A 144,179-nucleotide genomic window follows, 5' to 3' on the forward strand; every position below is an offset into this window, starting at 1 on the left:
GAGTTAAAGCTGTTTATTCCAGATAGTTCCGGTGCAAAACTATATTTGAGTTAATTTTTCAAGTGTTCACTTCAAGGTAAATCAAAAACATCTTGCGACCGCCATAAATTTTTTCACTTTTCCAGTATGACTTCTACTTTTTCAAGAAATAAAATTTTTGAAGACTGGGTAAAAACTCCCAAAATACATTGCGTAAAAAAAAGTTGATTTTTTTTAAACGTTTATATATTTGAACTCATTTTTTATATGATTCATAAGTGAGAAGTGAACCCAATGTGATTTATTAATTTTGTCCAGTTAGATTTGCGATCTACCACACTATGCAGGGGCCCATAAATTAAAGTGTGTTTATAGGAAAATACCCTTAAAAATGGTTGTTAATCTCTAAAATTAAGTAAAAAATAAATAAATAAAGTACAAATGAATTTTTTTTGTAAACAATATTTTAAGTGAAGTCTTAACTAATTTAATAAACAAATTTGTAGCCCCCTAAATATGTTCATGTTTAATTTTTACAATCATTTAAAAAAAAGTAGTGTGCGTTTATAGGAATATGCACCAGTGTATACCCATCACTAATATAATTAGTGATCATTGTGCATTCTACGTAAAAACATTTATCTCTATCACCCAATTTTCTTTGTTTTATTTTAGTTATTACTAAAAAATATCAGTCAAAGCTAAGCTTTTTTCATATATTTTAATCCAAAACTTTTTAGCGATTCAACTCTATTGAATTTCGGTTTAAGTGATCTCCTCGTATTTTAATTGTACACAGACAAAACAGATTCCTATTAGCAATCGAATTTGTTGCCAATCGAATGACCTAATTTTATCGAATTTTTTGTGGCAACAAAATTTTATAAGTGTTAACAAAAGTTTGGTTGTTTCAACCGAATTTCTTCTTTATCCACTGATATTCATTCGATTGACAACAAATTCAGTTGTTATTACGATTAACACTTTTTGCCCATTGCAAATACCACGTATTTTTGATCTACAAAAAATAAAGTCCGTCCATCTAGGCGCTATCTTGTATTCAACAGGGAGATCTACTGATATAGCTAGAGCCTTAGAGTTTTGTAACGGAATTTGGGGTAATATTTTTGGTGTAGAGTAATGAATTTTATGGAGGTGGGCCTTATAAAGAACCCATATTTGGTATTCTTGGAGATGTTAAGAATATGATTTAAAAATTATTTCTATATTTATTGATTTAATAAATACATAAGTTGCCAAAAAAATATCCATCAGATAAATTTACCTAAAATATAACTTCATATTTATTTTAAATGAATATCTTCGGGTAAAAATTAGCAAATATTTTTACTCCATAAGTAACTAAGTTCATATAGATATACATTTGTTGAAATGACGGGCATTAAGATATAAGAAATTTAACACATTATATGTCGAAATTCCGTATAAAATCCTAAGACGGAGGACCTGTGAAACATAAAATTCCAATTTTTATACCCTTCACCTTCGTGAGAAGGGTATATATAAGTTTGTAATTCCGTTTGTAATTTCCAAAATATAATTTTCCGACTCTATAAAGAATATATATTCTGGATCCTTATAGATAGCGAAGTCGATTAAGCCATGATCGTCTGTCTGTCGGTCTGACTGTCTGGCTGTCTTGCTGTCTGTCTGTTGAAATCAATTTTCTGAAGACTCCAGGTATTTTCGGGATCCAAATCTTCAATAATTCTATCCGACCATAATAAGTTGGACCTACAATGGGCCAAAATCGGCAAAAAAAAATGTTTTACTCGAATGTTTTTTTTCACCAAAAATTTTAACAACTCGAAATTTTTTTTTTTTCCAAAAAAATAAAAAAACCACTTTGGAAAAAAAATAAATTTTGTTTACCTAAAATATTTAAAATTTGTATTTATAAGTATTATTTTTTATTTTATATAGCTCTTTTACTTGTTTTTATTAATTTTTGGGAATTTTGGGTTTTTTATCTTCATTCAGTGCTACTGAATATTTTACGTATGAGTATTATTATATTAATCATTCGCTCAGTAGTACATCACATTTATATTGATTTATGTTACACATGCGTATAATAGGTAAAATATAAAAACAACCCTTATATGTGAAAGATAAAATTTAGCATGTATCTCTTGTGTGTAGATGATAAATAACACAGTACAACACATGATTTTGGGACTCAATTCTGACAATTGCACGTGAAAGTAGCCCCAAAAATAAGAACTTCTGCATCATTAGTTTTGTCAAGTTGGCTGCCGTAATAATTTAATGACCATACGAATTTTTTTTCCTCAAGGTGGATTTTTATCACTTTTTCTATATTTTAGCACGGTTATATCTCGTATACCGTACGGAATATCTCTTTTGTGGCTGAAGCAAAGTTGTAGATATTGAATAGTAGGAAAAAAGTACGGAACATACCTACCCGAAAAAGGTGCACCCAGTGCCTTAAAAATCGCAAAAATGCCCATTTTTTAACCAATTTTCCACCTTTTTTGCTCAATAACTGGATTACAAATCCAATTATGGACCGATCACCATGAAATTAGGTCATGTGATTTGTAACTATATGAAAGTTATTAATCATGAATTTTGTATGTATACCATCATTTTTAACAGATTTATTCACTTTAAAGTGATTTTCGGAAGCGGGTCTTATATGGGAGCTATGAATAATTATTGACCGATCATAATAAAATTTTTTGACATGAATTTTATATATATAAAACGTATTTTGAGCGAAATTTGTGTAGATACATATATAAATTAAACATTTATGACCGATAAAGTCCAATTTCGGGAGGGCATTTGTATGGGGGCTAAGTGAAATAATGAACCGATTTCAGCCAATTTCAACAGGCTTCATCCTTGTGCCGAACAAATTATATGTACCAAATTCTTTTATGATCGGTCCATAATTTGTCATAGCTCCCATATAAGACCCGCTTCCGAAAATCACTTTAAAGTGAATAAATCTGTTAAAAATGATGGTATACATACAAAATTCATGATTAATAACTTTCATATAGTTACAAATCACATGACCTAATTTCATGGTGATCGGTCCATAATTGGATTTGTAATCCAGTTATTGAGCAAAAAAGGTGAAAAATTGGTTAAAAAATGGGCATTTTTGCGATTTTTAAGGCACTGGGTGCACCTTTTTTGGGTCGGTATGTTCCGTACTTTTTTTCTACTATTCAATATCTACAACTTTGCTTCAGCCACAAAAGAGATATTCCGTACGGTATACGAGATATAACCGTGCTAAAATATAGAAAAAGTGATAAAAATCCACCTTGAGGAAAAAAAATTCGTATGGTCATTAAATTATTATGGCAGCCAACTTGACAAAACTAATGACGCAGAAGTTCTTATTCTTGGGGCTACTTTCACGTGCAATTGTCAGAATTGAGTCCCAAAGCAATGAACTGAAAAATGTTGTACTGTGTAATACGCTTTTCATTTCACACTTGTGGTTAAGTGAAATATTCCTATCATTTGAAAACAAAGTGCGTGTGAGATATCATCGAAAATGTTTATTCGTTTGAAGGGCCTATCTATACCATTATGTGTGGAATATAACATCGTGCAAATATCCGAAGTTCAAAATTTTCCATGAATGGGCGCATAAATCAGCCAGAATTTGACCGATGAAATGGGCTATTTAAAAATACTCCGCAAATATCAAATCGTACGATTTCGGTGGCTATTAGAGGCTTTAACTTTTATAGATCTATAGGTATACCATAACAAATATTTACTGTGTATGAGAGAGGCTATACCCACTAATCCGATCCCATCCTATTTTCAGTAAAACTACATGTAATAATAGGAAATTGTTTCGGATAAAGTTAGATGACTTTCAAGATAAAATTTCCCTGGAAATTCAAAAAGGGGAAATTGATTTGTTTAAGTTCTCTACTAACTATTTATTTTGTGTTGGATATGACACGCCTCCAATTTAAAAATATAGTTCCTTCCGGGTATGAAGGCAGACACAAACAAACAAACTACATATATATTGTATAAAAAGATTACCTTTAATCTTTTAAATGTTATAAACTTATATAAACTTATAGTTTAATAAGTTTTACCACTGGCTTACAGCCACTAAATGTGTTTATTTCATTGTTAATCCTATAAACCTTTTAAAATAAAATAATTTTATACTAAAAGCCAATATTATTAAATAATTCAATTACTTTCTGTAAACTTTTACACCACATAAAGTATTTATATTAAATTTCTGACCATATTTGTTGCCAACAAACAACTTATTTAATGCAATTATTTTCATAGCATCAATATCGCAAGCAATATTTGTTTGAAATAAAAAAAATGGGGAATTTAAAAAAATATTTAAAGGCAACTAGAAAATTAAATATGAACTTTTATTTAGTTTATATAAAATTGGATATGAATGGCAAGATTAAAAGAATAATTTAAGATATAAAGGAACTTATTTAGACATTCATATAAAGCTCTCAGAATTTTTAATTCAAAATTTTCAAATTAAAGTGAATTTTTGTTATTTGTAGCAGTTTGTGTTCACAAATATTGCAGTATTTATGATGTGACTTCTTTAAAAGCAATAGCTAAAACTACGTTTAGAAAAATCCCAGTAAAATTGTTAAATTCTTGTTTGCTTTTTTATGTTTTTCATACACCACGTTCACATCATCCATTGATTCATTCATTCATTCGTTTCGTATGTTTATACAATTGAAGTTTTATCTATCAACGATAATCCGATTTGTTGGCCATTAATGTTAAAACCGAACAAAAAAAAAGGAAAATATTCAATTCTATAAAACTAAAATGCACACAATTTTTATTGTTTCTATTGTTATTTTTCAACTGTAACATTTCAAATAAAACAAATATTATTTGAGTTTTTTTCACCATTTTGTATTTGATGTTCAGCAACACAAAATATATTCGCCGTATTTAGCCGGCACATGTTAGAACGTGTGTTAGTTGGTGTGTTAAGAATGCATAAAACGTTTAGTTTTTGATTAAACAAAAGTTAATGGGTTTAATGGAAATTATTTTCAAATGGTTTGTTTCTATTAGAAAACAAGCATTTGGGATAAGGGATGGGATAGAGCGAAAGTGCAAGCAAAACATATTGTAGATGCTGTCTCAGTTGTTTTACAAATTTTTTAATAATTGAATAAATTGAAATGTGGTTATTTCAACAGCAACGATATAGAGGTGGAAAAATTAATTAAAAAATTACATGATTCTGCTCAAGTATTTAAGGAAACTGCACACGTATAATGTGGAATACTTGTAATTTGAACATACAAAGAACTAGAACAGAACTAGAACAGAACTAGAACAGAACTAGAACTAGAACAGAACTAGAACAGAACAGAACAGAACAGAACAGAACAGAACAGAACTAGAACAGAACTAGAACAGAACTAGAACAGAACTAGAACAGAACTAGAACAGAACTAGAACAGAACTAGAACAGAACTAGAACAGAACTAGAACAGAACTAGAACAGAACTAGAACAGAACTAGAACAGAACTAGAACAGAACTAGAACAGAACTAGAACAGAACTAGAACAGAACTAGAACAGAACTAGAACAGAACTAGAACAGAACTAGAACAGAACTAGAACAGAACTAGAACAGAACTAGAACAGAACTAGAACAGAACTAGAACAGAACTAGAACAGAACTAGAACAGAACTAGAACAGAACTAGAACAGAACTAGAACAGAACTAGAACAGAACTAGAACAGAACTAGAACAGAACTAGAACAGAACTAGAACAGAACTAGAACTAGAACAGAACTAGAACAGAACTAGAACAGAACTAGAACAGAACTAGAACAGAACTAGAACAGAACTAGAACAGAACTAGAACAGAACTAGAACAGAACTAGAACAGAACTAGAACAGAACTAGAACAGAACTAGAACAGAACTAGAACAGAACTAGAACAGAACTAGAACAGAACTAGAACAGAACTAGAACAGAACTAGAACAGAACTAGAACAGAACTAGAACAGAACAGAACTAGAACAGAACTAGAACAGAACTAGAACAGAACTAGAACAGAACTAGAACAGAACTAGAACAGAACTAGAACAGAACTAGAACAGAACTAGAACAGAACTAGAACAGAACTAGAACAGAACTAGAACAGAACTAGAACAGAACTAGAACAGAACTAGAACAGAACTAGAACAGAACTAGAACAGAACTAGAACAGAACTAGAACAGAACTAGAACAGAACTAGAACAGAACTAGAACAGAACTCAACTAGAATCTGAACTAGAATCTGAACTAGAATCTGAACTAGAAACTGAACTTGAATCTGAACTAGAATCTGAACTAGAATCTGAACTAGAATCTGAACTAGAATCTGAACTAGAATCTGAACTAGAATCTGAACCAGAATCTGAACTAGAATCTGAACTAGAATCTGAACTAGAATCTGAACTAGAATCTGAACTGGAATCTGAACTAGAATCTGAACTAGAATCTGAACTAGAATCTGATCTAGAATCCGAACTAGAATCTGATCTATAATCCGAACTAGAATCTGAACTAGAATCTGAACTAGAATCTGAACTAGAATCTGAACTAGAATCTGAACCAGAATCTGAACTAGAATCTGAACTAGAATCTGAACTAGAATCTGAACTAGAATCTGAACTGGAATCTGAACTAGAATCTGAACTAGAATCTGAACTAGAATCTGATCTAGAATCCGAACTAGAATCTGAACTAGAAACTGAACTTGAATCTGAACTAGAATCTGAACTAGAATCTGAACTGGAATCTGAACTAGAATCTGAACTAGAATCTGAACTAGAATCTGAACTAGAATCTGAACAAGAATCTGAACTAGAATCTGAACTAGTATCTGAACTAGAATCTGAACTAGGATCTGAAAAAGAATCTGAACTAGAAACTGAACTAGAATCTGAACTAGAATCTGAACTAGAATCTGAACTGGAATCTGAACTAGAATCTGAACTAGAATCTGAACTAGAATCTGAACTAGAATCTGAACTAGAACCTGAACTAGAAACTGAACTTGAATCTGAACTAGAATCTGAACTAGAATCTGAACTAGAATCTGAACTAGAATCTGAACTGGAATCTGAACTAGAATCTGAACTGGAATCTGAACTAGAAACTGAACTAGAATCTGAACTAGAATCCGAACTAGAATCTGAACTAGAATCTGAACTGGAATCTGAACTAGAATCTGAACTAGAATCTGAACTAGAATCTGAACTAGAATCTGAACTAGAAACTGAACTTGAATCTGAACTAGAATCTGAACTAGAATCTGAACTAGAATCTGAACTAGAAACTGAACTTGAATCTGAACTAGAATCTGAACTGGAATCTGAACTAGAATCTGAACTAGAATCTGAACTAGAATCTGAACTAGAATCTGATCTAGAATCCGAACTAGAATCTGATCTATAATCCGAACTAGAATCTGAACTAGAATCTGAACTAGAATCTGAACTAGAATCTGAACTAGAATCTGAACCAGAATCTGAACTAGAATCTGAACTAGAATCTGAACTAGAATCTGAACTAGAATCTGAACTGGAATCTGAACTAGAATCTGAACTAGAATCTGAACTAGAATCTGAACTAGAATCTGAACCAGAATCTGAACTAGAATCTGAACTAGAATCTGAACTAGAATCTGAACTAGAATCTGAACTAGAATCTGAACTAGAATCTGAACTAGAATCTGAACTAGAATCTGAACCAGAATCTGAACTAGAATCTGAACTAGAATCTGAACTAGAATCTGAACTAGAATCTGAACTGGAATCTGAACTAGAATCTGAACTAGAATCTGAACTAGAATCTGATCTAGAATCCGAACTAGAATCTGATCTATAATCCGAACTAGAATCTGAACTAGAATCTGAACTAGAATCTGAACTAGAATCTGAACTAGAATCTGAACTAGAATCTGAACTAGAATCTGAACTGGAATCTGAACTAGAATCTGAACTAGAATCTGAACTAGAATCTGAACTAGAATCTGAACTAGAATCTGAACTAGAATCTGAACTAGAATCTGAACTGGAATCTGAACTAGAATCTGAACTAGAATCTGAACTAGAATCTGATCTAGAATCCGAACTAGAATCTGAACTAGAAACTGAACTTGAATCTGAACTAGAATCTGAACTAGAATCTGAACTGGAATCTGAACTAGAATCTGAACTAGAATCTGAACTAGAATCTGAACTAGAATCTGAACAAGAATCTGAACTAGAATCTGAACTAGTATCTGAACTAGAATCTGAACTAGGATCTGAAAAAGAATCTGAACTAGAAACTGAACTAGAATCTGAACTAGAATCTGAACTAGAATCTGAACTAGAATCTGAACTGGAATCTGAACTAGAATCTGAACTAGAATCTGAACTAGAATCTGAACTAGAATCTGAACTAGAACCTGAACTAGAAACTGAACTTGAATCTGAACTAGAATCTGAACTAGAATCTGAACTAGAATCTGAACTAGAATCTGAACTGGAATCTGAACTAGAATCTGAACTGGAATCTGAACTAGAAACTGAACTAGAATCTGAACTAGAATCCGAACTAGAATCTGAACTAGAATCTGAACTGGAATCTGAACTAGAATCTGAACTAGAATCTGAACTAGAATCTGAACTAGAATCTGAACTAGAAACTGAACTTGAATCTGAACTAGAATCTGAACTAGAATCTGAACTAGAATCTGAACTAGAAACTGAACTTGAATCTGAACTAGAATCTGAACTGGAATCTGAACTAGAATCTGAACTAGAATCTGAACTAGAATCTGAACTAGAATCTGATCTAGAATCCGAACTAGAATCTGATCTATAATCCGAACTAGAATCTGAACTAGAATCTGAACTAGAATCTGAACTAGAATCTGAACTAGAATCTGAACCAGAATCTGAACTAGAATCTGAACTAGAATCTGAACTAGAATCTGAACTAGAATCTGAACTGGAATCTGAACTAGAATCTGAACTAGAATCTGAACTAGAATCTGATCTAGAATCCGAACTAGAATCTGAACTAGAAACTGAACTTGAATCTGAACTAGAATCTGAACTAGAATCTGAACTAGAATCTGAACTAGAATCTGAACTAGAATCTGAACTAGAATCTGAACCAGAATCTGAACTAGAATCTGAACTAGAATCTGAACTAGAATCTGAACTAGAATCTGAACTAGAATCTGAACTGGAATCTGAACTAGAATCTGAACTAAAATCTGAACTAGAATCTGAACTAGAATCTGAACTAGAATCTGAACTAGAATCTGAACAAGAATCTGAACTAGAATCTGAACTAGAATCTGAACTAGAATCTGAACTAGGATCTGAAAAAGAATCTGAACTAGAAACTGAACTAGAATCTGAACTAGAATCTGAACTAGAATCTGAACTAGAATCTGAACTGGAATCTGAACTAGAATCTGAACTAGAATCTGAACTAGAATCTGAACTAGAATCTGAACTAGAATCTGAACTAGAATCTGAACTAGAAACTGAACTTGAATCTGAACTAGAATCTGAACTAGAATCTGAACTAGAATCTGAACTAGAATCTGAACTAGAATCTGAACTAGAATCTGAACTAGAATCTGAACTAGAATCTGAACTAGAATCTGAACTAGAATCTGAACTAGAATCTGAACTGGAATCTGAACTAGAATCTGAACTAGAATCTGAACTAGAATCTGAACTAGAATCTGAACTAGAAACTGAACTTGAATCTGAACTAGAATCTGAACTAGAATCTGAACTAGAATCTGAACTAGAATCTGAACTAGAATCTGAACTAGAATCTGAACTAGAATCTGAACTAGAAACTGAACTTGAATCTGAACTAGAATCTGAACTAGAATCTGAACTAGAATCTAAACTAGAATCTGAACTAGAATCTGAACTAGAATCTGAACTAGAATCTGAACTGGAATCTGAACTGGAATCTGAACTAGAAACTGAACTAGAATCTAAACTAGAATCTGAACTAGAATCTGAACTGGAATCTGAACTAGAAACTGAACTAGAATCTAAACTAGAATCTGAACTAGAATCTGAACTGGAATCTGAACTAGAAACTGAACTAGAATCTGAACTAGACTCCGAACTAGAATCTGAACTAGAATCTGAACTGGAATCTGAACTAGAATCTGAACTAGAATCTGAACTAGAATCTGAACTAGAATCTGAACTAGAAACTGAACTTGAATCTGAACTAGAATCTGAACTAGAATCTAAACTAGAATCTGAACTAGAATCTGAACTAGAATCTGAACTAGAATCTGAACTAGAAACTGAACTTGAATCTGAACTAGAATCTGAACTAGAATCTGAACTAGAATCTGAACTAGAATCTGAACTAGAATCTGAACTAGAATCTGAACCAGAATCTGAACTAGAATCTGAACTAGAATCTGAACTAGAATCTGAACTAGAATCTGAACTAGAATCTGAACTAGAATCTGAACTGGAATCTGAACTAGAATCTGAACTAGAATCTGAACTAGAATCTGAACTAGAATCTGAACTGGAATCTGAACTAGAATCTGAACTAGAATCTGAACTAAAATCTGAACTAGAATCTAAACAAGAATCTAAACAAGAATCTGAACTAGAATCTGAACTAGAATCTGAACTAGAATCTGAACTAGAATCTGATCTAGAATCTGAAATAGAATCTAGAAATTTGCTAGTAATTTAGTTTCATGAATTACCACGTCCTTTAAATCCTTTATACATTTAATGTCTTTAATTATTTGCCAATAATTTAATAATTTTTCGTATTTGTTTTTTTCGAATTACTCATACAATATGCTGAATATTATATATTTTTAATTAAAAACAACATCAATAACAAAAGAACGAAAGAAAAATTATAAATTAAGAAAATAAAGGAAAACTCTGATAATGAAAACGAAAGAAAATTTCACTTTCATTTAAAGAACAACAAAACAACAGTAACAATAAAAGGAATAATGTACTACTTGATTCTTATTTTTGCTTTCGACATTAAAGTGTAGTTGCTAGTGCGACTACAAGTATGGGAATTTTGTAGTTTTTGGCATGTTACACTGGGCAACATGGAAAGTTTAGATGTATATTATTCAGTTAATAAGTTAAACAGATTGTTGGACAAACTAATTCTAATATATGCTTTATTCAATAATCTACCTTCAAGCCATGTTGGTCTGAGTTTGGCTGGGAGTCAGGTGTCAAATTTAAATTTTTATTTATTCGTAATTCTAGTAAATAATTCTTTAATATCGTTAAATTGAGGAATCCATAAAGGGAATACTCAAGCTTGTTTTGAAATGACTTTTATAGAGTTTTCTGGTCATATGTCAACAGTCTGTTGCCTGGTGTAATATCCTGAATTTTATGTTGTTGCTGTTTTGTCCAAGCAGTATTTCATACTCTATTTCATTTTGTTTCAATGTTACTTGTATTTTCTTTTTGTTTCCTTTTGTTTTTAGATTTCAATGTCTGTGAGTGTGTATGTGATTATGTACAAGTATGTGTATTATTAATTTGTACATGTGTTTCGAAAATAACAATTTGTTGCCTTTTGGCATTTATTTATATAGTTTGTTGGTATTTTTTTTTAGTAAATATTTTATATACAAATACGTATTATATAAGTTCGAGTATGTACAAGAGTTTTTGTTTATTATTTAGTTTTTGTTATTTTATGCAAATTAAATTTCCTATTTCCTTTTATTTTCCAACAAATACTCATATATACCAAGAAATTTAGCAGCCACTACAGAGTGCGGTGGCAAATATATACAATTTGTTGCAAGTTTGCTTTTTGGTTTGTCATTCATTTTAAATTTATTAAATTATTTGTTTAATATTTAATAGACCTTAAATAAATTGTGGATTAAAATTTTAACTAATTTTCACTAAATTTTATTATGTTGCCTAAGAATGTTTTATTAAAATCTTATAATATTGCAGCACCTAAAGTTATTGTTAACAGTTTGTTACTTCTAAGTTATAATAAAAAATATCATGTTTCTTATTGTATGACAACCATTAAATTTCTTTGGCCTCATACTTTGCAACATGAAAAATATCACTTAATATAAATATTTTTTTTTTTTTTAAATTGATCTATTAACCTCATTTTAAGCGTAAATCCTCCTGATACAAATAACCCATATCGACATACAAATAAAAATGTTCAATCACATCTAAGAAATATTATCCGTGCATATTAGGGCGGCTCTTACTTTGCCTCGCTATCCCATTATAGTTTGAGATCGAAAAAAAGTTAGAGAATTTCAGGCATATCTCAAATTTTTAATTTTACAGCCTAACCACAAAAGCCTTAAAGTCGATTTTAAGTCCATAAAGTTGACTATTATTTTAAATTTAGTATCATAAAACAAATTTCAAATATAATTTTAAATGCCGTTTTATTATTTTAAAATAAGGCCAATAAGAAGCAATGCACCAGAGCCCCAAAAATTCAAGCACTTGAACCTTTAGTTGGAATTTGAATTGAATGCAAACGTAATTATGTTTTAAACTTGAAAAAATTAAATATTTTTCTAACAAAAAACATACAGTTTGAATTTATGTTTCCTTTTTACTGAAGAATGCTATTGAAGTAAAGTGTTATACAACTGTAATTCAATTGCTTGCCTATAATTCAAGGCTTGAATTACACTTGCTTTCAACTTGAATTCCAGTAAAAATGCTTATTGAGAAGTCTCTGTAGATGCTCCCGTCATTGTTTTAAAAATTTTGGATTGTGCCCTCTCACAGTGCACACTGTGGTAAATCACAAATCTAGCTGGACAAAATTAAAAAATAAATGTCTGGCAACATTCCTTCTGATCATTTAATGAGCTTCTCAATACAATAGGGAACTGTAATTCATGTTTTGTTTTTTTGGTTTTTAGCTCCGATTAAGAAAAACTAAGCTTTAAAGTCAGTTGTTGTCAACAGGTACATTAAGATTTCAAAGAGAAGTGTATTTTTTGTGTGACTTTGGTTTATAATCCAAAAGGCTACGGTGATTTTATTGTCATAATTTTTTTATATAATTATTAAGCTCTATTTCAAGGAATGTGAGAAGATCAGAAATTGGAAAAAATAAAATATTTCCTTTTTTCAAGTAGAGTTAAAGCTGTTTATTCCGCATAGTTCCGCTGTAAAACTATATTTGAGTTAATCTTTCAAGTGTTTACTTTAAGGTAAATCAAAAACATCTTGCGCATTCTTGCGACCGCCATCATTTTTTTAACTTTTCCAGTATGACTTCTACTTTTTCACGAAAGAAAATTTTTGAAGAATTTTCGTTTATATATTTGAACTCATTTTTTATATTATTCATAAGTGAGAAGTGAACCCAACGTGATTTATTAATTTTGTCCAGTTAGATTTGCGATCTACCACACTGTGCAGTGGGGCAGAATCAAAATTTTTTGGAAATAAATCACTGATTTCTTTTAATCTTTAAAATTTTGTTATAACTTGATCCGCTTTTTTAAAAATATAGTGCGTACTTTTGGACCGAATGGAGTCGATTTTTTTTGTTAGGTAGACAACTAAATATTTCATAGCAACATCAATTATGAATCCAAAAATAAACCATTTTTAATTAAAATCCAAAAACTGGGATCAGAAAACAGAATACAATTTTGGAAACCTTGATAGGTTCCCTATTTATTCCCAAAGCATTTTCCCAGCCCCGAAGGAAATGTGGATCCTATAGGCAAAATTGTAAAAAATAACATTTTTGGGATTTTTAGGAATTGCGAGATTTTCTTTGATCTTTTGACAAGTTTTTTTTATACTTTTTTATTTAGAATAACAAATATAAAAGAACGGTTAGAATTTAATTTAGTTTCGTTAATAAATAACGATTTTGTTACATATTACATATTTATTGAGTTTCTAAAACTAAAATTTGTATCGAAATTTTAATAGGATTGCAAATAGTAGGACCAATTTGATCCACATTTATTCCGAACTAATTTTTTTGCTTAGACAAGTTAAAAATTTCAAGTCAATATCTCAATTAGATTAAAAAATAAGCCACTTTTAAAACCCAGTTTCTCCTTGGATACGACCTCGTCAAATTTTATTCCGATCGGACAAGGCGTTTAGAAATGACAGATGTATTTCAAAAAAATTTGATTTGCCTCTGTATGAGATCTAAAATGGTATTGCTTGCTTTTCCCCATAATTGGATTCGGTATGTCCAAATTGGTTTTAAGACCGTCTTATACAACATGACTTTACAGTTAAGGGTTAATTTCGATTGATGATGGATTATCCAGTGCAAATTAGAAGCTTTTAGTTTCATGTGGAGCCGCTGGGCTTCTATATACCGACACCAAGTAAGACGTCTATCTAAATGAATGTCAAGGCATGTAACGTGATCACACTATTTAGGGTCACTGGTGCACAACTTCCTCTCCTAAGTGAAAACGTTATGTGCTTACTTTTGATTTCATTTACTTGTATTCTTCAATTCTTTAAACACGTCTCCACGTGCCTGAGATAATTATCAAGGTTTCTAAATGCTACATTTAAGTACACGTGAGAACTAAGAATTCCAGTGTCATCTGCAAAGGTAGAAATGGTTAACTCTCGGGACTCGGGCAAATTAGAGGTGTATAATAGGTACAGGGTTGGTCCCAGAACACTTTTCTGAGCATTAATCGTATAGTCGATTGTCACATATTCGCCGCATTTTATTCTAAACAAGCGATACGATAGCTAAGACTCTAGTATTTTGTTTGTACTATTAGACCTTAATATTGTGTATTAGTCCTTTATGCCACACCTTGTCAGGCTTATGATCTAGAAATATTGCCTAACAATACTTTTTTAGTTCGAAAAATTTTCGTAACTCTCCGTGTTCTACTTGTTGCTTAAGGAATCCGAATTGATGATGTTGGATAATGTTTTGACTATTTAAGAATGTTAAAATTTTTGCTTGGATTATTCGCTCAAATGATTTAGGCAAACAAGCAAATAGGTCTGTAGTATCATTATAATTTGGCAGATTTTCCAATCATTCGCAAAAACTCCTAGAGACAAGATCGCATTGAATAATACTGTGAGAACAATAATTGCCACATCTGGTAGGTTTCCAATCATGGAAGGTGTAATTAAATCGTAACATGCAGATTTTTATACCCTACACTACCATAGTGGGGAGGGTATAATAACGTCCAAAAATATTAGTCTTAAAGTATACCGATCGACTTAGAATCACTTTCTGAGTCGATTAAACGATGCACGTCCGTCCGTCTGGCTGGCTGGTCGGCTGGTTTGGTACATATTATTTTTTCGGCCCAAGGACCAATCCTATTGAAACTAACTGATATCGGTCCACTATTTCACCTAGCCCCCATACAAATGTCCTCTCTAAATTAGACTTTATCGGTCATAAATATTTAATTTAAATACATATGTAATTTATATCCATATCTGTGGACATTTGACAAAACGGCTTCTTTCTAAAACGTCAACTTTTCAGGAGAGCGAAAAAACTGTAAAAACTACTGACAAAAGTTCTTGTGTAGAAAATCAAAGAAATGTTATATATAAACATTATAGACAATTATCCAATAAATAAGTAGCGCTTTTTCTTTTGTTTGAAAGAGCAATAGTTTTCTTTAAAACAGCAACAACAAATTTTAAGCTTTTTTGTCAAATGTATTTTTAGCAAACAAATTAGCTTGTATCATATAAGTCGTTTTGTCAAAATTGTTTTAATTAAATTAGAGTCGGCTTATGTAAAAACAAGTTGTTTTGTGAAATTGAAATATAAAAAAAAAGTCGAAAGAAGTTGATTTGACAAACATATTTCGGTATTATTAAAAAAAATTATTCAACTTTTTCGTTACAATAGCCAAATAATTAATCAAATATAAAAATGTTTCTTTAAAAATAGTAAATATTTGATTAGGTTGAATTTTAATATAAAAATTAACTTTTAAATAAAATAATACTATTATCTTATTATAAGAAGAAAACAGTAAAAAATCATATTTTGCGATTTACTTTGTGAAACTTTATTGAGTTTCTTCTTCGTAAAGATCCAGATAGATTTTAAACGATCTTTATGCTTTAAAAAATGTGTAGATGGGTATTTATCAGTGGCAGCATATCCATCAAATCGCGTTTCTTGTTATGTGATACGACGAATGGAGACATGTAACTTCGACCAATTGTGGAATCTGCATCTTTAGACGACGAGAGTTGATGTCTAGCAGCTTAAAAGCCTATCCTGGGTCTAGTGATGAATTGTACTGCAAAACTCCAGGTTTACTTTACTCGTACTGCATCCATCGAACCTATTTTCACTCAAATTTTTTACCTGAAAAAGATATATGTATGTAAGTAGTAAAAAGTTAATATATAATGTAGCCTATAAATAAAATTATTTTTATAAATACCTGAAATGTTGCACTTCCTCCATGTGTATCTTTCATCAGACCAATAAAATCTAAAAAATAGTTTTGGTTTAATTCATGAACGATTTGTAGCCGTTATTAAATTTACCCAGTCGTGTGTATGGTATATTGAAAAGGATGAATTTTTTCTTAATTTTTTTCAATTTGCTCATGCACTGTATCAAACTCAAGATGCAACACAACTAGAAATGTATGGTCAATCCATTCACATCATCGAAATTTTTGGCAGTCAAAGTATTTTCATCACTTGAACCATATATTTAGCCAAAGATTTTTCTAGTTTATGGTCTTTGGTCGAAAACAAAGACATATTTACGTGTTCTTTTTTTCACATTATTGGCCATAGCCTCAAGTTTTTTAATTCATTCATTTATACGAATTTTAATTTATTTTTATTTATTCTAGTATTAAGTAGCAAAACAGCATCTTTTCTTCTGTTTTCCATTTTTAAAAGCACTTATGTTAAGATAAGACTTAACTTTTTTAAATTTTCGTTTTTGTAAAAGAACCTCTGTCGATACAAGACGTTTTGTCAAAACTAAAACTCGCGATCAACTGATTTAAAAATCTACTTGTCTCAGACAAGTGGTAGGTTTTTCAATCTTTGCTTTCGACAAAATGACTTCTTTCGAAAGAAGCTGTTTTATCAAAAAATAATTGTTAATAATGTGCTAAAACTAAATAGAGATAGGCTGTTTTGTCAAAAGGCAGTTACTAGTTTTTTTAAAATGATTTGAATTCTATGAGAGAAGTTGTTTTGTCAAATTGAAATTGGGGAAAAACCTGAAAGAGGTCGTTTTTCGATTGCGTATCTTATGTTCTAAAAGTCATAGAAATACGGCGATAAGACCAAAAGAAGCGCATTCAAATTTTATATTTACTACAAAAATCCTGTAAAATTGTCTTATCTCGAGAGAAGTCGTTTTGTCAAATGTCCACAGATATGTATCTTCACAAATTCCGCTTCAAATAAGTTTTATATATACAAAATTCAGGTCACCAAATTTTGTTACGATCGGTCCATAATGACTCATAGCTCCCATATAGACCATACTTTCTTACTTGTTTTTAGTTTGAGATTGTACTTTAGGATCTTCTGAACATCTTCTATACAAACATTCGGAGTCTGTTTCTATGCGAACAGGTAAATCCCCTTAAACAAAGTTATTTGTTGGCGGGTTTGACTGGAACACATTACTCAAATGTTCAGCGAAAACTATGGCTTAAGCCTTTGCACAACATGCCCTTTGAGTCTTTACCGGTGGCTAAAGGGAGATGTTTGTGTGCTTACTAGGGTATTCATTCGACTAATGATCGTTCGATTAATCGAATAATTTCTTACGAATAATAATTCGAACAATTTAAAAATGGCCATTTTCGAATAAAGAATAATTCGAACAATTTTATGTAGAATAATCGAATAAAACTAATAAATGTTCATATATATTTAAATTTATTAAATTGCTTAAAATTTTTCATAATTTCAAATTTAAATAAGTAATAATGACTCACAAAAATTGTATTGTTTCTGAATACGGAATAAAATATTTTTTATTTAGCTGGTGAAATATTAGAAAAATCAAAATTAATAAACAAAATTTTAACTTAGATTAAAATGGAGTTAAATGTGGTGGAGAATGTGATTTTGAAACGGTCGTCGAAAGTGATATTGAAGTTGACATTTATAATGATTACATTGAAATAGATGAAGGCCATGATCTTAAAATATATGTATATAAGTGATGTTATTAACCGTGTTGCATTCAATTTAATAAATCGAATGATAAATACAAATATTGCAAGCTAACGTTTTGTTGCAAGAAAAGCATGGAGTTCGTCTTATTTTTGAACATCGTTGAACATCTTTGTCTAACATAGCAATAAACTTTTTGCGTATTTGTAAATGCGTCAATCATGCACTGCCTGACTTCAAATTAAACAAGTTCACTGACAATGACATCACACTTTGGACAGATTCCCTTTATTGTGTAATTCCCCAACACCACTTTATTAAGCAAAGATTCGGCAACGTTGATAGAGCTTGATTTATAATACAATTTGTTATGAATAATTTTGAAATAGTGAATAATTAATTTACTAAAGTATTAGTTACTCAATTTAAAATCCGAATTAATGAACGACATACAAAGTTCTTAATACGTTTATATTGTATTTGAATTCAGGATCATGTCCAACTAGCTCACATTTTTTAAAGCATATCTCCAAAACGGAACTAGAGGGTTTGCTAGTCAATTGTTTTGTAGATTGTTCGGGAGTTAATCTGATCAGAATATTTCTGTTAAAAATTTAATGATGGACTTTGTTTTCAAATGTGTTTTAACATTATCAATACTTGAATTGTTAACTTTAACGTTATTTTTTGTTTTAATTTAACAATAAAATATTAAAAAAACGACATCATAACTTCATTTTTTACTTTTTCAAAAAATTAATCGAATAATTCGATTAATTTTAAACGTGTGATCGAATTATTCGAACTAGTTAAAATATCTTATTCGAATTATTCGTTTTATTCGAACAAGAGAAAAATCGAATAATTCGAATACCCTGGTGGTTAGTACTGGTTAAACCTTTAATATGGTTAGTTTCGATTTATGTGATCCTATTTAGAATGAAGGGTTCTTTTTAGTTTCTTACTTGCAGTGGAAATCCTCAGCTTAGCAGCAGGAGATCTTATGTGTTTCCAAATTCTTCTACATCCCTTTTTTCGGAGAGGAGTCTATTAATTTCTGAACATTTTAGATTTAGGAGGAATTTGCACTCAGAGAGATCCAAGGTCGAAAATATTAGAGATTTGAAGTGTCTGATAACTTAATCACCTGAATGTTGTATTCAGTGTGAATATTTCAACCAATCAGTCTTGAATAATGAAACTTCTGTATGAGTCGATTGATATGGAAGATAGTTTATATGATATTTCTGCAGTAATAGAGTTTCTATTTAAATTCCTTGATATGACAAAGTCTATTGTTACAGGGATTTTGCTAGGATCAGAAGGTCAAGTGGGCGTGCCGACGACAAGTAGAGTCCTGTACAGCTGTCTGCCATTGAGATTCATTAATCTGGAACCCCAATATGTATGCTTATCGTTGAAGTCGACACAAGTCAGGAAACGATCTCCTAGTGGGAGGATAGAAAATCCTAAAAGTTCTAAATTAGATCGACCCTAATACACATGTATACTCAAACTCACAAAAATATACATAAAATCTCAAGCTGATACAAATACTCTTACATTCATTCTCATTTTTAGAAACAGACATATAAAAAAGACAAACAAGTCAAATAAAAAAGTAGTTACAAACACTCAAGACATACGAGTACCATGTCTAACATTGGAGCAAGAGAACGAGCTATGGAAATTGAAGCAAACAGCAGGCAAAAATAAATCTATAGGAGCTCATCATTCACGTGTTGCAAATGATGCTTAAAAAGTGACAAACTGATTTTAAATAAATTGAGTCATCTATGACTAAAGAGTAACTACAATAAGAACCAATGTGCACCATTGCCACAACTACCAACTACTTGAAGGGGCACAAAATCTGTATGAAGTAGGAAAAAGACACACATTTTGTTATAAATTTAAATTTTTGTTACAATCATCCAAATAAATCTGTTTGAATAAGAGACACAACAACCAAAGCATACATATAGGAGTTAACAATGGGAATGATAAATAGTACATAAAATAGCACATTTTCAATAAAGTACCAATATTTTGTTTAATGAAATAGACTCACTTTCAAGCTGACAACTGCTATTTATAATATTATAAAACGATTTCGAGTCTCAAAAATAATTTTATATATGAACTAATACACAATATACATAATTAAGAAATCAGGAATCATAATACTTTCCAGTTACAAATAGTACCCAAAATAAAACCAACCAACCCATCACTGCTTTACATTCAATCACAGCAGCAGATACTGGTGCTGCAGTACCAGCCAGCATCAGTTTAACAGCTTGTGTTTTCTATGCAAATGTAAATGTTTTTTTAATAAACGCATCCCAGATGGGGTATTCCAAAGCTTGACATGAGCACACACGATTTGGAATTTATAAGTTGCTGTGTATGTCGAAGATAACTAAGCTGCAGTAGTAAAATAAGCACCAATGTGCGTATTTGAGAGAGTGTGTATGGGGGTATTTATTTGAAAAACTTTTTCACATAAACTGAAAGGGTGTTACAAAAAGTGAAAGAAAATTAATGAAAGGGATACATTTTCAATAGAAATTTTATAAAAGCGATAGATTGTCTACAAAAATGTTATGACGGCTCGGCAACTGAACAAGTTTTTCTAGAAAAAGTTGCTCAACAACTAAACAAGTTTTTCTGGAAATAGTTTCCCTGAAACTGAACAAGTTTTTCTACAAAAAGTTGCCCTGAAACTGAACAAGTTTTTCTACAAAAAGTTGCTCAGCAACTGAACAAATTTTTCTACAAAAAGTTGCTCAGCAACTGAACAAGTTTTGCTAGAAAAAGTTGTTCAGAAACTGAACAAGTTTTTCTAGAAAAAGTTGTTCAGAAACTGAACAAGTTTTTCTAGAAAAAGTTGCTCAGCAACTGAGCAAGTTTTTCTAGGAAAAGTTGCTCAGCAACTGAGCAAGTTTTTCTAGGAAAAGTTGCTCCGCAACTGAGCAAGTTTTTCTAGGAAAAGTTGCTCAGCAACTGAGCAAGTTTTTCTAGGAAAAGTTTCTCAGCAACTGAACAAGTTTTTCTAGAAAAACTTGCTCAGCAACTGAACATGTTTTTCTAGAAAAAGTTGATCAGCAACTGAACAAGTTTTTCTAGAAAAAGTTGATCAGCAACTGAACAAGTTTTTCTAGAAAAAGTTGATCAGCAACTGAACAAGTTTTTCTAGAAAAAGTTGATCAGCAACTGAACAAGTTTTTCTAGAAAAAGTTGATCAGCAACTGAACAAGTTTTTCTAGAAAAAGTTGATCAGCAACTGAACAAGTTTTTCTAGAAAAAGTTGATCAGCAACTGAACAAGTTTTTCTAGAAAAAGTTGATCAGCAACTGAACAAGTTTTTCTAGAAAAAGTTGATCAGCAACTGAACAAGTTTTTCTAGAAAAAGTTGATCAGCAACTGAACAAGTTTTTCTAGAAAAAGTTGATCAGCAACTGAACAAGTTTTTCTAGAAAAAGTTGATCAGCAACTGAACAAGTTTTTCTAGAAAAAGTTGATCAGCAATTGAACAAGTTTTTCTAGAAAAAGTTGATCAGCAACTGAACAAGTTTTTCTAGAAAAACTTGATCAGCAACTGAACAAGTTTTTCTAGAAAAACTTGATCAGCAACTGATCAAGTGTTTCTAGAAAAAGTAGATCAGCAACTGAACAAGTTTTTCTAGAAAAAGTTGCTCAGCAACTGAATAAGTTTTTCTAGAAATAGTTGCTCAGCAGCTGAACAAGTTTTTCTAGAAAAAGTTGCTCAGCAGGTGAACAAGTTTTTCTAGAAAAAGTTGCTCAGCAACTGAAGAAGTTTTTCTTGAAAAAGTTGATCAGCAACTGAAGAAGTTTTTCTTGAAAAAGTTGATCAGCAACTGAAGAAGTTTTTCTAGAAAAAGTTCATCAGCAACTGAACAAGTTTTTCTAGAAAAAGTTGCTCAGCAACTGAACAAGTTTTTCTAGAAAAAGTTGCTCAGCAACTGAACAAGTTTTTCTAGAAAAAGTTGCTCAGCAACTGAACAAGTTTTTCTAGAAAAAGTTGATCAGCAACTGAACAAGTTTTTCTTGAAAAAGTTGCTCAGAAGTTGAGCAAGCTTTTGTAAATTTTCTAAGCTTTAGTTTTCTATATAGATATAGATGTATCGCTTTCATAAAATTTCTATAAAAAATTTATCCCGAAATAAAATGTCTATAGAAATTTATCGCCATCATTAATTTCTATAACATTACATTTTCTATCAAATATATAAAACAAAATTCTTAAACTTACACTCTTTATTGCATGACCCTATTATGTTTTGTGCTTAAGCTCCAATACATAGACTTAAAATGCCAATGCAATTTTATTCAAAATAAATATTTAAACAATCACATCATGTGTTTTATGCCATAAAGCATAAATAGGATTTTCTGGGAATGAAATAGTATGACTTTAAAATACCACACACACCAAACGGATTTCTTATCAGGGATTAAATGGTATGTTTCATTAATATTCTATCAATCCCATAATATTTAAAGGTTGCTCGTGTAAAGTTACTCTACATATCCAGATTTGTTAGGGAAAATATTGATTCTTGAAATTTTCTTATTCCTGTTTTTATCATTGTTTCAACTAAAATGGTAATATGAATACAGAACTATATCAAATGTAAGGATGCAAAAACATTGGAATGCCAGTACATCTTGGATAGTCGTCAATTTATAAATATATATTGTATCAAATTCAAATTGTTATATACTTATACAAAGTAACAGGGATGAAGCATACATATGAGGAGTAAAATTTCACTTTATTATCTTCACATTTATTGAATAAGGGTGACAATTTATTGAGTTTTATTTATCTGAAGCTTATTTTCGAAACAAATCACCAGAGAAATGAAGAAGTTATGAAGTGGGAAGTAGAAAAACATACATCAATAAAACTAAATAAAAATATTATTACAAAAGATAGTGTTTAAAATAAAATTTTACCGATTTTTCATATTAAGATTTAATTTTTTACAAATACTCTTATAACTAGGCCTTTTTTGACGAAAAACTAAAATAATTTATACAAAAATGTGAGGTTAAATGAATCAATAAATAAAACTAAGTTTTAAACATTATTTTGATATACAAATTTAATTATTATTTAATGCAAACATCAATACTACCATAGTAAAATTTAAATTACCCGGTAAATATTCTACGTGCGAGTATTTTCAAATATTTTATAGCTGTAACTCAAAATATTTTTTGTGTATTACAGAGAGATTCGTAATCCTTATTATTTTTATTTTCTTCCAAGCTTTTTATAGCAAAGTTTTACTTCTTAACATTAATTCATCTATTTTATTAACAGTAACTTCAGTAGTTTAACATAACTGTTTTATGACAACTTTGAGGAAGAGCTTTTTTTCAAGGAGACTGGAATTGTAAGCTTTAATGCTATAAAAGCTTCACTGAGGAATGTTACCACAATATTTTATTTCAGGAATCCCGAAGCCCGGGATTTTTTAATTTTAAATCCCGGGGTTTTCGGAATTTTCCAAATCCCGTTTTTCATAAATAAATAGGGGAAATTGTCATTTTTGTGTGCCTTTTTCATTCATTTTGACATTCTACATGCCCGAATATCGCAAAGTGATGTTCAGCAAAGTTGTTAAGCTAAACTCCAGCTACAATATAGTTAATAAAGGAAAACGGTATTTTTGGTTTTCCTTGAGTGGAGCTCTAGAAAATCAATTCTTCACCTTTTTTTTGTAAGTTATCTAACAAAACTCAATTTAAATACTCTTCAAATGAAATTGATTTTATCTCAGATGAGGAGCTCGAACAAAATGAAAATATTTCGATTGCTAAAAGGCTAAAAGATATTATTAGTAAATGTAAAAAGCCCAAATAACAATAATGAAACCAAATTATAATGTAGATTTTCAACTTGCAAAAGAAATAGATCATTTTATTTCTGAAGGAACAAGAGGAAAATACTTGCAGGGTTGTTGTAAGTATTTGCAAATGGGTTTGCCAATGTGAAAGATGGAATATGAAAGATGTTTTTCGGCAGCAGCATATGTCAGAAACAAAATTCGTTCCAGAATGGCATATTAAATCATAGATGTAATGATATTGTTAAGAAGCTATTTAAAATAAACACTATTTTTTTAACTAAGGTACTGTTTTTTACCAGTATGTCGATTTTTCACGAAAAATCAGTACCGATTAGCATCTCTAATCCTACCACATAGTGGGGAGAATATAATGCGTTTTTGCAAATATTTGTAAGTATACCGATCGACTTAGAATCACTTTCTGATAATAATAAAAATAAATCTAAATTACCCTTAAAAAAATAATACAAATTAAAGACTTTTTTTATAAAGGACGTCTTTAGTTTGGTTCAAAAAACTAAAATAAATATTTTCTTTGTACTTTGTTTAGATAAAAATATCTGTATTAACTTATACAAACCAAAAAATATAAATTCGATAAGCATTATATGCAAGATTTACAAACAAAATTTTTGTGGTCGCCATATAGGACTCAAGGTTGCTGTAAATCCTGTTGCACTGTAGTTAGAGTTGAACAACTCGTCAGTAAATAAATGATTATTCTCCAATGGTGCTTACAGAGTAAGTATGTCTATTAGAGCAAACATTTCTGCTCATATCATAGCATATCTTTTTAACGATTTATGGAAATTTTGTCATTAGTCGGTCCATCGGGCAATTTCTGAAATTATTTCGGTAATTCAAAAATATCGTAGCATGAAATGGGGTGGAACAGTGATTTGCATTCCCGAGTTGGTTCTCTTTCCTTACGGACTATATTCATTGCAGAAATTCGGCCAGCGCTTTGATCCTTTGATGTAGTCCTGCTGTACTTACTTTTACTTTTTATAGTAGGTCGAGATACCATATAACCCGGTTATCGTAAGAATAAGTAAAATTATGTGGTTCTTGAGGATTTTCCTCAATCGGTGATATATTCTCCAGGATCAAAAATGTCAACAAGCTCATCTTTTACATCACTTTTAACATCATCCTCAATTAATTCATCTTTCAATTCGCTCACATTATCCAGTGCATCCGAGTAGTCCAATCCTCTTTGAAAAAGAGTCGCAATTTCTTCGTAGTCCAAACCGGTCTCACAAGCCACTTTTGAAGCTAATTTAAACAAAATAATACCTTAAAATTCAAACATAACAAAAAGTGTTTCTGCTACAAAGTTACACTAAAGATAACGATACGTCTCTGAGACGTATGTTGTGCTTATTTTCGTTTATTTCTCAACGCCAGAGATAATTGAGCGTGAGAAAGTTGTATGTTAACAAATGTGAGATTAATAGCTCAACTAACTAGGGTTAAACGCATGAACTTGGTATTTCCTAAGTTAATATGTAAACCTGCTTCACTTGCCGTTAGGGATGCCAAACGGGACTGGGTTTTACAAATCCCGGGATTCGGGATTTTAAAAATGTAAATCCCGGAATCCCTGGATTTTTCGGGACCCCGGGATTTTTCGGGATCCCGGGATTTCGGGATTTTTCGGGACTTCGGGATTTTAGTTAAACGTCAAAAACATCAAATTCAACAATAAAAACTATTATATCATTAATATATTTAAGTAAAAACATAACAAATCAAAAACTAATGCGTTAAATTAAAATAAAATGGTCCATGATTTCCCCTAGCTCCATACAATTGTCCCCCGGAGTACTGTTTGAGCAGTCATAAATATCTTGATTATGCGGCAATCCTTATAAAATTTTGCACAAAATAAGTTGTAATTACTCTGAAATTATACTGTAAAGTACTGCGGAAATCGGGCTACATTTGCCCCTAGTCCCCTTTAGAAAATAACTTGAACATAAATTTCGTAAAAGTGTAAATTGTGTAAAAGCCTGTTAATGCAAGGGAGACGTGCTGCTCTCCGATTCAAATGAAAAAATCTGTCTGCGTTTGGATTTGAAGCGAGATTAGTATTATAAAAAATATGCCGAAATTTAGCTTTCTAAGTATTTTGGGTGCTTCAAAAATCTTCCTAAAATATCAAAAATCTCATAATATTTCGGGATTTGTTAATCGGGAAATCCCGATCCCGAAAAATCCCGGGATTTTCGGGATTTCGGGATTGGCATCCCTACTTGCCGTGGTCTGTATTTCCCCTAGTTTGGCTGCCATATCGTTGAATGTTTGGGCTAGGAGACATACATATGTCGTCGGCATAATCTAAATATTCGAGGCGTCCAGCTAGGCCCCAAGAGATGCCTCTTATATTGATCGTTGGCTTAAGCATTATAACGTCAAGTACTTTATTGAACATCAATGGTAATAAAATGCAGCCTTGTCGTACACCTGCGTTAAATTTAAAGGGTCTTTCCACATTGCGTTCATGTAACACCAAACATGTTGAATCCCGGTATAAGGCCCGGATTAGATCAATTAAATCATGTGGAACTCCTTTGCACTATAGCGTTTGCTGGTGAAGAGTTTCGAATAGGCAATATAGAGCGAATCGACATTCCATCCATTGTTCGACAGTAATACTAAGGCTTTTCACGTGATCCGTTAATGAGTGATGTGCCCTAAAACTAGCCTGCTCAGGAGGAAGTTGGTAAGACAGTGATGAGGATAATCGGTTATGAATGATATGCGCTGTTACTTTGTTAATAATTGCCAATAAGGTTATGCACCTCCAATTCCGACCAACTGTAAAGTCACCCTTTATTATAACCCCAATATTGAACTCAGGTGGAAGTGCATGTAAAAGATGGGTATCCGTCTTAAGCAATTCTGGGTTGATGTTAACCACGCCTGGTGCTTTACCATTCTTGAGTGCTTTTATAGCATTAACTATTTCCGCCTCTTCTGGGCAGGTGGTGGGTTCCAGTATTGACAATATGTCGGCGAAGTAATCAGTGATAACATCCATCGAGTCCTTCAGGGGATAATCAGTGGCACGGTTACCATAAACCATAAAATGATGAAATATTAGTATATAAAATTAATGGAAACGAAAATTTCTCTATAGAAAATTAATGGAAACGACTAATTTTCTGCAGATAGATAAATAAAATGATGAATTTTCTAACGAAAATTAATTATAGCGACAAATTCTCTATAGAAAAGTTGTTGCTTCCATTAATTTTCTATAGAGAATTTGTGAAAATTAATGATATCGACAAATTTTCTATAGAAAACTTGCCGGAACCCGGTCCGCGTTGCCGGCCCTTAGAAAACATCTGTTTTATATTGCATCTCGATCTCGGACTCCCCGACTTAACTTCGCTCTCGAAACTCTTATTAACTGTAACCTGATTCAGTAGGATAATTGATCTTCATTCATTACTGTATCAATCGATTTGTATTTCATTGTTTCGCCGGGCAGTTTCAGTTGAATTTTCTCATTGAGCTTGTTGACATCATTTGAGCCAAAATTGCAGACTTGGGAATACCTTATCGACAACTTCTTAAATATTCATTTGCATTTAGCGGGATAAATTGGATTTTTTCCATTATTGATGTTTCGTCAGAAGGATCTTTCAGCAAATGCATTCGCATATTCATCGATAGAGTTCGGTTTATGCAGTTTCCTTTACAGTGAAATAAATTTGAAGGAAATTGGCAGCATCAAGCGGGATTCAATTATATGGTACATTTGGCCTTGAACTTTAAATGTGGACAGGAAGCCGACGTTGTTTACGATATTAGTTGCCACGAAGGACGTCATTTGAAAGCATGAAATGTACTTTCGCATATATTTGAAGGAAGTGCTTGGAAAATGGAGTGACGCCGGAAATGTAACTTAGAAGCAGTTCAGACGGCTCAATAATTGGTGCCCGAACAACTTCACCCTTCGAACAGCACATTCCATAGGGAAGAGATTAATTAGGGAACTTCAGAACGCTGCAATGTGAGCAAAGTTAGTTCATTGCGCCTATCAGTACGTCCTTGTGATTCCTGTAGTTATCATCCTTATTGCAATGCAATGTCACCAACTTTAAATCAATTGTATCTCCCGTTAGCGATAGACTTTTAGTCTTTCGATATGCTGTTGAGGTGTCTCTGCAGCTATCGATGAAAATACACTGCTACGCATTTGCTGAAGATTTGATTCGCGTTCTCGTTCGCGTTCTCGTTCTGTTTCCACGTAGATGACCTTTCCCGATTTTCCTGGCACAAACATCAGACAAAGTTCATAAATCGATTAAATCAGAAATCTCAAAATATATCACGAATTAGGAAAAACTTCAAAGTTCTTAGTTTCTGTGTTTCCCGATTTTTGCTCCGTTGGTTCCAAACAAATTATCTGATCTAAGCTCAGTAGTTTATTGGTATCATAAATTCAGGTTTAACATATAGAAATATGTATGAAATCTTTAATATGTTTTTAACCATGTTTTCAATATTCTTTCTCTAACATACTTGAAATATTCATTGAACCATAAGACTTCAATATGATTCTCCAAATAACAACAGTTGCTGCAATTCTATTAGCTAAATAGTTTATAATTCACACTCTCTCTTTTATATCCGCTGCATTTTTGTATTTCCCTTCTTCATAGCATGTCCTTCCTGTTGGAATTTTTTCTATAGAACATCCTTTTATAAAATTTGTCTTCTCCATTTTGTATCTATTACTCAATACACAACAAATAGTTTAACAAAATCATTTCAAATTGGCCATGTGATTTAGATAGTGCCAAGTGAAAAAGCGCAATGAATAAACTAAACGGAAAACGTAAGCAAATGTGGTGTATTGTAAATGAATGTATGACAGCTTGGAATATAAAAAATAGTTAAGATACTCTTATGTATTTAGTTAAAATTAGAAGAAAAACAAAATAGTGCTGCTAAAAGGTGGAAACAGTTATATATAATAATTTAAATGTTGGAATAATTTAATATTTTCTATCAGAAATTATTTTGTCTCATTACATTAATTGTTTATGAGAATTTAAGTTATTATTTAGTTAAACTACTCAACTTACAGTAACTTAAAACAATAGACAACTATCATTTCATTAGAGACTTATTAACACATTGTCATTTGTAGAAAAAACAAACATAAATACAAATAAACCTTGTTCTTGACTGCGTCTGTGGTACTAAAAAGAAGTCAAGACCCAGACAATTATAGCAACAAGCTAAAAAAATAAATATAGACAGAAGCCAGTGACATGTTTTAACAAAAAGACAAAGAAAAAACATGACGACAATGATGTTGATCATCAACATTAAACAACTACAAAAAAAATAAAATCATACATCGCACTAAATATTTTCAGAAGATACATTAAGGTGGTCCTTATTGTATAAGTTTTCAATTTTCAATGATCCAACGTCATCTGAAAACAAAATGCAAAATCAGATAACATCTAGGAGATGTACATTTTATTTTAAAAGTCGATTTTTTATCCGAAATATAAGAGAACTCAGTTGAATGTCCTCTTATCGATTTAACGCTTAAAAACTAAGTTGTTAAGGGTTTTCGATTTCTGAGTTTTTTCATATGAAAAATTTATATTTGATCCGAAATATGAGTGAGTGGTCACAGTCGAGCTCCTTTTCTCGAATATTTTTTGAGAATTTTCATATGAAAAATTGAGTTTTGATCAGAGTTTTGATCAGCCTTTTTTCAATTCAAAGCTTATAAACAAAGTTATTAAAAATCGATTTTTGGCAAAAAAAAATAAGTGACAACAGATCGATCTCCGTTTCGCAATTAAAGACTTCTTTATAAAGTTATTAAGGATTTCGAATTTTTGGGTCTTTCATATTGGTTAGAAATATGAGTGAAAACAGATTGATCTGCTTTTCTCAATTAAATGCTTCTTTATAAAGTTATTAAGGATTTTAGATTTTTGAGTTTTTTATATGAAAAATCGGATTTTTATTCAAAATATAAGCAATCACAGATCGATTACTCTTTTCTCGATTAAACGCTTATTTACAAAATTCTTAAAGATTTTAGATTTTTGGATATTTTCAAATCAAAAATCGATTTTTGGTTAGAAATATGAGTGATCACCGATCGATCCCATTTTCTCGATTAAACGCTTATTTAAAAAGTTATTAAGGATTTTAGATTCTGGAGTATTTTCATATGAAAATTTGATTGACTCGACAAAAAGTTTTTTGTAGAATTTTTTTATGGAAACAGCTTCAAATATTGCCGATTAAGTTCTTTTGACATCGAGAAACTGGCAATAACTTTCTGTGTTTATTTTTTTAGTTCTTTTTTAATAAGTGCCCAATATCTTTCCAGAGGCCGAAGTTCTGGACAGTTTGGCGGATTTGCCTCCCGTTTTTATATAATTATAAATTCCGCTTTTGTAATATATTTTTCTGTTTTTATCGTGCCTGATGTCACAGATGATTAGCTTCTTTTGCCTTGCCACACAAGAAAATTTTTAGGGAATTTTATTTGCTTTTTTATCGGGTATTGTACTTGAATCAACTTAGGATTAGCTATGGGTCTGCGCACAAAACAATCAGGTTTATTCGACAATCATAGGTTTATTCGACTTCTTTTGCCTTAACAATATCCATTAGCACTTTTTTCTTGAAGATACAGGCTTTTTAACGATGTTCAAGTCTTCCTTATACTATTTAATGGCTTTGAAACAGATCTTCTTCACGCTTCAAGTTGATTATGGGAAATAAATATTAGTGGAAAAGCAGACTGGAGTAGCTTTTCAAAAAATGTAACTAAATAACAATCAATTGAAAAATTAATATGTTATGCTAGCTTTTGTGATAACATGTTTTTCGAAATTTGTTCATGCAAATGCTTGCGTTTTCTTATATTTCTTAAACATTGTTGACGTAAACTGCGGTGATTTTTAGCCATTTTCCCAACGATTTTTACAAATCTTTTTCTTTTTAAAATAAGTCAAAACCATTTTAAAATTAGTTGCAGACTGAAATAGTTGTGATGTTTTGAAATTGTAACTTTAACCCATATCGTCCAAATGTTCGATTTTTCGAACAGTAAATTTAATGCTTTTTTGTAAATTTTTTTCTCATTTTTGGTAAGACTAAGAACTATTTTTTTTTAATAATTATATAGTGTAAGGGGTTGGCTACAAATATAAAAATAAAATGTCATGCCCACTCCAATCCCCCCTTTTATAATAGGGGTGAAGAAAAAACATAAATTTTGGTATAATTTTAAAAACTGAAAACTATGTATAAAATTCAAAAAAAATAAAAAATGTGTGAATGTAGTTCAATTGGAAAACGATTCAACTATCAACAACAGCAAAAAAATATTTTTGTTTTTCACTGGTATTTTTGTAATTTGACTTCAAAATGGAGTGTTCGATTATTCGAACACTGGGCACTATATAGCACTTTTGTTTTTGTTCAGAAGATGTTGCGTACTGCCATATTGTAACTAATTCACTAGTTTCAATTAAAAGAAATAAAGTTATTATGTTATTATTTGGTCTATTTTTTGATTATAAGGATTTAGATATGATAATCGAGGAAACAAATCGCTACGCTCAGCAGCCGAATTCTAATTTTGTTTTAGACAAAACTATGTTACAACGATTCCTAGGCATTTGGTATTGTCTGCATATCATACTGTGCCTGCTCCCGATTATTGGTCAAATCACCCTGCATTAAGCGTTGCTGCTGTGAAGTTATGTATGCCAAGAAATAAGTTCTTGGACATTAAACAATTTATTCACTTCAGCAACAACTTCAATTTAGACAAGAACGACAAAATGGCAAAGATATTGTTCAATTCTCTCGAAATTATTTTTTTTATAATAATCAACAAAAAGTATATGCAATTCGGAGTTTGGGAGAATGAATTGTTTGTTGATGAGCAAATGGTACCATATTTTTGGCGACATTATTGCAAAATGTTTTTACGTGGTAAACCAATTCACTTCATCTATACACTATGGGCCTCTGATCGGCAAATAGACACTGCATACCCTATGCTGGATCGGCCGACAGCTACATCAAAGCAGTTGGCTTAGGAGCCAATATAGTTCTGCGCTTGTTAGATTTTAATCTGGGGAGCTGTACTTAAAACCGTAAAAATGTTGGAAAGAGTTTGGATAATGATTTCCAGTTTGACAGCAACAATAAAATTTAAATTTGCAGCTGGCAGGACAATAAAGATGTTACAGTGGCCACTATTTTTAATCTGCTCTATCCCACTGTAAAGAAATAGAAAAAAGGAAAAAAAATAGTGATGGTATAGTAGAACACTTTCGCTTTGTAAATTATAACTAACCCCTACTATTGAAAAACTAAAACAAAGGAATTGGAAGAGTGGATTTGCATGACAATGCTGTACAAAATTATAGTGTTGCACTTCGAGCAAAGAAGTGGTATTGGCCTTTATTTATCTCTACTCTAAAATCTTCGTTGGTAAAAGCTTAAAAACTGGACTGTTTCCATCGTCGTTACGAAAACAAAAGTATTAAATCTCAAAAAGAATTTCGAGTAGAACTTCCGGATTCTTTATAGGTGAAACAGCAATATATTGATTCAACAGAGACAGAGCCAGAGAGACTTACAAATATAGTCTTCCTATAACAAAAAGAAAGCATCTTATAGTTTAAATAGAGCAAAATAAGAAATGGAGATGTCATAAACTAAGCACTTTGTTATGCATAAAGTGCAATATTGCGCTTCATAAACATTGTTTTGAAGCATTTCATAAATGTCTTGTTCTATTTTTCTTTTAATAAATAATATGAATTGATTTGAGTTTATAAAAAACGTGGTTTTTCCTTATTTACATTATATGGGAACTGTATAACAAAAATGCTAAATAGTGCCCAATGTTCGATTAATCGAACACCATTTTTCTCAAAAACAAAAAATGTAAAAAAAATTTGGACTTCATATTCGTGTTTTCTAATCACAAATTATCAAAAAACTACCAAGTTTTATAAAGTTAATCGACAAAAAAATCCTTGGGACCAAAATAAAGTGATCGAGAAAAAATAAAACTAATTTCCGTACTCTATGGACTCCAACAAACCACAATGAGAAATCCAGCATATTTTTTTCACTTTTATTTAGGATGAAAAAAAATGACAGTTAGTACATAATAAAATAGAAATAATAATCAAAATCTATGTATGTATGTTTGTATGAACGTTTTTCCAAAGCTTAATATATTTCATGATACATTCTTTAATACATTATAATTTTTGGATTTACATCCCGTGATCTAAGGGAGAGGGACCGATGTTCAAACTGAGTGCATTTTGTGCATTTATTTAATTTATTGTTGAGATATTTGACATGAATCCTTAACACATTGACTGCCAATTCACTTTCAGCAAATAAGATGCTGGGAGCCACAGCATTTTCTTTGCGTAATCTCTTCGAAAACGTCAATATTGGAATTTAGGCTACTGTCAGTAATATTTACTGCTTAGAAACTGATTTTTTTTTTATAAATAAGAGGGTCTTACGAAATGGCAAAAAGGATTTTTTTGTGGGATACTGAGTTAGAAAAAATACTCAGTACAAGTTCAGAAAGTGATGAAGAATGTGAAGATTACAGTTTTGATATGGAACTTCCAGACAACATCGAAAAAATTCTTAAAATCCAGCACTATTGTCTGACATGGATAGAGAGAATACAAGTCGTGTCGGACATATGTGTCCGACGTGGCGTAAACCGCATACTGCAGTGTCACACATATTTGTCCGACATGGCAGTCAATGTGTTAAAGCAATTTTTGTTTTTTAGTTATACTGCTTTTTATCCCCAAATTATTGCAAAGTTTTGAAAACTAGTTAAGTTTCTAAAAACTAGACTTCATTACCTATCCAACGATATGCAATATGTGACACAAACTCTTTATTTTACACTCAACTAATACATCAGAAGACATGCTTCATGAAAAATGATCTACTAAATTTCACCATAACAAAGTTAGTGCTTACTATGCACTTCTCATTATTATGTGTACCCCTTCTTATATGTTATTGATGGTCTGCTGTTGTTGTTTTTATTATGAAGGGCTTAAGTAAACTTTGTAAACGCAAAATTATCTAACTGAAAGACGTTGTGAGCGTTCATAAATTAGAAAATGTTAGGTTCATACAACAAAATGTAAAGATTTTTCATTTCAAAAATAAAATTTTTATTAAAAATAAAATTTTGTATCAAAAATTTTCATCAAAAATTAAATTTTTTATTAAAAATTAAATTTTTTATCAAAAATAAAATTTTGTATCAAAAATGAAATTTTTCATCAAAAATTAAATAAATAAAATTTTCTATCAAAAATAAAATTTTTATTAAAAATCAAATTTTTTAAAATTTTGTATCAAAAATTAAATTTTTTATTAAAAATTAAATTTTTTATCAAAAATTATATTTTTTAACAAAAATTTTTTTTATGAAAAAACTATTTTTTTATTAAAAATCAAATTTTTCACTAAAAATCAAATTTTGTATCAAAAGTGAAATTTTCTACCAAAAATCAAATTGTTCACTAAAAATCAAATTTTTTATCAAAAATCTAATTTTTTACCAAAAATTTAATTTTTTACCAAAAATTATATTTTTTATCAAATTTTTCACTAAAAATCAAATATTTTATCAAAAATCAAATTTTTCACTAAAAATCGAATTTTTTATCAAAAATCAAATTTTCTTCCAAAAATTTTTTGTTTTTATCAAAAATCAAATTTTTTATCAAAAACGAAATTTTCTACCCAAAATCAATTTTTTTTAAAAAATCAAAGTTTTTTGATCTTTGTAAAAAATTTGATTTTTGGTAGAAAATTTTTGAACATTTTTTATCAAAAATCAAATTTTTTACCAAAAATGAAATTTTTTATTAAAAATTAAATTTTTTATCAAAAACAAAATTTCTACCAAAAACGAATAAATTACCAATTACATATAAAAGATTTTAGATCAATATCCATTATGTATCCAAAAATAAACGATTTTCAATTTAAAAATTAAAAAAATAGTAGATTTTTACTGTTTTTTTGGGCGAAAAGTTGACTTAACTCTTTTTTATTTAAACACAATTTTCTTTAAGAACATATAACAATTTTATGTTTTTCTGTAAGTTATCTTTACGGAGAAGATTTTGGTATAAAAAAATTTCGCACTTCGGAATTTGACCTATTTTTTTCAAAATTTCAAATTTGGGCCACATGTTCTGAAATCCCAAAGATGGGATTAGAAAACGGAATGCAGTTCCGGAAACCTTGATTGTATTTCTATTCATCTCCAATGTATTTTTCTAGTCCCGAAGGAAATGTGAGCAAAATTGGAAAAAGTACCATTTTTGGGATTTTTGCTAAAATTTTTAAGAATTGCGGTATTCCCTTTGACCTTTTTATAAGTTTTTTCACAATTTGTTATTAATAATGACAAATTTATAAAACTTTAAAAATTTCATTGAGTTTTGTTAATAAATAACTTCAAGTCAATATCTCAAATAGATTCAAAAATATGTCACTTTAAAACTCCGTCCTGCAATTTATGCACTTGGCGTGTAGATAACAGAGAGCAATTCTGGATATTGGAAGAATCGAAAACCGAAAAAGTCCAATATAAGGACCCCCTAATATAGATACCTGCTGGAAAATTATAGACATGTACTTTTCAAATGTACAAATGTAGATGTTGTTACACACATAAACACCAGCATTTATTTAAATTGTACAATGAATGTTGTATATAAAGGCAGTTGTCTGTTATATTAACAGGAACATTGTGCAGTGAAAAAAACAATGTATGTATATAAAAATATACGATTGTTATTATTGTAAAATCTAAGTTTACCTTAGTGTATTTAACAATGAAAGTTAAGTTAAAACACAAATAAACATATATTTTTGTAAACACACTCCCGCATATTTAATCTCTCATACATTATACGAGCAGAGTCATACAGAGACATTGAAAATTGTCACAGCTATAGAAATGAATACAGCAAAAAAAATGTCATCACATTTTTTTCTTTATTTATTTTGCTTGTTAAAGGTCTTAAAGGTCTTCTACACATCTCTATAGGCATACCCCAACAAATACATTCCAACATGTGTTTAAGGATGTGTTGTAGTTATATATATGGTTGTAAATGAGTGTAAATATGTACCATTATATAACTTTATTTGCCATTTTTTATAATGCGAATTTATAAAGGGTCTTCTAATAGGGACTTCCGAAGTTTGATATTTCATAGCAGCCATATTCTGTCGAATTGGCTGTGATTTATTCAGTTTGTTTTGTCAAATCACCGTGGATGGATATAGTTCAACAACATGTATAAATGATAAAATTGTTTTATCAAATTGAGTATTCTGTTCACCATTTTACGGTGAAACCCATTTTTTGGTCACGTGCCTATGCGAATAAGCCACAAATGAATATCTGCACAATATTATATTCCATAAATAATGGCATCGATGGGCCTTTCTAATTAATTCTAAAGATAGGAGGCGCTTATTGAAAGACCCTTTCCATACCTATACATATGTACCTGTAATTCTGCGTGTATGTGTTTTATGTGTGAAAATGTTTAAATGCTTTTTTTGTTAAGCTTTAATTTTTATAGTTTAATGTTTATGTTTTGATATTGCAGTGTAATTACAGAGTAACTGATATAAATGTAGACGAGGACATATCGAGCCCTTAGCGCCAAATTATCGTAAGCGACATTTTCTAAATTTTTTTATTGCAAAAATTAAAATTTTATGGACCGACTCATGCTTTAGCGTTCTCAGAATATCAAAATTGTTAATAACTTCAAAATTATAGGGGGTAAGATTTTATCATAAGTCTATGTTTACATTTTACAGTAAACGAATTTTGTCGTATATAAAAAAAGATGGAAATAAATCTGTAAATGGTTACATTGGTTTGAATGAAATTTCACATCCGCAAAGAAGAAGTATTCTCGAGTTTAAGTTCTGAACGTGGACCTCATGGGCCCACTAAGGCCGCGACCAAAGGTCATCAAATTAGGACACCTCGGGAATATTACATTTTTAAAAAGATCCTATTTCTTCGTTTGTATTCCGATTTCAAAAAAATTACACACATAAAATCTTTTCATCGAGTGCTACAAAAGATCTAGTCGTAGCTATCAATTTACTCTTATAACTTAAGATATATTCGCATTTGAAAATTAAATTTTCAACATTTTTACCCAACCTACTCCAGTTTTTTGATAACAGCGTATCCAAATATTTCGATTTTCTCCAGTTTTCCTTCATTGGACTAACAACATACATAAGTGTCAAATAAGAAAAGAACTGTTTAAAAATAATGACTACGTCGAAAAAATCAAATGCATATAACATTTGAATTTAAACATTTTTGAAAAGCCGATTTTTCGCTAATTTTTTGGGAAAAAAGGCCTTTTTTTCTTTTTAAGTTATCGCAAAAAAAATTTTTAATAAAATATTTTAAATGAAAATTAAAAATTTTTGTTACCGAGGGGACCAGGGACCAGGGACCACTCAAAAAACACCTATTTTTTATCTAAAATTAAACTTTAGGGCAAAAATTCTCAAATTGCACAGTCGATATCAAAATTTAGTAACCTATTGTAGATGGCCCAATATGTTCTTAATTATTTTGTAATTTTTTGGGAATTGCGGGATTATTGCGGATAAATTTCAAAATTCGTTTTTATTTATCCATTTCAAATAGAAAATTTTACATAACTGTTAAATTTCATTAAAAACTATTCATAAGTAAATATTTTATTTCAATTCGAAAAATTTGTATCTATGCAAAAATTCAATAAAAAATATGTTTTGTCTTATTTTTCAATAAAGTATTCCATGAAGTTTTAATTGTCAAAAGTTATAAAAATTTTTGAAAAATAGACAAATAGCTTGAACGAAATTATAATATATTGCATCATAAAATTTTTAATTCTATGTATAAATTTCAAAATAATCGAAAAAAATTTGTGTTTTGTCTCTTACGATAATTTGGCGCTAAGGGCTCGATATGAACTACCATAAGTTTTTAAATCGAATATATCACAAGGGAATGATTCAGTGATATCAATGACGATTAAGAACCTGCTAAATATTGTAATCTTGTTGTATTTGTCTATATTATTTAATGTGATTTTTCCGAAAATTATAAAAATTCTCATATAATATTGCTACCATAGCCAGGTAATGACTTGACATTACCAATCTCCTATTACCACAATTCCTTGTCTATCAAAGTTTTTAGAAAAAAGAAAATCATACATTTTTTAAATGAGAAGAATTGTATCCCAGCTCAAGCTGGTATATAAAATTAAATGTTTGTTGCCACCATACACTATTTGAGACTTATCTAGTAGTTTTACTTACAAATAAGTACAGCAATTACGTGACAATAGAATGTAATACAAGAGCTGTAATGTTTATTATAATTACAAAATTTTATGAAAAAATTAATTGAAATTTCTTTACTTTTAATTGTCTCTGAATTCATTCAAATTTCATTATGAATTCATTAAAATTGTATTGGGAAAAAATGCTAGTTTTATATATATAAATTTAGTCGAAGTATTGGCCATTGTTAGTTATTTTCTTTTCCCATCTATCTGACAACATATGGCAAAAGTTCATACTTTGAGACCATGAACGAATCAAGCCAATATCGGATACTTTATTCCAATGTGAAGCGTATCTCAGAAAGAGAGAGAACGTTCTGCTTCGATTGAACAAATAGTAGTCGGACGGGACAAAGTCTGTCTTATAAAGCGGGTGCGGTAAAACATCCCAATCACTTCATTCTAATTAGTTTTTAGGAGGTATTTCAACATGTGGCCGAGTGTTATAAATTGCATGTCTAGCCGCATATTCTGGATGTTCTTCGGCCATTTCTCGCTTCTGTACAGTTTACCTGTGATGGTCTGGACAGATTTCTGCAGCTCGTAATATATAGGACGCGTTTGGTTCCACATAATACAGACCATTACCTCAGCGTTTTGGATATTTATCCTCGGTGTCGATTCGGTTGGTTTTCGTCTTAATGGCTGTTTCAGCCGAGCCATTTCTGCGAGATTTTAAAAAATTAACCTCCTTCTAAAAAATCCACCCAAGAAGCCCCCTGACTACTCCTCCAACTGGAAAAGAGGATAAGATCATGGAGAAGGTCAGGCAGCCCGCCACCCCCTGGGAGAAAAAGTCAGGAATCAAAGATCAGCAAGGTTCTCCACCACTACACCAAGTATACAGATGGCGTTGTTTCTAGGCAACCACAGATGGCAGCATCATTATCCTAGACCAGCTACAGCAGACCAATTATCTACATAGCTGGATCAACAACCGATTAACCAAACTGACACAAGGCAATAATAACAATCGATTGAATCCTTATGGCAACATCATACATGTATCCGAAGACCCGCTACAGCAGACCAATCATCTACTTAGCTGGAACAACAACCGTTTAAAATGATACAAACAATAACAATGGATTCAATGGCAACATTGCACATGGAGACGCAATATACTCCAATAATTAGGAAGGACAGTGCAATCTACATGGGAAATACCCGAAAAACAACTACTTCAACAATTCGTATAAGATGGAGATGCTTTGTGGAAGCCAAATGCCCCCAAGTGATGTAATGGAGAAAAAAAAAGTCCATGGTTACGAAACGGTGCAAAAACTCGTTCATATTGTTGTTGAACAACATTATTGCGAAGTTGTCACATTTTTGCGTTTGTGGTCGATTGTGAGTAGAGTAGCCAAAAGCGAAAACCGCTTCGGTTTCGGTTTTTCTATCTTTTCGGTTTTTTGACAAACCGGTTTTTTATGACGGTTAACCGGTTTAAATTATTTAAAATATATTTTCTAAATCTCATTCAAACATATTTAACAATATTTCGTAAAAGATAATAGCATAAAAATAGAGCCTTAGGAATTCAAAAATGCTAAATTTCAGAAAATTTAGTACTGAAATCTTAACACATTTCCTATTAGCGTCCACAAATAAAAAATTTAAGGAGACCTTTTTCATATTAAATAAAAATTTAATATAAACTGGTTAGTTAACCAGTTTTTTTAAGACAAAACCCGAAACCGTTTATCCGGTTTTTTAAAGACAATAATCAAAACCAGTTTTTTAAAAAATACACTTTTTCGTTTAAACCGTAAATCGGTTTTTTAAATTTGCCGGTTTTTATACCCTACACCACCATAGTGGGGAGGGTATTATGCGTTTGTGCAGATGTGTGTAACGCCCAAAAATATTGGTCTAACACCCACATTAAAGTATACTGATCGACTTAGAATCACTTTTTGAAGATATTTCGATAAAATTTGGTACATATAATTGTTTCCGCCCAAGGACGAAGCCTATTGAAACTGGCTGAAATCGGTCCATTATTTCACCTAGCCCCCATACAAATGTCCTCTCGAAATTGGACTTTATCGGTCATAAATGTTTAATTTATATATGTATCTACACAAATTTCGCACCAAATAAGTTTTATATATACAAAATTCATGTCACCAAATTTTGTTACGATCGTTCCATAATTAGTCATAGCTCCCATATAGACCCGCTTCCGAAAATCACTTTAACGTGCTTAAATCACTTAAAAATGTTGGTATACTCACAAAATTCAACATAGTGAACTTTCATATTGACATAAATCACACGACCATGGTGATCGCTCCATAATTGGTCATAGCCCCCATATAAGGCCCACTTCCGAAAATCACTCACGAATATAAATTATTGATATTTTAAAAGAAAAATCTTTTTACTCATTTACTTGGTGTAGGGTATTATATGGTCGGGCTTGACCGACCATACTTTCTTACGCTGTACTCATGGTTCAGAAAGCTTTCCCATACCCAAGTGATCATTCAATCTTGGCTTCCACAATCTCTTGCACTTTCAATCCAAATCCTGAATTTTTCGATTGCCTCGGGTGTGGGACCTCAAATGGGCATCTAGAATGTTCTGCATCTTCCGTATTTCTGCCACCACAACGCAATTCAGTAAACCACTTTCATACCATTGACATTAATGGTGCAGAGTTCCTGTAGTATTTATCAAGCTTAGCCTTGGTTTGAGTGATGTCTTTTTTCCGAAAAAATTATGCGAAATTAACTTCACTCTGCTTTCAATGGCTATCAAAAGCAAACTAAATGACGCGACTTCTTCAAATTTTGACAGGACTCAACTGTTACAAGTCTGCTGCTCTTTTAGTTAAGAGACGTGAACATAAAAAAGTCACGGACTTATTGACCCGCCTTCGTATTATCAAATCAATACAAATGGTAGAGGACAAATGTCCTTTAGATATTATTCTCTCACTGATTTCATTTGAGTACCTAGTAATTATATCAACAATATCTCAATATTCATCCTAAGTTCATCTCTACGCTCTTTGAGAACTAATGTAATACAACATCCGAGAATAGTAAAATAAATCGTCATTTTTGTATCTATACATATGTGTCACAATGTTTCTACAGGTGTTTACACTTGTATGTGGATTGTTCTATTGCATACATGAATGTAAGTGCGAATAAAACGTACTTTTTACATGTGCTGAGCTTTTGTTGTGATGCGAATCTTTTGTTGTTTTTTTCTGTGTTCTGTTGTATTGTTTTTTTTTGTGTCTTCATTGTTATTTGTCTTTTGCGCAACAAACACTTTTATTTGGTTATAGACAATGTGTTATTGTTGTTTGTTATGTTGTGTATTGTTGGTGCCACAATGCCCCCTCTTGTTTTGCACAAAAAGCTAAAAAAAGAAGACAAAAAGTTTAGTAACCCATTTATTTAAACGCTTTAATACTTTTAGCATTCTTCGTATCTGTTAAAAAGTCAGTTTTGTTTTCGTTGTAAATATGCTAATGCAGCAGGGATTTAAAATGGTATTTAATATATTTATAAGGGTTTTTAATAATGTAAGGCATTGTTTAAAGAATTTAGGAGAAAAAAATGTAAATATGTAATAAGTTTAGTTATTGGTGTAGTTGGACAATTTCAACTTGTTATTTTAACCCTTTTGGATTACAATGAGACTGTCCGACAGCTGGTCCAAAGTAGTCAATGCATTGGATTCACATATCGATTACATAGATATGTTTCTAGTTATCTAACTGGTCACGTGATAAGCAACATAACTAGTTATTTTAACATGTGTGGATGCTGATTGACCTCAAATAGATAAAAATTCATATCATAGACAGTCCAATAACTGATTGCTTGTATACTAACCTTCCTCCTACAACTCCCCAATAGATTACTTGTGGTGGGTAAAATAACTACTTTCTAAAGTTCAGTATAAACAAAAACGTTTAAAGTGACTATACTCCAGATTACTTATAGACATTTAAGTGACAATTGACTTCACGTTAGATTATATTGGATGTCAGTATACTTATGCAAAAAGAAAATAAACTGTATGAGAATTATATCAACACAATTTGTATGAAACCAATTGGTATGAATTACTCACACAATGTTTATAGTGACCACACTCTAGTTTACTTGGAGACATTTAAGTGACAATTGACTTCACACTAGATTACATGGAATGTATAAAGTAACCAATGGACATCTCTCTGATCTACAAAGAACAAATACGTGTCGAATGATATTAAATATATCAATTGTAGTTAGCCAAGTGATCTGACATTAGTTACAATTGGTTTCTATAAAGAATACATTGACTAATTTCTTAACTGCTGGTTGGATGTAAAATTCATGGACAATTTCTCTTCGACATTTTATTTATCCCTCTTTAAATATAAACATCTAGTAAAAATTTTACATTCCTTCGATCAAATATCATCATGAATGTTATTTTTATTGTGCTGAAATTCCTTGCTGACCTTTTATCATAACATAGTAACCTGAAGAGTCAATTTTCACATTGCTAATATTATGTTCTTGTTAACATTAAATATTTATGTAATACCAATATCTGCTCCATCTTTACTTTATCCAAGTTTAATGTGACCCAAATTTCCGTTTTCCTATGAATTTATTGCTTCATCTCACCAAAGGTGTCATATTTGATTATGTTTGTTCCTGGTATTAGTTTTTTACCTTAACTTACTAAACTAACAAACTAGAGGTAAAAAAATCATCCTAACATACATATATTCATACTAGAGCTGACATTCGAATAAAAATTATTCGAACAATCGAGAGAAAAAATACAGTTTTTACACGATTGAAAAAAATTATTCGATCAATAATTGTCGAGTAAGCGAATAGTCGAATAATATAATTTTCAAAATAAAATAATAGTTTTTATTAAAAAAAAATGTGGATAAATCTAATCGAGAATTTGAAACATAATAAAGTCATAATGAATTTTTATTCGCTTAAAATAAAACTCGAATAATTGATAACATTAATTTTACTTCATACACTTAGACTTCTAAAGTAAATGTAAACATGTTTGAAAGTTTTTACTTATTTTTATTGGAAATAAATACAGGAAAAACTGCTCAAGTGTTTTCAAACACAGCAGATAGACAACTCAATGAAAACCATCTTCATCCTGTCATTAATATTAAATAATTCTCCTTTATTGTTAGTGAGAGTTTAGGGAGGCAGAGCGTTATATTTCTTTGAAGTAATTTTAGTTTATTAAAAACAAATAATATTGTTTAAAAATTTAGTTATATAATTTTACTTTAAATTAGGTCTACTTTAATTTAAGATGTAAATAATAAAATCCTAAATAGACTAGACTCAGAAATGCTTCAATATTAGGTATTAATATACTTAGGCCGGATAACTTATCAAAATTTTAAACATAGTTAAGGCTAATTAATGTTTCAAATCGTTTGCAAGCAGCAGGATTTATCCACAAGCAAGGCAATTAGTACGAATTGAAACTGAGACACATAGAAAGACGATTTTGCATAAATAAAAATCAAATGTAATTCGTAATCACGAGAATGGCTGATTTTTCTAATTATTCCCTACACCACCATAGTGGGGAGGGTATTATGCATTTGTGCAGATGTTTGTAACGCCCAAAAATATTAGACTAACACCCACCTTAAAGTATACCGATCGACTTAGAATCACTTTCTGAGTCGATTAAGCGATGTCCGTCCGTCTGGTCGGCTGGCTGGCTGTCCATGTAAGCCTTGTGCGCAGAGTACAGGTCGCAATTTTGAAAATATTTCGATGAAATTTGATACATATTATTTTTTCGGCTCAAGGACCAAGCCCATTGAAACTGGCTGAAATCGGTCCATTATTTCACCTAGCCACCATACAAATGTCCTCCCGAAATTGGACTTTATCGGTCATAAATGTTTAATTTATATATGTATCTCCACAAATTCCGCTCCAAATAAGTTTTATATACGCAAAAAATTTTTTTTTTGCTCTTTTACTTAGAGTAGGGTATTATATGGTCGGGCTTGACCGACCATACTTTCTTACTTGTTTTTTTCTAAATGTTAGTCATAAGCCAACTTATATCATATAAACAATAGTTTGTTTAAAGATAAAGTTAGGGATCGCAAATAATGGTTATCCAGAAAGTTTTCGCAACTGATCTGGTTGATACAGGCAAACATTTTTTATTGTAAATTGTCTTAAACACCCTAAATTATAAGATATTTTTTGAAAAAAAATATTTTTACTGCAATTTTTTTTTTTGTATTACTCTTTTAAATACATTGCATTAATATTGTTTTCATGTTTTCGAAATAAAAAGTGAAGAGATTATTTTCAAACGCGCCTTTTTTATTGATATCAATTTGATACATCGCAACTAGTCTCGATTGAAAATGATTGCGACTAACGGAGGGTTAAACAAATTATCTCAACTCCACAGTTAACAGTTATTTTTCAACATAAAAATAAAAGTTCGCATGAAACTCTTAAAAAAAAGAGTTTTAAATAGCCATCATAAAAAACTCATTTCAAGAGTTTTATTTTTCCAGTCTGAAAAAAACTCTTTCGATGAGTTTTATTTTTCACGTCATAAACTAAAAGTCTTTTGAGGAGTTTTATTTTTCCCGTCAGAAAATAAAATTCTTTTCGTTTATTTTCTACTTTTTGCAGTACCTTTGCAATATAAAGACTCAATAAAGTCTATCTGATATAATGTTTGTAGTAATTTATTTGTTTAAAAACAACAACAATAATTTGGTTATAGTAATCGAACATTAATAAATTAAAAGCCCTCTTGATTTTATTTTAATGACAATGTATTCAATTGCAATGTAAGAAGCTTTACAATGATCTGACAATGAGCTTGACACATAAAGCGGCAAGCTCAAATGGCTTTTAGTTTATGATGGAAAAAATAAAACTTCTCCAATGCATTTTGGTTTATGACGGCAAAAATAAAATTCCTCTAATGACCTTTTTTTCTGACGGGAAAAATAAAACTCCTCAAATGACTATTTTAAACTCATTTTTGTGTGTTTTAAAGAAGTAGCCACTTAAAATCCGTACGCACTGTAGTAATCATAACAAAGCTCCCAGTTATCAAAATGGAAAAAGATTTACATAAGTTTTTAACAACAAATCTACCGCTCTTTTACAATGAATTGCAAGTCACTATGTTTAATTTTAAAAAGTGGAAAAAGAAGCTAGTGATAAAATTGTGCACAAATATCTAGAAAATCCGACTTTGTCGTGTTAAAAGAAACCCAAAATCTGATTTTTGGCAGATATCAGGTCAGAAATTTTACATCTCGGCAGCTCGAGGTTGTGTGGTCTTTAAATATGAATACGTAAAATTGAATAAAAAATATTAATTTAGCAGGCAATCCGCAGCTGCTGTTAGAAGAGTCAAGATTTCCAGAAATGTTTTTAAAGAATTTTCAGAATTATACATATATAAAAAGATAGTTTAGGAAAAGCGATTGTTGTCATTTATAAGACATCACACATCTGATAAAAAGCTTTAGTCAAGTTGTCATTACTCAAATACAACTATGTGGTATAATGAGAATAATATTGATGTTATAGCAAAACACATCAATTAAACAAATTGCCCAAATCTTCGTCCAATCGAGATATATTGGAAAATTGTTAAACGTAAAATGTACAGTAAATATCCAGATTTTGATGAGAACAAAGTGGAATAAATATGCTCGTTTTAATCCGTCCGGATTTTAAGTGGCCACTTCTTTAGCAGCTTTCGCTTTAGGTGTCAAAGATATCGTTTTAAAGTGGAATCAATTGGTCAATTCACAAAGTCTCTTATCATGTCATAATGTCCTAATATTCATGACTTGGCTGCTCGGTGCAGGTCTAAGCTGGCTGGTTAAAAATACCATCTTCTTCTTTATTTGCCTATTCGTTTTCCGAATGTTAGCGACCAATATAATAATTACATTTGATTCGATTACATTTCAAACAATTTCATAAATTTCTTAATATATCTATAAAAGCGTCTCTATTTCTCGCTTCGCTCAAAAGATTTCTTACATCTCGGATACCAGTCCACACCATGATATTGTTAAGCCATGTAGTTTCCTTTCATCCTCTTGTAGGCCTTCCCTCAATGTTTGCTCGTAAAGTTATTAGTAATATTTTGGGTTTCTCATAATATGGCCCAAATATGCTGTCTTCCGTTTCTTTATATTGACTAGGAGCTCTCTACCGCGGTGAATTTTTCTTAGTACTTCGCTGTTCGATATAAAGTGAGTCCATGGTATTTTGAGTATTCTTCGATAGATCCACATTTCAAAGGCATCTAGCCTCTTTATATCTATTGCTTTTATGGTCCATACCCCATTGCATATAGTAGAACTGACCTCACATACGTCTTGATAAAACGTAATTTAGTTTGAAGATTAATGTCATGGCTGTTAAAAACTTTCTTGTATCTAAAAATCAGAAACCTTTTAACATCTGAGAAAGACCCTGATCCCCCAAACATACCATACAGAGTAATATTATTTTAGGACTTTTTAGCTTGCATGTTTAACCACATGTTATAAATACTGCAAAAGGTATCATTTACTTCCTTAAATATGTTTCTGTGTTGAGTAGAATATAATCCTACTAGATGCTTCTAGCTATTTTGCAAATTTAAAGCCATCTAAGTAATTATCTCTAAATTAAAATGGTACTAAAATTTAACTTATTAAAACTTTTAAATCATACATGTGTAGTTTCTTACAAACTCTTGTTAATATGTATTTCCTCTACGTGTAAACAGGTAATTATTAATTTTCATTTACTTAGTTTTAATAAAAAACACAACTCATACTTAAAAGTTATAAATTAAAATCTATTAGAAAAGTTTTGTTTCCTTACACGTTTAAAAACGACAATTATAAATGCATAACACGCTCTAGTGATTTTCGCGCTCAATTTCTATTTTCTTTTTTGCTATATAATACAGCTACAATAACAAATACTTAACAAAATGTAACAATATAAAGAAACTGGGAATATAACCCGGCAGTATTAATGGTGGAAGAAATCTAATTTCTTGAATTTGTCATTGTTGATAGCAGGAAAAGAGTATATAACACCGTCCGACAAATAGAGAACAAATTCGTTAGACACGAACCGGATGATATATCTGATGAATCATCTTTTAAGTAATTTAAGTTGATTTCCTTCAACATCAATTTAACTTTTTCATGGTAAATACAAACACATACTGTGTGAGTTCCGCTGCTTCCTGCCAAAACGCAATGTTTTGGCCTCAGTTGTGTAAATTTTGTGAATCCAATTTTGACATCCTCGTATTCAGATTGAAATGTTGCGAATAATTCATTCAGGTTACAGAGAACCATTCTCTTCTGCATTTGAACTTTCTTGCCATCGATTCGTACAGACATCCAGTCTTTCATCCCCGGCATCAGGCGACTCATATCATCTCGCTGATAAAACTGAGTTATTAGAGATTTAGTATCGCACTCCAAAGTTTTTCCCTTCTTTTTGTTTGGGAGTGTGAGAATCCCATGCTCAGCAACCAATTGTTTAGCAATTCTTGCTTTTCGTTGAGACGTTCCAAACTCAGTCATTGTTTTTGCAGAACTCCATATTCTTGGAGCAAGCGTGAGAAGTTGAATTCTTTCAGCTTCACTCTGTGACGTTTTGTATTTCTCTTTTATTTGTTCAAGAACTTCTACTGCATCCTTATGGTATTGGTTTCGACACTCATTCGTTGAATTTGAAAAGTTAGAATAACCATCATCATCAACAGTTCTGTCTTCATTCTCGGAATTACTTTTGTCTTCATCTGGAATAACTTCAACGCAAGGCTCATTACTATTCAAATTCGGTAATTCGTTCAACTTTCCGAGCTCTTTCCTGTATGATCCACAAATTTTCAATCGTTTTGACAGCGTAGGGAATTTTTTTAATAAGCCGTCGGAAATATTTCGCATATCTGATGATCTGTGCTTCATTTTGTTAAAGGGATTAAAACAAAAAGACGAATAAATTTCATTTTCAACCTTAGCCTTTTTTGAAGTCGTAGACATTTTGAATTTTGTAAGTATTTATGTAAATAACACACGTCTTAACTTTAACGCTGTTTCTAAAAAACTGATTTCCGTATGTCTTTAGAATGACAATAAATAGTTTTTTAAGATCATATAGGTAGTACGTTTTAATGAATGAGTCTAAAATCTTTTATTAGAGTCAAGAAGGGCTTACATACTAAAGTACCTAGTTTAACCAAATGTTACAAATAATAATAAAAATAAACCACCATATAAATAACCTACCTGTCAACTTCTACCTCTCCACCCACTTCTTAAAGTCAAATGTCATAAAATAATAAATAAACTGGTACTTCGGAGAAGGGCCATAAAATATTTCCACTTGATTCCAAAAATTTGTTTCTGGGGCACCTGATATTTTAACAATGAAAATCACGTGCGCTGAAAACTACCTCTAGGATTGACTAAAAAAGCCGCAAGATACAAAACTCAGACAAATTTTGGGGGTGGAAAATTAATAGCGGTCGGCCTCATATTGTACCCCTCCAGTGGCTATTATCGGTCAGTTGTTGTGGTTTTTATTTTTAAGGTTTTAGAAACACTTACACACAAATATGAAAAAAATCAATTTAAAAACATTTGTCTTGAGTTACAAAACATTTATTTTGATAGATATCTCACTCGCATCCCACTAAGCGACCAAAAAGGTTTTAAAGGAAAAGACCTAAGCTTTCTTTTGAGAAAAAAAAAAATTAATAAAAACAGAGTCCATTTTGGAAAAAAAAAAGTCAAAAAGGTTTTTGATTTTTCAAAAAAAAGTAAAAAATTGTATGTCTTGAGTTACAAAACATTTTTTTTATAGATATCCCACTCGCATCCCACTAAGCGACAAAAAGGGTGTTAAAGGAAAACACATAAGCTTTCTTCTGAGCAAAAAAAAAAAAATTAAAAAATGGGTCCATTTTTTTAAAAAAAGTCAACAAAGTTTTTGATTTTGCAAAAAAATTCAAAAATTTTAAATCTTGAGTTACAAAATATTTTTTTTGATAGATATCCCACTCGCATCCCACTAAGCGACCATATATGTCGCTTAGGAAAAGACCTAGGATTTCTTAAAAAAAATAAAAAGGGCCCATTTTGAAAAAAAAAGTCAAAAATATTTTTGATTTAAAAAAAAAAATCAAAAATATTTTATTAAATTTTTTTAATTTTTTTTTCGAAAGATTGCATAAATAGCTATCTAAACTATTTGGGACACATTTTGCTAAGAACAATAGGTAATAAGTTATATGGATAAAAAAAACACCTGTTTGGCCAAAATAACTCAGAGAGTTCTTGACCGATCTTGTTGAAAAATGGTGTCCGAATTACTGTCCAATAGAACTAACATTGGTGCAAATTTCATCGCGATCGGAAGACATCGATTTCAAAAGTTGGTTCACTTGACGTGAAATGCCCCATATATAAAGGTCAAATTAAAATATAAAAAAAAAAATATTAGTATACAAAAAAGTTTTATTAAGAAAAGTGCATGTTTATAAACTACACCACCATAGTAGGAGAGGTATAATGGGTTACGGCTGTTGTTTGCAGCATACAAAAATATTGTCCCAACACCCACCTTAAAGTATACCAATCTGCTCAGGATCACTTTCTGAGTCGACTAAGCGATGTCCGTCCGTCTGTCCGTCCATACATGTAAACCTTGTAATCAAACTACAGGTCGCAGGTTTAAAGATAATTCGACAAAATTTGGCACAAACCTTTATATTGCCCCAAGGAGAAAGCCTGTTGAATTTGGTTAGAATCAGCCCATTATTTATCCTAGCCCCCATACAATTTTCCTATTTGAAAATAGTTAAGCTCTCATAAATATCTTAATTATAAACATATTCAAACCAAATTCAGCAAATTAAGTTTTATGTAAGCCGAGCTCTCACGACCAAATTTCGTGACGATCAGTCAACAATATTACATAGCTCCCATATAAGCAACATTCTCGAAAATGTCATTAATATACATAAATCTCTGAAATATGTCAGTATCCAAACAAAATTCAACACAAATATATTTCATATATTCGCAAATCCTCCCACCAAATTTTGTGATGATTGAGCCATAATTAGTCATAGCTCCCGTATAAGGCACACTACCAAAAATGTGTGTATTCAAATAAGATTCAACACAAATAAGTTTCATATCAAAAGAAAACTTTTTATAATCAAATACCCGGTGTAGGGTATCATAAGATCGGGCTTGCCCGACTATACCATTTTACTTGTTTATTAAAAAGTCTTCTTCGTTGCTTTTCACAACGGATTTTGTTATATTTTTTTCGAATGAAATATTAAAATCAAATATAAAAAATCAAATAATTCAAATTTAAAATATTTTTTAACACTTAAGTAGTTAAGATAGAAGGATGAAATGTTGGCATGTGGTATTCAATATTTGGATCTTTAACTCACTATTTTTTTTTTTTAAAAAATTATTGGAAATCTAAAAGGATATTCAAGGATAAAAATTTGAAAGGAAATTTTTGACATTTTTTATCCTTACAGGATAAAATAAAAGTAATACGAAATATTTTACAACTCTTCTTGATCATTTGACACCAAGTTTGACATAGTAGGATGATCAGAAGTATTTTAAAACATTTTTTTAAAAATGTACTCCTCTGAAAATTTGAAGTCCTTTTAAAAGGAAACAGGATCACGAAATGAAAAACTGAAAACGCAGTTTTTCTCCATTTAATTTATTGTTTCAGACGTATATCATCTGGTTAGTGTCTAATATTGAGTGTCGTATGGTGTAATGCTAATTTCGTTAACAGTTACAGTTCCTGGAGTATCTTGCACCTTTTTAATGTATATAGTCAGTTTCTCTAGTTTGGGGACATTAGCAAAAATTCTACCGTGCCAATCGGCAACCTGCAATGACTTACCCATGTTAAATTCACCAGTCAATAACTTTGCTACTGGATTGAAAATTCAATAGTGGTAGTTCTGAGTGGCTAAATAATTGGACGTAGCGGAACTAGTTCAATGAACTGCAGGGATTGTATTCATACACCCACTAAGTATTTCCTGACATTAAGCTATTGTAAGAGTAAACGGTTCATACTGATCACGTACAGTAAGTATTATGATGGTCCTTATATTGCGCTCTTCTGATTTTTGAGCAGCTACTTTGACCCGAAACTCTAAACTTCAAATAAATTGTACAAGCTCTACTTACCATCCGCTTTTGCTAAAATATTCAGCATCTAGATTTTAAATGACCAAGAACTATTTTAGGTCTAGGATGCATCGAAAATCCAAAAACTGTAGCACCCTACTGCTGTATTTTAAACTAAAGTAGTTTTTCTAATGCTAAGCATTGTTACTGCTTGCTGTTTACAAGACAGGTGTTGTTAAAATCTTTAAAATCAATATAATCCCAGAAAAATACCAAAATTTTAGCTATTGTATACAAGTCTTTACTATTCCTTATATACTTAATAGATTGTAAATGTGGTACTTAAACTACAAATGCAATTACTATGTATTATTCGTTACAAAAATGTATTAGAGAGAGAGGGAGAGAGTTCATGAAGTAAATAGTAATGGCACAACATTTGGCTTAAATGCTAAAACCTATTACAAAAATTTCTTTTCAATAACACAATACACGAAATTTAAGTTTAAAAAACACTTTTTTTTAAAAAAAGTGAAAGTGTTTGCAAAGAACCATTAAGGCATTAAATTTGTCTTGTAAGTTTTTCACAGCAGATGTCAAGTGATTTTTTTCTTATTTTACTAAAAAAAAAATATTGCAGAAAATTATATTAATTTCTTTTGCCTCGAAAAAGAAAACAAGAGAATGTTATTTAAAATAATACAAAGAAAAATGTGTAAAAAGAAAATTATTTTTAATGTTTATGATTTTTTTTGCAAAATTTTTCATATTAAATGTAACACTTTACATTTTTTTAAAACACTTTTTCAATTGTGCTCTATGGGGCAGCTAAAGTCTTGCTAAGGCTAGCAAAAACTTTACCCTTTTGTTGCACATTTAATAGTTAAGATTTTTGTAAGGTCATAAGGAAAAGAAATATTAAACAAAAGATGGCCAGACATAGAATATTAAAGCAAATAATACAAGGTAATTGTTTTAGTGGTTTACAATTTAAAGGCATATAAAAAGATAAAATAGTTTTACCTCCAAAAAATTTACCCTTTTTTCTTCACACTTACTTTTAAACAGCCACTTTTAGTTTCTAAGTTCTTAAAAAATCCTTCTGTTCATTTTGGCCTCCTGCTGGCTTTTTAGAGCAGGGTCATCGTTTACTAGCTTGATGTATTTTCCCTGTCTAATTTTCATAGTGATTCTTTTTTATAACTTGTAGTACTTTTCATTGTTTTTTTTTTGTGAGCAAAAAAATTACATGACTGCTGATAGTTAAACAATTCAATTTTCTCATTTTACCCTCGTTTACAGGCGTTATGTTACAGACAAGTTCATTCAGACTTTTAAATATTTAAATTGAAAATTTTGTATTAACGAAAAAATTAAATACGTTATATTATTTATTGAGATCTATGATTCAGACTCGATAGCTCCTCCAAGCAATAGCAGAAGAACGGACATCACAGTACACTTAAGTGAAAACTTACTCGTTCTTATTATGACAGCTTCTTCAATTGTCGCTGGATTCATAGCATGCGTTCCAATGATACTGAGTCCTGTAATAGTTGATACCATTAGTCTTAAACTCGCAACGAAATCCAGTAAGTAAATTCCTTCCAGCATCATATACGGTACATATAAACCTTATACATATTAGCATGAGAAATTCTGATTTTTATTAATAAAAAGTATTGACGTGTAAACCCCTTTTTAAGTGATCTAACCAGGATTTAAAATTAGAATAATTTCTAGAATTTTTTTAGTAATTGCCGCAAAATTTCAAATGAATTCTTAAAGCTATTTTTGTTTTTAGTTATACTACTTTTTAACACCAAATTATTGCAATGTTTTGAAAAATATTCAAGTTTTTTAAAACTAGACTTCATTACCTATCCAACGATATGCAATATGTCACACTAACTATTTATTTTACACTTAACAAATTCATCAGAAAACACGCTTCATGAAAAATTATCTACTATCTTTCACCATAACAAAGTTAGTGCTTACTATGCACTTCTCATTATTACGTGTACAGTGTCTTATTTGTTATTGATGGTCTGTTGTTGTTGTTTTTATTATGAAGGGCTTAAGTAAACTTTGTAAACGCAAAATTATCTAACTGAAAGACGTTGTGAACGTTCATAAATTAGCAAATGTTAGGTTCATACAACAAACAGTAAAGATTTTTCATGTAAAACTGCTTTCTTATCAAAAATTAATTTTTTTTTATCAAAAATCAATTTTTTCACTAAAATTTATTTTTTTTATTAGAATTAAATTTTTTTATCAAAATTAAATTTTTTTATCAAAATTAAATTTTTTTTATCAAAATCAATTTTTTACTAAAAATCAAATTTTTCACAAAAATCTATTTTTTTCACTAAAATTTAATTTTTTTTTATCAGATAAAATTTTTTATCAAAAATCAAATTTTTTATCAAAAATCAAATTTTTTATCAAAAATTAAATTTTTTATCAAAAATTAAATTATTTTATCAAAAAACATATTTTTTATCAAAAATCCAATTTTTTATTAAAATTCTAATTTTTTATTAAAATTCTAATTTTTTATTAAAATTCTAATTTTTTATTAAAATTCTAATTTTTTATTAAAATTCTAATTTTTTATTAAAATTCAAATTTTTTATTAAAATTCAAATTTTTAATCAAAAATCAAATTTTTAATTAAAATTAAAATTTTTTTCAAAAATCACTTTTTTGATCAAAAATCACTTTTTTTTATAAAAATCTAATTTTTTTATCAAAAATCAAATTTTATTTTTAATGAAAAATTTTATTTTTAATAAAAAAAATTTTTTTTTTAATAAAAAAAATTTTATTTTTAATAAAAAAATTTGTTATTTGTAAAAAATTTGATTTTTGATAAAAAAAAAATAGATTTTTAGTAAAGATTTGATTTTTAGTAAAAAATATTTTTTTATTAAAAAATTTGATTTTTAAAAAAAAATTAGATTTTTATTAAAAAATTTTATTTTTAGTAAAAAATTAGATTTTTAGCAAAAATTTTATTTTTGATAAAAATTAGATTTCTGATAAAAAAATTTGATTTTTGATAAAAAAATTTGATTTTTGATAAAAAATTTGATTTTTAGTAAAAAATTTGATTTTTGATAAAAAATTTGATTTTTAGTAAAAAATATAATTTTTGAAAAATCTTAACATTTTGTTGTATGAACCTAACATTTTCTAATTTATGGACCCTCACAATGTCTTTCAGATAGATACTTTTGCGTTTACAAAGTTTACTTAAGCCCTCCATAATAAAAATAACAACAACAGACCATCAATAACAACTAAGAAACGGTACATGTAATAATGAGAAGTGCATAGTAAGCACTAACATTGATATGATGAAAGGTAGTAGATAATTTTTCATGAAGCATGTTTTCTAATGAATTAGTTGAGTGTAAAATAAATAGTTAGTGTGACATATTGCATACCGTTGGATAGGTAATGAAGTCTAGTTTTTAGAAACTTGAATATTTTTCAAAACCTTTTAATAATTTGGGGTTAAAAGGTAGTATAACTATAAACAAAAATTGCTTTAAGAATTTATTTGAAATTTCGCGACAATTACTAAAAAAAAATCTTGAAATTACTCGAATTTAACAGTTCAGCTAGATCACACTGCAGTACTTTGTTTTAATAAAAATCTGAATTTCGGAGTTACTGTAGTGTAAATTTTTCATGCTTATATAAGGTTTATATGGCCCTTATATGATGCTGGATGAAATTTACTTAATGGATTTCGTTGCGAGCCAATAAGTCTTATGGTATCAACTAATACAGGAGACTGCATCATTGGATCGCATGCTATGAGTCCAGCGGCAATTGTAGAAGCAGTGCTACATTAGGATAATGTTGCACGTCCAAATACGAATTAATTGTTAGATATCGGCTACGGAAAAGTAGCTCTCTGTGAAAATGCAGGACGCATAAAAGTGCGCACTTATTTCTGCACAATTGTTGATTCCCAACAATATCTCATAGTCCGCATATTTCTTGATGTAAGCACCCAACACATAAATCATGTGTGGGTTTCAGAAAAAGCTATTTTGGCAGAAATAAATGTGGACTTCGACGATTTCAACTTCAAGATACATTTTGTGATGTCAACAAAGCAGTAAATTAGCCAAACAGACTTTTTGAACTCACTGGATTACCAAACATGTCACTACAACTTCTACGGTCCGATCTCCGATTATTTTACTTCGGAATTTGACCACGGGTGTGCAATGGCACGCGATTGGCCATTAAAAAATTGATGAAAAACTTTATCGAAGAAATAATTTTGAATAGTAACTTTCGAGAGCGAAATGTTTTGCTGACACGAATTCCAATGATTATCACATACTCACAGTTTTAGTATGTCCTCACCTCGCCCCCATTAGGTAGTTTATCAAGATCTGAAAAAAATGTTTTATTTTGTAGCAGAGTGTAATTATTATAAATAAATGTTTCTTTCTAATCACTAAAATTTGTGCTGTGTCAAATCAAGCCAATTTCTCATTTTCTAATTATGTCAACGACTTTTATCTAAACAATTATTGGCATAAGTAATTAATCTCAAAACCAAATAATTATTAATAATGAATATCTAAACCCACACTACTTTAAGTATAAAAATTAATTTTCAAAAAATTTACTTCTTTCTCCTGCTAACCAAATAATACCAAGTATTCGAATTAGAATTTAAATATTGTAGACTAAGGCAAAAATACAATTGACATCATTTGCAGAGTAAAGAAATAAAATCAGATATTTTCTTATACTCTAAAAAATGAGACTGCAGCGCTACTTACTAATACAAACTAACAGCACAGTTGGAGTGATTACAAGAAAAGTAGAAGAAAAAAAACTCAACAATTAATATTGCTGACATCTAGAGAAAACTAAGAAATAAAAAAAAAAATATGGGGAATAAAATACGTATAGAAATAATGTAAATGAGAAATATTTGCCAGCAATAGGGAACTAAATAAAATAATCTTAAGAATTTATTATTGCCATTAAATAAACATTTTAAAGTTTTAGAAAGCAAAGCAGTAAATTGTTTTTATACCAAGGGTGAATATGATAAGATCAGTATATAAGGAGAATTTAGTAATTTTCAACTAAATGTGTAATTCACATAAATTTTTAACAAAATTCAATAAACTGCAAAGTAAGACATATTACCAAAATACAGTGCTACGCCCCGACAGAAGACGCTAATGATACTTAGAAGGATGAATTCTATGCGCAACAAATGGGTGTCTTCAACGTGAAGATAGGAAGTGTCAACACCAACATCAGCACTAGCATTGGTACGCACTGCTGTGCAGTTAGAAACAACAATGGAGAGCAGTTAATTGAACTATGCCAGACATTTCAACTCATCACAGTTGACTCCATATTCCCGCATAAGGAGATACACAAATATACGTGGACATCACCTAATGCAAACATACAAATCAGATTGATCATATATGCGTTGGCAGAATATCGAGAAGCACCTTAATGGATGTCAGTAGCAGAAGAGGTGCTGACATCGGTAGTGATCATGAGCTCATCACAGGCGAAATCAAGATCAAACTGAAACGACAAAGAAGAACAACCAGGCACACAAGACGAAAACGGCTCTAGCTACAACAACTCCAGTATAACGATACTGAGAACACGTTAGCGGCGTTAATTCGTGAACAGCTGCCAATAAACCAACACCACTCATGGGAAGATATTACAGCAGCCACTAGCAGTACCAACTACTGGCTAAACAAGTAAAGAAAGCAGCAAGGAGAGATAAAATAAAGTTCCTAGAACGGTTTGAAATGTCGGAAGAAGAAGCGGATAGCCAGAACAATATCAGAAAACTACAGCAGACAATAAACTGTCTCACCAATCGAATGTGTAACTGCAACCATCCAGTAGCCGATCGCATTTAACAAACAATAATGCAATAATGACACAAAGATGGAGAGAACATTTCGAAGAAATTAGTAACAACGAAATTGAAAACAACAGCCATGCAGAAAATATCCTTAGAATATCAAGCAGCCCACCCTCCGAGATAAAGGAGGCCATCGGGAAGTTAATAAATAACAGGCCAGGAATTACTCTGCTTACAGGAAGGCTTAAAATTGAGAATATTCTACGTTATGAACAGGCAGGTTTCCGGCCAAACAGCAGGTGAGTAGACCAGGCCAACACTCTACGCATTATAATATAACAATCTCTAGAATGGCGTACTTCCCTGTACCTACTGTTTGCAGATATCAAGAAAGCCTTCGACGCAATCAGACGGACTACCATATGAAAAGCATTGAGAAGAAAATGAGTACCCCAGAAAATAACTCGAATCATCAGAGCTATGTAAGACGATGCAGAAGTACCAGTTCTTCACAACGGGAATATAAGTCAGCCATCACTCAAACGCTGGAGTAAAACAAGGTTGTCCCCTATCATCCCTGCTAATCACTATAGTGCTGGATGACATCAAGAGCGAAGTCTGTTCAGAGAGAAGAGGATTAACATGTCTACTCACGCACAAGATCTTCAACATGTTAGCAAAAGTAGAAGATTTGGAAAGATTAGCATGCAATGTTGGACTTGAGATAAATTTCAAGAAAACCAAAGCTATGAGAATCAACAACGTTAGCACGGATAACATCATACTAAAAGGCCAACCAGTTGAATACGAAGAAAGCTTCTGCTATCTAGGCACTAAAGTATCAATGAATGGCGGCACTGAAACAGACGTAAATAACGGGCTCATTAAAGCGAGACCGGCACTAGGAAGACTACAACCAGTACAGAGAAGCTCACAAAAATCTAGACGAACCAAGCTGAGAATATTCAACGCATGAGTAAAGCCTACTCTGTCATACGGAAGTGAAACTTGGTTAGTATCGAACATCATCGCTCAAAAACTACAGGAATTCATCACCATGTGCCTCAGAATGATATGCAGTATGTTCTGGCCTAACAGCATTAGCAACACGAATCTCTGGAACCTTAGCAACGAGGAATCCATAATAAACACAAATAATATGTAGAAAATGGAAAATGAATCCTGATAGTATAACAAGGATAGCCCTAGAATGGACCCTCAAGGTTCAAGAAGCCGTGACGAGAAAACAACTACAACAAATCGTGTAAGATGGTGATACTTTGTTCACAGAGAAAACAGATTCGTGATAGCAAACGAATTCGTTGCCAATCGAATGATTCTAACTTAGTGACGGAATTTTACAGTTGTGACTAAAAAATTTTGGAAGGGGTAACAAAAGTTTGGCTGCTTCAACCGAAATTCTTCTTTGTCAACTGACTTTCTGTTGATAGTTCGGTAACACCTTTGAAAGGATCCTTTTTGCTCTCGCGAATCAATATTTTAGCGTGAAGTGGGGTCAGAACTCCTTTTCTTCCACGTCATACAGCCTTTTCTTTATAATTACTTGCGTTGTGAATCATTTTGTTCAAAAACCCAACCAATCGACCAACTTCTCTTCTCGTATTTCTCCGCACTGCAGTCTTTTCTACGATCCATTTTATTTAAAATATTTGCTTTTTGTTAAACTTAATGATCGAAATAATAAAAATTAAATCTTTTAAACAAATGCTTTCCATTAAAGCAATTTTGCGAAACAACTCTGTTTTTATTAAAAATGTGTAAGTAATTTTTTAGTAATTTTTACTTTAAATTGCAGTAACAATTCCAAGAGAAGTAATAAATTTTTAATATAGGGGACATGCTAAGCTATGAATTAAATATCAACATTTGAAAAAATACCAACACTAATTATGTGTTTTTGGAATAATAAAAAGAGTGTGTGGTGGTGCTATTATTTTCTTCCCAACTGTAGGTCAAAACAAGTAAGAAAGTATGGTCGGTCAAGCCCGACACCAAGTAAATGAGTAAAAATATTTTTCTTTTAAAATACCAATAATTTATATTCGTGAGTGATTTCGGAAGTGGGCCTTATATGGGAGCTATGAACAATTATGGACCGATCATCATAAAATTAGGTCGTGTGATTTATGTCTATATGAAAGTTATTTAAGTTGAATTTTGTGTATATATCAACATTTTTAAGTGATTTAAGCACGTTAAAGTGATTTTCGGAAGCGGGTCTATATGGGAGCTATGAATAATTATCGACCGATCGTAACAAAATTTGGTGACATGAATTTTGTATATATAAAACTTATTTGGAACGGAATTTGTGGGGATACATATATAAATTAAATATTTATGACCGATAAAGTCCAATTTCTGAAGCACATTTGTATGGGAGCTAGTTGAAATAATGGACCGATTTCAACCAGTTTCAATAGGCTTCGTCCTTTGGCCGAAAAAATGATATGTGCCAAATCTTCAGAATTGCGATTTGTACTCTGCGCACAAAGTTTACATGGACAGCCAGCCAGACGGACGGACATCGTTTAATCGACTCAGAAAGTGATTCTAAGTCGATCGGTATACTTTAAGGTATAATACCCTCCCCACTATGGTGGTGTAGGGTATAAATAGACCAAAATTTGAGGTTGTCCTGGTTTTTGCAGATTTTAAATAGGAATTTTCTCGAAAGCATGTCTGACAGAATTATTGAAATTTTGCTAACATTTAACTTAGTCAAATGTTCCTCTAGAAATGGAATTAAAAAATAATAAAATTATACAATTTTATTTAAAGTTGAGTCTAAAGCGTGTCTGATTTACACTTTTTTAAAGATATTGACCCATAATCATAGTCAAACACTAAAGTCGGTTCTTTTTAAAATCAACTTTAAAATAAAAACCAGCTTTTTATTAATTTGCCACCATAGTCAAAATTAAAGTATGTTTTAAATTGAACCGACTTTAACTGGGTGCCACCGCAAATGTAGAAAATGTTTTCATTTACAACAAAAAACAGACAAGTGGCAACGCTGAACAGCTGACATACAAAATTAAAAAAAAAAATCCAAAAACGTAAACAATAAAAGTAACGGGACATCTAAAGAATGAAAGTTGTTTGTTGTGGAAAAATGGTAAAGATAAGATTAATATCATAATTTCGATATTTTGGTACTAATTTTATTGATAACTGTTCAATAATTGCAAAATCTCTACCAATATCTAGAAACTTAAACATTTTTTAATTGGTGACGAACTTTTTTACTTTTTTACTAGAGTTAAAAACAACTTCAGCTAGTTTTATATTTAGAGTCGACTGCAGCGTCAAAAGTATACATTAACTTGTCTATGATAGACCTAAAGTCCACTGTTAAGTAACGTCGAGTTTAATTCTCTTAAAATGTACTTTATTTTTGACTATGATTACACTATGCAACAAATGAAGACTTTTGGAAAAACACAAGATAATGACAGTATAGGTTCGACTCTACTACCAAAGGGTAGTAAAACCCTATACTCAGTTTGTTCATTTTGGTGACCGATTTTTTTTTATGGGCCCCCAAAGTTTCTGAAAATCAGTGGGGCCTCTAAAAAAGGTGTCATCAGTTTTTGGTTTATAGCTAATTAAGACTTTGTGATACGGCTTAACTTTATATGGCAATAATATAGCTAAGAGTCCGCCAAATATATTTTGTTAAAAATTTTTTTTAAAAAATAGCTTTTTCGTGCACTTTTGTTGAAAAAATATAGGAAGAAAAATTGTTTTTTTTACTTTTTTTCGAAAAACTTCCACAATATTTTGCAAACTTGTAGCTACGGTAAATCTGAATAACAATGCAATCCGAACATAGCATTCGAAATAGCTGTCAAAAATCACTTTGTAGCTTAAAAATTTTAGTTTTTTACTATTTTTTGACTCTAAAACAAAAATTTTTTGTTAAAAATGTATATTCGAGTGTATACTTATCTATTGTGCTGGAATAACGAAGAATGGCCAAATCATTATCGGTATGATCCGGGCGCATCACTTTATCACTTGATCACGCAAGACCGGCTTGATGCAAGGTTTGTGGAGCTTCTGAAGAGTAAATATAAGCTTTTTATATAAGTTTTTGATATCGGTGGAAACCTTATGACTTGGAGATTGACATTTTATTTTGAAATGTATTAATTTTGTGTTCTTTTGGACGTATTTTACCTTAAGAACTAACAATATTATAAAATGGTGATTTTCCATAAAGAAAAATAAAAACTTTGAATTAATGTAAAATTTGAACAGTTACAGATATCACAATAAAATTTGGAAGTAATATAGATCTATATATTCTTAAGTCAATGGCATCACTAATGTTGCCATTCTTTGTTTTCAAAGATCGAAATTCCTAAAACGGGGAAAATGGGTTCCAATAATTGATTTTTTTTTTTAGAAAATAGCCCACTTTGGCGTTATTTACAGTATGATAGTAAAAACGTTTTGTATGTATATAAACAACATATAGGGCTATATAAATTTTGAGGATCGGTGCTTTGCGTTTTCAGAATATTTTAATCAAACCTAAAAATTCGTTTCAAAATTGGCGAAGTTTGGATAGGTCTGGGGGAGACAATGTCAGCTTAAGTTAGTCAAACTTTACTTTATACGTTTTTGCATTAAGTTCTCTTTCCAGATCATAAAAAAAATGTGTATAGTCCCGAAGAAAATTAGATTTTTATAAAAGAAAAAAATTGGGGACTTTTTTGGGAAAAAACTTAAAAAACACACGCTTACAAAGTTGAAATATATAAAAAGATGCTTCAACTTTGGATTCGTGCAACTTTTTATAGGGACGAAATAATTGTTATCAGTTTTGTTTTATTTTCTTTAGAATTTTATCGCAAATATACGTCATATATAAAAAACAAATTACGACCTTACGTAAAATACAAAAAAAAGATCGAGCAAAATTTAAAAAAAAATTAAACCTAAATATCTCTTGAACTGAAACATATAACCTACTGAAACATGTAACCTGTAGACCTTCTCAAGGACTATCTATATTTTAAATTTCATCATTCGGATCATAAATGGCTTTTTGGCGACTTTTTTTTGAAATGTGTGACATTGAGGGTCCACTCACTGATCCCCATTCCGAACACCTCAGCCGAGTAAATAATACAGCACAACATAGAAGTGTGGACTTGATCATACTATTTTACTATGAAAGTGGAATTTAAACATGGAAAATTTTTAGGAATTTCATACTAAATGTATCCACAAAATTTAAAAATTTTCAAGTTTTAAAATTTTCCTAACAAAATCTCTTAATAACTTTATTTAAATCATCATCAGTGTCCCTGCTGCATATTTCCATAAACAGTCTGTACTTTCAATATGAATAAAAAACACTCAGCAGTTTTTAGTTTTAATCTTCCTTCAGACCATCAGTTGCTCGTTCGCTCGCTCATTCAGTCAATCATTCACCCAGTCATACTTTTATACATTTGCTTGATGTGACAAGCACATTGTTGCAAGGACTTTAATAATAAAATAATATTGTTAACTAAACGTTGTGCATTCTTTTCTTTAGTTTAGTTTAGATGTTGCTAATGTCTATGTTCTTGAAACATCTTATTATAAAGTTGTAGTTGTTTTTCTTTTAAATCAATGGGTGGCATTGTAAATAATTATATTTTTATTTATATAAAAAAAACCTCATCATTTCTCAATATTACTCCCCTCAACTGTTTTTTTGTTCCCTTTAGTCGGTTCTATAATATGTGTGCTTTTGATTGTTATAAAAATATAAAGAATTATTGTCTTTTTTTCTCCCACATCTTTCTAATTTATTTATTGTATATTCTTGTTTAGTTGTGTTTTTGTTAAACATTTAAATAAATTTTAAATTTATCTTGTGGAAAATTTATTTATATTTATTTCTTTAAGTTGTTTTGTTGTTTATGTATGGCAGCTACAATGTTTTAAATAAATTTCTCGTTCTAAATAATAATTCATTTGTGTTGGGCTAAGTGTGTTTTATGAGTTACCTGTAAACCCAGATTTGCTGTTGTTGTGAAAATATTCCTGATTGTTGTTGTTGTTTGCAAAATGTGTTATGGTAAACCAAAAATATCAACGACAACAACAATATCACCCAAACAAAAAGTTTAACTTAACACTTATTCATTCACTAAACATCATTAATCAAATTGTGCAAAAAGCATACTTTTAGGCTGGTACACATGCATACATCTTCTTTGTACACACACATATGTACATATTAAATAAACCTAAAAGTTTTTAGTTAGAAACTTTTTTAAGAAACAGTGAAGCTAAGGTATAAATAGTTGTATGCTATATGTGCAGCAAAAAGTTTTATCATGAGACCTTAAATGAGATCAAAGCCTAGAAAATATTTATTCCAAATTATTTATTTGCAGATCAATGCGAAGGAAACCGACACTTACCACCTGCCCCATTTACATCAAAGGGTTAATTTTGACAACAATTTAATGCTCAGATGTCATGAAATATTTCACTGCAGTTTCATGAAAATCGAATTTTGAAAAATCAATCATATTAAAAACTTGGATATAATACCCTACAATAATTATGAGCATATAATTACGCTGTCCAAAAAATTTAGACTTTTTGATTGGAACAGAATAGTGACCCTATTATTCAGAAAGAGCATGTTGAGTAGATAATTTTTGTAGAATAAACTTATAGTCCAGCTGGTCTGAGTTTTTTTTTTACAGTGGGTCAAATGTTGTAAGTTATTATCTGAGATAATTCTTATGGTCAGAGTTATATTATGGAATTTTATGGGGATCATTTATATGTAAGATTTTAACCCACTACCTCTTCTCTTTAGAGGTCAATTTGACCCTTTCAAAAAAAGTCCTTTCAAAAAGGTCATTTAAGGATTAAAATATATAAAATATATTAATATTAAAATATTTTTGCCTGAAAATTTCAGTGGGGCCACAAAATATACCAAAGTTGTAAATAAAGCTCTTTACGCTTAATTAGCAAAATTACACGCCACCTTGGGTCTCACATTTTTTAAAAGAATCACAAAAAATCTATTTATGATCCGAATGAGCTAATATTTAAAATATAAATAGTCCTAGAGAAGATCTACAAAAAATATATATACATATGTAAATTATCAGTTTTATGTCAAGACTTATTTAGGTTTATTTATTTTTTATACCCTTCACCATGAGTGGCAAGGGTATACATATATAAGTTATTCATTCCGTTTGTAATTTCTACATTTTTCATTTGCGACCCCACAAAGTATATATATTCTGAATCGTTATAGATAGCGGAGTCGATATAGCCATGTCCGTCTGTGTGTTGAAATCAACTTTCTGAAGCCCCCAAATAACTTACATACACGAATGATACATCAATATCTCCGAAATTCTTCCGGCTCGGTTGCTATTTAAAATCGAGATAATCGGTCTGCAAATGGCTGAGATATAAGTAAAAAACCGGACAACCTCGATTTTTGACCTTTTTTTGACCCATATCTGGATTACTAAATCATTAGTATAGACAATATGGATATCTAATGATAGATATTTCAAAGACCTGTGCAACGACGTATATAAAACCATAGTAAGTTAGACCTACAATGGGTCAAAATCGGAAAAAATATTTTTTAACCCGAATTTTTTTTTCACAAAAATTTTTTTTCACTTAATATTAAAAAAAAAAAATTAAAAACTAAAAAAAAAATTTTTTAAAATTAAAAAAAAAATTATTAAATTTAAAAATAAATTAAAAAAAAATTTTAAAAAAAATTTCGAAAAAACAACTGGAAAAATAATAAATTTTGTTTACCTAAAAATATTTAAAATTTTTATTTTAAAGTATATTTTGATGAAGGGTATATAAAATTCAGCGCAGCCGAATATAGCTTACTTGTTTTTTTTTTAATTTTGCGGGCCTACGGTTTTTTTTTTAAATATATAGTAATCTCGTCCCTATAAAAAGTTAGATAGATGCATTCAGATTTGGAACACGAAAAAAATGGGCATATTTTTTCCAAAACACATTTAGCATGGAATGTATACAAAAATGTTAAAATTTTTCAAAAGGGAGCAAGGTTTGTGGAGCTCCTGATGAATAACTATAAGCTTTTTGTATAAGTAGTTGGTACTGGTGAAAACCTTAGGACTTGAAGATAACAGTTTAGTGAAATGTAATAATTTTATAAATTTTTCGGACTTCATTTACCTTAGAAACTAAATAATTTGAATATTGGGATTTTCCATGAACAAAAATATAAAATTTTAATTAATGTAAAATTTTAACGGTTAAAGATATTACAACAAAATTTGGAAATAGTGCAGATCCAAATGTCTTTAAAGCAATGGAATTATAATTTTTAATACTTTTTATTTTAAAATACCAAAATTCCTAATACGGGGAAAATGTGTTCCAAAAACTGAGTTCTTTAGAAAACACTCTACTGCCAGGTTATTTACTGTGTGACAGTAAAATAACTTTGTATGTGTTTAAATAAGATATAGGGCTATACACGCCCGAGGAAAACTCTTTAATTTTAATCAGCCCAATTATGAATAAAAATTCAGCGGGAGTTTTTTTCCTTTTCTCATTTTTCCTATTCAATTTCAATGAGAAAAAACTCCCGGGGAACAAACTCCCGCGCAATTTTTTATTCATAATTGGGCTGAATATAATTTTTGGATTCAAAAACACCATAAGCATAAGTACATTATCGATTTTCCAATTAATAAGAAATCTTTTACAAAACCGACATATCCAAATGCAAATCTTGTTTGACAAAATTATTTATTGCCTTTTTTATATGTATATTAGGATGGGCCAATTTAGCAATCTATATGCAATCGAGTTTTCGATAAAAATTTTTTGAAATAAATTTCAGAAAATGTAGAAAAAAATTAAAAGAATTCATACAGAAAAGGCAAGATATAATTTTGTATATGTCGTTTTTGTAAAAGATTTCTTATTAATTGGAAAATCGATAATGTACTGTGGCGTTTTTGAATCCAAAATTATATTAAAATTAAAGGTTTTTCAAATACTAGGTTTTGTTGTAAATTTTTTGCAAAATATTTCCGGTTTAAGTTGTTTTTGGGAAGCTATTTATATAATAAATTTAATTTTTTTTTATTTTGTGCAACAGTAATTTGTACATATCGTCACCTAAAGAGCAAAAGGGCATATCAACACTTTTCTAAATTTTACAGGAGAGACAAAAAACACAATTAGATTTTACCCTCCGACGGTTGAGTCATCCGTTGGCCTTATACGAAGTACAAGGTCCTATTTCTATTTATATGGAATTTTAAAACATGGCCAATGGCCATCGGTTTGTTGAGCGCTTGCATGTACATGTGCCAAGCATCTGGTCCATTGTAATCCAAAATAGCAAACAGCTTCTTCTTTTCAGTTTGCATGTCCACACCGCAAGTATAATGTTGTGTCGACAGCAAAATTACCGCTTTGTTCTTCATGGGCACATATGAACATAGTGCTATATCACCTTCATTGATGAAGGCACAAATGTCTTATTCGAGCGCACTGTTCCAACATATGCAGTTTTCTTCCTGATGAAAGTACGCGCCAAATCCAAAGTTGTGAAAAAGTTGTCGGCATAAATTGTGCGGCATGTATTCAAATATCTCTCCGAAAGTTGAAGTATAACATTCTGCCCTTGATTCACCTCTCGTGCCTGGTCAGGCAATTTCCCAGAGTAAATCATTCCTTTGACAGGATAACATGATTTTGAGTCGCACAACCACCCTACCACCGTACTTGGCTTCCATGAAATGTATTGTGTGAAGCGGGTGCGGTCTCTGTATGGGAATAACTGCTCATCAACGGTCACTGCATCATGCGGAGTGTAAGCTGCTGCCAAATTAGACTGCAACATTTGCCAAATATCATCAATAGCCGCAGTTTTGCTGTTAATTAGTCGCTGTCGCTTATTTTCATTGTCGGATCTAAGGCATTGTTTTATGCACTTCATACGATCTAATGATAATGCAGCTTTATATATTGGACAGCGCGTTGGACCCCATAACTCTTCAAGAGGTTCACTATTCGATTTAGTGAGTCCAGCATACAAAATGATAGCCAAAAAAGCATCGAACTCTTTCAAAGTGATTGGTTTCCATTCCTTTGTGTTATTTGGATTTGCCAAATTCCATGCAGCGTTCACTTCCCTGCCTTTCCGATTTGATTCGCGTATTATGTGATCGCCACGTCTTCGATGATCAGCGAGCAGAATATGGTAAAGGGATCATATGTGGTTCCTACTGGCCCCGGATTCCTCCTTGTGTAGTCGACCACGTTATGAGCACGAGTACGGGAAGTCGGTGATGCATTTTTAGTCCATTTGGTGCCATCCTTGGAAATGAAGTAATTGTCACTTGTTTGCGGATCATCAGTTTCATTCTCTTAATAATCTTCGTCATCACTAATATCTTCATTGTTGTCTATATGTGGTTTAGTTTCCCCATCCGAATCATCAACATGAAAATTTGGTTGATATGTGAAATCGTCATCATCCGCACCTTCAAGACCAAATGCAGGAATAGCACCCTCATCGTCATCACTCATCTCCGCACTCATGAAGTCTGCAAATCTATCATCCACTACACGTCTTTCATCCTCACTCATTTGCTGGTAGCTTGTACTACGACGCAGCACAATTTCAGCAATGTCCAAATTTTCCTCTGCCATTGTATTGTACTTTTATTTCTCTTAATAAAATTCAAAATAAAATTTCGCACTCGTTCACTGTCTCAGCTTTCACTGATTTGGTTTACGAAACTACAGCCGCTTTTATACCCTTTTCTACGTCCACCTGGCTTCTAGCTTATACACCTGCGTCTATGTGAGAGTAAAAGTAGGTATGAGTATGCGTAAAAATGAAGGGTAAATTCGAACAACTCAAAAGGGACGGTAACAAGAATTCAAAAAGGGAACACATTTGTGATGTGTTCGAACAATAAAACAAGCCAAAAGACAGTGCATTTATTAATGATTTCTTGAAATTTCAGTACAAGGTCCCAGCGGACCTTTTCACATGGTCCCTTTTCACACATCTCAATAGAAACTCAACTATTGGTCGGATCGCTTTGATTTTTTTAAACGATTCTAGATAAAATTTCCTTGGAATACATGTGGGGCGGGTATACTTCCCATGGACCATCAAGGAGTAATTTCAGTTTGAAAATGTCCCTAGGGACCTTAAAAATATGATTTCCATTCTTCAATAAAGTCGTTATTTTTCAAAATGAAAATCTAAAAATGTGTGAAGACCTGTGCCTTGATTAGCTGTACCAATATGCAGTAAAAAATTCAATTTTGAATTTTTTGGTTGTTAAGCCCTTTTGCATTTCAGGTGACTATATGAAGAATTTGGTACATACGTGAAAGCGCAGAAGCATATTTATGAAAGCAAAGAATAAACCATTTTTAAAAGAATATTTAGTATTAACATATAAAATATTTGATTCAAACATGGTTATCATATAAAATCTAAGAAGTTTAATAGTCTAAAAAAAATATATTTGATTATTCCCCATAAATATAGATTCAAAATTTATTTTTAAGTTATGTATAAAAAACGGCAAAATAATTTAAAAAATTCATATAATAATTTTAATGAATTTATGGTTGTATGGTTAAATATTGAAATGGTTTAAAAGGACATCTGAGCTGATGAAGAAATACTGATAAGCTAGAGTTACTATGCATGGGCTATTCATTTTTCCATACGTATGGGAAAAATTTTAAAATTATAAAAAATCATGAATGCCTAAAAGATTTAAATTTATCCTGGGGGTCGCTATTACATAAAATGTTATAAATAAACCGATATATAATCCCCAACACAGAATAAAAATTTTTTTAATTTGTAGTCTGTTTCTGAGCGACCGATATAACTTACTCTCCCCTCAGCCGATCACCTCTTTGTCGTTCATTGCATCGCTCTGCCCTAGGATACTGTTTAAATCAATTGGTCCTATTAATACCAAGTTGTCTTAGAATCAGACATATTGAATTTAAAAATAATTTCATTGTTTTTCATCTCTGCTTTGCCATTTTAATTTTAACTACATAATTTTGAGGGTTAATTTAGTTTAATAATTTTTTTCGGAATTTAAGTAACTTAATTGTTACTCATTAAATTAACACAGTTACAATTATGAATAAACATATATAAGTTTTTTGCACCTTGTGATGAAATGTGATGTAGTGGTGGGCCATTGAAAGTATTAAAATACAACTTATTTTAAATGATTTTACAAAAGTTTTCTCACATTACACCTTGTGATGAACTGTGACGGGGTGGTGGGCCGTTGAAAGTATAAATATACAACTTATTTTAAATGATTTTCCAAAAATGTTCACACATTTCAAAAATAAAACTTTTTTTGTTTGATAATACTTTATTTTAAGGCATTCTACTTACTCAACTTTAACTTGCAGAAATATATTGTGTATAGGAATGTGTCTGTTTACCAACTACATACACAGATAATTTAGTATGCAATCAACGTAAAACCAGGTAAAATAAATTTAAACAAAAAAAGATTAATTTGCTGCGAAAAACATAATGTATACAAAGACTGGCGTTTTATTTTTTATGACTACATATTTTGGCAAAAATGTGGTTTCCTACAAAAACCTGAACTCTATACGCATGAAAATTATGCGAAAAAGTTTTTTTTCAGTTGCATATTTTCTTTTTTTTGGCAACAATGAAGTAGATTATGTCGGTGGATTTTCAACATATGATTGATGATATGGAGGTCTGGGGAAAATATTAAATTGGGTAGTTTTGTGAAAGAAATGTTTTTTAAAAAAATGTGGATAATTTAAAAGACACAGGAATCAGGAATATTTAATTCCAAAGTTTCTGTTTATTTATACAGCAAAATATTTTGACAATTTTCATTACACATTTTGTGATTTTTTATAAAAGCTTTTACTAAAAATTTTAAGAAAAGCTAAAATTGCATAGCGACATATAAGCTCAAAGTCACATATCTCAAAAACCACTGCCTAAACCAAAGTCGTTTACATATTTGTACAACATTTTAAGCTAGAAACTTTTTCAGTTATTCTTGAACCAAAATGAAGTATTTTGGTGCATAACGCCTAATCTAAATGAGTGTCTACTATAAGAGTTTCTAAAAGCAAAGAAGCAACATATATGTATATGTATATATTTTTTTAATTTAAAAAATTTGGTTTTTGAGATATAGGCAATTGAATTTTATATCTCAAGAATAGATCTTCGAACGTTTCATAGTGGGGGATCTGAAAAAAAGTGGAAATAAATTTGTAACTTCTAAACAAATAGCCCGATTTTAATAAAATTTACCATGGCTATAGAGTAGGTATTGGTAAGTTTTAGTTTTGAATTTGGGATTATAACACCAAGGGGGGCAGAGCCACAATGCCCCAAATGGGGGCACCTCGGGTATATCAGAAATTAAAAATGATGCCAAAGTTTTGTTTGCGATCCGATTTGAAAGATTTATATATATATGGAATCTACTAGACGAGTAAAGATTTTTAAACAATTCTCTCTTACTATTGTTAATACATATCTTGTTAATTCAAAAAATTATATTTCAAGAAAATCGGGAAAGAATTGGATCCGTTATTAGCAAAAAACCAGACCAATGCGAATAACTCGTAAACTATAAGAGATAATATATGGCTAAAGCAATGTTTTTTATAGATCTCGTTTACTAGAATCCCTATATATATAAATCTTTCAAATCGGACTGCAAACAAAAGGACATATCCTTATCTTTTAAATGAAACCAAATCTTATATTTTACATTGTATGATTAAAAAGGTATGTTCGGTACGGTGGGTCGATTTGTAAGGACAAAATTTTTTTGATATTGTGCCATTCATTCAAAAGCAGGGATATTGGATACCATACGAAATCGAAGTCGAGAGAACTTGAAAAACGATTTTGTATGTCTGAAATGATACTTGAACGCTATAAAAGAAAATAATTATTGCATCGAATAATTACTTTCCATTAGAAATTGATCCATTACGATGATCTGAAGCGAAAGAGATCGTATGTAAGCTAAATATCTATGGCGCTAAGGAAATTCTCTGTATTTGGTAGGAGGAAAGAGGTAAAATCTATTATGTGCTGCTGAAATCTGACAAGACCATCACAATGAACCTATACCGAATGCAACAGATTCATTTGAAGCGAGCATTGGCTAAAAACGCCAAGAATATGCGGCGAGACCAAATTATGCAATACCTGTTAAAAAGTATTTTGAATTAAGTGATTGGGAAATTTTGCCTCACCCAATTTATAGTCCACCGTCCGACTACTATTTGTTTCGATCATTGCATAACGCTTACTCTGGGATATGCTTCACTTTGGAACAGAGTATCCGATATTGGCTTGATTCGTTCTCGGCCTCAAAAGATGAGCAGTTGTTTTGGCTCTGAATCCATATGTTGCCAGGGAGATGTGAAAAGGTCATTTAATAAAACTTTATTGTACAAATGTTTCACAATGAAAGCAAACTAATTTAAAAAATCCCTCATTTTTACACCTAATATTTATCCATTATACTTTCATAAGCACAAAAAAATCATAAATTTATGCAAATTTCAAATCCCAAATTATATATTTTAAAAAATTTGTATACCAGCAACCATTTATGGTCACTTTTCAATACATATTTAAACATTTTTTTAATTAATTTTATAAAAACAATTATAAACAGAAATCAACATAAAAAACTACAAAGATTTACATTAAAAACGTAAAAATTTACATAAGTTTACTAATTGTACGTATTAATGTATCACCAAAAAGTCTCTTGACAGTTATCTATTTTAAAGCAAGAAATCCCAATATTAAACCTAATTACTAGTAATAAAGAAAGGAGGACCTAATCCTTTCTGAGCAATTTAAGCATTTAAACGGCTGTGCATGGAATGCAAAAATAAGAAAATTTCAATGAATAGAAAGAAAATTATTATTAACCTGCCAAATAATGCGAAAAGACTAATCGAACTCAGTAATATTGTAAAAAGTCCACGCTCTACCATTCAGTACATTATTTAACAGTTTGAAAAAAACCGGAAGAATGGCAAATAAACCAATAAACCTCTTAGAGAGATACTTACTAACTTCAAATCGATATCTCTTGATTCCTAGACCTGACCCAGCGAAACGCCGGGACACGTATAACTTTTTTTTTATCAATCTAACTTTTCGCAGAACGCCCCCCCAAATAAAAGCCTTTAAATGAATCTAAAGAACACGTTTTTTGGTTTCTGAGATGAAATAAGAGCATTTTTTAATTCTGAATTAAGATCTTAGTGAATTAAATCTAAATTTAATTATTTTTTTTAGTGATTTTAACAATAAATAAATAAAAATGCATTCGGGAGCATACATTTTAACCTCTCTGTTAAAATAGACTACGTGTCGTATGAATATTGCAAAAAGTAAATATAATATCAAGTATACGCATACTATGGATTAAACGGATTAACTTGCATACCGAAAAATTAAAAGTTAATCAAATCAAATTTCGCTACAAATAAGTTTATATATGCGGTAATCAGGCACCTAATTTTATGATAATCGGTCCATAATTAGTCTTAGCTTCCATATAACGCCAACTACCGAAAAGACAAGACATCTGTCATTTCTAAACAGCTGGTCCGATCAGGATAAGATTTGACATTGGTGTAGGCAAGGAGTATTCGTGTTCAAGTTACTAAAATGGACCCTACCAGTACTGCTGCAGGGGCGGCGCTATTGGGGCTCAAAGTAGGATACCTTTGACATGTAAAGTGGAATATTTTTGAATCTAATTGAGATATTGACTTGAAATTATGTTTGTAATACCAAAAATTACATTATCTGAACAAAAAAAATTAGTTCGGAATAAATGGGGATCAAATTGTTCCTAATATTTGCAATCCTATTAATATTTGGATACAAATTTTAGTTTTAGAAACTCAATAAATATGTAATATATAATAAAACTTGTCAAAAGGACAAAGGGAATCCCGCAATTCCTAAAACGAAAAATAACGAAAATCCCAAAAATGGTATTTTTTTTACAATTTTGCACATAGGGTCCAAATTTCCTTTGGGCTGGGAAACTGCTTTGGAGATGAATATAAAACACATCAAGGTTTCCAAGGCTACTTTCCGTTTTCTGATCCAAGCTTTGGCAGCATTTTAGAACACCAAAATTTAAGTTTTGATGAAAAAATAGGTAAAATTCCGAAGGGCAAAAAATATGAAATTTTTTTAACATTAAAATCTTGTCCATAGAGACGCCTTACAGAAAACTAGATAAATGTTATATGTTCTTAAAGAAAGTTTTTCTTTAAGAAAAAAAAAAGTTTTCTATTCGCCTAAAAACATCAAAAATCTATTATTTTTTAATTTTTAAATTAAGAACCGTTTATTTTTGGTTTCATAATTGATATTGCTCTGAAATCTAACTAAAAATAAAAATTCGAAGTCCATTCTGGCCAAAAGTATGCCCTATATTTTTAAAAAAGCAGACCAAGGTATGGCAAAGTTTTTTAATTTCAATTTTCAAATGCCTATAACTCGAAAATTTTAAGTGATAGACCTAGCCAAGTGTTTTGCAAAACTGTAAAAATCTTAGAAATCGAATGGGATACAAAAAAATGGCACGTTGAGCCCCCACAGCGCAGCCCCTGGAGCATTTGCTGGACCCATTTTAATAACTTAAACTCGAATGCTTTATTCAGATTTATTTTCAAAAAATTTTAATTCTGCCCCACTGTGCATTGGTCGGTGTCTGCTCTGTCTACAAATGTAAAAACCTTTAATATTTGCATCTATGAAGAGAAAATTTCATACATTTCATAAACCAAATTTCAAGTATTTCAATATTTAAAAATAACCAACTCAAAAGGGTGTTCACGGTACACAGAGGTTATTTTTAATTTTAAAACCAGATAAAACGATAACCAAGAAACCTTGAACAAACTTTATGTAATTGCTTTTGAAATACACAGAAAAGAAAAATTAATAATTTTAGTTTTTGCAACAATTCCAGGTAATATTAGATGTAATTTGTAATTATCAATGTTGGTTAAAAAGTACACGCGATTTAATTTTTTTAAAAAATAATTTTTGGATTTAATGTTATTTTGATACCGGAAGTCATATTCAATAATTTAAAATTCGGAATATAAACCTGTAAATTTAAATATTTAAGGACTTTTTTATTTTGATACTAATTTCGATGATTTATATTTTGACAAAAAACTCGAAAATAAAGTAAATTGTGCAACATCTAAACGGAACTTAGTGGTCACATTCAAAGTGATATTAGTACTTATTTTCAAGAAGTGCTAAACAACTTGTAAAACCTTACAACCCAGTAAAAAACTTTGAATTTAATAATGATATTTCTCACTTTTTATCTTTCAACGATATTCAATGGCACTTCATTCTACCTGCGAATATTAAAAAGTATGAAGTACCACCTAATGGGAACAATTCTTCAAGCTACTCTAAACTATGAGGAACTAATCACCCTGTTATCAAGGATTGAAACCATTTTGAGTTTTAGACATTTAGATTTTGCTCAAATTTTCAGATGAAGCATCGAAAATCCAAAAAGTGCAAAAAGGACCACCCTAGGTACACAAATAACCAGAAAAAGTTCTTTGAAAATATTTGTTTTTTCCTGAAATTTCGATCTAAACGTTATCCGATTATGCTCAAATTGTTAATATTTTGTGTTTAGATGGTGGAGAATAATCCCAAAACTGCAATATTTGCGCCACCCTACTTACTAAAAAAGTGCAGTGAAAATATTTTAATTTTCGTGAAATTTTAATAAAATCTGTTATATTTTATATATTATTAATCTTTTAATACCAATATACACAGTTTTTTATTTATTATTCACACTTTTAAAAGCCTGTTAAGTCTGTCACATTCATGCTCAAACACTTGCATTCAAACTCTCAGACAAACCTACACTACTTTATAACTTCCCTCATACATCATTTACAACGCATACATACAGACATTCTCTCACACTTTCTTGCAACAGCAACAACATACCACAACAACAAGTGCAATTTTCAATGTATTTGGCTTTCAACAAAAGTGTCAATTACACCGGAAGTCATACTCATGCATGCATACAATCACACATTCCAACGTACTGCTGCTGCATCTACTACTGCGACTACAAATTTGCCAACAGATAAACACACACAGCAGTGAGTGTGGATGTGTGTATGTCAAGTATGTAACTACTCATACATCAAAAACCAACTCTTTGATTTCCTCTGTTTTCCCTTTTTGGAAAATTAAAGCCCCTATTCTGTTACTCTGATTCAGCCATCTCCCTACTATTCGATTGCAATTTCCATCAGTATACTTCTACTCATTCATTCATTCATTTACTCACTTATTCAGTCACTTCCTCAGTCTCAGTCACTGCCAAGTGTTCATTGACTATAAATACGTTATTTGTATGTTGTATGATTGATGAATTATTGGTGTCGGTAATTGTGTGGCATTGCTACAGTGAGCGGCGGCGGCTTCTTCATCATCTTCTTTTCGTCGAATATTTCCTCTTGTTTGGCTTGTGTTTTTAAAGTCATGTGTTGGTTGGTTGGTTGGTTCGTTGCCGTTTTGCTTAGTTTTGCGTGATTTAGTGTGAATATATGTTGACTGCGTTATGTGTTTTTGTTTATTTTGGCTTCGGTTTATATTTGTGTGTTTTCTAGTAATTGTATTTGAAAATTAGTAAGAGTAGGTTAAAATGTCAATATATCGTTTTTGTTTTTGGTAATATTTGGAAATTAGTTAAACAAACAGAAAGATTAGTAAAGAAAATCCAAACACTCCTAGTTATTTTGTAGCTTTGCGGTTTTATAAAATTTAAAAACAAATAAGACGCTTTACAGCTGTTAGCAATATAAGCATAGCAACACTAACAATGTTAATAGCAGGGACCGAAAATAATAATTATTCTTGAAATTTCTAAGGTAAAAAGCCATCACAAGAAAATATCTGAGAGTCAGGTCAAGCATACCATTTTGATAGTTTTCAACTATATTTTCATAAAATAACATGCATTTTAAATTCCAGATTTTTATTTATTTTTTTTGTCAGAAATATTTTTTCTGCCATTTTGTGCTTAGCAAAATGTGTCCCAAATATTTTAAATATCTATTCCCACAATCTTTCAAAAAAAAAAATTAAAAATAAAAAATAAAAAATTTTTGAATATTTTTTTCCGAAATCAAAAACTTTTTTGAACTTTTTTTCAAAATGGGCCCTTTTTTCTAAAAAGATAGCTTATATATTTTCCTTGAAAACCTCTTAGGTCGCTTAGTGGGATGCTAGTTGGATATCTATCAAAAAAACTCAAAACATAACATTTTTGACTTCTTTTGCAAAATCAAAATCTTTGTTGACTTTTTTTCAAAATGGGCCCTTTTTTATTTCATTTTTTTTGATCAGAAGAAAGCTTTGGTCTATTTCTTTCAGACCTATTTGCTCGCTTAGTGGGATATCTATCAAAATAAATATTTTGTAACACAAGCCATACAATTTTTGATTTTTTTTTGCATGATCGAACTTTTTTCCATTTTTTTAATTTTTGTTTTTGCTCAAAAGAAAGCTTAGATATTTTCCTTGAAGACCTCTTTAGTCGTTTAGTATGATGCGAGTGGGATATATATAAAATAAATGTTTTAACACAAAATTGTATGCCTTGAGTTATAAAACATTTATTTGGAATTACATAGATCCCACTAGCATCCCACTAATATACCAAAAAGCTCTTAAGGGAATAGACCTAAGCTTTCTTTTGAGCAAAAAAAAAAAATTAAATAGGGCCCATTTTGAAAAAAAAGTCAACAACGGTTTTGATTTGGCACAAAAAGTCAAAAATTTGATGTTTTGAGAAACAAAACATTTTTTTTTGATTTGATTTCGGAAAAAATTTAAAAAAAAATTTTTTTTTTAATTTTTTTTTCGAAATTCAAAAAAAAACAGCTGTATAAACTATTTGGGACATATTTTGCTAAGAACAATTGGTAATAAGTTACATGGATGGGAAAAAACTCCTGCTTGGACAAAATTTAAAATTTTAACCCCCTCTATCTCAGAGAATTCTCCACCGATCTTGTTGAAAAATTGTGCCTACTTGTGAATTACTCTCCAATAGAACTAACCTTGGTGCAAATATAAAGATAGGAATACATTGATTTCAAACGTTGGTTCACTTGACATGAAATGTCCCCTATATAAATCAAAAAAAGGTCGAAACAGTCCTACTTCGGGAGAACATTTGTATAGAGGCTATGTGAAATAATCGTCTTTCAGACGAAGATAATACATGTGCGACCTGTACTTTGCGCACAAGTTTTCATGGACAGACAGATAGACGGTCATCATTAAATTGACTCTTAAAGTGTTTCCGAATCTATCGGTGGACGTTGGACTAATATTATTAGGCGCTGCTAACATCAGCACAAACGCATAATACCAGTTGGGGGTTTTAAAAACAATTAGACATTATTTTTACATTTTATTTACCCATAGATGTTTAAATATATGTAAAATATAAAACTTTTCTGACTTCCCATTTTTTTGATTTCCCTAGGGGGAAGATTTAGTGGAACCAGAGTTATGGAGACAACTTCCATAAAAACTGATATTTTATACCCACCATCAAGAAAATTGTTTATTTATTTTCTCATTCCAATTGTAAAACATCGAAATATTAATCGCAAACCTACAGAGGTATATATATTCGGGGTCCTCATAAGATTCTAATACTATCTATAAATGTCCGTCTGTCCGTCTGTAGCTAAAAATGGGTAATATTGATTTTACTAGTTGGCTTGTCCAACGAAAATAGTTTCTGCTGTATCATCGAATTTAAATAGTCTGTGGTCTTAAAGTACTCATCAATGCACCGGGAAAAAGTACCATTTATACTTACATATGTATATCAAAAGGAACCATTAGAAGGTAGAACAAGTAAGAGTACTATATTCGGCCGTGCCGAATCTTAAATACCCTCCACCTAAATATGATGGTATAACAACTGAAATAATATAACAATTGTTAGTAAGACTAGTTTACACCGAAGATATTATATTTCAAATGTACAAAAAATTGTATCTAATTCAGAAATTTATAATTGGTATTCCTATTAGAACGTATGAACTTTAACAATTTATATACTTAAAAATAAGTTAATACGTTTGGATAAACATTTTTCCTTTTTAACCTCAAGTGAAGAACAGAGAATAAAAAAAGGGTATACAAATATATTTAGACAAATTTCAAGATATTGGGTTGTGGGCCTTATATGGGAGATATGACCTATTATGAGTCGATTGTCATAAAATATTTTATCGTGATTTTTATGTTGCCAAATATGGACCGATATTTACAAAATTCAGTAGTATGATTTTAAAAATTACTGATCTGTGTACTATTTTGGTTCAATACATGGAAGCTATGACCTATTATGGGCCTAAGTATTTGAGTGCTATTTTTGTACAATTTCATATAAACAACGGCATTAACAAGAGTGGACCTTATATGGGAGCTATGACAAATTATGGACCAATATTTAAAAAATCTTGTTGTACGATTCTTGGATACAATTTACTGATCGGTGTAAAATTTTGGTTCAGTACAGATTATTTTGGATATTTGTGCAGGTTATTGTGTTTTCCGGAAGTGGTTCTTATATGGAGGCTATGACCAATTATGGACCTATCATCGTAACATTTGGTACATCGATTTTTGTATAGATATATTGAACAAATTTGTTTCGAATTTTAACCTGATTTGTAAGAAATTTAGGAGGAGTTTAGTGATTTTCGGGAGTGGACCTTATATGGGAGCTATGGTTAAATATAGACCCATATTCACAAAATCCAGCAGTATGATTGCTGGATACAAATTAGTGATCTGTGAGTAATTTCTTTTTGATATCGATTTGTTATTAAATATTTATTAAGGTTATAGGGGAGCTATGACCAATTATCGGCCAATCTGCGTAAAATTTGGTACAGTAATTTCTATGTATATACTTATTATTTGTTTCGAACTTTAGTATGATAAAGCTATTTATAAGAGATTTATTAGTACTTAACTGATTTTCAGAAGTGGACCTTATATGGGTACTATGGTCAAATATGGACCGATATTCACAAAATCCTGTAGTATGATTTATAAATATAAATTTGAGATTTGTATAAAATTTTGTTTTGATATTTTTCAGATATTTATGTAGGCTAATGTGTTTTTCGGAAGTGGTCCTTATATGGGAGCTATAACCACTTATTGGCCGATCTTCATAGAATTAGGTACAGCGATTTTGGTATATATGGGGACTATTTATGACGAATTCCAACTTAATAGCTATATTTATAAGATATTTATGCTTATCTAAGTGATTTTCGGAAGTGAACTTTATATGGGGGCTATGGTCAAATATGGGCCGATCCACAAAAAATTTGGTGTTGTGATTTTTTTAAGCACGAAACTTATTTTTCCTGAATTTTGTGTGGATACTGCAATTTGGTAGGCATTTACAGACCATAGAACCATATTTCGGGACGAAATTTGTATGGGGGCTAGGAGAAATCATGGGGCGATTCCTATAATTGTTACCAGATTTAGTCCCTTTAACATAAAAATAACGTATGTAAAATTTGAGGGTATTATCTGCAATATATTTGCACAAATAACAAAAACAATTTTAAAATTATCATGTTTTTTTTTAGGTTGTCTCACATTTTGGTTCATAACTCTGCTTCCACTGAACCGATATTGCTGATTTTCAATACCAAACTGCTTAGGAGAACAATAAACATTTTTCTTGCAAGTTTATCAATTTTCTTTGTTTATTTTGGACGTGAGCGTGTTTTACAGAGACAGACAGACGGACATAGCTCAATCGATTTAGAATTTCATAAGGATCAATAATATATATACTTTGTTGGGTCTCAGATGAATATTTCTCAATGTTACACACGGAATGACAAACTTATATCTACCCTCATTCACCACTTATATTGGTGGAGGGTATAAAAAGTACCATTCATTATCCACGAGACTATATATTTAATTTCATATTTCTAGTTCGATTATTATAAGATATTCAAAAAGTACCATTAGAGCAACAAAAAAGTATCTTTGGATTCTTATTTACTTAGAATCATATATACTTAATAGCAGTTTCTTGGTTCATTATTATAGATAATCCAATTAGAATAACGAAAAGTTATTACTACTTATATCTTTTTGGTATCTTAACTCACTATACCTGATTCAAACTTCACTCATATCAGCATATCAGCTTTTTTTATATATATACGTTAAATAGTTTAAAATATTAAAAAAGTACATTCAAAATACTCCATATTTCCCATTAGTACCAAAAATAAATAAATTTTTTACCCCTTAATTGATGAAATTTCTGAAAAGTACCAAACTTATATTTGTAATTTTTTAATAAGTACTGAATACGATTTGAAATTTATTTCCATGTTTATTGATTTAATATGGTACCAAAATAGTACCAAAAATACAGTTTTTACACAATTTTTTCCCTTAATGTATAGAAACTCATTCTTAAAGTGAATGAATATGCATCTTAAATATTCATTATATCTACATTACTTTAAAAGCTATAAGGTTATCGTATTTACCCATTTTTACCACCTAAACCTTCGAATTTATAAAATTCCTTCTTAGCGGATATACATAGATATAGTCGAAATTTTATGTCTCTAACTTTTAGCTTTTTGGCTGGAAGAAGTTGAAGCAGTCAGTCACTCATCAACTCTACTCTTTTATACATATACGGATTGCGCTAAGCCTTGTTATCTGTCATATTTCCTTCCAAAATCAAGTTTTTAGGAGAAAATCTAGAATCACCTGTACTAATATGTTTTTAAATTATCTCGGTACGTTTCTTACTAGGAATTTCAATGACAAAATGATACATTTAAATGGAAAAAGGACTTTATTTTTGATCACCTGTTATAATCAAATATTTTATGTAATTTAATAAAAAATGTGATCTTCGTAAATTGATCAGAAGTAAATTATCATTACTCGCAAACAATTATTCATAATTGGATGATTTTTATTTTGTTATATTGGTAAGATAACAGTCTTTAAGAACTGGCATGATTTGTCACTGTAGCGTTTATACCTGATATGTTATTAATTTTTGCTCAGGTACTATATTTTAGTCAAACTTGAATTTCAGTGCAATAAAAGTGCTTAGGGTCAAAAGCGGTTAAACAAATTTTACTACCAATAGAAAGGCCAAATTGTCCTCTTTAAGCCTATATATACCTGTTGCTCTGTTTTGACATGTTTGTTGAACCCTTTTTTCCTTTGAATGAAATTACTCCCAAATTTTTTTCTATTTTTATTTAACCTGTTCATATGACTGGCGCAAAGTACAAGTCGAAATTTTATAGATACTGCGATAAAATTTGGTACATAAATTTTTTTCGGCCCGAGAACGAAGCCCATTGAAAACAAGTAAGAAAGTATGGTCGGCCAAGCCCGACCATATAATACCCTACACTAAGTAAAAGAGCAATAAAAATCGCTTAATCGACTCAGAAAGTGATTCTAAGTCGATCGGTATACTTTAAGGTGGGTGTTAGACTAATATTTTTGGGCGTTACAAACATCTGCACAAACGCATAATACCCTCCCCACTATGGTGGTGTGGGGTATAATGACACAAATCGGTCGATTATTTCACCTAGCACCCATACAAATGTTCTCCCGAAATTATACTTTATCGGTCGTAAATGATTAATTATACCCTACACCACCATAGTGGGGAGGGTATTATGCGTTTGTGCAGATGTTTGTAACGCCCAAAAATATTAGTCTAACACCCACCTTAAAGTAAACCATGTCCGTCCGTCCGTCTGGTAGGCTGGCTATCCATGTAAACCTTGTGCGCAGAGTACAGGTCGCAATTTTGAAGATATTTCGATCAAATTTGGTACATATTATTTTTTCGGCCCAAGGACCAAGCCTATTGAAACTGGATGAAATCGGTCCATTATTTCACTTAGCCCCCATACAAATGTCCTTCGGAAATTGGACTTTATCGGTCAAAAATGTTTAATTTATAAATGTATCTCCACAAATTGCGCTCCAAATAAGTTTTATATATACAAAATTCATGTCACCAAATTTTGTTACGATCGGTCCATAATTAGTCATAGCTCCCATATAGACCCGTTTCCGAAAATCACTTTAACGTGCATAAATCGCTTAAAAATGTTGGTAAACACACAAAATTCAACATAGTTAACTTTAATATAGACATAAATCACACGACCTAACTTCATGGTGATCGGTCCATAATTGGTCATAGCCCCCATATAACCCCACTTCCGAAAATCACTCAAAAATATAAATTATTGAAATTTTAAAAGAAACATTTTTTTTGCACTTTTACTTAGTGTAGGGTATTATATGGTCGGGCTTGACCGACCATACTTTCTTACTTGTTTATATATGTATCTACACAAATTTTGCTCCAAATAAGTTCTATATAAACTGAATTAATGTCACCTAATTTTATGATGATCGGTCCATAATTAGTCGTAGCTCCCATATAAGGCCCGCTTCCAAAAATCACTTTAACGAGCATAAATCTCTTAAAAATGTAGGTACAAACACAAAATTCAACAGAAACAACACTCATATAGACATAAATCACACTACCTAATTTCATGGCGATCGGTAAATAATTAGTCATAGCTCCCATATAAGACCCTCTTCCGAAAATCATTCACGAAAATAAATTATGGTGTAGGTTATTATATGGTCGAGCTTACGAACATACTTTCTTACTTGTTTTTTATCTGCTCATAACTTTTTTAATAAGTATAGCTGATTCAAAAAACAAAAAATTTGCATTTTCATACTAAATTCTACAAAAATTAAAAGTTCAACTTTAACCTTGCTCAATTGCTCAACAACTGCTGAACCGATTTTGTCCATCAGCAAAAAAAAATTCTAAAATATCTATATCCGTTCAAAAGTTACAGAGTTTTTGAGCCAATGTGCGCCGGTAGTTTTCTTTATATTCTTTTAATGGAAAATTTCTTCATATTTATCAGTTTTTTCAGTTAAAATATAAAATTGCCGTTAACTTATTAGGGTTAGCATATTGGGCTGCGACTATAAGATTCCAGCTTAGCAGGTGCGATTTGTCGTTGGTTTACTAGTTCTAAACGATCACTGTCGGAAAAGTTGACACCTAATGTTATCGATTTTACAACTCATAGAGAAAATATACATAGAGCGGAAAATCTGCTGTCAAAGACCTAACTCAGTTGTCAAAAACATAAGTGGTGAGAATGTATTAGTAAAAAAACTTTGGGAAAACAAAAACAACACTAGTATGTGTAACTTTTTGGATTATTTTTTTTTTTGAGTTTTTTTTCTAGTTTCCGTTCTATGTATATTTTCTCTATGTTTACAAAGTCTTATTCCCTCATGTTGTTGTTTCTCAATAGCCTTATCAGAAACAATAAAGGCAGGGAAATATCATTCAATAGATTTTGCTCTATAATACGGACTGAGTTGATATAATTTAGTCCTGGTTGTTGCTTAAAAAAATTCAGTAATTTCCCTGTTTCAATAAAGATCAAGTGAAGAAATAGATATGATTTTAATAATCCTGTTTTTCAAAATTTGCAACAGCACTGAGATACTCTGCAGAAAAAAATCTATTTCTATTCTACCAGAAATTTATCGATTTACCTTCATATCTATTAATTTCTAAATCCTTAAAATAACACAAAGCTAATTGAATTTTTCTTAAATTCTCTAACAACATATTTCACTTTGCCACCGTTTAAATATTTAAAACCTTGTTTTCCATATTTCTTTTTCAGTATATATATGCATATTGAGAAGACAAAAAAAATTCTCTTAATTCCTTTTAACCATAGTTATGCAAATGTAATTAGTTGAATATTCATGGGAAACGATTTTTCTTGGTAGTTGTAAGCCATTTTTTCCACTATTGTCAGACTTCCTTATACAATATTTTTTTATTTTTCTTCTGCACAAAACACATATCCATGTAGCTCTAAAAATTTCATTTTATTTCTTTATTTTCTTTTTTTTCTATATAAAAACATTTTTGATACCATAAAAAAAACTGTTGAGAAAATAGGAAAAAAAGTAAGAAAAAAAAACAAAACTAACATCCACCTAAGAGAACAACCGGAAATAGTGTAAGAATATAAAATAATAAAAATAAGTAAAAAGAATACTACTGAAACCAACTCAACTCGATTATAAAAATGTTACAAGAACAAAACAATTTATTGCGGAAATAGAAATTAAAACCTATTCTCGTTACTTGTTACTGGGCCACAGTCATATAGTATTTAGTTAGTAAATGCAGACAGGCAAAGTCTGGCTAGGAAAGACAGAAGTAACAAACAAATAAAATAATAAAAAAATCGTATAGAACAAATAAAGAATTTATAAACAAATTTAAAAAGAATATAGGAAAAAATACGTACAACGATTGCCTGTCTGCAGAAAGAAATTTAAATAAAAAATAATTTTTTTAAAAAAGATTACTAGTCATTTTACATGGCCCAGTAAATGGCAATGATGTATGTGTATATATTTTTATTGTGTATCTTTAAAACATAAAAAATTCTTTATAGTTTTATGTAAATGAAAAAAAATCAAAGATTTTTAATAATTATACCATTCACCATGTATGTTCGCCTGTATGTTGAAATCAACTTTCCATAGAACCCAAATAACTTACATACAGAATTCATACTATAGTCCCAGTCGCGCTATAGTCCCAGTTTGATTACTATTAAAATCGAGAAAATCGGACAAATGGCTGAGATATAAGCAAAAGACCACGACTAGTTCTATTTTTGTTACCAATTTTATTCGTATCTATATCTGGATTACTAAATCATTAATATAGACAATATGTAATGATAGCTATTTCAAAGACCTTCCAACGATGTATAAAATACCATAGATTTTCCAGAGTTTTTTTTCCAACCAAATTTTTTTTTTACTTTTTTTTAAATTTGGTTTTTTTCAGCATAAAAATTTAATTTAAAAAACTTTTTTTCAACAAAAAATATTTTAAATTTTTTAGGATTCGGCACAGCGGATTACAGCTGTCTTACTTGTTTTTTCTTACTTTCATATTCTTCCACATTGACCCTCACACAAATCTCACAAATCTGGAAATCCTCTTACAATTGAGCTTACCTAGTTTCTAGATTTTATTCAACTTTCGTTATAATGTTTTATGAATGTTGTTGGCATGTTTATTTTTAATATTTTTTTTAAATAATTTTATTTTACTAAGTTCTTACTTGTACTTTGTGGTATAGAAATACACACTTCTATAAATGCATTTGTTACTACTGTTACTTCCCTATTTATATACGTCTTGAGTAACAGAATATATTTGATTGAAATTTTACTTTATTAGTTATGCATTCAATTGTTGCCTAATCAATTTATTTAATACAAAAAGCAAACCAAATATTTGTTTTTTAATAAAGAATAATGAAGACCCTAAAATGTTTGGGGTCAGTTTAACCCCAAGCGCCATTAGGGTTTAATTTTCAATTTCTGCTCTTATTATAAATACTAGACTTCATGATATATTTCTCTTACGTTTCATCAAAATTATATAACATTTCGCTAACTTTTCATTAGAAATTCCAAATATTGAAAAATTTGACCTTTGACCTTCACGATTTAAGGGTTAATGTTTTACAATTTTAGTAAAACTTTCGGGGTATATTTAGAATTATCTGGACTATAACAGTATATATAACAGTATGGCAATTGGGCTTATTCGCCAAAATATGGTCAAATAATTAGTTTTTCTCGAAAATTTCAAAATTTAAATAGCAGGTGCGGAAAAACTCGTACTTATCACCTGGCCAGCAAAATGCTCCTAGGCAAATTTTTTATATGAAAGACAAATTATGTATAAAGTAATCCTTTGTGATAACTTCGAAATCGATGGAGAATATTTTGATAAATGAATATATGGCAAATATACCTCTCAAGTAATGCAGAAAAAAATATTCTAAAAATTATACACGTCGCACTGTGGCTCAATATCATTGGCCAAAAGTCCAACTTTTTGTTAACTCCGATTTAAAAACTTTTAAACACTTGACCTGTTTGTTGCACACTATTTTCATTTGAATGAAATTACTCCCAATTCTTTTTTATAATTTTTTTCCTGTTCATATGACTGGCGCAAAGTACATGTCGCAAATTTTAAGATATTACGATAAAATTTGGTACATACAATTTTTTCGGCGCGAGAACCAAGCCTGTTGACAATGACTGAAATCGGTCCATTATTTCACCTACAACGCATACAAATGTTCTCCCGAAATTATACTTTATCGGTACTAAATGGTTAATTTATATAGGGATCTACACAAATTTTACTCCAAATAAGTGTTATATAAACAGAATTAATGTCACCTAATTTGATGATGATCGGTCCATAATTAGTCATAGCTCCTATATAAGGCCCGCTTCCAAAAATCCTTTTAACGAGCATAAATCTCTTAAAAATGTTGGTATAAAAACAAAATTAAACAGAAATAACTTCCATATATACATAAATCGCACGACCTAATTTCATTGCGATAATTAGTCATAGCTCCCATATAAGACCCGCTTCCGAAAATCACTTTAACGAGCATAAATCTCTTAAAAATTTTCAACACAAATTACTTCCATATATACATAAATCACTCGACCTAATTTCATGGCGATAGGTCCATAATTATTTATCTCTTATAATTTCCGAGTTATAGGCATTTCAAAATTGAAACTTTAAATTTGTGCCATAATTTGGTCCCATTTTTTAAAAATATAGGTCGGACTTTTTTTTGTTAGTTAGAGAACTAAATTACGAATAACATACAAAAGATTTCAGAGCAATATCAATTGTGGATCCAAAAATAAAAGATATTCAATTTAAATATTCAAAAAAATGGATGATTTTTGCTGTTTTTTGGGCGAAAAGGTGACTTAACTCTTTTTTTTATTAAAAATTAAATTTCTTTAAGAACATACAGTGAGCCTCAAAAGTGAATAAACACCAACAATTATTTGATTTGTTGAAAAATGAAAATCATAAAATCTTTCCATCGATTTAAATTTAAATGTTTCGGTTTGTTGGATATTGGGTTGAATAATAGATTCGGTTCAGAAAAAAAACATTTAATTCGGACTATAATGATTTCCAAGATCTTAAAAAAATCAAAAAATTCTATGGTGTTTACTCACTTTTGAGGCTGTGTGTATAACAATTTTATATATTACTATAAGGTATCTTTACGAAGAACATTTTGGTATAAAATTCATGTCCTATTTATACCCTACACCACCATAGTGGGGAGGGTATTATGCGTTTGTGCAGATGTTTGTAACGCCCAAAAATATTAGTCTAACACCCACCTTAAAGTATACCGATCGACTTAGAATCACTTTCTGAGTCGATTAAGCGATGTCCGTCCGTCTGGTCGGCTGGCTGGCTGGATGTCCATGTAAACCTTGTGCGCAGAGTACAGGTCGCAGTTTTGAAGATATTTCGATCAAATTTGGTACATATTATTTTTTCGGCTCAAGGACCAAGCCTATTGAAACTGGCTGAAATCGGTCCACTATTTCACCTAGCCCCCATACAAATGTCCTCACGAAATTGGACTTTATCGGTCATAAATGTTTAATTTATATATGTATCTCCACAAATTCCGCTCCAAATAAGTTCTATATACACAAAATCCATGTCACCAAATTTTGTTACGATCGGTCCATAATTAGTCATAGCTCCCATATAGACCCGCTTCCGAAAATCACTTTAACGTGCATATATCGCTTAAAAATATTGGTAAACACACAAAATTCAACATAGTTAACTTTAATATAGACATAAATAACACGACCTAATTTCATGGTGATCGGTCCATAATTGATCATAGCCCCCATATAACCCCACTTCCGAAAATCACTCAAAAATATAAATTATTGAAATTTTAAGAGCAACATTTTTTTGCTCTTTTACTTAGTGTAGGGTATTATATGGTCGGGCTTGACCGACCATACTTTCTTACTTGTTTTTAATGACTTAGAAGTTGCTTATTCGCGAGCTCCGGTTCCGATGTTGCCACCAGGGGATGGTATGCTTTTTAATAGCTTTGAATATTTCTCTACCAAAAATTACTCAGCTGTGGAAGTGCAGCATAGTTTACTAGTGAACGAATACTTGGTGTTTGTGGAGTGTCATTTGAATACTCTTTCTTCTATTATAATTAACTTAATTTCACGATACAGAAAACCCCTTCAAAAATTCTAAATTGATACAATTCAACTGCCAGAAATGAAAAGTATAACAAATAAAAGAAACTCAGCAACGCTTTATGACAAAAACATATTCAATAAAAGACATAGCTGTAAATGAATCATTAATTTTTTAATTAATTCGCGAATTACTCATGCACAGAATTATCGAATTTTTAATTAGTTCTTTTCACACAAAAAAATTAATGTAATGAAAATTGAGACAATTCAAATTAATTTTGTAAAAATTAATTGCAATTCATTTTCAATTCATTTGAATTGATTTTGAATTAATTCAAATGAATTAGAAAAAATAATTAGCAATTCATTTCCAAATCATTTGAATTGAAATGATTGAAATTTGAATTGATTTTGCAAGTAAATCTATAGTATTCACAGTCGTTTTGTTATTCAACAATTTTTTTATGTAAAAGTCCGCAAGCATTACTCTCGTTTTGTATATCTCCTAGTATAGTCCAAAGACAAAAAATTCATAGATTTGAAATTCCCATGATATACTGGTAGCGGCAGAATATTTACTGAATTATAAGGTATCGGCGAAAATCCTATCAAAATAGGAAATTTTGTTTATTTGCTAAAATAAACTTAAATTTTTGTTTTTCATTCCCCCTAGATCTGCTCTTGAATTTGATTGATTGTAACTCATTATACCCTACACCACCATAGTGGGGAGGGTATTATGCGTTTGTGCAGATGTTTGTAACGCCCAAAAATATTAGTCTAACCTTAAAGTATACCGATCGACTTAGAATCACTTTCTCAGTCGATTAAACGATGTCCGTCCGTCCGTCTGGTTGGCTGGCTGGCCATGTAAACCTTGTGCGCAGAGTACAGGTCGCAATTTTGAAGATATTTCGATGAAATTTGATACATATTATTTTTTTGGCTCAAGGACCAAGCCTATTGAAACTGGCTGAAATCGGTACATTATTTCACCTAGCCCCCATACAAATGTCCTCCCGAAATTGGACTTTATCGGTCATAAATGTTTAATTTATATATGTATCTCCACAAATTCCACTCCAAATAAGTTTTATATACACAAAAATTCATGTCACCAAATTTTGTTACGATCGGTCCATAATTGGTCATAGTTCCAATATAGACCCGCTTCCGAAAATCACTTTAACGTGCATAAATCGCTTAAAAATGTTGGTAAACACACAAAATTCAACATAGTAAACTTTCATAGAGACATAAATCACACGACCTATCTTTATGGTGATGGGTCCATAATTGGTCATAGCCCCCTTATAAGGCCCACTTCCGAAAATCACTCAAAAATATAAATTATTGAAATTTTAAAAGAAAAATTTGTTTTGCTCTTTTACTTAGTGTAGGGTATTATATGGTCGGGCTTGACCGACCATACTTTCTTACTTGTTTTTGATTTCATTCTTTCTTTTGAATTGCAATTTATTCTTTTAATTCATTTGAATGAATTCAAAATCAATTCAAACGAAATTGTAATGAATTGAAATTCACTTTAATAAATTCATTTGAATCGAAAACGAATTGTAATTCATTTTACAGATTCATTTGAATTGAAAACGAATTGCAACTTGTTTTCATTAATTTCTGCCTTATTCCTTTGAATTGATTCAAATTTCATTATATTCTTTTTTGTTGTAAAAAGAATTAATTCAAAAATTTTGCTAATTCCCAACGAATTAATATCAAAAAAGAATGATTCATTTACAGCTCACATAAAATATTATTTCTTGGAGATAATGTATCTTCCATCTTCTATCTTCTTCTTCTATATACATAAAATACAAAAAATGTTTCTACCTATGTCCGTTATAGAATCTGAGACCATCCAACCGATTAGCTCCAAACTGGTATCATTGGAAATGACATTTTCTGAATATGGTTTGGACACCTAAAATACTACATTAGGTCAATTTGGTGATTTCGTAAAGAGATTTTCGAATTTTCTCATACAAACATTTTTCATCTATATATATAAAAATGGATGTATGTTCCGAATGAACTTAAAAACGGCTGGACCGATTTTAATGAAATTTTCAGGGAATCTTCAGAATAGCCTTGGGGTTGACACTCTAAAGTCAGATTTTTTATTTTCGGTCTGTGCGCGGAGGGGTGTGGCAAAACCAAATTTTAACATTATACCGCTAATGCCATCTATATATATACAAAACCGCTGGACCGATTTTGATGAAATTTTCAGGGAGTCTTCAGAATAACCCAGCGGGTAACACTGTATAGTCAGATTTTTAATATTCGGACTGTGGGCGGAGGGGCGTGTAAAAATCCGATTTTTACATTATACCGCTAATGCCATATATATCATAAAAATGGATGTGTGTATGTATGTTCCGTTTGGACTCAAAAATTACGGTCTGTGATAAACAATTTTATTTACTCTTGCATATTAGGTGCTTGAATAAGAAATTTCCATATGATATCTACTTTTAATCAAAAAATTATGATGTTAACGATCAATTGACACAGTAATGAACGAAGAACAAGTCCTCAATTGTCCTACTTAATTTTTGAATTCATTGGAACCAGCCGAAATGCCACCACATGTATTAACATTGAAGGTTGAATTACCGACTTTTTCCGACACTGTATATTACAATCGAGATCGAGATGTTTTCTAAAGGCCAGCAACGCGGACCGGGTTCAGCTAGTAATAAATATAATGGATTCCTACAAGGAATTTCCTAGACTAATGAGCCATTAAATTATTTAATTATGATTTTTAATAAGGCAAACAGGGAAAACACGGTACTGTGACAATTATCGTCAATGTTTTCATACTTATAATCGTCAAATGGAAGAACCTATACCCATTTTTGACCAAGTAGTATATCATGGTTCTTATTGAAATACTGGTAAGACTTGCCAACAGTGTTGCCAGTTTAGCCTTTTTGAGGCTAAATTTAGCCTTTTTATTTACTCTTTAGCCTCGAAATTTTGGTTTTAGCTTCGTGGCTTTTTTCTAGCCTTTTCTTAATTTCAAAATAGCCTTTTTTGAAATTAAAAAAGGCTAAAAATTTCGAGACTAAAGAGTAAATAAAAAGGCAAAATTTATATTTGTGAACCATTTTCATTTTAATTCATTACTGATTTTCATTTAGATTTTCAACATACTCAAGAATTGTGCAGTATTAAAAGAACAAATAACAATTGCCAATATCAAGTGGTTAAAAATGAAATAGAGTATTTTATATCTGAAAGCTTAAATGTCTAGCAAATTCTCTTTCAAGACAAAATTGTTATTACACATTATATTCATCATTATATAATGAACAAGAGCCCCACAAACTCTTGAAGGCTTGTGATACTCGATGGCGATCAATAGCCGTTAAACGTCTTGTGGATCTATGCTTCCAATTAAAACCCATTTTGTTTTAATTTCGTCAAACCAGCAATTCTAAAAAGCCAAACTTTTAAGTAATTAATACACTGATTATAATTTGGCGTACCATCTTTTTTTAAAACCAGTATTGCACAAAGTACAAAAAGTAAATAAATCATTTGCTGTTTTCTGATTTAAAATTCAAGGAATTTGATCCATTATCGTCGCCAATTGAAAATTGTTTAATGTTTTTGACACATTTTTCATACTAGTTTGATGAATGAGAGATAAAATAATGAACGTTTTAATTAGTGAAGATTATGACAAAAATAATACGACAAATTAAACTAATTGAGCAATTGCGACAAAGATTACCATATGAAAACTCTACGCAAAATCAATTTTTTTCCCGTTGATAATAAAGTAGTAAAACCAAAAAAAATATATTATGTCATATTGATAGTGAAAAATTAAAGTGCTAATAAAATTACGAAGCTTAAGGCTCAGGGGCAGAATATATTAAACTACAAATGGACAATATAGAACCAACAATGTCCATTTTCTGACATGGTTAATCTAGTATTTAACTTTTTAGTACTTCCTTTAAGTAAAGCAGATGAATTTTATGAACATATTTTCTAATTTTTTATTTAAAAATAAATATAAACCAAAATTATTAATTTATAATATTTTAGCTTTTTTTTGGCTTTTTTTCTAAAGCGGTTTAGCTTTTTCTGGCCTTTTTTTGAAGCCAATATAGCTTCTTTTTTCGCAGCTCCTGGCAACACTGCTTGCCAATGTCTGGAAATACCTGGAATACTAAGGCTCTTGAAATCTTCAAGACTTGTTCGACTCTCGATCAGAATTGATAAGATGTACATCGGAACGTACAAGTTACACAGGAAATAACTACTGAAAAGTTGTTATGACGAATATAACCAAGAATTCGTAAAACACCTTCTATCCAAATTATTTGGTGTAGCTCTCCACCGCCTTACTTAATTCAAAGAAACGTTTGGCATAAAACACTGAAAGATTGTTATATCTCTCACTTGTGTATCGAATATTTGAAATAATTTTTTTCAGAATTTCGTTTCAATAACAGCTTTATGGGAGAGAATACATCTAACTTAATTTTAAATTTGAGCCCATTTATGACAACGAGATATATAACTAAAGACCATAGAACTAAGTCTGTTATCAAAAAACTAATTCGTGAGAATATTTGTACATGTTATTTTGTTATTATGTGTATTTTAATTCTAGGCCTTGGACCTTTCCATTTTATGTCATTAATTCTTATTTTCGACGGAATCAAGTCTTTAATCCGTCATCCTAATCTACTCCCAAAAGAAGATTGAGTGACCATAACTTCCTCCAAAAATTATTTCATAATAAAATTATAAAAAAACTGTTGCTGCCTTTTCCTTATTTAATAAATCACAACTAAAATCTTTGTATAATTTGCATAACATTTCCTTGATTTAAAATACAATAAAAAACCCACACCCACCCTATACTGCCCTTTTATACTCATTTCAATTAAACACAATAAATCCCTAATGACATGTCCTTCACTTCTCGTTTCTAAGAAGTGAAGAATATAAAATCTTATAATTTGTTTACTACCAAATAGTTTTCTTTCTTTTCTTCTCTATTAATGAAGTTTATATTTAAATACCTCTTAGACGCACTGAGCTCAACTCATCAAGCATTTTCAAGAAAAATGAAAAATTTTAGTTTAAAAGCAACAATTCACCTGTCACTGGCGAAGCATTTAAACATTTAGATATGCAGTCTGTTTATTTTTTCTATTTTTCATCAGAAAATTAGAGCTGCAGCCACTATTTTATTCAGATACTTGTAAAAGAAAATACAACTTAAAGTGATTCGTTTATTTAGGGGGTGACGAAGGGCTAGGGGATGGAGGAGTTGTAAGAAAAACATTTCACAGTTCATTGTACGTTAAGAAGTGGTTGTACAAAAGAAGTAAAAGAGTGTAATCATAAAGGAGATATAAATAAATTGAAAACACATAAATTTGTAGTTAAGTTAGTTTCAAACTAAATCTCTATGTTTTCATAAAACTTTCGGACTATAAAAGAAACTTCCATAGTCTTCTAAAATCAATGAATAAAAAAAACACATTCTCCTGGATCAAGTCCACACTCCATTTTTATTTTTCTAACCAAAATTCTGTTGTATTTCTTAATGATTTAACTCTTCCCAAAACTGCTTTATTCTTACAATTGATCTAAACTGTTGAGTACCATTTTGCATTTGTACTTAAAAATATTCATAGTAAATGCACATAAATACAATTTTATTACTTCAAAATACAAATGCAAATAAAAAATTTTGTGTAGCAGACTCATAAATTTGTGCTTAACTTGCAAATTTATAAATTTTGGTATGAAAAATAGTAAAACAAGTAAGACTGTTATATTCGGCTGTGACGAATTTTATATACCCACCTAGGGTTTTTAATTTCCCGACCTTTTTTGATTCCCGGGAGTCGGGAAATTTTTTTCTACTATTCCCGAAATATATAATGATACTGTAAATTAAGAATATTGTAGCCAAATTTCACATAAAAACTTAGTGTTATAATTATTAAATATCAGATCTTCGAATTACTTAATAAAATTTCAGTTTAATTCCCTAAAATCTTTATCCATAATTAAAGAATGTTGCCTTTCATTCCATAAATCCATTCCTAATATTTAATTTTTTATATTCATTCCAGAGCCTTTGTTTAAACTGAATTAATTTTAAAGTTAACTAATAACAGAATTTATTCAAACTTTGAATTATTAAATTTTTGTTAAATCAAATCATTTACAAAATTAATTGAACAAATTTGTCTTAAGCCTTTTTGTACTAGATTTGAATTGAAGAAAAATTTAATCATTTAGTAAATTTTTGAAGCTATTTTGTTATGGATTTGAAGAAGAAATTTAAAGAAATTAGATTGATTCAATAAGAAATAAATTCTATAAATAATGAATTCACTTTTTAAATTTTCATACGAAAAACCCCAAATAGATTATAATAATAACAAACGGTCTATTATTGCCGAGATATAAGCAAAAAACTGTAAATATCTTTTCACTGTTTTTTGGTGAAAAAAATAGAGTTCTAACTTGTTTCCTAATTATTTTCGTCAGTTTTTAATTCCCGGTGTTCCCGACTAAAAACCCCGGTAATCGGGTAGTGAAAAATTGGCAAAATTTCCCGGAAATTTGTACCGGGAATTCCCGGGATAAAAACCCTATACCCACCACCAATTGTTCTGCCTTTTTGAATATTTATCTGTTTCAGTCGATTTATTTTTAAATTTCACATTGCTAGATTCATGCATTTCAATCTCCGAACAAAGTTTATCATATATTTTCAACTAAAACTTTGAAAATCAATATAGCCAATTTTTCAATATTGTTGTAGGGTAATGTATTTTCCGGATGTGGGCCTTATGTTAAAGCTATGTATAATTGTGGATCGATAGTCACAAAATCTAGTAGGAAGATACTTGAAACTTGAAATGAATGGGTGTTAAAGTTGTAATCAATATATATATTTAAGCGCGTTAACATGTTTTTCGAATGTGGGCCTTATATGAGAACTATAACCTATTAAGGGGCAATTATCGTCAAATTTTGTGTGTTGATATCTATTTATATATTGCCTTTTTTTATTCAATTTCATCGCAACAATAATTACAATATTTCTATAATGGTTATAGCTAATCTTGGAAGTAGATCTTATATACGAACAGCTGACATAGATATGTATGAAATTAAAAATTTGTAGCTTTTAATTTCAAAGTATTGGCCATTGTTAGCTATGACCTTTTCCCATATTTCTGAGCCAAAAAAACTGCTCATCTTTTGAGGCCATGAACTAATGAAGCCAATTGTGGATACAATTTCTGAAGCATATCCCAAAAATAGCGTACTGGGTAGGGCAAAACTTCTCAACTACTTCACTTTAAATAGTTTTTAACAGGTATTGCAACATGTGGCCGAGTGTGTTCATGATGCAATATTAAAGTTTCACGTCAGGTCGCAAATTCTGACTACTCGCATTTTCCATTCGATGGTTTGGCGCTCATAATAGACAGGACCCTTTTGGTCCCACAAATACAGATCATTACCTTAGCGCTATGAATATTTGGCTTTGGTGTCGATTCGACTGGTTGGCCGGGCTTCACATACGATATCTAACGCTTCGGGTTATCGTAATGGATCCATTTTTCATAGTTTGTACTGAATCGATGCAAAAATTATTTTCGCAAAATCGTCTTTCAAGTCCTAAGACCTCTTTAAAATTAGGCAAATAAGTTGCGCAAGCCCTTTGTGTCAAAGGTAAGGTCTGGTTAAGGAGAAGACAATTTTGCATGTTGTTTTGTTGTTGAGAAAGAGATTTGCGCAACTAAATTGCCAAATCTGAAATAGGACTTACCGACGAGTCAAATTTCCAAATTATTTGAGTTTTTTTAAGCTAATAAAAATCCTAAAATCCTTTGTTGGAGATTGGGATGAATAATAGATTCGGTTCTAAAAAAAACAAATTAAGTCGGACTATAATGATTTTCATGATTTCTCACTTTTGAGGCTGTGTGTATATTGAAACACCAAAAATATAAATTCCAGATAAATTTTAAATTTGATGCCAAATTCTATACAAAAAATGCATTTGAAAAATGTAATTGCATTCAAATTAATTTTTGAAGAATATTATTTATTTCTGAAATAATTGTGTTTAGGTACACAATAACACAATTTAAACACGGTTTAAATCCATAGGTCTTCCCAGAGATGTAGTCATTTCAAGTTACATACTTTTGTGTTTTTTAGTGTTATCAAAAAGTGAAAAACGAAATAAAATGGCGAGTGCACATTGAAATATCCGCGGTCAATTTATGTGCGATATATCTTGCAAATGACGATATAATTCTTGGTTCGACGACCAATATTTGAAAGTGTTACAAACGGAACGACAAACTCAATATACCCCCATATTTTGGTATAAAAATATTTAATAAAAATCTTACTCAACAGTGGCCTTAGGTAGCAAAATTAAATTAAATAATTAAGCCACCACATAAAACGAATTCAAATTTATCTATCATTGAATTTTAAATGCACATTTCTCAATTTTATTTTATAAATTTATCATAAATTTTCCCAAAAAAATCAAGTTTAAATAAATAAAACTTAAATCATTTTAATTTAGCTGTTTATACCAGAGAGTGTATGTTTATTTCTATGTATTTAGTATCATTTATTATAACCACATGTTCAACAGATTTGTCTTTTTATCACTTTTTTTCGTCTTATTTCTTAAACCAGACCAACAATAAAATCACGTTCATCATTGTGTGGGTTTAAGCTAACACACAAAAACTCGTACATATTTCAAACAATAAACATATCCTACACCTTTAAACCTTTAGCATTCAAGTTTATCATACCATACATAATACATTCCTTTTCACAATTAGTAAGCCCAGCAAAAGTTTGTGATTCAAATTTTATAAAATTATTAAAATTTATGATGAATTTTATTAAATGTTAATTGTAAACTTTAAACACAGGTTTTTTCTTTAGATAGTTATTTCTTGATTGAATCATAAAGTACACAGGATCGGCACACTCGACTTTGGTGGCATATACACACTCTTTTTTAGAAACTATTTTACATAAATGTGGCTGAATTTCGTTACTGTATCATTAAGTTTCCTCATTTAGTTCAGCCCATAACAAAAAATCCAATGGTATTAAGTAATATGATCTAAGTGGCCAATTCTGATCAACTATGTCGCGATATCGAGCACCAGTAACAATAAATGATTCATCGAGGTTAAATTTAGCTTCGAGTTCTATCACATTATATTCAGGTATATGGAGATTTTAATACTTCTGATATGTTTTGTTTGCAAAACATATCACTGGTATATTTAAATACTTATCATCATATATTATGCATTATCATCGCCCTTTATAATGACACTATTGCTCTTAAATAATTGTAGCTAGAAGTAAACGTGTCTGTGTGTTTATTGCAAGTGTATAACTGTATACTAAGGTGGACCTTATATAACACTTTAGCGATGATTCCAAGTTCTAAAATAGTTTTTTGTCTTCTAAAAATCAACCGATTTTCAGATGATGGAAAACAATTTTGAACCTTGCACAGTGGGGCAGAATCAAAATTTTTTGTAAATAAATCGTGCATTTCTAAACGGCTGGTGCGATCGATATAAAATATTACACGGGCGTAGACAAGGAGTATTCAAAATTTATTTATAAAATGGACCCTACAAATGCTTCACTGGTGGAGCTATGGGCGCTCAAATTAGGGTACCTTCGGCATGTAAAATTTTAAATACATGCCATTTTTTTACCATCCGATTTAAAAAATTTCTATAATTTTGGAAGGCGCTCGGCTAAGGTTATATTAGGGTGGCCCTTAATAAACGAAAGTTGGATTTTGGCCAGTTTCACCCCCAAGATTGGTGAACATTGGTAAAAAAAATCATCCTGAAAAACTTGAGTCTCATTTTAACCCCAAGTACCAATATGGGCTAATTTCCATTTTTGTGCTGTTATTATAAATAATTGACTTCATGTTATATTTTTCTTAAGTTTCATCAAATTGGCCCAAAAATAAATAACATTTCGCTATCTTAAAATTAGAAATTCCAAATATTGACAAATTTTACCTTTGACCTTCACGATTTATGGTTTACCGTTTTCCAATTTTAGTGAAACTTTCAGAATATACTTAGAATTATCTGGACTATAATATTCTGATTAGGTTTACTTAAAATTCACAAAAGTAAGGTAATAGAGCTAATTCGCCAACAAATTTCCAAATAATTGGTTTTTCTCGAAAATTTCAAAATTGAAACCGCAGTTACGGAAAAACTGTAAGAGATATTCTCATATTTTATTCTGAATAAATTCCAATAAGATGATCAAAAAAATCTGAAATTTATTTAACAAAATTTTTAAAAAATTGAAAATGCAGTTTTGAAACTGCCGTTCAAAAAAATTATTTTTTTGGGTCATACCTGCGAATAGGTTAACGGTATCCTACGAAGACAAAAACTCATATACAAGTAAATATGGATATATTTTAAGTAAAAATTAGCTTTTATTTTAATATTTATCAAAATATGTTTATTTTGTTCCTGCATTTTTTGTTCTAGTGGCCTGAGACACGTTAATAGCCTGGGGAATTTTTAATAACTATAAATTTTTTTGACCAATTACTGATTTTTATGTCTCCTTAGAACAATAATTACGTACATTCTAAGGAGACATAAAAAAAAGGAATTGGTCAAAAAATTGTATAGTTATTAAAAATTCCTCAGGCCATTAACGTCTATTCTATTCTTTTAAATTAGACATAAATCACACGACCTAATTTTATGGCGATCGGTTTATAATTAGTCATAGCTCCCATATAATGCCCTATTCCGAAAATCTCTTTAACGAGCATAAATCTCTTAAAAATTTTGGTATAAACACAAAATTCAACAGAAATAACTTCCATATAGACATAAATCGCATGACCTAACTTTTTTATTAAGTTTAACCGATTTTAATGAAATTAAAAATTGAGAAAAGACCAAGAAGTTGTCTGTCCATCAAAAAAAATTCTAAAATATCTCTATCGGTTCAAAAGTTACAGAGTTTTGGCCGATGAAAAACGATAATGAGCCACTGTGGGGCATACTTTTGGACCGAATTGACTTGAATTTTTGTTAGTTAGATAACTAACAATTAGTATATAAACAATTTTAGAGCCATATCAATTACAGATCCAAAAATAAACGATTTTCAATATAAAAATTCAAATCGGTTCTATACTTTTCCAGGGGGGAAGTGTCCCATTCGTCGTCAAAGGTAAAAATAAAGGAGATTTTTCTTTTAAATTTTACAATTCAGTAAAAAACATTAAAAATCACAAAATATTAATTTAAAATTAGGAGATCCTGTAAATGGTTCATCAAATCTAAATCAAAATCGAATTTAGTTGTGATAAAATTCAAAACAATTTTTGTTTCAGTAAAGCACATTGTTTTTTTTACATGCGAAACAAATTGTGTTTGTTCGACTATCAATTCAGCTCTTTGTCCTGACTCCTGATAATGTCCAGCTACATCCATCAACAAACAAAAATCTGATTTTCGATTGATTTATTTTAGTTTATATAATAATAGTGATTGTATTATTGGAAATGTTATCGAAATATAACATTTTCTAGGTCTGCTGTCATTTCTTGTGCCTTCTTGCTTGTGTATACATATATCCGTTTTATATAAATAACCAATTTAAACTCGTAACCACTCTTCAACTTATGAATTTGTCTTTCATGTACTGCGGCCCTTAAATGTTGCCCTATGCTCGTCTATAGACTGATAATTACTTGAATTGGGTCAAAGTTTTTCCAAATGCTGAGTTGAAATTATTTATTACTGGTCGTATTTTGAAGGCTCAATGGTATAATGGGTTGACGGCTTAGCTGAATGTAAGCTTGAAAGAATATTTTCAAAACTGTCTCGAATCATAACATTGAACATAAACGGTAGTAAAATATTCCATCGTATACCAGTACAATCTTATTTCTGCCAATTTGTGGATACTTATTCTTCTTCAATTCTTCTTTATTTATGGAAAATATTATACCTTTCTGCTCACAAGAAAGTTTCGTTTGGGGAATTATGTACTATATTAGTGGGTCGAACTCTCAAACTGTATTAAACACTTCTAAAATACCTTTGGGTATAAAACCTGTCCATATATGCAATCAGGGTCGTTATAAGCTTTCGAAACGATATTTTAATTGTTTGTTTTGCTCTGAAATTTAACTGAAAATTCTTTGGCTGCTTTAGGTTTGGGAACACCTTTTGCCATTTTTCGATTTTATTGGTTTTGCAATGTAAATAAAGCAGTACTCTACTTTTTGAAACAAAAAAAAAAAACTCTTAATTGTTCAATGCATTTGTTCCCAAATTTTTACCTTTGACGACGAATGGGACACATATGTCCCATGATTTTTCTCGTAGAAGGAGTAATATCACCTTTTCGATTAAGAATCCGCAATAAAATTTTAAAAATTTCCAGCGGAAAATTCTTCGTCGTCAGAGGGTTAAAACTCAGTCCTGCAACAATATTGCACTTTTCCATATTGCACATTTTTATAACTTAAACTCGAATAGTCCTTGGCTACGCCCACGTCAAATTATATCCCAATCGTGCCAGCCGCTTAGAAATGCCAGATTTATTTCTAAATTTTGATCCAATCGAAAATCTCCAAAGTGCAAAATAAGGTCCAGGCTAATGTTAACGTATATGAATAGAGCGAAATACTTAAGTAACGTACTCATATGTCTTTCTGCATATATGTATAGATGTGTATTTGTGTCTGTGTTAATCACTTTTTTGTGGTTTTTACTAATTTTCATCTAATTTGACTAAAAATTTAATTAATTGTTTCTGTTTTTTTATGCCAAATAGCTGCTGTTGGAATGATTTTAAACGGTGCATTGGGAACGACGATGACGATGATGATGATAAACCATCAACATGATTTATCACAATTTTATTATGTGTGTGTGTATTAGTTTTTTTTTTTTTTTCAAATTTTCCATTTTTCCTTAAGTGTTCTTTGTGGTCCAGGTGGTGACTATTAAATCCAGATAATTTGTCATTGAGTTTAAGAGTGACAGATGTTTTAAAGCAAGATTTTGATTTTGTTGCAGTAGTTTTTCGTAGTATTTCGCAAAAGACAAATAAAGAAATTAACTAATGGTCAAGTAAGAAATAATATTGGCAGTTAGGTTTTTTTGCGTGTTTTTCAATTTTCAAATTTGAAGGGTGTTTTAGGATTAGATTGAGAGGTTTAGTGTAATTATAGATTATAGAAAAAACATGGTTACAGCAACCATGTGACATAAATAATTAGTACTTTAATTTAGTTTCAAAAGAATTTTAGTTGCTGTAAATATTTTAATTTTTATCGCAATTAAATACCAAAATGTATATGTATTTTGAAAATTCCTATTTTTTATTTAAAATTACTGGTGATTTGTTTCTCAAGGTTTTTAAATTGTATACAATTTTCCAATATTCCATATTTACAAAATTAAGCAGACAACATCTTTCTGACCCAAAAAACAAAAAAAAGTTTTCAAAGATCAAAGCACTTTAGGCTAAATTAAACATGTTTTTAAACATGTCATCAAATGAACCCTGCTTCTTTCCAAAAAGTTACTCAGCCTGTGGGTTGTAGGTAAATATGCAGACACATAAAAGCGGTTATAAATGTGTGGCTCTATATTTTGCAGAGCTGTAAATGAATCATTCTTTTTTGATTTTAATTCATTATGAATTAGCTAAAGTTTGAATTAATTCATTGAATTGAAAAAATGAATTGAATGAAATTTGAATCAATTCAAACGAATTAGGCAGAAATGAATTTCAATTCATTTCCAATTCAAATGAATTTGTAAAAATGAGTTGCAATTCATTTACAATTCATTTGAATTGAATTGATTTTGAATTAATTCAAATGAATTAGAAAAAAGAATTAGCAATTCAAATGAATGATTCAATAATGAGTTGCAATCAATCAAATTCAAGAGCAGATCTCTAGGGGGAATGAAAGATTTCTCCTACCAAAATGAAAATATCCAGTACAAAAATTGAAAAGCCTTGTCCTGTATACGCGCCTGATCAATGAAAACATGGTGTTTGGAGTTTATTTCTTCAAGAAGAACTGATTTTTATTTTGAAATACACTGAACGACAAAACATATTTAATATTCAAGAAGCAATTAATAATTTTTGAAATTTGCTAATTTGCTTTTTGCTAATATTTATATTATATTTATTTCAAAAAAATAAAACTATCTTCCAAAAATAATCAAAAATCAGGAAAAATAACAATGTATGTAGTTCAAAACACAATTGAGTTTCATAAATAAGGCTAATTAGATTTAATTAGAATGCATCATTCACCTTAAACAACAATAGCTTTTCAAAATTATCATCTGAAAGAAATCCACGTTTAGGGATGTTTAGAATAGAGGCGTACGAAAATAATCTTTCAACACCAGCTGACGATGGTAACGGCGCATTATATTTAAAGGAAGACTTTTTAACCGTCGATTAATTATACTGCATACTTAATGACATTGAAAAATCTGCTAAATATGCTGCGAATTTCGCGTCGGAGTTGGAAATGAATTGCTAATTTTTTTTCTAATTCGTTTGAATTAATTCAAAATCAATTCAATTCAAATGAATTGTAAATGAATTGAATTAATTCAAAATCAATTCAATTCATTTGAATTGGAAACGAATTGCAATTCATTTTTACCAAATTCATTTGAATTAATTCAAAATCAATTCAATTCATTTGAATTGGAAACGAATTGCAATTCATTTTTACCAAATTCATTTGAATTGACTCAAATTTCATTCAATTCATTTTTTTGTGTGAATGATTCGCGAATTAATTCAAAAATGAGTGATTCATTTACAGCTCTGATATTTTGTTTATAGGTTTAGATAAATGTCAAATAAATTTCTTAAATAAACATTTGAAAATTGTTGAAAAACCTTAGCAAGTATTATTTTTAACTCAAACCCAAACTCAAAGACAAGTAAATAGAAGGTTAACAGAAACTAACAGCAAGAACAACAGCAACAATTTAATGTGTTGAAAATTGTATTTGATTGGAAAGTTTTCAATACAAATAAACCTGTAGACAAATAGACGATATAAAAGCATAAATGTTTAGTACTTAAATACAAGACCACATGCAGACTAGAAATCTAAAGGGCAGTGTGAAAAGTTTCCTTTAATATGGTTTAAGATGAATTTGAATGTAGCGATAGTTGATCAATTCATTTCAAACTATGCTATTTTGATGGTGTCTTGTCTTTGAATGCAAGAGAGTTTGACGAGAGTTTGAGCACATCTGGCATTTCTAAACGGCTAAACCGATCTGGATAAAGTTTGACGAGGGTGTAGCCAAGGAGTTTCTGAGTTTAAGTTATTAAAATGGGCCCTATATATACTCCAGGGGCGGCGCTATGGCGGCTCAAAATAGGGTATCTTCGACATGTAAAAATGTTTAAACACGTGCCATTTGTTTGTAATAAAATCTTTATTTGTTAACAAAACTCAGTAAAATTTTCAACGTTATATACATTTTCCATTCTAAATAACAAAATGTACAAAAACTTGTCAAACGTTCAAAGGTAATCCTGCAATTCCTAAAAATTGGAGCGAAAATCCCATAAATGCTATTTTTTTACAATTTTCGCTATAGGGACCACATTTTCTTCGGGCTGAGAAAATACTTTGGGGATAAATAGAAAATTCATCAAGATGTCCAAAACTGCTTTTAGTTTTCTGATTCCTGCTTCGGGATTTTAGAAAATTTGAAATTTTAATTAAAAAAATAGGTCAACTTCTGAAGGACGTAGAGGCAACATGTTCGAAAAATAGGGCACGTTTTTTATACCAAATGTTCTCCGTAAAGATTCCTTACAGAAGAGCATAAAATTGTTATATGTTCTTAAAGAAAGTTTTTTTTTATTTAAAAAAGAGTTAAGTCACCTTTTCGTCTAAAAAACAGCAAAAATCTACTATTTTTTGAATTCTTAAATTGAAAATCGTTTATTTTTGGATCTATTTATAATCGATATCACTCTTTTGTATATTACAGTGAACTCGCGAAAACGTGAACATTCGAAAGTGTGAACGTCTCAGAAACGTGAACAAATTTATTTTTATACAGACTATTCTAAAACGTGAACAAAATCTGGAAGTTTTAAAACGTGAAAACGATTCTGTTTTTTTTTCTTTACTTTTTAAACTGTTTCTTTTAATTGGGAAATCCCCGAATTGAGTGATTTATTTGTTTATTTTACAGAGTTCTTTTTTTTTTAATTGTATCCAAGTATATTAGTTGTTCATTGACATCGCTACATAAAAGTTGAAAGATATTAAAAATTCTTATTCATGAAAATGTCATTATAAAATACCGAAAGTGTTATCTTTGAAAGATAAAGTAAATATACTTGAATTATTGCAAAGGGGTTTTAGTGTCAGTGATTTGACAAGAAAATATTGTGTTGCTAAATCAACAGTTTGTTCTATTAAAAAGAAATAAACAGAAAATAACAAATCGTGTAAATAATACTCTTTATGGTACCGGAAAGCATAAAACATTACGTACATCTCAACTTCCGAAAATGGAAAAAAACTCTGTACAAATAAGGAATTATCATGCGAAACAAAAAAATGCCAACCTTTAGAAATTCACCCCCAAATTAAAGAAAGTGATCGTGGTTTTAATGTCAGTGATAGCTGGCTTCAAAAATTGAAGCCAATTTTCCTCAAAATTTCCGGAGAAAAGCTTTCGGCTCAGATAAAACATACGTGAAATCATTGGAGAAGAGTGCTCGGTGGAAAACAAACAAACTTGTTAGATTCTATTAAAATGTTATCTTTAAAAGATGGAATAAATCTTTTAGAATCTGCATAGAGTCGAATTTCACAAGAAATTTTGCTGGAAGAACATTTTAAATTTATTTATCGTCAACCAAAAAAATGTTCTTATTAGTTTCTGTTAATTTGATATGTATTTTTTTTGGTTATATTTATAAGAAATTAATTTTTTTATTTATCAAATGCAAAGTGAACTAAATTATTGCATATATGTATTTTTTGTTATTAAAAATTAATAAAATATTTGTTTTGAAATACTTGTTTGTCATTTAATCTTAGCATTCGATAACATGAACAAACTCGTAAACGTGAACCGCCTTGGTAAAAATTAGTTCAAGTTATAGCGAGTTCACTGTATTAACAATAGGTACGGCAAAATTTTAAAATTTCAATTTCCTTTAACTCGGAAATTATAAACGATAATTCGCACACTAATTAATCAAGCCTTAGGCAAGCGCTTTCCAAAAATATCAAAATCTTTGAAATCGAATGGGAACCCAAAAAATTACACTTGTTTAAAATTTTTACATATCAAATTTTATCCAGATCGGATCAGCCAATTAGAAGTTACAGATTTATTTCCAAATAATTTTGATTCTACCCCACTGTGCAATGTTAAACCAAAACCGCTTCCTACTGCGGCCTTATTTTGCGATTTTAGAATGAGTTAACGATGTTTTTGAAAATATTGCTACATTGACTTTAAACTCGAAATTTCAAATGATGTTGTCCGGTTTTATTCAAGTTTTCAGAATTGAATTTTTAAAGAATGAAGATCAATATTAGATCTTAGGATCATCATAATTCGAAAAAGTCTAAAATAAGTGCTATCTTACTACTCCCTCATCAGCAAGATTCTTGCAGTTTTCTACAGACTCAACAAACTTTTCAGCTTATCCTCCTATATACGATTACTGGCATTCAAACAAAACCTTTGGACATTTGAGTTCATAATATTAAGGTCGATTTATATTTGGTTTTACTACTTAGTTTAATTTACACATGAAGGACTTACTGCAATAACCTAATAAGTGACAAAACCTGAAAAATAAATTTTTGCAACATGAAATAATTCTAGTTGAAAGCTAGAGTAATTCAAGCCTTCAATTGTTGTCCAGCAATTGAGTTCCAGACACTGAGTATTCTCCAGTAAAAAGGAAACATAAAATCAAGTTTTTCTTGTGAAAAATATTGGGGCTTTCGTGCTTATTGTGTATTCAATAACAGTATTTTGGAGGAATCACTTGACATTATTTTCTTGATTAATTTGTTGATTTGCATGGTACACCACTGTGCTCAAGTAATTATGTTGAATCGATATGATTTCATTTTGACACGAACTCGTCATTCAATGAAATTGTTGATAATAGATCAAGACAAGTTGGCTATGAATTCCGTTTGTAATTTCCACAATACAATTTTCCGATTCTAGATTCTTATAGATAGTGGAGTCGATTAAGCCATGTCCGCCTGTCTGTCTGTTTGTTGAAATCAATTTTCTGAAGACCCCAGATATCTTCGGGATCCAGATCTTCAATAATTCTGTCAGACATGCTTTCGAGAAGTTTCCTAATTAAAATCAGCAAAATCGGTCCACAAATGGCTGAGATTGACTGGATTACTAAGTCATTAATATAAACAATATGGATATGTAATTATAGATATTTGAAAGACCTTTGCAACAACGTATATAAGACTATAGTAAGTTGGACTTACAATGGGTCAAAATCGGAAAAAATATTTTTTCACCCGAATTTTTTTTTCACCAAAAAAAATTTTTAAAAAACCAAAAAAAAAATTTAAAATTTAAAAAAAAAAATTTTTAAAATTTAAAAAAAAAATAAAAAATTAAAAAAAAAAATTTAAATAAAAAAAAGTTTTTTCCAAAAAACGAAAAAACAACTGTGGAAAAAAAATAAATTTTGTTTACCTAAAGATATTTAAAATTTGTATTTTGAAGTATAATTTGGTGAAGGGTACCTATATAAGGTTCGCCACAGCCGAATATAGCTCTCTTACTTGTTTGACTTCAACTGATCTCTACACATTCCTTATAACATCAAACGGAGCATTTTTCTTTTAACGAGCCTTGTCTACCTAATGCTGACAGCTCGGTAATCAAAACGATTCCCGAACTATCAAATATCTGATTTAAAGAAGTGGCCACTTAAAATCCGTACGGATTAAAACGAGCATAACTTTTAAATGAAACAACGTATGTTAATATTTTATACATAAAATTAAAGGTAATTTTTTAAGCTTTAAAAAAATTATAACTGTAGGTTTATGTGTTTGTATTGCGAATAAATTTTCTGGCTTTTCTTCTTATACCTCCCATTAATAGCTGCACAACTTTTCTTCCCACTTCTACCAGCATATTTATTCCACTTTGTTCTCATCAAAATCTGGTTGTTTACAGTACCTGCACTCTTTTTCAATTTACGTTTAACAGTTGCCCAATATATCTCGATTGGAAGAAGATTTGGGCAATTTGTTTAATTAATATATTTTGGTATAACATCAATATTATTCTCATTATGCCACTTCATAGTTATATTTGAGTAATGACAACTTGTTATTGAATAACGACAACTTGGCTGAAACTTTGTATCAGATGTGTGATGTTTTATAAATGACAGCAATCGCTTTTCCAAACTCTCTTTTTATATATAATTCTGAAAATTCTTTAAAAACATATCTAAAAAGCTTGACTCTTCAAACCGCAGCTACGGATTGCCTGCCAAATTAATATTTTTCTTCAATTTTGCATATTCACATTTAAAGGCCACACAACCTCGAGCTGCCGAGATGTAAAAATTTTGACCTGATATCTGCCGAAAATCAGATTTTGGCTATCTTTTAACCCGATTATGTCTACACTTTTTAAAACTAAACATAATGACTTGCAGTTCATTGTATAATAACGGTAGATTTGTTCTTAAAAACATATGTAAATCTTTTTCCATTTTGATGACAGAAGGCGTTGTTATGATTACTACAGTGCGTACGGATTTTAAGTGGCCACTTCTTTATAAAAGAATTGAAGAATCTTTTCAAGACATATTTATTAAGAATACTCAAACTACAAGGTATAATAAAATTATTACTTAAATTAAATTTCCCTAACCATGTGACTTACCATATTTCTGCCAAAAACCTCTTCATTTACATATGTATGTAAATCTTTAAACGTATATATGTCCTCCACATTGTTTTATATTTGTATTTAATACAATATTCATATGTTAAATTGATTATATCATTCAGACTCTGCTGAGATGATACTCAAACGCAACAAATTATTGCCTAAATGTGTGTATTTGAGTTGCCTGAATAGATAAATGTAAATGAGTACATGTAATGAAAAGTGTTTCTATGATGCCAATGAATGTGTGTCTGTATACTGCTATCATTACCTATGGTTTGTGTTTAAGAACAATATAAGGATTTGAACAATGATCTAAGGATCAAATAAATCATTGATTGTGTCAATGCAAAGTAAATCCTTTTCATTATACAGTCCAAAAGGGATTAGGAAAATTTCATTTGAAGGACATTATGGCTACAGGGATTATAAATATTGTGAGATAATAAGTTATAGTAAGTATTAAAATTAAATTAAATTTGTGATAAAATATTTAATAATGTAGAAAATAAAAATTAAAAAAAAAATTATGGAATAATTGTTAGAAAACGTCTTTATTTTTTGTAATGAGAAATCAGAAAATTGTATATTTAAAGGACTCAATGTAAGGTGATGAGGAATTTGAGAACTTTGATGACAGCATCGATACATTACAATCGGAATGACTGACTTATATTAACCCTTACCACTCATGGTGTAGGGTATACAAAAAATTAATTATCACGTATATGCCTTATACTATTCAAAAACATAATTTATATGATTTGAAACACTTAAAATTTGCAGAAACAATTTTCCTTTTTGAAAGGACTTTTTTTGATTTTCTTAAAAAGGTCAAACTGACCCCTAAAGAGAGGAGATAGAGGGTTGAGATCTTCCACAAAAATTATCCCAATAAAATTCCACATATAATAAGACTTCTTTCAATATGATATATGAATATTTGTATGGTTTTTAATGAAATTTTGCAGTTATATAGACTTTTCTATTAGATATAGAAAAATAAAAACAAATTTTGAAATTTATAATCAGGAATCCCGTAATTCCCAAAAATGTTTTGAAAAATCCCAATAATGGGATTTTTTAGTTTTTTTTGCTATAATATATCCACACCAGGAGCGGGGTTATCGGTGAAGTTTTTTAGATAACTTAAAAATAAAAAAGTACTTTTTTCCCAAAAACTAGAGAAAAATCGCCTTTTTAATTTTTTTTTAAATTCAAATACATATAACTTTGGAGTCAGTCAAGATTTTTAAATAACTCTTTTTTTGTTTGACACATACATGACCTATTAGTGCAATAAAGGAAAATGTGAGAAAATCGGGATATATTTGGACCCGCTGTTATCAGAAATGTGGAGTAGGGTGGGCAAAAACGTTGAAAAAATGTATGCTTTTGATGTAAGGGTGCAACTTTGTAAATGAGCTTTATATTCCAAACGGGTGATCGTATCCCAACCAAACTAGTTTTGGATAGAATATCAAGAAATTTCAAGTTGATCCGATTATCCAATTCAGAGCTACAGCATTTTAAAAATGCAAAACATACCCAGGTGTTTTGCCGTTGACATAAAGGTTAAACAAAATTATTTTTTTTTGTTTTTAATTGTTTTTAAAATTTTTTTTCGATATTGTATTTAAATTTTTTTAAAAAGAGTTTTTTTTCCAATTTTTTTTTTAATTTTTTTTTTAAATTTTTTAAAAAATTTTTGGAAAAATAATTTATGACAAAAAAAAAATTTGGTAAAAAAATAGTTTTCCCGTTTTTGACCCATTGTAGGTCCATTTTACTATAGCGTTGCAATGGACTTTGAAATATCTATCATTAGATATCCATATTGTCTATATTAATGACTTAGTAATACAGATCTAGATCAAAAATAAGGCAAAAATTGAGGTAGTCCCGGTTTTTCCCTTATATCTCAGCCATTTGTTTAACCTTTATGTGCTCGGGAATGTAAAATTACGTTGGCGGTCGGAAGTCTACATTTGTAGCAAATATGTATTTGTATGGAAAACTATATCAACATATGAAAAAAACACTAGTACGCACTACCGAGTGTCATTTCAATAGCCAGGGTAGTTGGAGCATGGTCTAATACCCTTGAATTTTCTGACTGCTGTTCAATTGGTGGCATGAAGAGTTGTTCTCCAAGGCTTCGCGGGAACTTTCGTCATTTGTCTGTTTGGACCTTGTTTTCCAAATATATAACGAATACGTCTGGAGCGCTTATATCTAGCAAGTTAATAAATATTTCCTGCACAAAGTTTCGCAGAATACGCGAAAGCATTTCGTCCATCGCATCGAACCCTCCTTTGGCTGCGTTGTAGTCAAGGATATATTTGTAGCTTTTTTTTCCGGCGTACTGGAAAGTAGTACAATTGCTTTCCCCTTTTTTGTCATGTAGGACACAAACGCAAACTTTGATTCTAAAAAAACTGTAGACTCTTATGCTAGTTTACGGTCTGCTTTCATTTTACCAAGAAGACAGAGATTTTTGGACATCAAATGCCTACCACCAATTCAATGATGTGAAAAAATTGGCACAGATTATGGTTCTTCCGCTGTTTTCGCAAAGCGTGCACGACAATCTCTCCTACATTGGTGGATAGAGTGTCATGCTCGACTTGCATTTGAGCTCATTCCTGTATAAATATCGCTGTTGAGAGGATAGAATGACTTTGCACCATACTTTGCTTGAATGGGATGTACTGCATAAATCTAGTTCTTCCCAATGGTTGATAGTACTGGCCAAGACTGTTGTTCAGTAGAGCCTATAATGCAAAAATTTTGAGCAGCCTTATCGTTACCAAGCAGTCAAGCAGCTCTAGTATTCTCACTCCGGCTTTACGTTAATAACCAACTGCTTCCGTACTTCAAAATACATCTGTATCTTCATCGTTTTATTTATAAACGTCTGCCCAAAATAAAATCCCAATGAATGCTCTCAATTCCACACCCACTCCTTTATGCTGCGGTTTTGTTCATTTCACTTTTGAAACGTTTCCACGGCTTTTACGTTAGTATCAATCCGAACTTGTTCGAGCACGAGATGGGCCAACAGATCTACGAAACACATTATGAGCACCGTTTCGAATTCCTTGATTATGTAGATTGGAAAGCCTCATAGTATTGTATTTTGAACCAACGCGCCAAGACGATGTTCAAAAACTGCATCTTCATACTAAAAGACATGTTCGACAAGCCGCATTCCAAAAAATTTGAGTTGAGTAAATGAATGAGTTAAAAGTAGTGCCTTGAGGGAGCTATAAATTATTTTTTTCACGTGTTAGCAGTCAAAAGTGCTTAGAATTGATTTTTAGGAAGCTACTGAAAATTTCGGACCCTGTTGTTGTGGAAAATTTTTTTTTATTCAACTTTTTCTGCAAAAATGCTACAAATGTAGACTACCGAGCTCATAAAGGTTAAAACTTTTTTTTATTTTTTTTAGAAAAAAAATTATTTTCAAAATTTTTCAAAATTTTTTTAAAATTTTTTGGTGAAAAAAAATTTAAACAAACAATTTTTTTCTTAAAAAAAAAATTTGTGTTAAAAACTATTTTTCCCGATTTTGACCCATTGTAGGTTCAATTTACTATGGCCTTATATACGTCGTTAGAAAGGACTATGAAATATCTAGCATTAGATATCCATATTGTCTATATTAATGACTTTGTAATCCTATAATAATCTTCACATATGAATTCCATGGATGCGTATACTTAATAAAATAATAATAATAATTATCAAGTATACGCCTTATATTAAGAAATGAACTACATTGGTTTAAAAAATTTAATTTTATGATTTTAAAGATTTTCTATAAGAATTAATAAAAATCAAAACAAAACGAATTTATTATATTATACTTAATTAATAACCCTGGTTCACTGCAAAATACTGTAATTATTTAAATTGTTCTTATACATTACATATTTTGCCAACTTTATGCCATTTAACCACTTCAATAAGGACCAACAAATAATTATATAAATAATGACCCTTTTTTGTGATAAAAAAACCACAACAATTCCTTTTGTTCTATTAAATCTTATTAATAAAATTAGTTGTCTTATTAAATTTTGCCCCTTTTCAAAAATTTAGATAATTAAATTTATTTCATCTTCAGCCAACTAACGTCTATATTTACGGGTACTGTAAAGCAAAAAGATCTCAGACAGTCATTATATTTATGTAAAGCCTATAAAAATGAAATCAATAACTTGGCTACATACAAATTTATTTTGTATATATATTTATATTTTTTTTTATAATTAATTTATGCCATTATGAGTGTGGCAAATTAAAGCAATGGTTTTATATTATTGAATTTTTTTATTTTTTTATTACTTACTTTGCTATAGAAACAAATTAATGGCCATACTTTTCGGCGTGTCAGTGGCAATTAGTTGAAATCCTGGCAGTGAGTTTTTATTCATAAAATATCACAGTTTTCTGTGAATTGAGTGTGATAGAGGGCTGTTGCGGCATGGTTGATGGAGAGTTAATTGGAATTTTGTTATTATTAAGATGAAAATTGTAGGTTGTGCAAAAGAAGGCAAAATATTGAATATATTTTTACGTTTTGTAAAGTATTTATAAATTTATGGTTAATATATTTAATGATTTTATTAGGAGGAATAGGTTTTCCTGCAGTAGTTGTATGTGGCTTGAATTTTAATTGGAAGTTAATAGAGGAATAGAAAAGCCATTAGTTATGAAAGTGGTAAGGCATGGCTTAGTAAATCACAAATATATTGATCGATCGAAATAAATAGTAGTCGGACGTGGCAAGATTTTGACTATAAGATGGGTGAGGCAAAACTTCCCAACCACTTCACTTTTAATGGTTTTTAACAGATATTTTCTATATGTCTCCTATCACTGTTATGCTGAAATGATACGGTCTCATGTCTGGCCGCATATTCTGGGCATTTTCGACCAGTGATCGCTTCAAACGAATCGGTTGCATTCGGTACAGGTATGTTGTTTTGGTATGGCCAGATTTCAACAGCACATAATAGAAAGGACCCTTTTGCTCCTACCAGATACAGAGCATTACCTCAGCGCCTTGAATATTTGGTTTTGGTGTCGATTTTTGAACCCTTCGGGTTATCGCAGTGGATCCTTTTTTTATCTCTGGTAATTTTTCGGTGTAAAAATTATTTTCTTTTAGAGCGTTCAAGCAGCATTTCAGTTATACAAAATTGTTTTTCAAGGTATCTCAGCCTCAATTCGTATGGTACCATTTTCAAGCCTTTTGATGGATCCATGATAACCTTCATGGAGTAACGCTACATAAAAACCAACGATTGAAGCTAAACTTGGACCATAGAGCTGCACAAAAAAAAATAAGATAGAAGCTAAAATTGAACTGCATAAAGACCAACGATTGAAGCTAAAATTGAGTTGCAGAAAGACCAACGATTGAAGCTAAAATTTAGCCACATAAAGACTGACGATAGAAGCTAAAATGGAGCAACATAAAGACCAACGATTCAAGCTAAAATTGAGCTACATAAAGACCAACGATTGAAGCTAAAATTGAACTTCATAAATACCAACGATTGAAGCTAAAATTGAACTCCATAAAGACCAACGATTGAAGCTAATGATCAACGATTGAGGGTAAAATCGAGCTTCATAAAGGCCAACGATTGAAGCTAAAATTGAGCTACATAAAGACCAACGATTGAAGCTAAAATTGAACTCCATAAAGACCAACGATTGAAGCTAAAATTAGACTATATAAAAACCTACGATTGAAGCTAAAATTTAACTACATAAAGACTAACGATTGAAGCTAAAATTGAACTCTATAAAGACCTACGATTGAAGCTAAAATTGAGCTACATAAAGACCAGGTATTGGATTTAGATCTGAACTGCATAAAGACCAATGATTGAAGCTAAAATTGAACTGCATAAAGACCAAGGATAGAAGCTCAAATTGAGCTATATAAAGACCGACGATAGAAGCTGAAATTGAATTGCAGAAAGACCAACGATTGTAGCTAAAATTGAGCTGCATAAAGATCAACGCTTGAGGGTAAAATCGAACTCCATAAAGACCAACTATTGAAGCCAAAATTGGACTATATAAAAACCTACGATTGAAGCTAAACTTTAACTACATAAAGACCAACGATTGAAGATAAAATTGAGCTGCATAAAGATCAATGATTGAAGCTAAAATTTAACTCCATAAAGACCTATGATTGAAGCTAAAATATAACTCCATAAAGACCTACGATTGAAGTTAAAATTGAACTTTATAAAGACCTACGATTGAAGCTAAAATTTAGCTACATAAAGACCAGATATTGAAGTTAGATCTGAACTGCATAAAGACCAACGATTGAAGCTAAAATTGAACTGCATAAAGACCAAGGATTGAAGCTGAAATTGAGCTATATAAAGACCTGCGATTGAAGCTAAAACTGAACTCTATAAAGACCAACGATTCAAGCTAAAATTGAGCTGCATAAAGATCAATGATTGAAGCTAAAACCGAACTCCATAAAGACCAACTATTGATGGGAAAATTAGACTATATAAAAACCTACGATTGAATCTGAAATTTAACTACATAAAGACCAACGATTGGATAAAATTGAACTGCATAAAGACCTGCGATTGAAGTAAAATTGAGCTGCATAAAGATCAACGATTGAAGCTAAAATTGAACTCCATAAAGACATACGGCTAAGTCTAAAATTGAGCTGCATAAAGACCAGCGATTGAGGGTAAAACTGAGCTGCATAAAGAGCTGCGATTGAAACTAAAATTGAACTCCATAAAGATCTACGATTAAAGCTAAAATTGAGCTGCATAAAGACCAGAGATTGAAGCTAGATCTGAACTGCATAAAGACCTACGATTGAAGCTAAAATCGGACTATATAAAGAACAATGATAGAAACTAAACTGAACTGTATAAAGTCCTATGATTGAGGCTAAAATTTTACCACATAAAGACCTATAAATTCGACTATACAAAACTCTCTTATTAAAGCAAAAATTGAACAACTGCTTTTCTAAGGCCACATCTTAATACTTTCGTCTTCTTATTATTCATTCAGTTTTTTTATTCCTCATCGGTCCTCCCATAAGTATTGTCCTTATTGTAAAAGACACATAGACACTAAGTGTTTATCCTTCAGAAACTAAAATACAATTTACTTTTGTTTTTCAAATTTCTTTAAAAACTTCAATGCAAGACACTGAAACAGCAACAACCAAAATCATCTTAACCACTCTAGACACTTAACAATTCTTGTTTTTTTCCTTTCCTTCGTACTTTTTTTTATACTTTTATATTTCCATTGTACCTGTCCCATTAAATCTTATATTTTCCCCAGTGACCAAAGAAACTGAAAAACATATAAAAGAAAAAGTTGACAATTTTTTTCCTTCACAAAAACTATGTTTTTTTTTTGTTTTGTTGTCTTTGTTGCCAACAACACAATCACACTGTCACCTTGAATGGCTATCAAAGTTTTTCAAATTCGTTTAATTTTTTTTTTTTGTTTCGATTTCTTACCGGGCCTTTTTTTATATTTTCTTTCTGAAATTGTCTAGTACACTTGGTTGGTGCTGGTGTTGTTGTGGCTGTTGTTTTTTAACTTCTTGACTGCCTAACGGTTTATTTTAGTGTTTAAAGTTTTCCAGTTCGAGGTTTTTTTTTTCTCACATCTTGATGTTTTCTTGCTTAACGTATTTTGGTGCCCTACACTGGCATTGAATAATTCTGTTACAATGTGATGGTAGCGTTGGAAATAATGGAGCAAAAGCTGGCTTTTGGTGATCCAGACTTGTATAGATTTTTTTCTCCAAAGAAAGGAAACTGTCCCTCCGTCTGGCTGTCCATCTCAGTTTTAAAAATATGTAAATCATATTTATGTATGTTTCTCGGTCTAAGGGCACCTTTAATAATAATTCTGTAACACCTATGGTGAATACGTGAAAGCATTGAGCCATTAGCAGCAATTGTTCGGAATATGGTAACTTAATATTCTTAGGACAAAATGTCCATTTCACCAAAAATACAAATCTTTAACATTCTTGAGCTGGTGCGGTCTTGTGATGAATTTCATTATCCATTTTAGTTAATAGGTGCAGGGTACTTTCTATTCCTTATTTTCCCATAAAACTTTCCCATTCATTCACTCTTTCATCTTCTGCTGGTGTTTGCTTGTTTGTCTTAGTAGTTTGCCAAAACAGACTTTAGTTTAAGCCACAAGTGTTTAGTTGTTTTTCTTAATTTGCATCAAAAACAGGGAAGAAGAAAAGTTTATTTTTCAGTTTTTTTTTCTTAATATTTGTTGATTCTGTTGTTGTAGTGGTTGTTATTGGCTGCTTACGCAAACACACACACTACGTAATACAATATTAAGATGAATGATTGCAAAAGGACTTGTGGAACCAGGGAGATTTAGAAAAAAGTTTGTCAAGGATTATGGGAATATCAATAGAGGGATTTAAAAAAAATTATTTTTTAAAATTACATAGAATTTTAAAAGTATTTAGAATATTCTAAGGAATACTATTTTAATTTTATGGACATTTGGATTATTTAGTAATCTGCCAGGTGTGGAAAAGTTAATGGTCCTAGCTTTAGAATTTCCATAATTTAAGTTTACTTACCTTAATAATTGGATTACCAAATCCGTATTCAATTGCTCAAGAAATTTTAAATAAATCTTCTGAAATATTTATACATATATACCAAAACTAATATTTAAAAATGACTTCTAGTGTTGAGTGTTTCGAAGAACCTTTGAAGCCTCTACAAATTTAATTTTCCTGTTGCTAAGATTTTCATCTGGGGTTTTGATTCAAAATTTCTGTAATATTGAAAGTTAAAGTCACTGTTCGGACTCGTACTAAATATTGATTTAAAATTCAATTGTGTGCATTTTTTAAACAATAAATTTATTGGGAGTATGACTTAAAAATGAGGAATTTACAATAGATGGCGTTTCTTTTGAAGGCATTTTGTGTTTTTAACTTCAATGACATTTTGGAGGATATAAATACATATTTTTAATTTTAGGCTATTAACAACCTCTCGAGGAGTTATTTTTGGGAATTTCTTGAACTCTCTCGCTATTAAATTATTTTGTATAGGAGTAGTCTTTCGAGGTCTTCCACCTAAATGTTGAGTTTTTCAGAACCTGTCTCACGAAATTTCTTTATAATTTTTTAAACTGCTGATTTATTTATGGAATATTTGTCACAGATACTTTTTTGTTTTAAACCGGCTTTAAAATCGTTAATTATTTTATTTTTTAAGTCTTCACAAATCTTGACTTTAGCCATTTTCGTTAACTTTGAAAAAAATCAATTATGAGAAAAACTTAGAAAAAGAAATTACCAGAATTTAAAAATAAAATAACAGTAAACAGGATGTTTCTTACATCGTTCTTTTAAATATTATTTTCGTTTTACACTTCTTTCTTGCAGAAGTTTAAAAGTTTCCATTGTTTTGTCAGTAGCGAAATAGAGAATATTTTTAATTTTGTTCCCTTTTTTCAGAATATAATTAATTATGTTGTTTGTTTTCCAGTTAATTTATATAAATAAAACTATACAAGTAAAATACTAAAACAAAAATTTTATTTTAAAAAAATATTTTAAATTCTGTGCTACATATGGAATATTTGGAAAAGTTTCCATTGTTTTGTTAACCACTGTATATCATTTATTCCCTCTTAATTATTGAATATTACAAACAGCAACGACGAAAAGTTGAGAAAAAGCGCCGCTAAAGCAGACCGATTGCTCACCAAAACTTATTGTGAATGCGTTTTATCGGTTTAAACGTGCGAGAGATGGTTTGTTTGGCTCAGAAGTGGTGATTTTGGCACATAAGACAAAAATCGCTCAGGCCAGCCAAAAATGTTTGAATACCAAGAATTGGAGTCATTACTTCATGTGAACTATGAGCTACATAAGCAGTGATGTCAGAACGAATGGTCGGTCAAGCCCGACCATATAATACCCTACACTAAGTAAAAGAGTAAAAACATTTTTCTTTTAAAATTTCAATAATTTGTATTTTTGAGTGATTTTCGGAAGTGGGCCTTATATGGGGGCTATGACCAATTATGGACCGATCACCATGAAAATAGGTCGTGTGATTTGTGTCTATATTAAAGTTTACTATGTTGAATTTTGTGAGTATACCAACATTTTTAAGCGATTTATGCACGTTAAAGTGATTTTCGGAAGCGGGTCTATATGGGAGCTATGACTAATTATGAACCGATCATAATAAAATTTGGTTACATGAATTTTGTATATATAAAACTTTTAAGGAGCGCAATTTGTGGAGATATATTTATAAATTAAACATTTATGACCGATAAAGTCCAATTACGGAAGGACATTTGTATGGGGGCTAGGTGAAATAATGGACCGATTTCAGCCAGTTTCAATAGGCTTCGTCCTTGGGCCGAAAAAATGATATGTGCCAAATTTTATCGAAATATCTTCAAAATTGCGACCTATACTCTGCGCACAAGGTTTACATGGACAGCCAGCCAGCCGACCAGACGGACGGACAGACGGACATCGTTTAATCGACTCAGAAAGTGATTCTAAGTCGATCGGTATACTTTAAGGTGTGTGTTAGAATAATATTTTTGGGCGTTACAAACATCTGTACAAACGCATAATACCCTCTCCACTATGGTGGTGTAGGTTAATTAAAAATAATTTTTTTCTACAATGACGTGTTTTATTTAAACTTTATTAATTTAATTTTAAAGTCAAATGGGAATATTTTGCTATTGAAGAACATATATGCAACAATATAGAATATTTAGTGTATATGTTTAATTTAATAATAATTTCATTAAACCACGTGTTCGGCTAATGTGGTATAGCTAAAGAATTTCAAGCTAATAATATGCCAAAGAAATGTGAAGTATGAAAATGGGCAACGGAAGATTTGAAGAACGCTATCTGAGCTATTAGAAACAACAAATGGAAATTTTTTCGCATCAGTCATTCAATGTCTCCCACGAAGCAAATAATGTATTGAGGAGCTTCTGGTAAGCTTGGTCAGCCGCCAATTTTAACCGCATCCATTAAAGATGATTTAAATAAAACGCAACTCATTTACAAAATAAAACACTATGTATCAGTTATGCGGTTTAAAAGAACATGGTGTACCGCATTAGCTGCCAATTTTTTCAATGGCTTGTTTATGGTTTTTTCTCTTTTTCCCAAATTTCTCTGAAACTTGAACTTAAAATACTTTTTTACTTTCATGGATGTAAACCTAACACTTGTAGTAAAACACCAGCTGAAAACTGTTCCAATCGAATTAAGATTCTAAAAATTATAGTCAAATAAAAAATAGGTATACAACATTACCAGAACTTACTCTTCTTGCGATGAATAAAGGATTAAATGATAATCCTTTTTCCAATTGGACCACCTTTTATCGAGTATAGCCACGCTTTTGTTACAAATAAGTTTCAATTACAGATTTTAGTTTTTTTCCAATTGAACCACTATTTACCAACGTACAGCCACATTTATATTTCAAATAAATTTCTAATGTAAAATTGATTTTGGCTTAAATTTAATTGGTCATTGATTAACCAGTGATGGTTAGATTCTCTTAGCTTCATGTGAAGTATCTTGGCTTCTATATTCCGAAGCCATTTAAGTCGTCTATCCAAGTTAATACCAAGGTATCTAACTGTATCTATCTGTGGAATTTTTATATTATTTAGTTCGAGAAAACTTCCCTGTGGAACATCAGCTTTAATTTCATAATAACCTGTTACATAATTGCAATATTTCACTGGGCGATGTCCAGAAAGATAGCACAGCAATATTTTTTATTTTCAAAAGATTTTCTTATCTATCCAGTCAATCGATTAACTTGCTCAGTAGTTCCATGTTGTTCATTAAAATCAAATTGGTGAATTGAGATAATTTTTTGGTTGTTTAAAATGGTATAATTTTATATTGCAATATTTTCACAAATAAATTTGATATGCAGGGCATTATAATTATTGGACTATATGAAAATAGTATTGTTAAATCTTTTCCTGGCTTAAGAATCATTATGATTTGAGCAATTTTTCAATTTGTTGGGTAAACTTCCAGTCTAATGATCGTAGAAAACAATACAGATATCATGATTATAGCTATATTCGATAGGTTTTTAATCATGGATGGTGTAATTTTGTCATATCCTGGAGATTTTTTTGTATTTATGTTATTTTTGATAACTTTTCGAATGTCCTCGGGACTTAGTCTGATATGATCAACCGCTGTCCATGAACAGGATGATTTTCTAGAACAAATTTATTGTTGTGTGGATTTGGCTTAAATACATTACAGAGTTGCTCGGTAAAAATTAAAGCTTTATCCTTAGCATTTCTTGCCTAATAATCATCAGCTTTTCTCAATGGAGTTTTTCCCTCTACCGGGGGTTTGATGATATGTCTGGCTTTCCAAACAGAAAAGTTCGTATGTTTCGTATGTATTTTCTCTTTCTGCGATCCTCCTCTAAAGAAAGGGCTATCTTCAGTCTTATAGTAGCGATGAACAGTCTCTGCTTTGCAGCACGTGATCTATTTTATTGCCACTCTCTTCTAAGCTTTCTCTTTTCGAGAAGTAATCGTTCAATATCTGAATTGGAAATATGCATTTTTGGCTTTGTAGAGATCTCGATCCTTGAATGATTCAGAGCCGAATTAATTAATGACGTGAAGTCATTGCCGCATTCGTTTATCTCTCACTCATTTGTGTGGATATGGCTACTGATGAACTTCCTGTATTTAAGCCAATTTGTTTTGTAAATCGGAATATTTGTTGGAGATTTTGGTATTTTTTTCTCATAATAGGTAACAATAACAGGTGAATGGTCGGAAGATATGTCAAAAGATATTTCCGTAGATACTGAATTTCTATCTACGTTTCTGGATATGGCAAAATAAGGTCAGGAATCTTCCTAGGATCAGTAGGCCAGGGGATACGTCACAAGATCATGTCTTTGATGTTAATGAAATTTATATTTTTCAATAGACAACTAAATAACTCATTAGTGTAAAAAATACTTTTTTATAAATATCTCTTTTTGTCGTCACTAGAGGTCGCTAAAGTTAGTACATTTTCAACATAAATTTTATGGAGAAAAATATATTTTTTTAAGGTTAACTAAAATCATTGTTAAAAGTTCGTTTTAAAAGATATAAACTCGCGATTGGCTGCAAATGAAGGAATATGAATGTGGAATTATGGAAAATTACTGTTTTTGTCAAAAAAGGTTTAACAGTTAATAGGTCTTTATTTGGTTCTTGATGTTGTATGTTTTTTGCTGAAATCAAAAAAAATTTCAAAGTTTGATTTAATTTTGGAAAAAAAACATGTTAATCAATTTTAATTTTTCTCTAATTTTATCTAATGCCTATCTCTTATTTATTATAATGTGAAATCATTATTTGTCCGTTTTGACTAGAACTTTAAAAAAAAAATTGTTTTTGATGGCACCCATAAATAATACATTTTTACCGTAAATGTAAGTAACTCAATAATTGAATATAACCTACATATCCTCAGATTGAGATATTAATATAAGCTTCTGCTGATATTAGGAACACTTAAAGTATAATCCAACATCCAGATTATAATATTACAGCTGAACCATAAGGCTATCAACAGTTGTCCGAATTTAGAAAATATATACAATATTTCAGTATTTTCTTAAAAAAAGGATATATGGCAGTTATGTAAATCCTTGCTGGAATTGAAATGTTAATAACTAAATTAATCTGATATTATAAGAGAACAATAATTTTTGAAAATGAATAATTTTATTCAGGTTTATAGGTTTTTTAAGGAAATTGATGTATGGCAGCCACCCGAATCCTTGCTGCGATTGTAATAAAAATTTTCACAAACAACAATAACTTTATTAAAATGATTATAACCAAATTGGTTCCAAAATAAGAAACGATTTTTACGAATTTTTTAAAAAGAAAATTAGATGTTATACAGGATATTGAAATCTTGATGTCTTGGAATTATGAATATCCTTCCGATAAAATTTTCATAACTTTGCATCTAATATTAAAAGAGAACAATAATTTCTGAATATTAATAATTTAATACAGGTTTATATGTTTTTTAAGGAAAAGGATGTATGTTAGCCACCCGAATCCGTGCTGCGATTGTAATAAAAATTTTCGCAAACAACAATAACTTAATTAAAATGACTATAACCAAATTTTAAAATGTTAGGAGTAAACTGTGTATTTTATTCAAAATTATATGTTCAGGATATATGGGAGGTACCCGTGTCCTTTCACGGATTTTTTCAAGAATTATATTTTTTCTTAATCTTACCAAAAGGTAATATTCCACTAATTTTTATTCGTCTACAATAACTCCTTCTATTTTGTCCATTGCTATATGACAACAAAGCACTGCGCGTCATCCAGACAATTCTTACTAGGTCTTTGTAAAGCTCTAGAGTTAATTAGCCGTGAATCCCAGTATTTGTGTTTCGCACTGTAATCATCACATGCCGGGAAACGATCACCTTGAATTTCAAACATATCCTTAGTCATCGAAAATCGTGGCGGACAATATATTGAACTCACTCAACTTCAATTCTAGCTTCCCTTGTTTATGTTTTTCTTAGATGTCTTATATTATAATTCACATAAACTATTTGGGAATTATTAACATTAATATACTAATATATATTGTATTAGTATTAATTTTAATAAGTTTATGGAATAAGTGTGGTAACTGCACGTTACATAGTATAGAGAAAAATTCGTTCTATCAATATCTTTCTTATTAATTTCAATACTATCAACTGCACAGTTATAACCCTCCAGTTGTCATTCTTTTTTGACATTATAAGGGTTTGAACACTAGATCATATATTTAGATCTACATCTGACCATATTAAATGCTTTTGTCATTCCATGTATTATAAGAAAACATAAGAAAACTAATCCAAAAAAAACATTTGTTATTTACAAAATTCTTTCCTTTAAATTCTTAATAACAAACTTAAATTTAAAATCAATCCTTTTCTTAAATCCACTATTATTACCACCTTTAAATTCCTTTAACATTGCACATTTAAAAAATCTCTCTCTCAATATTAGTATCTTTGATACTTCTTGCATTTTTTCAATAATCATTATTTATATGAAACGAAAGGAATTCCAAACCAGGCCACTAAGTAGTCTCATAAACAAGCATCATCTGTAAGCAAGTTGATATTACAGCACATATCCTGCCTTTATGACAACTTTCGTTTTTTTTTCTTGCTCTGACCAAATAAACAAATGTAAAAAAATATGAAAAAAAACCGGAACAAAAAAGCAAATATTCTTAAATTTCATAAACACCTACAGATATTATTTAGTAGTGAACTAAATTTACTCTAAACAGTTTAATGTCGTGAGCATTGTCCCAAAAACTATTTTAGTTAACCCAGTACAATTTGTACGAAACTTGAAACAAAGAGTAAAAAGGAGTTTAATAGTATTCAAGAAGAGCTATGTAATGTTACTGTAGCAGAGAGATGCTAAGAATAATGTAGTGTTAAGGTAACATAACAAGCTAATGTAATATTTCTGTTAGTATAACATGTTTATAATACTGTTAATTGCAGTTAAGGACATGTATTAAAATATATGGTTGATAACATATATTGTACATAAAATAGTAAACATTGTTTGAGTTAACATATATGAAAACTCTTAGATATGTAACTGTTATACTGTAAGGATATTTGAAGATTTTTCGTAAGAGAAATTTAACAGTAACTATATTTACAGCAACTGGCACTAAATTGACTTAAGATTCAAGAAAATTTAATATAACTTAATTATAACCAGAGTATAAGTTAATTTATCCCATTAACAATATAAATTTAAATTAATATTAGCAACTATTAGTCTTAATATGGAAAACTTTGGAGTTAAATTAATTCATAATTTTTAAATTTTAATACAATATTGTTAGTGCTAACTTTAAGTTAAGTTTTATTGTAAGTGGGGTTAACTGTCAAATGAACTGTCATACTGCGCTCATTTTTTGGCATTTATGATCAATATTTCCTGGAAAATTATCGTGAATAAATTGAAGCTTGAAAAGCGATACCAAATTGTCCAAATTTACTTTTAAAATCAGTCCTCGATTCTCGCAACTTATAGACGACTATTTTGTAGCAAAATTCTGTTCAGAGATGAGGCTAATGTTTGTCTGAACGGGTTTGTTAATAAACAAAATTGTACTACAGAGTCCATTACATCCAGAAAATATGTATTGTTTGTTGTGGTGGCATCATCGGACCTTATTTCTTCAAAAATGTAGCCGATGCCTGAATTGCGGTAAATGGAGATCATTATAGCACCATGATCAATAATTTTTTGTTTGAAAATATGGATGACATTGATCCTTTGGAGATGGGACATTTGCCTATAACCTTATTTCGATAAATGGACCTGTCAATTGGCCTCCAAGGTCGTGCGATTTGATATCTCTAGATTATTTCTAGTTTAACCACATGAAGTCTCTGGTTTATGCTGAATGACGACTTGGAGGCAAACATTGCTTAAGTTTTTCGTCACATACGTCCAGCAACGCTCCAAAATGTGGCCCAAAGTTGGACGTGCAGAATTCGCTTTGTCAAGAACAGCCGCGGTGTCCATTTGAGCGAGTTCAGTTTGAAATTTAAATGGAATAAAAATAATTTTTTTTTTGTAAAATTTACTTTTGCTTGTTCTTTTTAAAAATTTAGAGTTCTATCGGACTTTAAATAATACCCTTTATTTTAGATACTGAATTTTGTCTTTAATTTAATTGAATTTTATCTTAATGTTGAATCTCTTGAATGTTTTATCTTATGTTGAATCTCTTTGAAGCTGATTTTAATATTTAATCACGAATATATTTTATGCTGAATTTTATCGTCAATTGTGTTTCTCATAGATGCTGGATTTTGTTTCTTTTAGATGCATTTTACCATCAATCGTGGGCCTTCAAGGTACGGAATTTTAGCTTCAAGCTCATTTCTTTCAAATGTCGAATTTTAGCTTAAATATACATAGTTTCTTAAAAAGGAGTTTTCCATTTAATCGTGTTTTTTTTTCTGCCGAATTTTATCTTCAATATTATTTATTTTAAATGGCGAATTTTAGCTTTAATATTTTTTCTTTCAAATTAAATTTGTCTTTAATATCGAATCTTTTTGATGCTAAATGTTAGCTTCAATATTTTTACTATTAGATTAATTTTATCTTCAATCGTGAGTGTTTTATTTCTTTTAAATTCCGAATTTTTGCTTCAATATAGTTTCCTTTAAAAGAGTTCCATGTTTAAACGTTGGTATTTTTAATTTTAGCTTCAGTATTATTTCTTTTAAATGAAATTTATTTTTTAACGTGAATTTTTTAGATTCTGAATTTTATATTGAATCATGAGTGTTTTGGTAGAGAATTTTAGTTTCAATCTTATTTCTGTGTGAGACTGAGTTTTTTATTTTTAATCGTGGGTCTTCTAGATTCCCAATTTTAGCTTCAATATTATTTCTTTTCAATGCCGAATTTTAGCTTTAATATTATTTATTTTAAATGAAATTTATCTTTAATCGCGAATATTTTTGATACTGTAATTTAGCTTCGATCCTATTTCTATTGGAATCCGAATTTTATCTTTAGCCGTGGGACTTTCTTAAATGTAATATTTATTTCATATGTAAGGCTTTCAGAAATTTAATTTGAATTCCATTCGTAGATATTTTGTACGTATAATTTGTACTTATTTTAAGTATACAGAAAACAGTTTCAAGATAAACCGTATGATTTGATTTCAATTCATAACATTTATAAATATTTTCTTAAATAGATGATTTTTTCATATCTTTTATTTTCACATAAAATTTATAAGGCTTGAATAAAATTATTTCCATTTGAATTTTAGTGTTGTTCAATAATTTTTTTTTTTTTTGAAATTTTCCTTGGAAATTGTTTTATTTGCTTTTCACATTTAAATCGAGTTTAAGTTTTAATCCTACATCTTTCAGAAGTCGAATTTAGGATACATTCGTAAATCATTGTAAAATTGAATTTGAGTTTCCATCTAAGATCCCTTTGAATAAAAACTTTAGCTTAAATTCATGATATTTATGCAGTCGAAATGAAGTTGAATTTGAGTTTACTTCTAAAATAATTTCAAAGTCGAATTTCAGTTTCAATACTGGAATGTTTCAAAGTCGAATTTGAGGTTCAATCATAGATCCTTTTGAAGTTGAATCAATATCAAATATTCAATCGTATATCTTCGTCGAGGTTGAGTTTTCAAGTCGAATGGAAAGTTATGAAGTCGAATTTGAGTATAAATCGTAGAGCATTTTGAAGTAGAATTTGAGTTTACATTAAAGCTACTTTTAGAGCCGAATTTTAGTTTCAATAGTGATAAGTTTTGAAGTTTGTGTTAGATCAGTTTGAAGATGAATTTGAGTTTTCTTGTCTAAAGAAAAGTTTTAAAGTTGAATTTGAGTTTCAATTGTAGAACCTTTTTAAGTTGAATTTGAGTTATCATCGAAGATACATTTAAAGTCGATGTTAAACTTTAATGATATAAAGTTATTATGGAAAGCAATACAGGTCCCTGAAGATTGTTGACAAACTCAACAAGAGCTTTCAAAATCATTTTGTAATTTCAAAATGCTTGAAAGGTGGTAATTAGATACAATACGTATTGATGCTGGGAGACCTTGAAAGACGATTTTGTATGTCAGAAATTCAGCTTGAAAAATAAATGATTGTAATGATTTATTACTTGTGATCAAAAATATATCAATTACGATAACCCGAAGTGTTAGAGATCCTATATGAAGCCGAATCGACAACAAAGTCAAATATACATGGCGCCAAGGAAATTCTCTGTATTTGGTGGTAGCAAAAGGGTCCTATCTATTATGAGCTGCTGTAATCTGGCCAGACCATAACAGCATAAGAATATGCGGCCAGACTTGAAGCCGTAATATTCCATCATGACAATGCTAGGCCACATGTTTCAATACGTGTTAAAAGCTATTTAGACAGAAGTGGTTGGAAAGTTTTGCCGCAACCTCTTTATAATCCAGAATTTGCCTGGTCCAAGTACTATTTGTATCGATCAATGCAAAACGCTCTCTCTGGGACACGCTTCACCTTAGAACAAAGTAGCCGCCTTGTTCTTGGCCTCGAATGATGAGCGGTTCTTTTGACTCGGAATCCATATGTTGCCAGAAAGATGGGAAAAAACTAAAAATTTTAAAATATCCCTCATTTAAAATTTCTATTTTAAAAATAAAATCACATCTGTTGATCCTTAAAATATAAGTACAAACCCAGCAACATGTAATACATAAAACTTTCAATTAACCACTTTCATAAATTATTTTAATTTCTTATTTTAGATACAGCAAAAATAAGATTAAAACCCCTTCAACAAAATTAAAAATTTTATTACAACTTCTCTTGGTAATAAAACCAGAATCCCTTTCTTCAAAACAATAAACATATCTAATATATTTTAAAGTGCTAATAAAACCTCTTTAAAATCAACCAAAATTGTAATAATAATTTTTATGTTTATTACCCAAAAGTATTTAGTAAATACGAATATAAAGATGGTATCCAAGAAGAAGGCTGTTGCATATTTTACAGTAAATTGATTTTCTTCCTTTATAAAACAAAACAAAAACAGTAAAGATGAATATAAAGATAATAAAAAAAATTATTTAAAAAAACATATGAACAAAGGCATACAATAAGATTGTCTGTTACCGAAAATACATTTATTTTTACTCTCACATGTAAATGTTTTGGTCTAGTATAATTTGGGTAGTGATGTACTACCGTTATTACAGAAATATTACTTACTTACTACCCTTATTTTATTATTTAGTACCAGACTCTTACCAACATTAATACACTTGCCTGATAGCATGTGTATTAGGGTGAACCTTATTATCCTTTTTTAAAAATATAAACCATATTGGGTGTTCGACTTAAAAATGCAGGATTTTTGCTTTAGCTGGTGACTTCAATGTACATAATATATCCTGCTCTAAACATACTTCAGCCAAAGGCCAATATATTGAACTTTTTGCGGTACATAACCATCTTACTCAGTTAATAACTGAACCTACGCATATTCCCATCAGTGTTGGGATGAAAGGTAACATACTTGACTTATTTTTGACCTCTGTCCCAGAAAAATATAATGTTGATACCCTTGCACTCTTGGAAAATCCTGGCCATAGCTCCATTTCCACCTCATCCTCGTATTCTGCCTACAGGGGTACCCCGAACGCTTCACCTGAACATTTGCTATTTCATTACGGTAAGGCAAGCTTGAAGGAACTCAAAAGTTTCTGCGATAACATTACTTGGAAACTATGCTTCCTCGACGATAACATTGATACAGCTGCCGAGATGGTAGTGAACACGATTCTGTTGGTGATGAAGCTCTTTATACCAAGAAGAAATAGAACTTTTTGAGGCAGTTAGAGATGAAATTATGGCATTTCGAAATTGGTGCAGACATAAAAATCACCACACTGATCAACTCCGTAGACATGCACGTAATGCCTGTACGAACATACTTGATCGAGAAAGGCTTAGCTATGAACATCGCATAGGAGTTAGAATACTTGATGACCCAAAGCAAAAGTTTCTCGTCCTTTGTCAAGACTATTCGAAACAACACCGGTATGTAAACAAACCTAAGGAAAAAGCAAACATTTTGGCAAACATTTTTTTAACAAATTCATTTCTTCCCGACTGCAATCAATCGGTGCCTATGATACCCAATGTATCTTGTATTATGCCTAAAATATTCTTCAGAATTCGGGAATTTAAAAAAGTACTATCCGGATTCAACGTGAAAAAATCCCCTGGTCTAGATTATTATCCAGCACATGTTTTAAAAAAATGTTCATCATCGGTGGCCCGTCCACTTAGGAATCTTTTCTACCTTTCATATCAATCTGGGATTTCCCCAATTGTTGGAAGGTTGCCAACGAGCAATCAATCCCCAAAAAAGACGACCCAATCAATCTGGATAATTGTCGCCCAATCGCAATTTGTTCGTCGCTCTCTAGATTGTCATGGAGAGCATATCAATTATTTAGAATCGAATAGACTTCTGAATGATAGACAATATGGTTTCCATAGTAATCGTTCAACTGGGGACCTAATGGCTTTTCTTTGAGAACAGTGGTGTTAATCAATACACCGCATGGGAGAGAGTAAGATAGTTGCACTCATTTCGAAAGCATTTGATAGTGTGTGGCATAATGAATTAGTTTCGAAATTGATCTCGTTCGGTGTTGGGTTTGAATTTTCTCGTTTTATTTCTAGTTTCCTTCACGGACGTACTATAAGGGTTGTAATAGATGGGGTTTGCTCCGAGAACTTCATATTGAGCTCTGGAGTCCCCTAGGGCTCTGTTCTTTCTCCTTCCCTTTTTTAATTTTCATTAATGATCACGGATGACAGTAATATCTGTCACTCATATTCATTTGAGCATAGACCAACTCTTTTTGAGATGAAACTCTTAAGAATGAATATGAATGACTCGATAAATCGTGACCTTATAAGAATCTCCAGATGCGGTGAATCGAACCGAGTTAATTACAACACACTCAAAACTCAGTGCTGCCTATTGAGATTTCACCACAATCCATTCTTCATATGGGTAACGCAACTGTAGGAGTTTCTGATAACCTTTTGATTCTAGGTACGAGAATATAGTGTGACGCCCTTTGGATTCGTCATATATTCGATGTATGGGAAGGAAACTTTTAGCTGCTAGGGTTGCTTGAGACGGTGTCGGATATACTTTTCTCCTTCCGAACTTCGTGTATACATTAGCTTCATTCGTCCGAAATTGGAATATAATTCCCACATATGGACTGGAGCTGCAAGGTCAAGTCTAGAGATGCTGGACCGGGTTCAAAGAGGGGCGGTTGCTTTTACCCGGTTCATCGACACTTTATAACATAGTCGAAATGTGAGCAGCTTATCCTTATTTTACAGATATTATCATGGGTCTAGTTCAGCAGACATAAGTAATCTCATACATAAAACGCGCACTTTCATTAGGAGCACACGACTATCAGGAAGATCCCACGCATTTACTATACATTTTTTAGAATCGACCGCACAACACATTACAGAAAAACTTTTTCCCTGTGGAATATAATTTTTATCAATACAAGCACCTGCACATCAACAGCACTCCCTCGTTCCTCCTTCCCATAACTTTATTTCCTAAAATCAATGCAATGCACTACATATATAGGGGTATCCCCCGAGTGTTGGTTATACAAAAAAAAATAGGACCCTCTTGCTCCCACCAAATTCAGAGCATCACATTTTTTCAAATTAATGAAGTAAAGCAAAACTTCCCGCATATGACGTTTTGTTGGCTCAAAAATCTACATTTTCGAAGCCATAAAAAACTTCGTTGTTTATACTATAATGTTTAATAACGAAGTGAGAATTAGTGACAGACATGTGCCCTTCAAAAGAAAAATTTACTGAAAATTGTGCCTAATTTGAAAGCCTGTATTGGTCTCAAATATAATTTTCTGAACACCCAGCGAAAAAATTAACACATTCGTTTACGATTTGACACCATTCTGTGTCAATAGTGTATCAACCCGGTATGTGTACAAATTAAACACGAACGGTGTCAATTTGACAACGAAAAAATTACACCGTTCTATTGCCGTATTTACACCATCCGTTGTGTATGATTTTATAATAGACCGTTGTCGATTTGACACCGTTCGTGTACGATTTGACACCAGATCGTTTTCAATTTGACACCATAAGTTGTCGATTTGATACCGTTCGTGTACGATGTGGTACCTCACCGTTGTCAATTTTTCCTTTTTGAATAACCACTCAGTTGTTTATGGTAATTAAAATAAATAATAATTTATTTATTTTTTACATTTATTTCGGTGACCTTCTCATTTCTTGCACTGTCTGGGTCTTCACCTTCAGAAATTTCGATATCAAACACAATTATGCTTTCTTTTATATTTTGGTTTTTAAAACAATTATTTACTTCACTTTTATCTGTTATATTTATTAAAATATTTTAAATTTTTTAATGTAAATAAAATTAAAACCCACTTAAAAAATGACAACAACCGTTGTCGATTTTGCAACGTCATTTTTCCCTCAGTGAATTCTTAAGTCCTCTTGTACTCTTCGTTTGACTGGTTGTTTTAGTTGCAGATTTAGGACCAACCTTTTCCGATTCACACCACTTACATCATTCAATAACTAAGTGAGAATAAATGACAGATATGTGAGATTTACATCTATTGTAAATTCCGCATTTTTAAATCATACATCATACAATGATTTTATTGGGTCATAATATGATTTAGTTTTATTATAATATGATTACTTTGGATCACATAATGCTTGCTTTGGATCATAATATGATTTTGATAATGTATGAAATATTATCATAATATTATTGGACTAAAATCACAAATTTTATCATATTATGTATATTGCTCTTAGATTATGTTTACCACAACCATGTTTTTCTCTATGTGTAGAGGTTGTATTTTCAGCATTTGGTTTATAGATAACGTAGAGCAATTTTAGATCTTGGTAGCATCGCAAAAAACCCAAATAAGGGCCATTCTAATGTTCATTTGTGTGGGTTATCATAATCAAACACAGCTATATACATACATCCATATGTACGTTTATATTTATTATGTCATCATAAAAGTAATTTCCTTTTGTTTTTTATGATTGTGGCTTCAATGTTTTCTTGTGTGAAGTCTTATTTTTTTTTTTCAATATACACTACCATTTTCTGGTTTATTGTTTAGCCCCCATCTCTGATGCTGGTTGATGAGCATTTTTATTTTATTATTAAATTAAATTTAAAAAAAAAAAAAAACTGAAAACAAAAAGCAAGATTATATTTAATTTTTAAGAAAATTATTATTTGATGATTTTATTATTTAATTTAATATGAGATTAAATAAAAGCAAAATAACTAAGCAATCGACATGGCTTTGCTTGTCTTTATTAAATTAAAAATTAAATTGTTTAGATAATTTTATATTCAAGATAATATAAATTGTGGAAGCAATGTATGTACTTTAACTTATGTTATATGAAACAAATTAATAGTATGAAAGAAAAATTCGAAATCATATGGATTATGTCAGCAAAATGGTTTTCAAATCTTTCAAATATAAAACAAACATTTGTCAAACATCCTGGAAATTAATATTTTATTTAAGTAAACTTTGGTAAATCTGGTATAACATTTAAAACATCTTGAAAACTGTACACAAAAACATATTTTTTTTCTCTATTTCATTTTCAACTCATTTACCCAAATGTAAACTGCTTTTCTTTGGAATTGTACACTTTGCACAATCTCTGCGTCTTATTGTTAAAAAGTAGTTTTATTTCGTTAATATTCATCTCTATGGGATCATTATATTTATTTAAGTTTTTCTGTTGTTTTTATTTATAAATTTTCTCCGCTTACTTCTTACTAAATAAGTAAGTTGTTTTTCCTCTTCAAATTGTTCTGGGAATTAAACGGTTTGAACAACAAAGGAACTGTATAAATGTATTTATATTTGTATATATTATTCAAAAGCTTAGATTATTACTGCTAAAATGCTCATTATTTAATTGTTAGTCTTTTTATAAATAAATATTCATAAAGGGAAACGGAAATACTAGCTACATTTTATTTAAACCAGTAACAATTACTTTTATATTGTAATATAAAACGACAATTTATTTATTGGAAATATTTGTCTATACAACAAAACAACACAACATTCTTTAAAAATTATCTACATTTAGCTAAATATTCTACACAAATAAATTTCAATATAACTAGACACAATTACACTTCAACTACAAAATAATTTTAGTGCTATCAAAAAAAAATAATAATAATAATATTAGATATATTCTCACGGTTCCAAAGCAAAACAACTACAAACCAACACCAAATTACGCAGACCATATACCAAATACATTTGTCCTCATCTGCACATAAGTATATACATCGATGTAACGTACTTACAGATACATTAAGTCCTGCAACAATATGACAACAACCATCATAGTGCCCTTAGCGATACAAATATCCATTGGGTTTTACAATTGGTTTTGTTATATTGGTTAACAAAGTTATGTCGAAAATTCTCTACCGCACACACTCACCAATAGACAAATATTCGTACGTCTGTATTGACAAATAAAATGGACAGTTATGAAGGAAATTCCAGCAGAGGTTAAGGAAAAAATGAGAGTTAGAGATTTAGATAGAGATGGAGATGGAGATGGAGATAGAGATAGAGATAGAGATAGAGATAGAGATAGAGATAGAGATAGAGATAGAGATAGAGATAGAGATAGAGATAGAGATAGAGATAGAGATAGAGATAGAGATAGAGATAGAGATAGAGATAGAGATAGAGATAGAGATAGAGATAGAGATAGAGATAGAGATAGAGATAGAGATAGAGATAGAGATAGAGATAGAGATAGAGATAGAGATAGAGATAGAGATAGAGATAGAGATAGAGATAGAGATAGAGATAGAGATAGAGATAGAGATAGAGATAGAGATAGAGATAGAGATAGAGATAGAGATAGAGATAGAGATAGAGATAGAGATAGAGATAGAGATAGAGATAGAGATAGAGATAGAGATAGAGATAGAGATAGAGATAGAGATAGAGATAGAGATAGAGATAGAGATAGAGATAGAGATAGAGATAGAGATAGAGATAGAGATAGAGATAGAGATAGAGATAGAGATAGAGATAGAGATAGAGATAGAGATAGAGATAGAGATAGAGATAGAGATAGAGATAGAGATAGAGATAGAGATAGAGATAGAGATAGAGATAGAGATAGAGATAGAGATAGAGATAGAGATAGAGATAGAGATAGAGATAGAGATAGAGATAGAGATAGAGATAGAGATAGAGATAGAGATAGAGATAGAGATAGAGATAGAGATAGAGATAGAGATAGAGATAGAGATAGAGATAGAGATAGAGATAGAGATAGAGATAGAGATAGAGATAGAGATAGAGATAGAGATAGAGATAGAGATAGAGATAGAGATAGAGATAGAGATAGAGATAGAGATAGAGATAGAGATAGAGATAGAGATAGAGATAGAGATAGAGATAGAGATAGAGATAGAGATAGAGATAGAGATAGAGATAGAGATAGAGATAGAGATAGAGATAGAGATAGAGATAGAGATAGAGATAGAGATAGAGATAGAGATAGAGATAGAGATAGAGATAGAGATAGAGATAGAGATAGAGATAGAGATAGAGATAGAGATAGAGATAGAGATAGAGATAGAGATAGAGATAGAGATAGAGATAGAGATAGAGATAGAGATAGAGATAGAGATAGAGATAGAGATAGAGATAGAGATAGAGATAGAGATAGAGATAGAGATAGAGATAGAGATAGAGATAGAGATAGAGATAGAGATAGAGATAGAGATAGAGATAGAGATAGAGATAGAGATAGAGATAGAGATAGAGATAGAGATAGAGATAGAGATAGAGATAGAGATAGAGATAGAGATAGAGATAGAGATAGAGATAGAGATAGAGATAGAGATAGAGATAGAGATAGAGATAGAGATAGAGATAGAGATAGAGATAGAGATAGAGATAGAGATAGAGATAGAGATAGAGATAGAGATAGAGATAGAGATAGAGATAGAGATAGAGATAGAGATAGAGATAGAGATAGAGATAGAGATAGAGATAGAGATAGAGATAGAGATAGAGATAGAGATAGAGATAGAGATAGAGATAGAGATAGAGATAGAGATAGAGATAGAGATAGAGATAGAGATAGAGATAGAGATAGAGATAGAGATAGAGATAGAGATAGAGATAGAGATAGAGATAGAGATAGAGATAGAGATAGAGATAGAGATAGAGATAGAGATAGAGATAGAGATAGAGATAGAGATAGAGATAGAGATAGAGATAGAGATAGAGATAGAGATAGAGATAGAGATAGAGATAGAGATAGAGATAGAGATAGAGATAGAGATAGAGATAGAGATAGAGATAGAGATAGAGATAGAGATAGAGATAGAGATAGAGATAGAGATAGAGATAGAGATAGAGATAGAGATAGAGATAGAGATAGAGATAGAGATAGAGATAGAGATAGAGATAGAGATAGAGATAGAGATAGAGATAGAGATAGAGATAGAGATAGAGATAGAGATAGAGATAGAGATAGAGATAGAGATAGAGATAGAGATAGAGATAGAGATAGAGATAGAGATAGAGATAGAGATAGAGATAGAGATAGAGATAGAGATAGAGATAGAGATAGAGATAGAGATAGAGATAGAGATAGAGATAGAGATAGAGATAGAGATAGAGATAGAGATAGAGATAGAGATAGAGATAGAGATAGAGATAGAGATAGAGATAGAGATAGAGATAGAGATAGAGATAGAGATAGAGATAGAGATAGAGATAGAGATAGAGATAGAGATAGAGATAGAGATAGAGATAGAGATAGAGATAGAGATAGAGATAGAGATAGAGATAGAGATAGAGATAGAGATAGAGATAGAGATAGAGATAGAGATAGAGATAGAGATAGAGATAGAGATAGAGATAGAGATAGAGATAGAGATAGAGATAGAGATAGAGATAGAGATAGAGATAGAGATAGAGATAGAGATAGAGATAGAGATAGAGATAGAGATAGAGATAGAGATAGAGATAGAGATAGAGATAGAGATAGAGATAGAGATAGAGATAGAGATAGAGATAGAGATAGAGATAGAGATAGAGATAGAGATAGAGATAGAGATAGAGATAGAGATAGAGATAGAGATAGAGATAGAGATAGAGATAGAGATAGAGATAGAGATAGAGATAGAGATAGAGATAGAGATAGAGATAGAGATAGAGATAGAGATAGAGATAGAGATAGAGATAGAGATAGAGATAGAGATAGAGATAGAGATAGAGATAGAGATAGAGATAGAGATAGAGATAGAGATAGAGATAGAGATAGAGATAGAGATAGAGATAGAGATAGAGATAGAGATAGAGATAGAGATAGAGATAGAGATAGAGATAGAGATAGAGATAGAGATAGAGATAGAGATAGAGATAGAGATAGAGATAGAGATAGAGATAGAGATAGAGATAGAGATAGAGATAGAGATAGAGATAGAGATAGAGATAGAGATAGAGATAGAGATAGAGATAGAGATAGAGATAGAGATAGAGATAGAGATAGAGATAGAGATAGAGATAGAGATAGAGATAGAGATAGAGATAGAGATAGAGATAGAGATAGAGATAGAGATAGAGATAGAGATAGAGATAGAGATAGAGATAGAGATAGAGATAGAGATAGAGATAGAGATAGAGATAGAGATAGAGATAGAGATAGAGATAGAGATAGAGATAGAGATAGAGATAGAGATAGAGATAGAGATAGAGATAGAGATAGAGATAGAGATAGAGATAGAGATAGAGATAGAGATAGAGATAGAGATAGAGATAGAGATAGAGATAGAGATAGAGATAGAGATAGAGATAGAGATAGAGATAGAGATAGAGATAGAGATAGAGATAGAGATAGAGATAGAGATAGAGATAGAGATAGAGATAGAGATAGAGATAGAGATAGAGATAGAGATAGAGATAGAGATAGAGATAGAGATAGAGATAGAGATAGAGATAGAGATAGAGATAGAGATAGAGATAGAGATAGAGATAGAGATAGAGATAGAGATAGAGATAGAGATAGAGATAGAGATAGAGATAGAGATAGAGATAGAGATAGAGATAGAGATAGAGATAGAGATAGAGATAGAGATAGAGATAGAGATAGAGATAGAGATAGAGATAGAGATAGAGATAGAGATAGAGATAGAGATAGAGATAGAGATAGAGATAGAGATAGAGATAGAGATAGAGATAGAGATAGAGATAGAGATAGAGATAGAGATAGAGATAGAGATAGAGATAGAGATAGAGATAGAGATAGAGATAGAGATAGAGATAGAGATAGAGATAGAGATAGAGATAGAGATAGAGATAGAGATAGAGATAGAGATAGAGATAGAGATAGAGATAGAGATAGAGATAGAGATAGAGATAGAGATAGAGATAGAGATAGAGATAGAGATAGAGATAGAGATAGAGATAGAGATAGAGATAGAGATAGAGATAGAGATAGAGATAGAGATAGAGATAGAGATAGAGATAGAGATAGAGATAGAGATAGAGATAGAGATAGAGATAGAGATAGAGATAGAGATAGAGATAGAGATAGAGATAGAGATAGAGATAGAGATAGAGATAGAGATAGAGATAGAGATAGAGATAGAGATAGAGATAGAGATAGAGATAGAGATAGAGATAGAGATAGAGATAGAGATAGAGATAGAGATAGAGATAGAGATAGAGATAGAGATAGAGATAGAGATAGAGATAGAGATAGAGATAGAGATAGAGATAGAGATAGAGATAGAGATAGAGATAGAGATAGAGATAGAGATAGAGATAGAGATAGAGATAGAGATAGAGATAGAGATAGAGATAGAGATAGAGATAGAGATAGAGATAGAGATAGAGATAGAGATAGAGATAGAGATAGAGATAGAGATAGAGATAGAGATAGAGATAGAGATAGAGATAGAGATAGAGATAGAGATAGAGATAGAGATAGAGATAGAGATAGAGATAGAGATAGAGATAGAGATAGAGATAGAGATAGAGATAGAGATAGAGATAGAGATAGAGATAGAGATAGAGATAGAGATAGAGATAGAGATAGAGATAGAGATAGAGATAGAGATAGAGATAGAGATAGAGATAGAGATAGAGATAGAGATAGAGATAGAGATAGAGATAGAGATAGAGATAGAGATAGAGATAGAGATAGAGATAGAGATAGAGATAGAGATAGAGATAGAGATAGAGATAGAGATAGAGATAGAGATAGAGATAGAGATAGAGATAGAGATAGAGATAGAGATAGAGATAGAGATAGAGATAGAGATAGAGATAGAGATAGAGATAGAGATAGAGATAGAGATAGAGATAGAGATAGAGATAGAGATAGAGATAGAGATAGAGATAGAGATAGAGATAGAGATAGAGATAGAGATAGAGATAGAGATAGAGATAGAGATAGAGATAGAGATAGAGATAGAGATAGAGATAGAGATAGAGATAGAGATAGAGATAGAGATAGAGATAGAGATAGAGATAGAGATAGAGATAGAGATAGAGATAGAGATAGAGATAGAGATAGAGATAGAGATAGAGATAGAGATAGAGATAGAGATAGAGATAGAGATAGAGATAGAGATAGAGATAGAGATAGAGATAGAGATAGAGATAGAGATAGAGATAGAGATAGAGATAGAGATAGAGATAGAGATAGAGATAGAGATAGAGATAGAGATAGAGATAGAGATAGAGATAGAGATAGAGATAGAGATAGAGATAGAGATAGAGATAGAGATAGAGATAGAGATAGAGATAGAGATAGAGATAGAGATAGAGATAGAGATAGAGATAGAGATAGAGATAGAGATAGAGATAGAGATAGAGATAGAGATAGAGATAGAGATAGAGATAGAGATAGAGATAGAGATAGAGATAGAGATAGAGATAGAGATAGAGATAGAGATAGAGATAGAGATAGAGATAGAGATAGAGATAGAGATAGAGATAGAGATAGAGATAGAGATAGAGATAGAGATAGAGATAGAGATAGAGATAGAGATAGAGATAGAGATAGAGATAGAGATAGAGATAGAGATAGAGATAGAGATAGAGATAGAGATAGAGATAGAGATAGAGATAGAGATAGAGATAGAGATAGAGATAGAGATAGAGATAGAGATAGAGATAGAGATAGAGATAGAGATAGAGATAGAGATAGAGATAGAGATAGAGATAGAGATAGAGATAGAGATAGAGATAGAGATAGAGATAGAGATAGAGATAGAGATAGAGATAGAGATAGAGATAGAGATAGAGATAGAGATAGAGATAGAGATAGAGATAGAGATAGAGATAGAGATAGAGATAGAGATAGAGATAGAGATAGAGATAGAGATAGAGATAGAGATAGAGATAGAGATAGAGATAGAGATAGAGATAGAGATAGAGATAGAGATAGAGATAGAGATAGAGATAGAGATAGAGATAGAGATAAATATAAAGATAGAGATAGAAATAGAGATTCCAACAGCATGGAAGAAACTCCCCTTATAACGACAAAGATAAGAAAGGAAGTAACAGAAATAAGCTGGATGAATTTGATAGGGCTGAATCCCCAATCCAAAGGAGGTCAGTGATAAGGATATCGCCACCTGCAAACGTGGTAAACGTTGAAACACCCTGTAGTGAAGATATTAGGAGCAATAATTTTGAGCGAGTTGGTGCGAAGATAACACAGTTGGTGGAATTTTTGAGAACATGTAAGAATGTACATAAGGAAATCCACATAATAGCTCGCTAGATACAAGCTCTCTTTTTACAAGTGGCGAATAGATCAAGTAGTTCTACTGTCAACTCCCAAAGAATATCATTGAAGAGTAAGGAAACTCAGACGGAAGCATGGCTAAAACCCCAAGTCCCGGTTACACCAGCAAGCACTTCAGTTGTTAACTACCAAAGGAGCCTATTTGAGTGTAAAGGAACCCAGACGGAATATTGCCCAAAACCACAAGCCCCGCAAACATCAGAAACATCGGCTGTGAAAACAGTCCAAAAGGAAACAAAGAAAAAGGATGTAAGCTCTAAGATGACTGTAAATAAAGAAACTAAACTCATCGAAGAACCTATCAACAAAAAGGACTGAAAGCTTGATACAGAAGAAATATGATCTGATTGGATAAAAGTAGTGCCAAAAGCAAAAAGGGAATGAAAAAAACTCGACCAGATGCCCTGATTATTAAAACCTGTGGAGACACACAAGGCAAGTGAAGCGTGATCCAAAGCTCAATGATCTTGGTGAAAATATTAAGAACATTAGGAAGACGGTGAACTACTCCTGGAGCTAAACAAATCTGCTCATGAAAACACGAACAAATTCAGGGAAGCGATTGTAGGAGCTATCGGCTCTGTAGCAGATGTACGAGCCCTTACACATGAAGTACTGTTGGAAATAAGAGACATTGATGAAGTAACCACGAAAGAGGAGGTTTTTAAAGCTCTTATTGGTGAATCAGAAGAATTCAATATATTGCAACCGTCTGCAATAAAGTCACTGAGGAAAGCATATAGAGGTGCTCAAATCGCCACTATTGCCTTGAGTGCTGCAATAGCCAACATATTGCTTAAACCTGCAAAAATATGTATTGGATGGGTGGTATGCCGAATTCGCAACAAATTAATACCAAAAAGATGCTACAAGTGCCTTAACTTCGGTCACACGGCAGTAACATGTAAAAGCCCCAATGACTGGTAATTGTTTCCGTTGTGGGAAGGAGGTCACAAGATTAAATCTTGCACGAAGAATCCAGTTTGTCTTTTATGTAAGAACAACACTAGGGTATTCAATTAATCGGGTTTCTGGTTTAATCGGTTAATCGAGCAAATAATTAATCGGGGTTTAGATTTATTCGGTTAATAATCGGTTAATTTAAAATTATTCGATTAACCGAATAATGTCTATTTTAATTTTAAATTTAAAATAAAACCACAAATTTTGTGTACAAAAACAAACAAAACATAAAAATTCAACCAAAAAATAATAGCAAATATGGTATTTGAGATCCCTTTTGTAAACACATTTGATTTTTTTATGATTTTAGTGAGATCTTCTGAAATAATCATTTAAAAAAAGAATATAATTTATTTTTTTCTTTTTAAACGATTTTTTTCTTTAGATTTAATAAAACTACTTGGAAAAAACTCTCTCGCTGATTGTAGATGTTGGAGAAATCGAAAGCATGATAAAGAATATCCAATATCTCAGTTTTTTTAGTTTTTTCTATGATTATCAAGTCTTTCGTTATACCATTGGTGTCCTTTGGATTGTTTTAGATATTGAATACTTTTGATATTTTCGTTTAGTTTCGTTAAGTTCTGTACATGTAAATGCAAACAAAGTTTCAAATATATTCTGACTAAAAATTTTTTTTGGATGTTCGAAAAAATATAAAATTTTAATTTGAAATTTGTATTTGAATTGAAATGGAAAAATAAATCCAAAAAATATGTTAAAGTCCAAAAAAAAGGAATTTCGGTTAATCGGTTAACCGACACAAATTAATCGGTTTATTTGTTATTTGAAAATCGGCAATTTTAAATTATTCGAACAGTTAACCGTCAAAAATTAATCGGTTAACCGATTAACGGTTAATCGATTGAATACCCTAAACAACACATCTAATACTGGATATGTTACTGGTTCAGCTGTATGTCCACAGTACATGAAAGCGATACTACAACTGAAAACACGATGACCAGATTACTTCAACTAAATCTTAACCACTGTGAAGCAGCTCAGGAGCTATTGAAACAAAGTGTACGCGTGTTAGATGTAGATGTAGCTATTCTCAGTGAACCCTATGGAAAAATTAACTCACCAAGCTGGGCATATGATGCCACAGGAATGTCTGCCATTTGGTCTGGGGACAGGAAAATGTTACAAAACACATTGACGAGTGAATGTGGCTTTGTTCGAGCTATGACATCACCAGATCCTTAGAGTAAAGAAAAAGGCACTCATATCTGCAATTCGAAGAAGTGAAAGAACAAGTTTCTTAAACATATGCGAAGACATTGATAACAATCCATTTGGATTAGCATACAAGCTCGTAATGAAGAAACTGAAATCATCACCTACAGAAGATAGAATCCTCAGTCGCATAGTAGGCCACCTCTCCCCAGAGATGCAACGACATGGGCATACTGTAATCCGCGAGATAGCTTTAGCTTCCCAGTAGTTACCTTATCAGGCAATCAAAGGCAAATGTTGCAGATAGAGATAGAGATAAAGTAAAAGTAGAAAACCAGCCAGGCCAGGCCAGATGCCCTAGTCATACAGGCATGTGGAAATAATACGTATGCGGACATACTCACGAAGTAAATTTGATGTTCTTGGCCAAAATGTTAATAACATAAGGAAAAATGCAAAAGGAGAGAACTAAATAAACCTGAGCACCAAAATACATGCGAGTTTAGACTCAAAATTGAGAAAGTTCTTGGAAAAACGGCCGAAGTGCGATCATTAACCCACGAAATAGCCCTTGAAATTTAAGACATTGACGCAGTAACTGATAAACATGATGTACTTGATGCATTATTAAACTTATCTGATGAGTTTAATACATTGCAACTTTCTGCAATTAGGTCCCTAAGGAAGGCTTATGGAGGTAACCAAACAGCCACGATTGTACTAAGTTCATGTTTAGCAAAACGACTAGCTAGGTCTCTGACTGCTCAAATTCTTCAACAATCTGGTCGGTCAATAACTGAACAAAAATAAGTTTAGATCAGTGCTCATTTTCTACTTTCCCCTGCTGCTTTAGCTCATACTTAATTGTAATGTAGTTACTTGTTTTTGTTTTCGAATATGCCAAACGTTTTTATGCTGTTTAGTTGTAATACAATAATATTTGTTTGTGATAACAAAATTTTTTCTCCATTCGGCTTTCAGTGTTAGAGGTGTGTTTATAAGCTAAATTGGAATTTGTTCTGTCATATATACATAGATATATTTTCAGTTCTATTTTGTATTTGGTTTGCAAAATTTTTGTATTATACATAAAGTAAGTTCTCGCATACATTTTTGTGTACTCCTACACATGTACATATTTATGTTAGTATGTATGTAGTTTTTTTGCTATTTTGACATGTTATTTAAATTAGATAACATGGTTTGTTGTCTGTGTATTGAGCTTTGTTTATTTAGCAAGTCGGCTTGTTGTTTCTCCGTCAGGTAGTTGGGTATGTTGTAAAACATAATTAGTTTAGATTTGCCATCAAGGATG

The sequence above is a fragment of the Calliphora vicina genome, chromosome 2 (assembly GCF_958450345.1).
Source record: "Calliphora vicina chromosome 2, idCalVici1.1, whole genome shotgun sequence".
NCBI lineage: Eukaryota > Metazoa > Arthropoda > Insecta > Diptera > Calliphoridae > Calliphora > Calliphora vicina.